The 144,179-nt window shown below is 41.2% G+C and overlaps 1 protein-coding gene across 1 annotated transcript; it reads right to left on the bottom strand.

Moving 5' to 3' along the window:
- Positions 1–878: 878 nt before the first annotated feature.
- On the bottom strand, positions 879–78,127 carry LOC140197682 (uncharacterized bromodomain-containing protein 10). The gene is made up of 8 exons (XM_072257992.1): positions 77,028–78,127; positions 55,597–55,785; positions 49,956–51,403; positions 34,207–34,289; positions 23,755–23,844; positions 22,930–23,045; positions 14,366–14,547; positions 879–5,237 (listed from the first exon to the last, which is right to left on the bottom strand). The coding sequence occupies exons 1-8, from the start codon at positions 77,867–77,869 to the stop codon at positions 1,612–1,614; spliced, it is 6,576 nt and encodes a 2,191-aa protein (XP_072114093.1). The 5' UTR covers positions 77,870–78,127; the 3' UTR covers positions 879–1,611.
- Positions 78,128–144,179: the final 66,052 nt, after the last annotated feature.

A 144,179-nucleotide genomic window follows, 5' to 3' on the forward strand; every position in this document is an offset into this window, starting at 1 on the left:
TTTAAAATGCTCTTCATGATCTCTATGGTTAGGAAGGAAGGAAAAAGGTAAGTGCAATTGGAAGAAGAACTGCAGGTTTCCTTTCAAACCATACACCGTTCTGACTTGGAAATACATCATCGTTCCTTTATCATTGCTAGGTCTAACTTTTTAGAGCTTCCAACAGAATCCTCACTAGAAGGTTCAGTGATTCAAGAGTGTGCTGTAGAATCGCCTTCTCATCTGCAATTAGGGATAAGCAATGATGGCTAACTTTGCAGCGATAACTAGATCCTTTAAACTCACAAACAAAATACCTTGCATTGAATTACCCATCTGCTAACAACAAATATCCCTAAAGTATTATTCAAAGAGAAAATGAACAAATTATTTATCATACAAGCCAATATCTTGCGTATTTTAAACAACAGATGCAACTATGAGTTGAAAGACCAAATACTAGAATCAGAATTTCCTGAGACACTGTATACAGGAAGAAATTTTGGACAAAACTGATACTATGGAAAAGTTATTTTTGCCATGAGACAAAAAGGACATATCAGAAATGTGAACTCCATTTGCTATTAGGACAAACAAACTGTGTTTGAGAGAAAGGTGATTTGAGAGAAAGCTGAGACAATGTTACAAAGGAAAAATAGGTTAATTTTAAGTTGCTTTTCAAAAACTTTGGCATGGTCTTCAATTTTTAGGCACTGCCAAAAGAATGATGAGAAAATATATGGAGCATTTTCTCTACAGCTGTATTTTCTCTACAGATACATTTTCCAATCATATAATCACATATTCATAAGCCAAGCTACACAGTCAAATTTAAAGACTACTATAAGCTTGGAAGTGGACCAAAAACTAGAGTCTGGGAGGAAAGCTGCATTTAAATTGGAAAAAATTTTCAGCAAATAAATAATGATTGCACACGTTTTTAATCATGCAGATTTGTCTGCATTTCTCTAAACACTGGTCCTTAAAAGCTACTAAACAGCTTAAAAACCTATACATTATATAAACAAACAAATAAATTAGGAAAATTCTTTTGTACATTCACTTTAGTACAACTTTGTGGATTCAAAAGTATTTACAACTGTACAATTACAGAGGTTTTCTACGTTAAATACTTTAAAAAGGCAGCAACAGCTTATAAACAAGTCTTATGCTTTGTTTTCGACTGCACATTTTCTAAAAAAAGGTCACACATTTAAAGTGAACATTGCAGCATACCAAAGATATAAACATCAATACAGGTCGTACTGCAAGTGTGCAAGAAGCTTGAGTGCACAGTAAGCAATCAATAAAATTGCTAAGTTTTTTTAAAATTATAAACCAGGAAAATTTACAAGTACCTTCAAAATCTGCTGTCTTACACTTTTTAAACATTGTTTTGTACATTGAAATACACAAGTTTCACAGAGACAACACTAGGATAGCATCCTTGCAACAGGAATTTAGGAACTGCAGATTAATAAATATTGTGCCTCTTAGACATCTCAGTCACTGTTGTTTTACAGAACTCAGTTGATGTATTAAATTGTGCCTTATCCCCAAGCCAAAAACATAATCTAAGAATAATTTCAGTCCTGTTCAAGGCTCGTGGTTTGGACTTATGGCAGTTACAATTCAAAGACTGGAAGATGCTGAAATAGTTCTGGTAGGGTCAAGGACTTCCGATGTCTTTAATGCTGGGAAGACTACAGCAGCACTTGAATTTGCTGAAACACTAGTCAGAGATGATGGTGACACCACTTTTGCAATTGGATTACCAACAGTATTAATAGCATTTAAAACAGCTCCCTCTGGGCTGACCAATAATTTACTGAAGGCTGTGTCTACAGGAAGAACTGCAGCACTCTGGGTTGTAGGAGCTTGGAAGTTAGATACAATAGTATGAGGCTGAGATCTTGCTGTAGAAACATTTATCAGCGTCGATCCTGTGGTAAACTGAGTGGATTTAGAAACAGCAGTTATAGTTTGTGGAGCACTCAGAGGACACAGAGTTTGAAGTAACCTTTCAGAGGGAGGAACAGAAGGAGACACAGAGGACTGAGAACAGTGTGACACAGCAGGTACCATCATGCCCTTACGACAAGCAGTAGTAACATCAGTTCCTGCATGAAATCCTGGACTACTTTGCTTCAGTGTATTGGAAATTAGCAGGACATGGCTACCAGATCCAAGGCCTTGTGGTGGAACAACAAACCGATGGTTGTTGATGACTATTTGAGTCCCTGGGGCCAGAGGAGTACTTGTGTTGATGACTATTTTCTGTCGGATACAAGACTCATCTAACGGTCCAGAAGCTCTGCTGATAGGAGGTGGCACAGGTACCATAGGCTGCATTGGAGAAGCAGCTGCAGTAACTGCATTAGTACTTACAGAATGTTTTGTTAAACTGGGTACTGTTGTTTGATGGGCTGAACTAAGACCCAAAGCAACAGGAGACAACACATTACCAACAGCTGGTGGACTTGGGCGAGTAGGTGCTGGCACAGATGCAAACCTGGAAGCAGTACTTGAATCAATTTGTGATGCTATTGTGTTTGGATTCTGGAATCGAATAACTGTTTGACAACTGTCCTTTGAAAAATGCGAGTTCTGTGGGGTAAAGGCTATATTCAATGGCTGAGGGCTTGCTGGTACTCTCTTTGAATTGACCGTGATTGGGCTTGGCAAAGCAGTCGAAATTGGCAAAGAGAGAGATGGAGTCAGGGACTGCTGTGACACTTTTGGCTGTACAGATGCAAGAAGCATTGATGACGCAAGGTGTTCTGCTTTCACTGTTGAAATGGCAACGGGATGCCTAGTTGACAGCATTGCTTGATTAGATCTAGATGGATTTTCATTTCTTTTAACTAATGTAGTGGGACGTGAACCAAAAGTTGTGAAAGTTGATGTTGGAAGAGATACACCTGCTGCTGTTGTTGCTAGTGTCTGCACACTTCTTACAGACGTCTTAATTCCTGTAGAGGTCTTAAAAGATGAAGAGCTTCGATTCCCAACTACAACAGAAGGAATTGCTGGAGTGGTAACACAAGTTGTTGGTAAGACTGCGCGTGTGGTAGATAATCCATCTCCAACCTTTGCAGATATATTCGGCAAAACATTGATTCCTGGGATTTTTGGGACATTGTTCTGAACAAGATGAGCTGGATTTCCCTTATTTATTTCTGTTACCTGAAATGGGCCAGGCAATGGATTGGTCTTAATTGGTGTTTCACCAGTAAATGGTAAGAGCACAACTTGACAAGGATCTGCATTCTTCACTGTCACCTGTGTTGCATTTATTAGTGGAGGATGCTGTGGGTGGGCTAGTTTTGTTAATATTAAGTTGGAGGATGAGGAGATTGGAGTCACAGGTGGACTCATAAAGATCAACTTTTGAGGTTGTGCATTAGCAGCCATAGTGACTTGATTTGTTCCACAAGGTGCAGCAGAGGGACTTGGAACCAATAGAAGTTTTGGCACTGTGGCTCCAGCCAAAAATGTACTTTCTCCTGCCTTATTGCTTTCTGGTGAGGTAAGAAATAACTGTTTGCAACTTGTGGCATCAAGAGAGAGTTGCAGTGATGGTGCTTGAGCTAACGTTACCTTATTTTGGACAGGACCTCCACTAGATAATCCACCCACAGGACCACTGACTATATTCACGGCATTTTGGGTGGTGCTGTTCACAGTTGGACTATCTGAAACTGGTGACAATATTGTAGGCAGAGGTACACGAACAGGTACAACCCCTGAATTATTCACAGTTTTGTTAGGCCCGAGTTTAATTTTGTCCCCAGCCATATGGTTTAAGCCTAATGGAACTGATGAAGCAGAACTGGAAGCAGGGAGCTGACTAAGGTTTGAAATGGAAGTTTGTGTAGGAACTAGAGATGTCAATGGTGATGACGGCTGTGTTTTTGATACTACAAAATTCTGAACTTCTGGTAAAAAAGTAAATATTGGCCGAGGAGTAATAGCATTAGGTGACTTTTGGTCTGAGTTGGTTTGCACCTTAACTACACCAGTGTTTCCTCCACGAGTCATGACTAAAATGGACTGAGAATCTCTTATGCACACAGTCTTAAGTTCCTGCTTTGCTTCAGTTGATTCTTTTGATTGTTGTAAGTTAGAATTCTGTGTTGTTCCAGTGTTACTAGTTGACCTGCTCTGTAGTTTTGTCGGTGTTGCTGGTTGAATAGATGCTGATTGTCTATGTCCAGTACTTAATGTTGTAACTGCAGTTGCCATGATTGATGGCATTTCTGGCCTTCCTTCTGCTCCAACCATGGTAGATGATGCCAAGAAATTATACGAAGATGATGTAACTTTCAATGATTGACCAGCAGAAACTGTTACTGTACTTGCTGTATTCCTACTTTTTGTTAAACTGGAAATCTGTGACTGAACTTTAACAGATGACAGAGATTGGTCATCAGCTGAAGGCGAGTGTCCCAAGTTAGTATTTTGAGACACAGCCAAGGGCTGTTTCTCCAGTTCCCTTGGTGTCTTGGGTGGACTTCCTTTTTCAACACATTTACCATCTTGTTGCTGAGACAAGAAGTTCTTGGGTAAAATAAGCACCTGCTGCATGATCTTTTCTCCAGATTTTGGGTCAATAACAGGTTGCACTGCAATCTTAATCTGGCTGTTACTTAAATCAATTGGCACACAAGATCCATCAGGCATTTTATACAACATTTGCAGAGGCCCTTTTGGAGACATAGGAGGGGGCGAACAGAATTTTACTGGACTAGGATGCAATGTAGCTGGAGATGTTCTCTCTTCTGGGCTGTTAGTCTCTGTTACAGAGGAGGATATCTGACTAGTTAAGGTCACTTTGTTCCCATTGTGTTTTGCAAGTAAAGCTTGGATAGGTTTGGTCCCTTTCTGCATAACTGATCGTGATACACTGACTACCTCCCCTTTTGAATGATCTGATTTGACAGGCTGTTCATCCACTCCGCTTAAACTGGGTGATTCAGTCGAAAGCTGTACTGTTGCAGGTTTTGATTCAATCTTTTGCTTTCCCATATCAGAGTCAAATGACACATCTAGTGTGTTTAGATTTGCAGCAGCTTCATTTGTGCTTATTTTGGTCTTTTTGCAAGGAGGAGATTCCTTTAAACATTCAAGATCATTACATTTAATTTGCCTTTTAGGATTCTTGGAAGCTTGTTTCTGTGTTTCTTTACTGGAACATTCTTTCCTTAGTGGCTTTACTCTGGCCGTTGGTACCTCAACATCTGGTTGCAAAAAGTCATCTGAAAGACATTAAAATGATTAACATTAAACAATATATTGCAGACAAACCTGTAAAAAAGCTGCTGATGTATACACCACAACTTTACTGCTAAGTTGAACACTGAATGTTGCATATGCAGTTTGTGATGAATGCAGTTACCTAATATAATTAATATATGTCATATTGCCCAGGCTTTTGTTTTAATCTGCTTTAGCTGGTACTAAACAGTGGGGGTAATGGCTTAAACTTTAATCAGGCCTAAAAAGGAAATTAGTGGTTTGTGGGGAGCCTACTCCAGTTTTGAAAATGGCCACTTGTCTATTCTATTCTACAAACATCCCATGTTCTTAGGATTGCCTGGAATGCTGGAACATCATAGACAAAAGTTTTAGTGAGTTGATCGCACCCAGGGTACAGACAGTAAGGTAAGGAGGAAGGGACATACAATACAGTAACACCCTGTGGCCATTTCCTCTCGGCAGCAAGTATACCATTTAAGATACTGCTGGGCGGGAGGGGGTTGGGTGGGTGCAATGACCTATTAAGGCGCAGCAGATCAATGGCACAGTGGTTGACTCCGAGGCTAGGTAAGGAAGGATAAGGTCAGGTAGAGCAACATGACAGGAGACGCCAGGGAGACCTGCTGCCCACCAGGCGTCAGGATGGAGTACGACTCAGAACGGCTGCAGCACATTTTCAAGGGAGAGGTCGAGTAGCCAGAGGTGACGGTGCACATTGGCACCAATGAAATAGGTAGAAGTTAGAGAGTTAGGAAAGAGCTCAAAAGCAGGACCTTGAAGGCAGTAATCTCTGGATTACTCAAAGCTCTAAGTTCAAAGTTCAAATTTATTATCAATGTACATATACCATATACAACCTTGAGATTCATCTTCTTACAGGCACCCACAAAACAAAGAAACAATAGAATCCACGAAAAACCACATACAACTGACAGACATTCAATGTGCAAACGAGGACAAATAGTGCAAATAATTAAAAAATATGTTAGCAGCTAATACAGAGAACATGAGCTGCCAGGTCCTGGAAGTGACTGCACAGCTGCAAAGTCAGTTCAGCACAAAGGCGAGTGAAGCCAGTCCAGGAACCCGATGGCTGCAGGGCAATAGCTGCTCCTGAACCTAGTGGCATGGGTCCTAAGACTCCTGCGCTTCCCGCCTGACAGTAGTAGTGAGGAGGAGATGGGTCAAATGCAGACAGATGGGACAGTGACAAGACTACTGGTGCCAATTGCTAGTCGGGGGAGGAATAGAAAGACAGAAAGATGAATCTGTGGGTGAGGAACTGGGCAGGGGGCAAGCATTCAGATTCCTGGATTATTGGAACCTCTGAAAAAAATAACTCCTGCAAAAAGTAGTGTGACGATGAGGAGGAAAATCGGTTGTAAGAGACCAAGTATCAGTTGGATCATAGCTGCCCTGATATTCAGAATGCTGCTAAAGGTACCTTTACCGGCACTCAAATGGGCAGGTAGGACAATGTTTTGCATTGGTTAAACTATCAGCCTAGGCTTCAAGATCAAGCTTTTGAGATGGGAGGTGAATCTTTAAGCATATAACTTACTGACAAACTTGTTACAACTTAGCCAGCCTACCACTATGCTGAGTGTGACCCTGATTCTATCTCTCCTATTCTTGCTGACCTGCGAGTTTATGATTAAGAAAAGCCCTCATATTAAAATTCATGATCTCAATCCCAATCTCTTAACCTTCCTAAGCAGCCGAACTCCATCAGTTCTATTCTCACATTCATATCAGAGTTTACTCATTTGTTCGTTGTGTGCTGTGTGGTATGACACAGGCCATCCTGGTCTTTCCATGACCATGACTGGCAAATTCTTCTGCAGAAGTGGTTTGCTACTGCCACCTTCTGGGAAGTGTCTTTACAAGACGGGCAATCCCAACCATTATCAATACTCTTCAGAGATTGTCCGCCTGGCTTCAGTGGTCACATAACCAGCAGTTGTGATATGCACCAGCTGCTCATACAACCATACGACCTGCTTCCTTGGCTTCATGTGACTCTGATCAAGGGGGCTAAGCAGGTGTTTAGGATAATCTGCAGCCTAGCAGAGGGAAGAAGCGCGATACACCTTCTTTGGTAGAGATGTATCTCCACCCCCGCCACCAAGAGCTAAATCACTCCTTCAGAATATTGTCTTTAGTTGCAAGGACCAGGGTTCTGAAAGTCCAGCAATAAAACTCTGCATCTCTTTTATTTATTTCCTCCTCCAAGGAGCTCCTTAAATTTGGAGAGAGAAGAGATTGCAGATGCTGAAATCTGGAGGAGCAAAAAATAAGATGCTGATGAACTCAGTGGATCCAGTAGTTGTACAAAATGTTGGTTAGGCTGTACTAACTGAATATTGTGTATAGTTGTGGTCACCACACTACATGGTTAAGCTATAGAAGGTGCAGAGAAAAAAAAATCACAGGAATGTTACCAGTAATGTAGGGCTTGAGTTATCAGACAGACTGAAAAGGTATACCCATTTTTCCTGCAGTGCAAAAGGCCAAGAGGTGCAGGTGTCTGTTTCCCAGAGTAGGTGTATCTAAAACTAAAGGCCATATGTTTAAGTGAGAGGAAGGTAGTTTAATGGGAGACCCGAGCGGGAAAATTTTCACATGAGCAGTTGGTATTTGGAATGACCTGCCAGAGGAAGTGGCAGAGGCAGGAGCAATAACATTTAAGAGGCATCTTGAATGAACAGGGCATAGGGATGAGGAATTAATGCAGGCAGGTAGTTGGCATAAACACGGTGGCCTACTTATACGCTGTACTGCTCTACGACACTACAAAGGCAAAATAAAATACTCTTGAATATTCGTGAAAACATCAGCTGTCAATACGGGCAGTCAAAATCCACGGTAATTAAAATTATATAGAGCTTATCCCATGGTAGCTTTTTATTTGTCTTGCTGAAAGATACCCAAAATAAATGGAAAGCTGGAATCTCCTCTCAACCTTGCTCCCTGCATGACAGCATTGTGTGGTTGGTTGCCTGCTGCTTAGTTACCAATTCTTGCACAATAGATGGAATTATCACCAAGATATCAAAACAGCCTGCAATATCATTTTCAGTTCATACAGTTTCTCAAGGTCAAGAGTTACATCTATTTCCTTAGGACACAGTGGTTCTAAGCAAGATTCAAATCAATTTTATGGTAGCCATTAAAACAACTGAATGATCTTTTCACCTAAGTGGATAACTTCTAAAGATAAAGTATGATTGGTTCACAATAAAGATATGCAATTCATTAACACTGAACACCGAAAAAAACCATCAACAATGCATTTCTCCATGCATGAAATAAAGTGAGATGTTTGCACAGTGGGAGCATGAAAGACTTTGTCAATGAGGGCTTAATTCAGCATTCTCCAAATAGTTTGCTGAAAGCAGTACACTAATGAGTGATTCCCTGATGTTCTAAATAGGTCAGGGAAGAAAAGTAGTTACATTTAAACCCACAAAATTAGATTATTTCATTTTTATCCCAAACAAAGATCACAACATGTGACTAATCAGCTTGCTGCAAGACTTTCTCATCAATCATAACATTGAGTGCTCAAGAACAATTAGCATAATCCCCAGAAATAAATGTGACTTAATCGATACAGTCTTTCAACAAGTTGACTAGTAATTAACTAGGATTAACTGGCTTCTGACGCATCATACAAGCATTCTAAGTTGCCAAGAATAGCTAAATTTGAAAGTTAATGGAGACTTAGTCACACAAATGGCTTGATTTCTTTGCAAATTTTCAATTATCCTGCAGAACAGATACTCAGAGGAAAAATACATTCTAATAAAGGGGAGATAGACCACTCTCAAACTGCCAATGAGTTACCAGACTTCCACCATTCAGCAGGAACTCAGCATCTGGTAGCTATAGGGTGAGGTAAATAGCTTTCTATCCCAGATACCCAAAACTATTTCAAGCAATTGAGCTATGCTTTGAGCTGTAAAACGAAAGGGATTCCACGATTCTTGCACACTCTGGATACTCATTCAAGAAAACTAGTATCACGACCCAAAATAACGAATCACAGAGATATAGCAGGCCACTGTACTGCTGCCAAACAATGTACCTACCAGCTATATTTGCAATGTAGTCTTGAGATGTGCTAGGCTATCCATAGTTTAATTCCATCTTAATGAATTAAAAAAATATATATTCTCTCCCTAATCTTACACATAGGATGTGTGTGTGAGGGATACAAGTGTTCAAAAAGAAAACAGCTATGTTTATGCCTTCTTCATTGAGGATTTGTCCTGTGTAATAATCCTTCATAACATGTCCACCATGCTAGACTTTCTTATAAGAACAAAGAACAGAAAATCACAAGAACAGGCCCACAACAGTGCAAACTAATTGTGCTAATGAGAAAGATTCCAGGATCACCCTTATTTGCATTCTCCTGAAATATTTCTCATACCAAAGAAAACCAGAACTCTGCCGATTTGCAGACGATCTATTTCACCGCAAAAAGCAGGCAGGCACGTGGCTATTGCTTCTTGACGCAGTATAACAGTCGTCTAGCAACTAATTTCATAAAGTGGTTTGTTATATATTAATTGCCGGACATACTGACATACAGTTGAGAAAAAAAATGGCCTGACCAAATACTCAAAGAGAAACATCCAGTTTCTGTTCTACTCTTACAGTATATAAAGACATTTCAGTGATAAATTAGTGCCTGGGGGAGAAAAAAAAAACAGGATAAAGAACTGGGGCTTTTTACGTCAGTGTTTTACAGGAATATTAATATTCTACATATGCCAGATCTGCCTGAAATGCCGGCAGCATAACAGGCTTTGATGATGATGACATATACCAAAGGAACAAAGCTTAACACTGTTCTTAAGGGATTTTCAAAGGCAGCATTGAACATATATAAAATACAGAACTTTGCATAATTGGGATACATTGGGACTAGTACATTTTGGCCCAACTAGCCGAAGCTTCATGAAAATAGTTAAAAAGGTACAAAGAAGACAAATTGAATCACAAATTATGCATTTAAATTAAATACAGTAGAGAATAAATTAGAAAACTGCCAATAGTACTATAAAACCATGTATTAGCTAATGGTTATCGATTGAAATATTCATCCAGTGTACCCAATGAACAAAAGTCAGAGCAAACATCCAACATTTAAAACTTCGCAAGAGCAGCCGCCATTATAGTAAACATTCAATCAGCCAATGAGAGCGCTTTACGTACTCTCTGAGTCACTCACAGCCAATCACATTTTAGTTCACACTCTTGTTCCCTCACTAATTTATTCTATTTTTTTCCCCCCACACATAATGTCTGGAAAATGGCCTGCAACTTCCAGTGAGGGTAGTACATCTAAGACGTCTGGGAAAAGCATTAGCATGGATGTGAAACTCCTAGGATTTCAGGTGGAACCAGTCATCCAAAACATCGTTGAACTGGTCAATAAAACGGGATTAGAGGATGCTAATGATGGTGATGTTGAAGAGTTATTGTATTCTCGTCGTGAGAAGCTTAACAACGAAGAGCTTCAAAAATTGGTAGAGCAATGCATCCTGCGTGAATCTGAAGACACGGATGGAGAAGCGGAAACACCAGCAAGAAACCTCACCACAAAATTCCTCAGCACTAGCATCACCACAATCACACAAATTATGGACCAGTTCATCGATTTTGACCCTGACTGGAAATAAAGCAGTAAGGCAAAAAGAGGTGTTCTCAACATGATTTCCTGCTACCAAGAATGGCTTCATGAGAGGAAACTTAAAAAAAAAAGCAGTGAAGAAGAAGCCAAAGTTAGAGGAGGACCCACAGCCTGGTCCCTCTTCTACGAGGTAATCACCACCCCGGCCTCCCTCCACTGCTGCGGCGATGTGTTGCTGCTCCACTGATGTACAGGTTAGGCCTAATTGTGTCTTTGTCACTGCATGAACTACTATGTATACAAAAAGTATCATATATCTGGGGTTTGATTTCTTTTAGAAAAAAAATCAGACACATGTCAATTTAGATAATGTTATAATGACCCTGCATAGCGCTGATTTACATAGTGCTCCACCTCCGAAGAACACATCCTCAGCGTTAAGCAGGCTCTGAGTGTAGATACCTTCAAATTCTTTGCAGTTCCTAATGTGAAGTTGTAAAATAGTTTCATTTTCAATCTCAGCCATTTCTGACATCACCAAACCTGAATACTTGAAACTACGGTGAGCAAAACAACTTGGAATTGTCTTGCTGCTGATTTCTTGCCAGCTATCAGTGACAAAAATCACTTTTTAAACACGAACACACACAACTACATGTGAATGACGCTAGTTAGAAACTGTTCAGCAAATCTCCTGTCCAAATAAGGTGGCATAGTGTCTAAATAAATGAAGGGAATCCCAGCAATTTTCTTGATTTGAGGTGGAAAGAGAGAGTCGAGTTGTGACTGGAAAATGGCGGAGAGAGAGAGAGAACATCAAGGAAAGAGCCAAGCTATTGAAGGAAGTTTTTGGCGAAAGTGGAAGTGAACTAGAGATGGAGGTCGGCGGGGAAGAGGAACGGAATGGAAAGAGGAAGAAAAGAAAGCAGAGCTACGGGATATCAAACTCTGAGGAGTCAGCGGATGATCAAAGCAGGACAGCAAAACAATGGAAAGAAGATGAGATAAAAACAATTATAAAACTAAGTGAAGACCGGGCGTCATTTGGTGATTGGAACCTGATTCGTTTGATGAAGATGCTCAACAAAATTATAGGCGAGATTAAAGGAGCAAAGATTTTAGGAAATGGATTGCTATCAGTGATTTGTCGGGATAGTGCTCAGCAAGGTAAAGTGATAAGATTACGTAAAATAGACGGCAAAGAAGTACAATGCTCAATACCCAACAATAGAAAGTGGACTACAGGAGTTATTTCGGGGATACCAACAAAAGTTCCTATGGATGAGATTAAACAGAACATAAAGGGAGCAAAAATTATGAGGTCAAACGTTTGAAAGTTACAAGAAACAGGAAAAAGTGTGATAGTTTATCGGTAATGATTAACTTTGATGAAGAGAGATTGCCAACTAACATTTACTTAGGGTATATGCGTTATGCGGTTAGAATATATATACCACCGCCTTTAAGATGCTATAAATGTCAGAAATTCAGGCACATTGCGGCGGTCTGCAGAGGAAAACAAAGATGTGGGAGATGCGCTGGAAAACATGAATATGGGAAATGTGAAGCGGGAGCTAGGCTGAAATGCTGCAATTGTGGCGAGGAACACAGCGCAGCTTATCGAGGGTGCATTTATAGCAAGAAGGTGGCTGAAATACAATATGTAAAAGTAATTCAAGGAATCGGTTATGCAGAGTCAGTGAAAGAATTTGATGAAAAAAAAGGCTGTCAAGCAAACAAATACAGGGAATAATAAACTGGTGAATTGTGAGAGCTGTAATATGAAAAATAAGGATACACTATTAATGAGTAGAAAGGATTTCGTACTTTTTATGGTGGATGCAATTAATTGTTCAGTGCAAACAAGCAAAAGAACTGAGAAAATTAAAATTATCATCAAGTCTGCAGAAAAGTATCTTGGTATTAAAGGAATTAGGTAGGAAGAAGTCAAAGAAATGCTGAATGGAGGATCCAACAGTTCACAGGCAGGGGAGATGGAATCTTAATGGCAGTATATTTATCGTAAATGGTCAAGAATTTAAGAAATGTTTCAAAATTTAAGGAAAATCCTCAGATTTTATGGTTGAAGCCCAGGGTAAATGTGCATAACTCCAACAACAAAAAAGTACCCGACAAGAACAATGGTGAGTTGAAAGAGATTGGAAAATGGAGGAAATTATTACAAGGATACAAAAGGAAAAGGAATTTGTTGCAAAGTGAATTATCTACATCCAGATTATAAAATGAAAACCTGGAAGCAAATGAAGAACTCTGAGGTCTCAGTAAACAACTGCAGGCTACGATCCAAGAAAAGGAAAACATGAAAAAGCAGATAGACTTGGAAAAACAGCAATTTTAAAAGTATAACATGCAATAATTACTATTCTTTAAGAAGACGATTTGTCTTACAAGTGATGTAGGTGAAATCAATGTAATTGAGGTAATACAACTATGCAAAAACATGTGACATAATTAAGGAAGAATAGCAGTTTGTGGCATTATCTAATGAGTGCATTAAGCATTCACGAGGAATTGCAACTACAGGGTGAGGCTAATAGAGAACTGCAGGCTGAACTAGATTGTCTAAAGTAGAGAACTCCAGGACATATTTGGTTGGAACACCACAAGTCTAGCAGGTGATGGTAATGCACTGAAAACTGGTTGCCAACCACCATAAAACAAAAAAGAATTTTCTTCATTTATTTTTGTTCTTTAAGAGTTGTCCCAAATAAGCAGCTGCCCCAATTAACCAATGGCCCAATTAACCACTGATTAATTGTCAATTATCATCACATGAAGATACAGGAGAATGAGCAGCATTTGAGGCAGCAACAAATGCTAGTGAAAATAAGAAAATGCTCTGGAACTCTCTATCATTAGTTGGCCACTACCCCTCAACCATCAGCCTCTTGAACCAAAGGGGATAACTTCACTCAACTTCACTTGCCCCATCATTGATATGTTTCCCAACCAATGGACTCACTTTCAAGGACTCAATTCATAGTCTCGATATTTATTGCTTATTTATTTATCATTATTCCTTATTATGTATTTGCACAGTTTGTTGTCTTCTGCGCTCTGGCTGAATGCCGTAGTTGGGCAGTCTTTCATTGATTGACTATGGTTATTATTCTATTGACTTATTGAGTGCTCACAAGAAAATGAATCTCAGGGTTTATAAGGTGACATGTATGTACTTTGATATTAAAATTTACTTTGAACTTTGATAATGAAGTTACCTAATATGAACAATTCTTATATACAAGTTCAAAATGGTTCTAAAACCTTTAGCACAAAATAACAACTAAGCCATACTTGGCTACAAATGAGGTGAATGCTTCTGGTAGCCTTCCTTTTATATAACCATAAAATATCACAAAAATTCATCATTATGCACAAACAAATAAAATTACTGAGGCTAAGAGTAACTATCCAAAATGGAATTATGATGAACTAAACTCAATTTCATTAAAAATGTGATGGTACCTAGTTCAGAGCATTCCTTCTTAACTATTTCTTGATGATCAGAGTTTGAGGATCCTGCTTCATTTAGAGACATGTCTTTTATGAGCTCCCGATCCATTTCTTCATTTTGTGAAGCATCTCTAATGAATGCATCATCATCAGGCTGTTTTTTAAAGTCATCAAAATCTTTCTTCATTCGAGCTCTATAAAAAAAAAGCATTTTTATTTATTAGATTTCTAAAATAGTACTTTACATTTCTCCTTCATTAAAAAAAAGAAAAATATTCATACGTCTTAATTTCAGACCGCAACAAAAAAAATTCCCCAATAAGGAACTATTTGTTGTTACATAATGATGGTGAAAAACTCTAAGATTGACAGAACTCAGTACTAGGGATCTTTAACATTCATCTGAACAGGCTGTTCTGAGTTAAAATCTCATGTAAATACTATAAAGATTTATGGAGGCCTATGTTTTAGGTAGACCTTCATACATTCAAGACACAAGATTGCTTAATGCTATTTCCTGTACTCAAGTGTAAAGGTGAACAAATAATTATTATGCCGATTTCAACGCGGCACAAAAAAGACACAATAAATATAAATTCACAAGATTCCTTAGATACAGATTAGTTTATTGATTGTATGTCCATAAAGTGATGCTAGGCACATGAGTGTCTATACATAAAGTGACTGACAGGAAATGATAAAGTAGTGATAATTGGGGGTGTGGAGGAGTAGATCAACCTTGCTGCTGAGGGAAAGTAACGGTTCTTGAGTCTGGTGGTCCTGGTGTGCATGCTAAGTAGCCTCCTCCCTGATGGGAGTGGGACAAACGGTCCATGAAGCTGGGTTGGTAGGATCCTTCATCATGTTACCAGTCCTTTCCAGCACCTTCCTGTACAAGTGCTCTTGTTGGCAGGTAAGCTGGTGCTGATGATGCAATGGGCAGTTTTGACTACTCACCGTAGAGACTTTCTGTCTGCTCCAGCATAGTTTCTGTGCCATACAATGATGCAGCTTGTTAGGATGCTCTCTACTGCACATTTGTAGAAATGACATGAGTATGGATTGAAATGACCTTGAATTGAATTGACTTTATTACTTGCATCCTTCACATACATGAGGTATAAAAATATTTATGTTACATCTCCATCTAAATGTGCAATGTGTAATTTATAGTAAGTTGCAATAAATAGTATGTACAACAGGACAGTCAATATAACAATTATATCAATGTGAATTTAACATTCTGATGGCCTGGTGGAAGAACCTGTTGGTCCTGGCTTTTATGCTGCAGTACCATTTCCCAGATGGAAGCAGCTGGAACAGTTTGTGGTTGGGGTGACTTGGGTTCCCAATGATCCTTCAGGCCCTTTTTACACACCTGTCTCTGTAAATGTCCTGAACAGTGGTAAGTTCACATCTACAGATGCACTGGGCTGTCCCCACCACTCCCTGCAGAGTCCTGCAATTGAGGGAACTATAGTTTGCATAGCAGGCAGTGATGAAGCTTGTCAGGATGCTCTCAATTATGCCTCTGCAGAAAGTTCTTAGGATTTAGGGGCCCGTACCAAAATTCCTCAACCAACTTAAAGCTGTACACCCTCTCAATCCCAGATCCACTGATGTCAATAGGAGTTAGTCAGTCTTCCTTCCTCCTGTAGTCCACAACCAACTCCTTTGTTTTTGCGACATTGAAGGAGAGGTTGTTTTCTTGATACCATGGTGTCAGGGTGATGACTTGTTCCCTGAAGGCTGCCTCGTTATTATTTGAGATGAGGCCAATCAATGTAGTATCGTCAGCAAATTTAATTAGCAGGTTGGAGCTGCCCACACCACCAGGTTCAGTAACAGTCATTATCCCTCAACCATCAGGATCTTGAACCAGTGCGGATAACTTCACCCAACTTCACTCACCCCATCACTAAATTATTCCCACAAACTTTGGACTTATTTTCAAGGACTCTTCATCTCACGTTCTCGGTATTTAGTGCATACTTTATTTTATTTTGTGTTGACATGGTTTGTTGTCTTTTGCACATTGATTATTTACCCATTCTGTTGGGCACGGTCTTTCATTGATCTTATTGTGCTTCTTGGATTTACTGTGCATGTCCACAAGAAAATGAATCTCAGGGTCGTATATAGTGACATATAAGTACTTTGATTATAAATTTACTTTGAACTTTGTCTTGTTGACACTGCGAAAGGCCTTTAGCTCTTCTACCTCTTCTCTGTAGTCCACCTCATCATTGTTGGTAATCGGCCATACCACTGTCGTGTCATTGGCAAACTTGATCATGTGATTACTCAGGTGTTTGACCGTGCAGTCATGTGTGAGCAAAGTGTACAGTACTGGGCTTAGCACACAACCCTACGAGGTACTGAGAATGATGTGCATCCTGACTAGGTCTATTGGCCAGGAAGTCCAACACCTTGAAGACCATTTTAGAGATCTGGAGCAGCAGCTGGATGACCTTCAGCTTGTACAGGAGAATGAGGAGATAATTGATCAGAGTTACAGGGAAGTAGTCACCCCAAACTTGCAGGAGACAAGTAGCTGGGTGACTGCCAGGAGGAATGGAAATGTAAATCGGCAGTTAGAGCAGAGCACATCTGTGGCCATTCCCCTCAAAAATAAGTATATCACTTTGGAGACTTTTGTGGGGGATGACCTCCTGGGAGGATGCCACAGCGACCGGCTACACAGGCAATGAGCACAGGTCTATGATGCAGAATGGAAAGAGAGAAAAGAAGGGTGTGGTAGTGATAGGGGACTCAATAGTGAGGGGAACAGACAGGAGATTCTGTGGACATGAACGAGACACCCAGATGGTATGTTGCTAGCCAAGTGCCAGGGTCAGGGACATCTCAGATTGCATCCACAACATTTTGGAGAGGAAGCGAGAGCAGCCAGATGTCTTTGTACATATTGGTTCCAAAGACATAAGAAGAAAAATCAAAGAAGTGCTGAAAAGAGATTTTAGAGAGCTAGGTAGAAAGCTGAAAAGCAGGATCTCCAGGGTATTAATTTCTGGATTGCTGCCTGTGGCATGAATCAAGTGAGGGTAGAAACAGGATGATATGGCAGATAAATCTGTGGCTAAGAAGCTGGTGCGAGGGGCAGAGCTTCAGACTCTTGGATCATTTGGATCTCTTCTGGGGGATGAATGACCTGTTCAAAAGTGACAGGTTGCACCTGAACCAGAGGGGAATGAATATTCTCACAGGCAGGTTGGTTAGAGCTTTTGGGGAGGATTTAAACTAATTTGGCAGGGGAGTGGGAACCAGAATGATGGGAATCAGAATAGGATGGATGGTAACAAAGTAAAGATTGTGTGCAGTCAGACTGTCAGGAAGGGCAGGCAGGTGATGGGACGTAGTCACAGCCAACAGGATGAGTATCAGTATATGAGTGATACAAAATCAAAAAGGATAGCAAATACAGTACTCAAGGCATTGTATCTCAATGTGCAGAGTATAAGAAATAATGTGGATGATCTTGTTGCACTACAAGGGGTGATTGATAAGCTCGTGGTCTAAGGTAGAATGAGTCAATCCTACATTTGCACACTTAGTCCAGAAGTCGTGGAGCATACGGATCCCACCTTTGTAAAAGTCGGCATCTTGGACCTCCAGAAGTGGTACACAGCAGGGGTGATTGATAAGTTCGTGGCCTAAGGTGGAAGGAGATGAGTTATTAACTTCAAACTTTCTGCATTTTCATTCAAAGAGTTGAACTGCAGGTGCATGTAACGAGAGCTGTATAACCCACCTCCTTCTACTGTAGGCCACTAACTTATCAATCACCCCTGCTGTGGACCACCAGGAGGTCCAAGACGCTCTCATCACATGCACGTGCAGTTCAACTCTGAGTGATAATGCAGAAAGTTTGAAGTTAATAACTCATCTCCTTCTGCCTTAAGCCACGAACCTATGAATCACCCCTGCTGCAGACCACTTCTACAAAGAAGGGATCCATATGCTCCACGACCACTGGACTAAGTGTGTACATGTAGGAGGGGACTATGTTGAAAAGTAAACGTGCTAGGTTTTCTAAAATTGACTCCTTCTACCTGAGGCCATGAACTTATCAATCACCCCTCGTACTATATATTGTCAGGTATGATATTGTGGCCATCACTGAATCGTGGCTGAAAGATGGTTGTAGTTGGGAGTTAAATGTCCAAGGTTACACATTGTATCAGAGGGATAGGAAGGTAGGCAGAGGGGGAGGCATGGCTCTACTGATAAAGAATGGCATCAAATCAGTAGAAAGATGTGACATAGGATCGGGATATGTTGCATCCTTGTGGGTTGAGTTAAGAAACTGCAAGGGTAAAAAGACCCTGATGGCAGTTACATACAGGCCTCCCAACAGTGGCAGGGAGGTGGACCACAGATTACCACAGGAAATAGAAAAGGCATGTCAAAAGGGCAATGTTATGATCGTCATGGGAGATTTTAACATGCAGGTCGATAGGAAAAATCAGGTTGGTATTTGTTGAATGCCTTTTTAAAGCAGTTTGTCATTGAACCTACTAGGGGATCAACTATACTGGATTGGATGTAATATAGCAGAGGCGATTAGGGAGCTTAAGGTAAAAGAACCCTTAGGAACCAGTGGTCACACTATGATTGAGTGCAACTTGAAATTTGATAAGGAGAAAGTAAAGTCTGACGTAGCAATATTTCAGTGGAGTAAGGGAAATTACAGTGTATGAGAGAGGAGTTGGCTAAAGTAAATTAGAAGGAGCTGCTGGCAGGGACATCAGTAGGGCAGCAATGGCGTGCGTTTCTGGGGAAAATGAGGAAGGTGCAGGAGACGTGTATTCCAAAAATGAAGAAATACTCAAATGGCAAAATAGCATAACTATGGCTGACAAAGGAAGTCAAAGCTAATGTGAAAACAAAAGACAGGACATACAACAAAGCAAAAGTTAGTGGGAAGATAGAGAACTGGGAAGTTTTTAAAACTGTGGGTACAATTTCTATTACAAGGGAGAAGGTGCTCAAAAAGCTGAAGGACCTAAAAGTACATAAGTCACCCGGACCAGATGAATTGCATACGAGGGTTCTGAAAGAGGAAGTGTTAGAGATTGTGGCGGCATTAGAAAACAATCTTTCAAAAATCATTGGAGTCTGGGATGGTGCCAGAGGACTGGAAAATTGCAAATGTCACTCCAATTTTTAAGAAAGGAGGAAGGCAGCAGAAAGGAAATTATAGATCAGTTTGCCTGACCTCAGTGGTTGGTAAGATGTTAAGAGTCAACTGTTAAGCATGAGGTGATGGAGCACTTGGTGACACAGGACAAGATAGGACAAAGTCAGCATGGTTTCCTTAAGGGAACATCCTGCCTGACGAACCTGTAGGATAGATAAGGGGATGCAGTGGATGTTGTATATTTGGACTTACAGAAGGCCTTTGACAAGGTGCCACACATGAGGCTGCTTACCAAGTTAAGAGCCCGTGGTATTACAGGAAAGTTACTAAGATGGTTAGAGCACCGGCTGATTGGAAGACAGCAGCCAGTGAGAATAATAGGATCATTGTCTGGTTGGCTGTCAGTGACTAGTGGTGTTCTGCAGGGTTCGGTGTTGGAACCACTTCTTTTTATGCTGTATACAAATGATTTAGATGATGAAATAAATGACTTTGTTGCCAAGTTTGCAAATGATACAAAGATTGACGGAGGGGCAGGTAGTGTTGAGGAAACAGGTAGGATGCAGAAAGACTTAGACAGATTAGGAGAATGGGCAAGAAAGTGGCAAATGAAATATAATGTTGGAAAATGCATGGTCATGCACTTTGGTAGTAGAAATAAACGGGGAGAAAATCCATAAATCTGAGATGCAAAGGGTCTTGGGAGTCCTTGTGTAGACACCCTAAAGGTTAGTTTGCAGGTTGAGGTGGAGGTGGGGAAGGCAAATGCAATGTTAGCATTCATTTCAAGAATACAAGACCAGGGATGTGATGCTGAGGCTTTATAAGGCACTGGTGAGGCCTCACCTTGAGTATTATGTACAGTTTTGGGCTCCTCATCTTGGAAGAGATGTGCTGGCATTAGAGAGGGTTCCAGAGGAGGTTCACAAGGATGGTTTTCCAGGAATGAAAGGGTTATCATACAAGGAACATTTGACGGCTGTGGGTCTGTACTTGCTGGACTTCAGAAGGATGAGGGGGTATCTCATTGAAAACTTTTGTATGTTGAAAGGCCAAGTAGACAGAGTGGATGTGGAAAGGATGTTTCCTATGGTGGGAGAGTCTAGGACAAGAGAGCACAGCCTCGCAATAGAGGGGCATCCATTCAAAACAGATGCAGAGAAATTTCTTTAGTCAGAGGGTGGTGAATTTGTGGATTTTGTTACCACATGCAGCTGTGGAGGCCAGGTCGTTGGGTGTATTTAAGGCAGAGATTGATAGGTTCTTGATTGGACATAGCATCAAAGGAGGCCGGGAAATGGCATCGAGAAGGAGAAAAAGGAAGGGGAGCCATGATTTAATGGCGGAGCAGACTCGATGGGCCAGATGGGCTAATTCTGCTCCTATGTCTTATGGTCTAGTTGCACAAACACACATATCAGTACTCACTCCATCATACAAAGACGATTTCAAAGCTGGCTTAAAAAAAAATAATGCTAATAAGCCAATTATCATCTGGTGAGTAAACATGAATTGTATTCCTAGATGCCTTTTGATGACTAAATAAAAATAGCCAGGCTGCATAACAATAAAATAATATCAAAAGCTATTTAGGTGAAAGTAATGTTCCTGGAATCTGCAGCAATACATCACAAAGCTGTTTCTGGCACACTGACTGGCTCTATAATTTTCAGAAAGTCATTAAATAATTGAAAAGAACCTTAAACACAAGTGAGAAAGAAAACAGGCTTAGACCAAAGCATTCCATGAGAGGAAATATGGACATTTTGATGTTGCTCACATCAAAGTTGCTGGTTAATGCAGCAGGCCAGGCAGCATCTCCAGGAAGAGGTACAGTCGACGTTTCCGGCCGAGACCCTTCGTCAGGACTAACTGAAGGAACAGCTAGTAAGAGATTTGAAAGTGGGAGGGGGAGGGGGAGATCCAAAATGATAGGAGAAGACAGGAGGGGGAGGGATGGAGCCAAGAGCTGGACAGGTGATTGGCAAAAGGGATATGAGAGGATCATGGGACAGGAGGCCCATGGAGAAGGAAAAGGGGGAGGGGGGGAACCCAGCGGGTGGACAAGGGGTATAGTCAGAGGGACAGAGGGAGAAAAAGGAGAGAGAGAGAGAAAGAATGTGTGTATATAAATAAATAACGGATGGGGTACGAGGGGGAGGTGGGGCATTAGCGGAAGTTAGAGAAGTCAATGTTCATGCCATCAGGTTGGAGGCTACCCAGACGGAATATAAAGTGTTGTTCCTCCAACCTGAGTGTGGCTTCATCTTTACAGTAGAGGAGGCCGTGGATAGACATATAAGAATGGGAATGGGATATGGAATTAAAATGTGTGGCCACTGGGAGATCCTGCTTTCTCTAGCGGACAGAGCGTAGGTGTTCAGCAAAACGATCTCCCAGTCTGCGTCGGGTCTCACCAATATATAGAAGGCCACATTGGGAGCACTGGACGCAGTATATCACCCCAGCCAACTCACAGGTGAAGTGTCGCCTCACCTGGAAGGACTGTCTGGGGCCCTGAATGGTGGTAAGGGAGGAAGTGTAAGGGCATATGTAGCACTTGTTCCGCTTACAAGGAAAAGTGCCAGGAGGGAGATCAGTGGGGAGGGATGGGGGGGGACGAATGGACAAAGGAGTCACGTAGGGAGCAATCCCTGCGGAAAGCGGGGGGGGGGGAGGGAAAGACGTGCTTAGTGGTGGGATCCCGTTGGAGGTGGCGGAAATTACGGAGAATAATATGTTGGAAAGATGAAGCCACACTCAGGTTGAAGGAACAACACCTTGTATTCTGTCTGGGTAGCCTCCAACCTGATGACATGAACTTCTGCTAATGCTCCACCTCCCCCTCGTACCCCATCCATTATTTATTTATATACACACACATTCTTTCTCCCTCTCTCTCTCCTTTTTCTCCCTCTGTCCCTCTGACTATACCCTTTGCCCATCCTCTGGGTTCCCCCCCCTCCCCCTTTTCCTTCACCCTGGGCCTCCTGTCCCATGATCTTCTCATATCCCTTTTGCCAATCACCTGTCCAGCTCTTGGCTCCATCCCTTCCCCCTCCTGTCTTCTCCTATCATTTTGGATCTCCCCCTCCCACTTCCAAATCTCTTACTAGCTCTTCCTTCAGTTAGTCCTGACAAAGGGTCTCAGCCCGAAACGTCGACTGTACCTCTTCCTAGAGATGCTGCCTGGCCTGCTGCATTCACCAGCAACTTTGATGTGTGTTGCTTGAATTTCCAGCATCTGCAGTATTCCTCGTGTTTGCGATTTTGATGTTGCTACTTATTTGTTTCTAGAAAGTCACTTGGACCCACTACCTCAGAGCACCAAAACCACTCCTCACCATGACTATTTTCTTTCAATGAAACGAAGAAATTAGCAGACATAAGGAAAATGCACATAAAATGCAAAAATTACCGATTTCTCTGATAAGCCTTGATTAGCTTTGGTTCCCATGGTAACAGTTCATTCAACAGTCGTCCTAGGGTACTATGCAAATCTTTTAAAGCTTGTCGCCTGTAAAACCATTTTTCCTGTAAATAACAAAAGTTATATATTTTAGCCATAATGAAAGAATTATGCGATTTTGTAAGCCCAATGTTTTAGTTATCAAATTGTAACTGATTGGGTATTAACAGCACACATTATCAATAAATATAGTTCTTCTGCAATTACTCTTGAGCTGCTGAATCAACTAATTTCTGGAGCACGATGATGACCCCAATTGTTAATTATACAACCATCAATTCCACTTCTAGAAATTAGAAGAATGGCTAGGGAAGCATCTAGAAATCAGAAGTCTTGTCTAGGAAAGTATCAAAACAACAGCAACCTACCTAAAAACAAAGAGGAGTTAAAACTAAAAAAAAACTTAAATTTGAGCTACTTTTACAACATTTTGACCATTCTAAAACATGCACATAACATGCATTTCAAATCCAAAATGCACAATACAATGTGCATCAACAGAAAGCACTGTTACAAAATTAAACAGTCCTATTCTTTTACAGAAAATTTGTTTTTCATTCGTGACTTCTAAACTTAACAAATACACGTATTTATGTCATGTGCGAAGCTGCAAAACAGCTTATAAATTGATTCTGGAGGAAATCTTTAAAAATAAACCACACCATCCAGTCCAGTCAACAAATCCAAAATAAATAATGAGCAGGGTCAATGTCTTGTTAGAGAATTTTTGATTTTCGTATCTGGATTCACAGAATAAGAAAACCAGTGACTTACCGATTTCTTCTTATTATTTTCCAGTTCTTTGAGCTCTCCTTCCATTTTGGCAATAAGTTCCCTGAGTTCATCAAGACTAGTGCAAACAAGCTACAAAGAGAAATTTAAAAGGAAACGTAATAAAATCAAAATGCATAAAAAGCAAACTTAAAAGCTTTTGCTCTTAACAGTGAAGTACAATTTACCTTCTAACCAATCAAACTAATAATATTTTAACATTTCTGTGAATGAAATAACGAATACAGACTTCCCATCTGAACATAGTAAGACTAAAGGAAAAAACATCAGAGAGTCAAACATTACACAAACATCACCTACACATTCAGGGCAATTTACCACAGCCACTCTCATACATGGGATGTGGGTAGAAATGGGAGCACTAAGAGAAACCTGTGCAGTCACAGGCAGAATGTACCAATTCCACGCAGTCAGCATCAAAGGTGAGGATTTAACATAGGCCACTACAGCCGAGAGTAGATCCACTGGCTGGGCAATTTCTTAAGAGCAAATTGATAATTATTTTATACATTTATTTTATGTATGAAAACATGTAGGGCATTAAATACATGCCGATATTGATTAATAAGAGAAAAATTAGTACTACTGCATAACAACGTACAGGTTTCCCCCGCCATCCGAAGGTAGAGCGTTCCTATGAAACGGTTCGTAAGCCGAAATGTCGTAAAGTGAGGAAGCAATTACCATTTATTAATATGGGATAAGTTTGTGAGCATTTCCAGACCCAAAAAATAACCTACCAAATCATGCCAAATAACACATAAAACCTAAAATAACAGTAACATATAATAAAGCAGGAATGATATGATAAATACACAGCCTATATAAAGTAGAAATACTTTTTGCAATCATTGAAGTACTGTCTAGCGCAGCGAAAATCTCACGCGCGCGCTCTCTCGGCAGAAGCACTCTCTCCAGTAACCTTTAAGCTATGAGGCTGCCAAATCGTACCAAATAACAAATCATACTAAATAACACAAAAGTACACAGCCCATATAAAGTAGAAATACTTTTTGCAATCATTGAAGCACAGTCTAGCGCAGCGAAAATCTCACACATGCGCTGTCGGTGGAAGCACTGTCGGCACAGGTGCTCTCGGCAGAAGCACTCTCTCCAGTAACCTTTAAGCTATGAGGCTAACAAATCATAAAATAAAAATAAATAAATCAAAAAATAACAAATCATACTAAATAACACAAAAATACACAACCTATATAAAGTAGAAATAATGTATGTACAGTGTAGTTTCACTTACGGGAATCAGGATGGTGTTTTAGGCTGAGTCGTCGGAAATTGGGGTGGTGGGAGGTAGAGGAGACTGGGGTGTCATCTCATTGTAGTCTATTTCCAATAGGGCAGCCAGGTCATCTTCTTCTATGTCTGCCTGCCTCGATGTCGAAGGTCGAGGTTCGTCGCCTGCTGTGGTTGATGTGCAAGGCTTGAAAAACGACAGTATACTTGACTGCTGAGCCTCGCGCATTTTTAGATCATACAGTTCTTTGTAAGCACTCAAAACATCCTGCAAACCTGCTCTAAACCTACGTGCCCTTTCAAAATTAAATGCAGACTTTTCTGCAATCATTGCAGCGCTCTCAATCGCAGCGAAAATCTCACGCAACTGCTTCACGTTCAGTTCCTGGACGACTTCATTTTCGCTACTGCGTTCGGTTTCGATTGTTATCCTTTCTTCTTGCAATTGCATCAGCTCTTCATCTGTCAATTCTTGGTCATGGGATGCCAAAACCTCTTCAACATCATCTTCGTTAACTTCCACAAACCCAGCCTCCCCACTATTGTCATATTTATTGTTGATGGCTCGAAGCCTTTAAAATCGTTCACTGCTTCGGGACATAGTTTCCTCCAAACGTCATTTTTCATCGAGACTGTTAGCCTAGCGAGAGCATCTCCAATGTTGGCGATTGCCAGTTTTATACTGTAGTCTTTCCAGACCTCTCGCAGTTGCCCTCTCTGTCAATAGCACTTACAATAAAATGCATCACATTTTGCGTATAGTAGCCTTTAATTGTGGCTATTAGGCCTTGATCACACGGCTGCAGCAACGATGTTGTATTTGGCAGTAAGAACGCAACACGAATGTTACAGCCATACTCGGTAATGTCAGGCGGATGAGCAGCACAATTATCGACAATCACAAGGCACCTATTATCGAGATTATTTTCTCTACAGTATTTTTCAACAGAAAGACTAACGTATCTGCTCATGTACTCAGAAAAAAGCACTTGGGTGTTCCAACTGCTTGGATGTGAACGGAACACAACGGGAAGTGTTTTCTTATCAATGCCTTTAAGTGCCCTCGGATTTTCTGAATGGTACACTAGTAGAGGCTTAGTGGCGTTAATAATAGGCATTAGGGTAAATCTGTCCTTCGATGCCTTGTGTCCCTTAGCCTGCTTTTCTTCTTTCGAAATAAATGTCTTACTCGGCAATTTTTTTCCAATAAATTGCAGTTTCGTCACAGTTAAACACTTGCTTATACGAATAACCATCTTCTGTAATTATTTTCTTCAGTTCTGCTGGGAAACCTTTCGGCAGCTTCAGTGTCAGCCGAAGCACTCTCTCCAGTAAACGTTGAACTATGAAGCTGCCCTCGCCTCAGAAACCGATCAAACCACCCGTGACTACCTTTAAATTCCACTTTCGCAATACTTTCATCACCATCGGCCAGTGCTTTCTGTTTCAGCTTATTAAAAAGACTGACTGATTTCTCCTTAAGTATAAGATAACTTAAAGGAACACCACGTTTTGTACACCCATCAATCCACTCAAGCAATAGACTTTCCATTTTATCCATTACTGGATGTCGACTAAGAGAGACCACTTTGCTACGAGCAGAACCAACAGTAACATCGGCAGCTTTCAAGATTTTTTCTCTCTGCGTATAAATAGTGCGAATGGTGGATGCAGGCAAGTTCAACGCGCGGACGATGTCCTTGCTTCGTTCACCACGATCAAAATGCTTAACTATGTCTAGTTTTACGCTATGTGTAACACCCTTACGAGCTCTTTTAGGCTTTTCCGATACCTTAGAACTCATCTTGCTGACGGATGCACAAAATAAATCGAGATAAAGCACGTGCTTAAGCAATGACAGCTAGAATGCAGTTCCGGGGGAGGAGCTTAGCTGCTCGGGGCGCGCGCTGCTTTTTTTTAATCGCACGTCGGCAATTTTTCACGTGCTGCTTTTTTCGTAAGTGAGGTTTCGTAAAGCAAACGTTCGAAAAGCAGGGGACACCTGTATTGGGAAAAATTTTTCTTTTAAAACAGAAATTAGTTCCTTGGTGACGTATGTCAATTACAATTTCACTGAAAATGCAAAGCCTCAAATTGAGTTTCTTTTCCGAGTTTGCTGTTCATGTGAAAACGATCAAGTTGCATTGAAATAGTCCTCGGTGATGTTGGACCCCAACTTCTGACTCAGCTTGTAATGCATATATAGATTCATAATGCAGTCAGGATTAGGTTTATATAATCTACTGACGTATAACACTAAGGTTGGATGTGGATTAGAAAAGCACCCAGCTTCCTCTCACAAGGAACTGCACCTCAATAGAACAGAATTATTCTGAATAGATGACCAAAATGCCAGGAAAGAGAAAATTCAGTGCAAATCTGACAGTTATACCTGAACCCAAATGGGGGTGGGGCGGTGCAGTATTCTTGTGGGCAGTGTTGCTAGAGCAAAATTACGTTTGTAGGGTTTATGGGAACTGGAGTGATAGGAGGATGGAGCAGTTGATATACAAAACAATGCATTGTGTAATGAAACTATGAGGATGGACAGGCAGATGATAGAGCAAAATTGCAGAAAATAGGAGAAGGTGAAGTGATCGAAAAAGGTGATGAATACAGGACTGAAGGTGTTATATTTGAATGTACGTAGTATACAGAATAAGCTAGATGATCTTATAGCACAGGTAAAGATTAGCAGGTATGACATTGTGGGAATCACAGAAAAGTGGTTGGAAGAAGATCAGAGTTGGAAACATAACGTCCAAGGATACACCTTGTATCGAACAGATAGACAGGTAGGTGGATAGGTAGAGGGGGTGGGATGGCTCTGTCGGTAACAAATGAAATCAAATCCTTAGAAAGGGGATATGTAAAATCAGAAGGTGTAGAATCTTTGTGGGTAGAGTTAAGAAACTCCAACAGGTAAAAAGACCCTAATGGGAGTTATGTACAGGCCTCCGAACAGCAGCCAGGATGTAGGATATAAACTTCAATGGGAAATAGAACAGGCACGTAATAAAAGCAATGATACGATTGTCATGGGAGATTTCAATATGCATACAGAATGGGTAAATAAGGTTGGTGCTGGATCCCAAGAGGGAATTTGTAGAATGGCGAAATGGCTTTTTATAGCAGTTTGTAGTTGAGCCCATTGGGGAAAAGCAATTCTGGGTGGGGCGTTGTGCAATGAACCAGATTTGATTAGAGTGCTTAAGGTAAAGGAACCCTTAGGACGCAGTATTATAATGTGATAGAATTCACCCTGCAGTTTGAGAGAAGTGAGAGTCAGATGCATCAGTGGAGTAAAAGAAATTATATAGGCATGAGAGAGTAGAGGAAGGTAGACAAGTCACCTGGACCAGATGGACTACACCTGAGAGTTCTGAAGGAGGCAGCTTCAGAGATTGTGGACGCATTAGCAATTAACTTCCAAAAATCACTAGGTTCCGGAATGGCTCCAGGGAACTGGAAAATTGCAAGTCACTCCACTCTTTAAGAAGGGAGGAAGGCAGAAGAAAGGAAATTATAGGTCAGCTAGCCTGACTTCAGTAGTTAGCATTCATTAAGAGAGGACCAGAATACAAGAGCAAGGTTGTGATGCTAAGGTTTTGTATGTCATTGGTCAGATCGCACTTGGAAGTACTGTGAGCAGTTTCTGGGCCCCTTATCAAAGGAAACATGGCACAAGAGGGTCCACAGGAGATTCACAAGAATGATACCGAGTTAACATACAAAGAGCATTTGATGGTTCTGGTACTCGCTAGAGCTTAGAAGAATGGGGGGGTGGGGGGGGAGGGAGGGAAATCTCATTGAAACCCATCAAATATCAAAAAGCCTAGACAGAGTGGATATGGAGGGGATGAGTCCACTTTATACTCTATACTTTATTGTCACCAAACAATTGATACTAGAACGTACAATCATCACAGCGATATTTTGAGTCTGCGCTTCCTGCTCCCTGGAGTATAAATCGATAGTAAATATTAAAAATTTAAATTATATATCATAAATAGAAAATGGAAAGTAAGGTAGTGCAAAAAAACCAAGAGGCAGGTCCAGATATTTGGAGGGTATCGCCCAGATCCGGGTCAGGATCCATTCAGCAGTCTTATCACAGTTGGAAAGAAGCTGTCCCCAAATCTGGCCGTACGAGTCTTCAAGCTCCTGAGCCTTCTCCCGGAGGGAAGAGGGACGAAAAGTGTGTTGGCTGGGTGGGTCGTGTCCTTGATTATCCTGGCAGCACCGCTCCGACAGCGTGTGGTGTAAAGTGAGTCCAAGGACAGAAGATTGGTTTGTGTGATGTGCTGCGCCGTGTTCACGATCTTCTGCAGCTTCTTCCAGTCTTGGACAGGACAACTTCCATACCAGGTTGTGATGCACTCTAGAAGAATGCTTTCTACGGTGCAACTATAAAAATTAGTGAGGGTTTTAAGGGACAGGCCAAATTTCTTTAGCTTTCTCAGAAAGTAAAGGCGCTGGTGGGCCTTCTTGGCAGTGGAGTCTGCTTGGTTGGACCAAGTCAGGTCATCTGTGATATTGACCCTGAGGAACTTAAAGCTTCTGACCTGTTCCAGTTGTGCACCACCGATGTAAATTGGGTCGTGTGGTCCGCTACTCCTTCTGAAGTCAACAACCAATTCCTTCGTCTTGCTGACGTTGAGGGATAGGTTATTCTCTTCGCACCATGCCACCAGGTTCTTAATTTCCTCTCTGTACTGAAACTCATCATTACCAGAGATACAGCCTACAATTGTTGTGTCATCAGCAAAATATAGAGTTCAATGGAAACTTGGCTACACAATCATGGGTGTACAGTAAGTACAGCACGGGGCTGAGTACACAGCCTTGTGGGGCACCGGTGCTCAGAGTGATTGTAGAGGAGAGCTTGTCCTCTATTTTTACAGCCTGGGTCCTGTCTGTGAGGAAGTTGAAGTCTAGGGCTAGAGGGCACAGCCTCAGAAGACAGACATCCATTTAGAACAGAGGTGAGAAGGAATTTCTTTAGCCTAAGGGTGGTGAATCTGTGGAATTCATTACCGTGGATGGCTGTAGAGGCCAAGTCATTGAGTATAGTTAAAGCAGAGGTCGATAGGCTCTTAGTCAGTCAGGCTGTCAAAAGTTAAGGAGAGAAGGCAGGAGAATGAGGCTGAGAAGGATAATAAATCAACCATGATGGAACAATCGAGCAGATCGGCATAATTCTGTTCCTATATCTTATGGTCTAGTTGTGTTAAGAGAAGTTAAAACTGAAAATGTGGCCAAATCCAAACAATAATTGTGTCCACAACAAATCTCACATTGACTCAATTTAGTAAATATTTAGTAAAGCATATACATGAACCAAATTTATCACACTGTACAATATCAACCATTTGGGTCACCTATAATGCTTTCCTTTCTACTCCAAAGAGGGGGACATAATAATTATGTTTAAACTATAATATATTCATTTGCAAGCAAGATAATTAAATATTTGGAGGAATATGTTGCTCGATACTTATAGATTAAATGCTTTGAAGTTCTCATGAAGAATTAATTGAGACATCTGTCAAAATAACTGAAAATCATTTAGGATAATTTCACTCATGAACAAAGTTGCTGCCGTGAAAATTCAGGGGAGTTCATGAAATTAATCTTACACAGTTTGCTTTTGATTTTTTTCTTGTACGCAAACAATGATATCTTAAAATAACCTATTTTTCCTCCAACTTCTCAATTTCTTTCTATCCCTCTCCCATGTAGCTAACTATTCAGTGCAACTCTCTCACGCATTTTTATCTACTGTATCCTGCTGCCTTCAAGCATTTGCTGCTTTCTTTGGTTTTATTTCTTTTCTCTTCTTATTGCCTGGGTTCCTGCCCTTATTTCCACCTTTCTATTTTTTTAATAGAATTTTCAACCTGTTAAACAAGGCAAAACAACACCAAAACCATGCTATACACTAATATTATTCATCGGCTTCAGTTCCCTCTCAAAATTCCCACAGTTCAAAGCAGTCAGGCCGGAATTAATCACTTGTCACCCACTCTTCTGGGTACCTTTTAAAGAGAAAAAAAATCTCTTCAGCTCAATATTGTGGGCAATGTTTTATCTTGAAGTTACCTCATCCGCACAACATCAATCCTGCCCAGTAGCTTCAGAATTTTGCATTTCAGTGAGATCATGCCTGATTTTTCCTAAAGAACTCAGCAAAGACTACTTTTCCTCAAAAATAACCTCATAGTGCAAAGAACCTGCACTGCAGGGAAGGATCCTCCCATCAGTTAACCAGAATTATATGCAGTACTACAGGTGTATCTTCAAAGCTCTGTACAGCTGCAGCAATTTTTCCTTTACCTTGTAGCCTATTTCCCTTCACAAGGATACACATTCCACTCCCTAACATCTCAGTGTTGAGATAATTCAGAATTTTTCTACTCTTATGGAAGTGGATAATTTCCTCAAATAATACTCCATCAGACACTCTTGCACATTCACTTAACCTGCTTATGTCCCTTTGCAGACTCAAGTATCCTCACAACTTAATTTGACTATCTTTATATACCAATCAGCACCATTCTGCAGAATTGAAATATACATCGACATGATCCTCTAAACCTTTTCATTTGTTATTTTGAAATCTAAATACATCTGCAGGTTTCACTTTATCCACAATAGGATTATACTGTCAAAGAACTCTGATAAATTTGTTGGTTACATATTCTGCTGTACAGGTGGCCCCCGTTTTTCAAACGTTCGCTTTACGAAACCTCACAGTTACGAAAGACCTACATTAGTTCCCTGTTTTCGCCAACAGAAGGCATTTTCACCGTTACGAAAAAAAGCAGCCCGCGGAAAAAAAAGGTAGCGCACGCCCCGAGCAGCCGCTCTCCCCCGGATTCGGAACGGCATTCTCGCCGGCATTGCTTAAACACGTGCCTGTGAGCAGCCGTTAGCAAGATGAGTTTTAAGGTATCGGAAAAGCCTAAAAGAGCTCGTAAGGGTGTTACACTTGGCGCAAAACTAGACATAATTAAGCGTTTCGATCGTGGTGAACAAGGTAAGGACAAAGTGAGTTTGACTTGTGGAAGTTGACGAAGATGATGTTGAAGAGGTTTTGGCATCCCATGACCAAGAACTGATAGATGAAGAGCTGATGCAATTGGAAGAGGAAAGGATAACAATCGAATGCAGTAGCGAAAGTGAAGTCATCCAGGAACTGAATGTGAAGCAACTGCGTGAGATTTGCGCTGCAATGATAAAGTACGACTTTAATTTTGAAAGGGTACGTCGGTTTAGGGCATATTTGCAAGATGGTTTGAGTGCTTACAAAGAACTGTATGATAGAAAAATGCACGAGGCTCAGCAGTCAAGCATACTGTTGTTTTTCAAGCCTTCCACAGCAGATGACGAACCTCGACCTTCGACATCGAGGCCGGCAGTCATAGAAGATGACGACCTGCCTGCCCTAATGGAAACAGATGCAATGAGATGACACCCCAGTGTCCCACCACCCCAACCCCCAGGCCGCAGATACCGATTCGCGGAGAATGCAGCCGTAGCCGGGAGGCACCCAGCACATCTTTAAGAAAAAGGCCGAAATAAACATGCTAATTAATTAGGTGCCGCCCAGCACATAAATGTCGGCCCAGATCAGAGGGGACGCAATCGGCAATCGCCTCTGATCTGGACCGACAATTATGTGCCGGACGGCACCTAATTAATTAGCTTGTTTATTTCGGCTTTTTTCTTAAGGTGTGCTGTCTGTGTCCCGGCTACTGCTGTACCCCTGCATGCTTCGCAGATCGGTATTGGGTCGCTGCCCAGTGGGAGGGGGCCACTGCACCACCCCAACCTCCGACAACTCAGCCAAACACACCATCATCAGTGTGCTCGATGTCTTCCCAATTCCCGTAAGTGATATTACACTGTACATACACTATTTCTACTTTATATAGGCTGTGTATTCATCATATCATTCCTGCTTTTACTATATGTTACTGTTATTTTAGGTTTTGTGTGTTATTTGCATGATTTGGTAGGTTATTTTTGGGTCTGTGAACGCTCACAAATTTTTCCCATAAAAATAAATGGTAATTGCTTCTTTGCTTTACGACATTCCCGCTTACGAACCGTTTCACAGGAACACTCTACCTTCGGATGGGGGGGGAAACCTGTATACAATCATAATGACTGCCTAATCACGATAAACCCATTACTTTTCTTATATCACCTTTCTTATGAAAATTTTCGGCAATTTCCCAGTGATCAATATCATATCAATTCAAAGGCCTGTTGATTTCCTTCACTTTTGCTTGGGTTCTTGAATACAGTATTCAGAATTCAGACTTTTGGACAATTATAAGCAATGCATCCACTATCACTTGTCAGCTCTTTCTCACATTGATTAGACCCATTTTCTCTGGAAATATTAGTTGTTTAAATACTTATTGATTACATGCTAACTGTGAAATGCATTTATTGTCTTGACTACAGAGACAAACACAAGAGTATTATTTAACATTTCTGTAATTCCTTTATCCCATTATTATTTTCCTAGTTTCTATCGAGGGATCAATGTTTATTTTGAAATAATTTTCTTTGCTGGATTCAAAGTGCCCCTTTTTTCACCTATAGAAATAAACCGAGTATGAACTAAGGTTTGAGACAGGCACCTCACTGAGAAGGATGGATTCATTTTCACCATTCAGAATTTTAAACATCTGAGCCAGCAGAGAAGCAATTTCAATAGGTCTAACTGGGAAACAACTACTGTAAATGGGAGAGACACGATACATACAGCACTGAACAAGTCCAGATGGGTTCTTTGCATCCACAACAAAATCCCACATTTTAGTAAAGATAATGGAAACATTGGGTAAAGGCATGAAAAATTCATGTCATGTAGTCGCAAACAAAACATACTTGTATCATGATCTCACAATGAATTTCAAAAGGTTAAAATGCTTTTTCTCATCCTAAGATTAAGATCACATGTTTATCAGGGACTTAATTCACGAACTTTACCATCTTAGCACAAAGTATTTTTCCTAGGAATATTTTTGCCAGTAATTAAATCTGTTACTTTCTCCATGGGTGCTGTCTGACCTTGTTTCTTTCTAGCATTTTCTGTTATTTCAGGTTTGTAGTATTGTAGTATTTTGCTCTCTCCAGCACACCATTTTAATTTTTCACTACACCCACCTGGAACTGTGGCGTTGTAGGCAATGGTGGTGATATCAATTTCTTCTTCTTCTCATCAGTCTTTTCTGAGTCTGGTTTCTTTCCTGCAAACATTTATGAAATATGTTCAAATAGTTAGTTCCTAGTAGTATTAAGCAGCAATTATATTAAAAGATATTTTTGAAGATAACATAATCCTTGCATAACTAATGTAGAGTTAAAACCTCCAAACCTAAATTAATAATTTGAAGAGGCAGGAATCATACTCAAAAGGAAACAAAGATGGAAGAAAACAAAATCATAGCTTTTACCTCATTGTACAATTATCCTTTCTTTCAGGTAATCCACTGCCAACAGAAATGCAAATTAAAAATACAGTGCTTTGAAAATGTATTTGGCCCCCACAACTATTTTCTTTTTAGGCTAATCCACAAAACATGGTGCATCATGTCAAATCAAAAGGAAAAATCCAAAACTTGTCAATTTACTAAAAATTAAAATTGTGAGGTAGAAGTAATTACCACACTAACTTTCCTCAGGTGCAATATACTATTGCCTTACCAACTCATCTTATTTTTTGATGTAGAAAATTGGAGGATCAACTGTTTTCAATTAATTCATAAGAACGAATACCCCTTCTCTCTTTAACATCCAACAATAGATTTAGATTATGAGGACACGCAGTCCTCTTTTATTGTCATTTAGTAATGCATGCATTAAGAAATGATACAATGTTCCTCCGGTGTGATATCACAGAAACACAAGACAGACCAAGACTGAAAAACTGACAAAAACCACATAATTATAACATATAGTTACAACAGTTCAAGCAATACTGGGCATGGTAAAAAAAAGTTCAGTCTCGCAAAAGGCCCATCATCTCACGCAGACGAGAGAAGAAAGAAAATTCTCCCTGCCATGAGCTTCTAGCACCGCAAACTTGCCAAAGCAGCATCCTGGAAGCACCCGACCAAAGTCCGACTCTGAGTTGTCCGAAAACTTCGAGCCTCCGACCAGCCCTCCGACACCAAGCACCATCTCTGCCGAGCGCTTCGACCCCAACCCCGGCCGCCAGCAGCAGGCAAAGCTGAGGATTTGGGGCCTTCCCTCCGGAGATTCTCGATCGCACAGTAGCAGCCGCAGCGAACCGGGCATTTCAGAAGTTTCTCCAGATGTTCCTCCGTGCTTCTCATGTCTGTCTCCATCAAATCAGAATTGTGCACGGCCCCTATTTAACAAATATGACCAGAGAGGCCGCGCGCGCTGCGTCACGCCACCATCTTCTCCTCCCATCATCTGTTAAATTTTGAATAGACCAAACCAAAATGAAGACAAAAGAGCATTCAAAACAAGCTGGAGAAATGATAATAGAGAAGCACAAATCTGGGGAAGGGTATAAGACCAACTCAAAGGCAATGAACATACCTCAGAGATCATCCTGAAAAAGTGGAAAAACATGCAACCACCCTCTAAACTTAGTCGTCAAAAGAAGAACGGCACTTGTAAAAGAGGCTACTGTGACAACAAGTCACTGAGTGAGCCATAAAAGTCAGTGCTGCAACTGGAGGTGATGTGCATGACTCCACAATCTCCACAGCAGGGATTCCTAACCTTTTTTATGCCATGGACCAATACCATTAAACAAGGGGTCTGTGGACCCCAGGTTAGGAACTCCTGCTCCAGGGCCTGCCACAAAAAGGGTATTAATGGAAGAATGGGAAGGTAGAAGCCTGGCAAAAAAAAACATATCCTTGCCCGTAAAGACCGCAAAACGTCACTTAGAAGATGCTTTAAAGATGTGGAAGAAGGTCTTGCGGTTAGATGAGGCTAAAGTGGAACTTTTTACGCTAAACAGTACATGTGGTGTAAATCTAATGCTGTGCAGCAGCCAGGTAATACCATCCCTCTTGCAAAGAATGGTGGAGCTAGCATCATGCAATGGGGATGTTTTTCAGCAGCAGGGGCTGGAAATATGGTCAGAATTGATGGGAAGATGAATGCTGCTAAACATAAGAGAAAACCTGCAAGCCTTCGCCAGAAACCTTAAACTGGGGAGGAAGTTAGTCTTTCAAGAGCACAACAACCCAAAGCACACTGCCAGAGCAACCATGGAGTGGCTGCAAATGAAGAAAATTAATGTCTTTGAGGGGCCCGGTCAGAGTTCTGACCCTAACCTGATTGAACATCTCTGGACAGGATTGCTGTCCACCGTCACTCCCCAGTTAACCTGGCACAGCTTGAACAATTTTGCAAGGAAAAATGGGCAAATCTTGCTCCATCACGTTGTGCAAAGCTAATAGAGACTTATCCAAAAAAGATTTCTGGCTGCAATAGCTGTGAGAGGTGATTCAACTAAGTATTGAGCAAAGGCAGAATTAATATATTAGAACTACTGATATTTCATTTTTTTTGTTTTTCATGCTTTACAATTTTCCCTAATTTTTGGACTTAACTGTTGGGAACAAAGGGACATGTGATTCACAATTAAAAATTCACAGTTAAATTGATCAAAATCCCTGGTTGTAATACTCATTTATGTGAATAAAGGGTTGGAGCTCAATAATTTTACAAGGCTATTTTTTTTTGCATTGTCTGATGACCAGAATATTGCAATATACCGGAATTAGATTTGGTTTATAATTGTCACATGTACCAAGTTACAGTGAAAAGCTTGTCTTGCATACCATTCATACTGATCAAATAATTATACAGTGCATTGAGGAAAAACAAGGTAAAACAACAACGCACATTAAAGCATAACAGCTACAGAGAAAGTGCAGGTAAACAATAAGGAGCAAAACTGAGGTAAATTACAAGGACAGAAGTTGATCTTATCATACTAGGGTATTGTTCAATAGTTTAATACACTGGAGTAGCAGTTCTCACTTGAATTCCCTTGTCCTTCAATTACTTCAAGGTACATTTATTATCAAATACTATATACAACCTTGAGATTCATCTCCATACAGACAGCACAAACAGAGAAGGCAAATAGAAAGACTGTCAAACAACCAATGTGCAGGAAAAATAAAATTGTGCAAACAATAAAAGTAAGAAAATAATTTTCAGAATTGAAGCTATGAAAGTGAATCCACAGCCACAAAGCCAGTCATCACTGCGCCTGATCCAGGAGCCTGATAGTCATAAACCACAACCTCAGTTCAGCAGAGACAGGTAAACCTCGCGGAACAGCAACCGGAACACGCCCATCTCTCCACTCTAGCACCAACACCATTGCCTTTCCCATTTGGCCTGGCGCTTATATTGGCCAAAACTACTCATTGTTCTCTACTCTCAGAGCCCAGGCCCCACTGCTTCGCCTCAGTTCTGCTGCTTTGAATTGCCTCTAAGTCTGCTCCAGCAATGGCCAAACATTGGCTTGTTGCCTAAGTCCACACTGCAAAAATGACAGGTCTTGCAGGTGGTTCAAAACCTCAACTCCAAAAGGGAAGTTATGGGCTATTGATTGCAGTGATTGTTTCAGAGAAAAAGCAAGATTCATAAAGTAGTTTATAGCTTTGTTTGCGGTCAGCAAGTTGTCGCTGTGCTTCACCAACACCTTCATTTATCCTGTGACTTGCGTCCTCATATCCGAGCCCAAACATTGAGAACAGCTGTTTTTATCTGCAGCAAAAACAGCAAGAGGTGCAGTTTTTAAAGTATTTATTCACAAATTAATTTGATAATATTTGTGATGCTGTCATGAAACCTGCAGAAGCAATGAATAACATTTGACAGACAAAAAAAAACTGCTGTAATCCAATGCCAAACAGGATCAACATTCTTACACTATCATAGCAATAACCTATCAGATCATTACTTATAATTTTAAAGCAGTAATATACAGCATTTTACTGTATTGTTAGCAGGAACAAATAATGGGACAAAGGGTCAAAACTGGCCGTTTGATCTGTATCGTGATCATACAGCATCAGGTACTTGCCTGTTAAACAAAATGAAACAGTATTAATCGTACATAAGATGTGACCGATTGTGACGTTGCAAAGGCACTCGTCCCATGTTCAAAGTACAAAGTAAAACTTATTATGAGAGTACATACCCTGAGATTTTTCTGCAGGCATATTTAGCAAATCTATAGAATAGTAACTAAACATCATGAACTGTAAACCGTAAGCAAACTGTGGAAAAGCAGTTATAAATAAACAACGAAAGCATGATATAACAATATAGCAGTCCTTAAGTGAGGGGAGCTATCCACTTTTATTCAAGAGCCTGAAGGTTGCGGAGTCGCAACTGTTCTTGAACCTACACACATAAAAGTTGCTGGTGAACGCAGCAGGCCAGGCAGCATCTCTAGGAAGAGGTGCAGTCGACGTTTCAGGCCGAGACCCTTCGTCAGGTCTCCGCCTGAAACGTCGACTGCACCTCTTCCTAGAGATGCTGCCCGGCCTGCTGCGTTCACCAGCAACTTTTATGTGTGTTGCTTGAATTTCCAGCATCTGCAGAATTCCTGTTGTTTGTGTTCTTGAACCTGGTGGTGCGAGTCCTGAGGCACCTGTACCTTCTACCTGATGGGAGCAAGAAAAGAGCATGACCTGGGTGGTGAGCATCTTTGTTGCTGTAGAAAAGCAGCATACATCAGTATTCCATGTAGATGTGCTCAATGGTTGGGAGAGTTTTACCCGTGATGTACTGGACTGAATTAACCACCTTATGTAGGCTTTTTCACTCAGAAGCATTGGTGTTCCCATACCAGGCCGTAATGCAGACAGTCATCACACTTTCCACCACACATCCACAGAAGTTTGCCAAGGTTTTTGATGACATGCCAAACCTCCACAGACTCCTGAGAAAGCAGAGGACACCATCATGCTTTCTTTGCAATAATATTTATATGATGAGTCCAGGACAGGTCCTCTGAGATAGTGACACCCAGGAATTTAAAGTTACTGACCCTCTCCACCTCTGATCATCTGATGATTACTGGCTCATGGGCGTCTGGTTTCCTTCTCCTGAAATCTACTATCAGTTCCTTGGTCCTACTGACTTGGAATGACAGGTTGTAATTACACCACTCAGCCAAGTTTTCAACATCCCTCCTGTATGCTGATTCATCACCCCCTTTGATACAGCCACAGCAGTGGTGTCACTTGGAGTTGTACTTGGCCACACAGTCATAGGTGTAAAGCAAGTAGAGCAGTAAGGCCAAGTACACATCCCTGTGGTGCTTCTGTGTTGATGGAGATTGTGGAGATGTTTTTGTTAATCTGGGGTCTGGGGTCTACAAAACTGGAAATCCAAGATCCAGTTTCACAAGGGAGTATTGAGGCCCGGGTCTTGAAGTTTACTGATTAGTTTTGAGGGGATGGTGTTAAAAGTCGAGCTGTAATCAATAAAGAGCATCCTGATGTATGCACCTTTGCTGTCCAGATGTTCCAGGGTTGTATGAAGAGAACAAGATAGCATCTGCTATAGACCTGTTCCTTCAGTAGGTGAATTGGAGTGGATCCAAGTTGCCACTCAGACAGGAGCTGATGTGTTTGAACACCAGCGTCTCATAACACTTCATCACTGTGGATGTAAGTGCCACTGGGCAATAGTCATTTAAGCAGGTTACCACACTCTTCTTGGGCACTGTTGAGATCGGAGACTACTTGAAGCAGGTGGGTATCACACAGGCCGCAGCATAGGGTTGAAGATGTCCGTAAATACACCAGCCACGTCAATACTATACAGCAACATTGATACAAATGCCACAGCTACATAATATCCCTCCCATATTGATATAGGTTTTCTTTCTCAATACTCAAACTCAAATTTTCACTGTATTGACATGAAGTATATTGGGAGGGCTGGAAATGGCAGGCTGTTAACAACACAAATAGCAAACACCAGTCATTAATACAAAGTTTTATAAGTGAAAGGCAAATCAGACCAGTCTACAATTAAAAAGGAGATGCAACCAATGAATTTGCCAAAGGATGAAATATGGTATACCAGGCAATAAAGTGGTCATTGATTCTGTATTAATCTAGGTATTTAAGAGAAAATTAGAGAAGTACAAAGAAAAATCTTTATATTATAGAGAGAACAGAAATATTCTGAAGTTAATATACTCAGTGCTCCCTAACAATACCTGCAACCCCACACGACAAAACCAATAGTGAGAATAGCTACTGATGTATACTACCTTATAGATATTCAGCAACATTTCTCCTCAAGTCAACCTTTATTGATGTTCCTTATCGAAAACTGCAGGTTGTACCACATTTATGCCCAAGCAGTTCAATTATTCATCTAGAAACTTCTTAAATGTGTTCAGTGACTCATCTTCAATCACTCTCACAGGCAGTGCATTCCAGGTGCTTCCTACTCTGTGGATATACCTGGAATACACTCTTCTCCCTTCTAATCTCTAGATCCCTCTCTCACTTACACTAAAGCTAGTTTTATTTATCTCTGACATGAGGAAATATTTCCTGCAGTCTACCCTATCTATAGGCTTCATAGAAATATATACTGCAATCATGTCCCCTCTTAATGCTCTCTGCTCCAAAGAAGAGCAGACCCAGTTTCTCCAGTCTCTCCTCATAACTGAATCATCACATCCCAGGAACACCCTAGTGAGTCTCCATCCTCCAGCACTAACGCATTTCCTGTACCTTCCTAAACAGAATTGTATGGCATACTCCAGCTGACCAAGGTTTTGTGAAGTTGAAGCAAAATCGCTCTACTTCTGTATTTAATACCCTGTTTAATAAAGGCTAGTATTCCATATGCCTTCCTAGCTACATCATCTTGTTTTGCCCCTTTCAAGCATCCATAGACATGTACTCCAAGCTTCCTCTGTACCTCAATACTCCCTAAGTCCTTACCATTCAAAGTGTATGTCATAGCCTTATTTGTGCTCCCACATTTGCCTAGATAAGACTATCTCCCAGCAATCTATCTGGGATATGACAACTTACAAGCATCCAATCTCAAAGAACAAGCCTCTAGCCTCACACTCTGTCACCTACTGTCAAACCAATTTTGGATTCAATCTGCCAATTTGCCATGGACTCTATGGATACTATTTTTTTTGAACCAGTCCCCTATGTGGCACCTTGTCAAGGTCTTTCAAAAGTCCATGTAAATAACACCTACTACCCTGCCCTGATCTAAACTGCCACCCATCAATAAGAGATAATTAAATCTTATTTTAATGATGTAAAGTGTCCTTCGTTAAATGAGGAGCAGCTATATTTGCTTTGCTACGTGTCATCCTTCTTTAATAAACTGAGGTTTTCTACTTCAGTTTCCAAAGCAAAGCGGTACCAATAGCATTCAAGAAAATTTAAATTTCATTCTGGTCACCCCAGACTGCACTACCCTTCTCTCAAAGGGTGCCCCAACGGGCCACCCCATTGTCTAGTAATACATAAAGCACTGAAATCAAAGCGGTGATGAATCAGCATACAAGAGAGAGATTGAAAATTTGGCAAAATGATGTCATAACAACAACCTCAAGCAAAACCAAGGAACTGACTGTAGACTTCAAGAGAGGGAAACAGAGGTCCGGAGCATTTTTTTTAGTGAATTGAAGATGGGATCAACTGGGAAGATACCTGGTATTAACTTGCAGATTTGGGATGTAGCCAGATTTAGTTCGACAACAAACCGGCCAGTTTTACATTTTAAAAAATGCAATTCAATTCAATCCATTCAATCCAATTTTTAATCCATAAAGATTAAACAATGTTGTAATGAACTCACAAGTGCCAATCACAAAAATGTGCTTATGTAGCACTGTAACAGTAACAAGTCAAAAAATATTTGTCATGCTAGGCCTACAAATTTCAAAAAGAACAAATTGCAAATTAAAATGTGAAAAGGATGCTAAACTGCGGAATGCAAATGACAGAGCACCAATAAGCAAAGGTGGTTCTACATTCGAGTTAACTGGGAGGCAGTGGAAACACATTTATCATCACTTTCTTTAAATGAATGGAGAGAAAGGGTCACCCAAGGTTCAAGCTATCCATTATTCAGTAGCCTTAAGAAGAAAAATATACTGGGAGAATTACATTCAGAGCAGGTATCCAACTCTCTCATGGTTTTAAAAAAGTCTGTGGATACTCAGTCTAAAGAACTAAAAGTGGCCACTTCAATGAAGTAGCTGCTAAAATCTCCACAAGAACCCAATGTGAATACAGTGATCTTTATTCAGCACAACTTCTATCTAAAACTTAGACCTGACGATAATTTTAAAAATCAAATGAAAATTCCAGCTTTTACTTTATTTGCTACATAAAAGCAATTGAAATTTTGACAAGAATTTGTTCTTTCACATGTAATATTACCAAACCTGAAAAAAATAACACTCTTTTACAGCAGTCACACACCATATGCTACAGCAAAATGAGCAAGAGAAATTTTCGCACTTAACAACAAATATGTTAGTGCCATTGTTTGATATTAAATTTCAGGTCTGTTGTGCAAATTCAGAGCATTTAACTGAAGCTTCATATTGATTTCATGACCGTCAGTAGAAATGCTCAAGTATCAAAGTCCATGTGCATTAGAATGTTTTTTTTAAATTGACAGAATGTGGAATAGGCCCTGCAAGACATGCCACCCAGCAATCCCCTGATTTAGAACATAAAACAGTACAGCACAGTACAGGCCCTTCAGCCCACAATGTTGTACCGACCCTTAAACCCTGCCTCCCATATAACCCCCCACCTTAAATTCCTCCATATACCTGTCTAGTAGTCTCTTAAATTTCACTAGTGTATCTGCCTCCACCACTGACTCAGGCAGTGCATTCCACACACCAACCACTCTCTGAGTAAAAAACCTTCCTCTAATATCCCCCTTGAACTTCCCACCCCTTACCTTAAAGCCATGTCCTCTTGTATTGAGCAGTGGTGCCTTGGGGAAGAGGCGCTGGCTATCCACTCTATCTATTCCTCTTAATATCTTGTACACCTCTATCATGTTTCCTCTCATCCTCCTCCTCTCCAACGAATAAAGCCCTAGCTCCCTTAATCTCTGATCATAATCTACACTCTCTAAACCAGGCAGCATTCTGGTAAATATCCTCTGTACCCTTTCCAATTCTTCCACATCTTTCCTATAGTGAGACGACCAGAACTGGACACAGTACTCCAAGTGTGGCCTAACCAGAGTTTTATAGAGCTGCATCATTACCTCGCGACTCTTAAACTCTATCCCTCAACTTATGAAAGCTAACACACCATAAGCTTTCTTAACTACCCTATCTACCTGTGAGGCAACTTTCAGGGATCTATGGACATGTACCCCGAGATCCCTCTGCTCCTCCACACTACCAAGTATCCTGCCATTTACTTTGTACTCTGCCTTGGAGTTTGTCCTTCCAAAGTGTACCACCTCATACTTCTCTGGGTTGAACTCCATCTGCCACTTCTCAGCCCACTTCTGCATCCTATCAATGTCTCTCTGCAATCCTTGACAATCCTCTACACTATCCACACCACCACTAACCTTTGTGTCGTCTGCAAACTTGCCAATCCACCATTCTACCCCCACATCCAGGTCGTTAATAAAAATCACGAAAAGTAGAGGTCCCAGAACAGATCCTTGTGGGACACCACTAGTCACAACCCTCCAATCAGAATGTACTCCCTCCACCACAACCCTCTGCTTTCTGCAGGCAAGCCAATTCTGAATCCACCTGGCCAAACTTCCCTGGATCCCATGCCTTCTGACTTTCTGAATAAGCCTACCGTGTGGAACCTTGTCAAATGCCTTACTAAAATCCATATAGATCACATCCACTACACTACCCTCATCTACATGCCTGGTCATCTCCTCAAAGAACTCTATCAGGATTGTTAGACATGATCTGCCCTTCACAAAGCCATGCTGACTATCCCTGATCAGACCATGATTCTCTAAATGCCCACAGGTCCTATCTCTAAGGATCTTTTCCAACAGCTTTCCCAGCACAGACATACGGCTCACTGGTCTATATTTACCTGGACTATCCCTACTACCTTTTTTGAACAAGGGGACAACATTCACCTTCCTCCAATCCTCCGGTACCATTCCTGTGGACAACGAGGACAAAGATTCTAGCCAGATGCTCAGCAATCTCTTCCCTCGCCTTGTGGAGCAGCCTGGGGAATATTCCGTCAGACCCGGGGACTTATCCGTCCTAATGTATTTTAACAACTCCAACACCTCCTCTCCCTTAATATCAACATGCTCTAGAAAATCAACCTCACTCATATTGACCTCACCATCATCAAGTTCCCTCTCATTGGTGAATACCAAAGAGAAGTACTCATAGAGACCTTCATAAATGACAGGGCACTGATGAGTGTCATGGAACAGAGGGATCTGAGAGTACAAGTGCACAGCTCACTGGAAGTGGCCGCTCAAGTAAATGGAATGGTTAAGAAGGCATTTAGAATCCTGGCCTTCGTCAATCAGGGCACCTAGTTTCAGAGTAGGGACATTATCTGGCAGTTATGCAAGTCGTTGTTAGGCCACACTTACGATACTGTGAACACCATGTTATAGAAGACATTTTAAAGCTGGAAATGGCACAGAAGGGACTTACAAGGAAGCTACCTGGATAGAAGCCCTGAATTATTAGAAGTTGGCCATGGGACTTTTATTCCTTGGAATGCAAGAGAATGAACTGCAACCTCATAGAAGTTTATAAAACCATAAGGATATAGATGAGGTGGACAGTGATGGTCTTTTTTCCAAGGGTTGGGGAGTCCAAAACTAAAGGGCACAAATACAAGAGGGGAGAGGTTTAAGAGAACTTAGAGGTACAGTTGGCCCTCCTTATCCACGGGTTCCGCATGCGCGGATTCAACCAACCGCGGATCAGGAAAACCCCGGTTCTCTCCCCAGCACTCGTTGTTTGAGCCCTTTTTCTTGTCATTATTCCCTAAACAATACAGTATAACAACTATTTACATAGCATTTACATTGTACTAAGTGTTATAAGTAATCTGGAGATGGTTTAAAGTATACAGGAGGATGTGCGTAGGTTATATGCAAATACTACGCCATTTTATATAATGGACTTGAGCATCCGCGTTTTTTGGTATCCGCGGGGAGGGACGGGGGGGGGAGGGTCCCGGAACCAATCCCCCACGGATTAGGAGGGCCAACTGTAATTTCTTTACCCAGAGGGTAGGGGGTACTTAGAATGAGCTACCAGAGGAAGTGGTCGAGGTGGATATAATTGCAACATTTAAAAAGCATTTGGACAGGTATTTGGAAGAGAAAAGCTAGGAGAGTTATGGGCTAAACACGGGCAACTGGGACTAGAAAGGAGGATGCTGTGGTCAGCATGAACCAGCTCGGCCAAAGGCCCTGGTTCCTTGTTGTATTACTCTATGATTTGTGCAAAAGTTGGTTCATGATACCAACTTCAATTGCAGTGAAACCTGCACAAAACGTAACTCAAATTAACAGAAAAATATTTACAAAGTAACACCATTGGCTCGTAGCTTGTTAAGCAGCCTCATGTGTGGCACCTTGTCAAAGGCCTTCTGAAAATTCAAGTACACAACCAATTCTCCTTTGTCTATCCTGCTCGTTATTTCTTCAAAGAATTCCAACCGATTTGTCAGGCAAGATTTTCCCTTGAGGAAACCATGCTGGCAACAGCCTATTTTATCATGTGCCTTCAAGTACCCTGAGACCTCATCTTTAATAATCAACTTCAAGATCTTTCCAACCACTGAAGTCAGACTAACTGGCCTATAGTTTCCTTTCTTCTGCTCCTCTCCCTTCTTGAAGAGTGGAGTGACATTTGCAATTTTCCAGTCTTCATATTGCAAATGTCAAGCAATTTATTGGGGTTTTCTTTGCTTTCAGCTTCACAAGGATTACTGTAAGCAGTCCTGTTACTTTGTGTCATACTAAACTCACATTTCCACATACAAAATGAAGCTGAAAACTTGCACAACCCAAGGATCATTGAACACCTGCTCAGGAAACTGACATGTCTCATTTGACATTGTTTTACTGTCAACTCTTATTGAAGTAGATTACATAAACATATTTAACAAACTTACATTTTACTTCCAACTCCTAGTAAGTGTAACCTGCATTACTGAATAACGATGTTGCTCACAACGACATTAAACAAATTTATTGTTGAAATTGCTGTACTCCAGCTTTAGTTTAAACTGATTTTGAAATAGGCTGCAATACCCAAAAAATTATTTCTTGTTTGAGCAGTGCTCAACTTAATCAAGTGATAAGGGAACTCTTGCTTTCCTCTATCAGAAATCAACTGTCAGCCATTCAATATGGAGATCAAAACCAACTATGTTTGTGATCATTTGCAATAGGCTTGATCAATTAAATAATAACATTCATGCCAAAAGTTTCAGTAAGTATAATTCTAAATATTCTGGAACAAATGTTAATAGCCTTTCTGTTGAGCAATAATGATATTAGTTGTACAATAACTTCCTCGCCTAACAGTGAAATTAAATCAAAATTTCATTGCAGGTTGAAAATATTCTTTAAAATCGTTAATTGCATCTAAAAAAAAGTCCTTAGAACCTCAAGCCTGGTTATATGGCTAGTGTGTGATTACACATTAAAAGATTATTAATATGGAAAAACAAAAGTTAAAAAGCAACTGCATAATGAACATTTTAAATTGCTCGATGGCTGGAAAGCAAGTTGAAATAAAAAGGAAGATATTCTTCTATTAGATGATGTTTCCCAAATGTTGTGTCTTAAATATTCACTCCATAGATAAAATGGCCCAAATTAAGCAACTTTATCATAAATTGTTACCAAAAGTTAATGTTAACAACTCCACCAGTAAAGATGGCCAAGGTCACAAGAAGCTGGGATTCTCCTGAAATCCAAATTATGAGGGGGGGGGGGAAATCAAGAACAAGAAAAGTGAGCAAACACATAAATAGCCTAAATTAGAATCAGTTAGGAATTCCTGTTGTTTGCGTTTAAATTATGTGTGTTGCTTGAATTTCCAGCATCTGCAGAATTCCTGTTGTTTGCGTTTAAATTATGTGTTGCTTGAATTTCCAGCATCTGCAGAATTCCTGTTGTTTGCATTTAAATTATGTGTGTTGCTTGAATTTCCAGCATCTGCAGAATTCCTGTTGTTTGAGAATACTAGGATGTTGAAGTTGAGGTTGAAATACTCCTATTGTGATAAGGGTTCAAGGGATGATCTAACCAAGAAAATTAAAATAAATAGAGGAACTAGGAAAAGCCTTCTTCCCAATCAGGAAATAATATAATATAATCTAATAACAATACACAAGAGAAAAAGTGTTTATTTAGTTACAGCTTTGAAGTCCTCAGGTAGTTCAGTTTTAGATAAAGGATCATATTTCAGCAGTTACTCAATGTAGGAAAAATATACCAGCCAATTTTCATGTAAAACAAACCATAAACATGAATGAGCAGATAGCCTGATTTGTTTTGATAACAGTGGTTTTGAGGGGAAAATGTGGCTTTGCTCATCTCTGCAGATTGTAGATTTTAAACATTAAACTGATGTGATAACATCAAAACAGCTACAAAAAGTTAGCTGCTTACATAAGTGGAACGTTCTACCACATAGCATTTGTTATCACTGCACTTAAAACTTCAATCCACAGCAACTCTGGAGACTATTATATGACTTGAGCCTACCCCAATAAATTGCTTGACATTTGCAATATGACTATTATATGCATCTTAAGAATGTTGCCACATTGACACAAAGTTAAAATCCAAAGGACTTAAGTTTTGTTAAATGCCAAAATGTCAATGCAAAATAAGTTGGCGTTTAAGATACCTATTCATGAAGGGCAGACAAAACAAAGGAATTGAGGTTGAAAAAGATAGTTACAATAGAGAAAGTCATTTAGAGAAGTACATGTATAGGAGGGGTTTAGAGGGACATGGGCCAAACTAAATAGACAGGAATAGTTTGATACGCACCATGGTTGGTATGGATGACGTTGGCCGAAGGCCTGTTCCACGCTTTATTACTCCCTCAGAGCAAACACTGAATGCTTTCTCTGACCAAGTAACTTACTTTGTTAACACAGATATAATAAGGATTCCTTAAACTCTCAATGACTCTTGGTTAAACATGTTATTTTTCTATAAGAGAAAGTCTCCTGTAGATGGTAATTGGTATGGACCACAATTCTGCAAAGTTGTTAAGAAATTTCCGCACTCAATTGGTTTAATAAACTACCTTGGTTTGTGATGTGTATTTCATATGGTGTTTAATATTATTTCCAAATTCTACCATTATTTTTCCTTGGCAAGCTATGCTATACAAATAAACTCTTACATGAAATATACCCTAATTCATTCGTGCCAGGTAAAGCTTATGATTCGCGGAATGCACAATAGTTATCCATCTCCAAAATCAAAAGCATCCTTCCAGCACAGAATTTAATAAAGAAAATGTCATGACCATTGCAGATATTTCATGTTTCAACCAATTCTGATGTTTTGAAACTGGTTTTCAGATTTTTAAAATTACAATACTGGTGGCTCAAATTTAATGTAGTAAGCTCTTTCAATGGTATATAGGATGAAGAACACAGAACAGTACAGCACAGCACAGGAACTTGACTTCTGGCCCACCATGTATGTGCCAACCATGACACTAATTTAAACTAATCCAATCTGCTTGGATGTGATCCATGTCCCTCCATATTCACATGCCTGTCTAAATGCTTTTTAAATGTTGCTATCACATGTGCTTCCACCACCACCCCAAGTAGCACATTCCAGGCACCCACCATTTTGTGTGAAGAAATATTGCCGCACAACCGCTGTGAACTTTCCCCCTTCCCCTTTAAATAAGGGGTTACCAACTTTTTTTAATGCCATGGTTCCCTAACATTAAGCGAGGGGCCTGCAGGTCCCAGGTGGGGAACTACAGCCTTAAATTCATGCTCCCTGGTATTAAACATTTCCACCCTGCACAAAGGCCCTGGCTACCCTATTCATGAACCTCTATCAGGTATCCCCTCAGCACCCTAGAGAAAACAGTCAAGTTCGTCCAACCTCTTCTTTTACATATTCTCCAACCCAGACAGCATCCTGGTGAACTTCTCTCTGTTCTGCACTATTTGCAAAGCTTCCACATCCCTTCTGTAATAGGGTGACAAAAACTGTGCACAATACTCCAAGCACAATCCACCCAAAGTTTTATACAGCTACAACATGACTTCCTGACTTTTATACTCAAGGTCCGAATCAATGAAGGCAAGTCTGTCGAATGCCTTATTTGTCACTATCTCCTTGCACTGCACCTCAAGATCCCTCTGACTTGCAACACCCCACACTTGTTTGGATTAAACTCCATCTGCCATTTGGAATTTTGACACAAGAGAACAGGAGGCAGAGAACCCTGGCCCCACCATTCAATATGATCGTGGCTTCTTCTGTAGCAGTTTCATGTAGCCCCAAACTCTTCGATCAATCAGTATTTATCTATTTGAATTGTCAGTTGTCCACGGCAGCTCAACAGCACATTACAGATGAGAAGGGGTGTATAAGAAAATATCAAGCATTGGCTGCATATATCATTGTACAAATAGCAACATATAATGCATTTGCATCTATGAATTCTGCCAGCTAACTAAACAAACTCAACTGAAGGGGTTCAATGTTTTTATCCTCCAGTTTATGACGTGTATGAAATAGTTTATAGCAATAAAAAATGGTAAACCATCTTTAAAATATTAATATTTTAGGCAGAAGAAACAGACATCAACATGTACACATAATAGCTTCACATGGAATATAAAACACAAGAGGCCACTAACCAGATTTGTGCTTTTTGTGTTTTGTTTTCTTCTTTATTAGTAGAGATTTTTTCTGGATTCCTGGCTTCCAAATCTTCAGTGGATTTGGACATACTATATCTGATCTTAACTGTGAGGTCTTATTCATTGCATCTTTCAATTTCTTTTTCTTCTTCTTCTTTTTCTTGACATGCAACTTAACAATCTCAAGCTCCTCAATTTTTCCAAGGAAATGTTTTGCAGAAATATTATTTAATTTACCAACCAGACAGCTAACATCCAAATTTTCAGAGTGACTTCCATTAATGAGTGTTTTGCAGCTCTTGATTGCTTTCTCAGTCAATGGCTTCACACCTTTCCTCAGTTCAGGGTCATCAGTACAAAACTCCCCATTTTCAGTTATTCTAATTTCTCCCGGGCTAAGAGGTTCCCCATACCCCACGACTTCTCCAGGGCTAGCAGGCTTCACCAGGTTTTCTTTACAGGAGCCAACATTTTCTTTTTTTACTGCTGAAATTCTATGATTTTTACATTCACAACTGATTTTCATTTCTTCTTCACTTTGAGAAAGAAACTGAGAACCTGATTCCACTTTAACATAAAAACCTTCCAAGTCACCAGAGTCAATTCCTTCAGAGGACATTTTGGAATTGTGAGTTATTTTGTTAGTGGTTTCTTTTTTATCACATTTTGTTTTTTCTGGGCTTTCCAATGAAAGTCTGTTTCTTGCCTCCTCTGACCTCTGCTGTGACATTCTGAAAATTTTGATCGGTGGAATAGGAAATTCAGGAGGTGGAAGAGGGCATTGTTTATAAACCCGCAAGTCTGCACCACAGAACTGTGGAAAATGGACATATGCATTCTCATGAGAGTCATATCCTAATACTACTTCCCTACATTCATGGATGGGCTGCCCCAAAACTGCATCTTGGACCTCTTTCTGTGTTTCATATACATGATCACTTAGACCCTTTAGCAACCAAACTCGCTTATAGAATGTTATCTGGTGGAAAGCCTTGGTCTCCAAAGGGCTAGTTTCTCCTAGAACATGGAAAAACTGTGGACAAAGTCCAAGTTTTTCAGCCTGAAGATTGGGATTTTCAGCCTGTCCAACCACTACATACCAATGCTGCACTTTTCTTTTCAATGCAGCTTCCCACATTTTGTATGGCAAAGGTGGCTTACGGTGCAAAGTTGCACGGCGATGATGAGGGCTCAGTAAAGAAGTCATTATCTTAGCCAGAAAACTACTACATTTGGGCATTAGAAGGCAGCGTTCAAGGTCAAAATAGACAATTTCGGGCAAATTAAGAATCTGCTGAGCCAAACACAGAAAATGACCAATGGCAGGAATCTCCCAAAGTGTCTCCATGCGAGTAGGTTCAGCCAGGCCTCGTAGATTCTTCTCCCATTCTTCAATCTCTTTTTGGACAGCTTCCTCTGCCTCCTTCCTCTCCTGTTCACGTAATCTGGAGATGCAAAAACTCAACATCAGTCTAATAATAAAGATACCTAAAGTCATCTAACAAGAGCATGATTTTATATAAAATCCTGGAACTGTGCACACACTAGCATCTAAAACATTCTAATGCCTCGTTTGATATCATGCATCTAGGTTGCTTCAGCATTTTGTTTGTTGCTCTGGATTTCCAGTAACTGCAGAATCAATTGTATTTATTAATGTTGTGTCCCTATTCAAAATATTTTATACAATATAATGCAGAAATAAACTAAAGTGCGGCGAGATAGTCAATGGATGTCTCATAATCCAAGCACCTGTTATGTGCATAAAAATGTTATGTGAAGAATAAATCCCTATTTGTCAGTATAAAGGAAATCTATCAAATCTACATGAAAATTCATCAGGTCAAACTGCATCTATGGGGAAAAGAATTGTTGATGGTTTTGCGTTAAGCCCTGCACCAGGCTTGACAGTGGAGACGGGAGATAGCCAATTTACATGGGAGGAGTAGTAGAGGCAACAGCAGGGATGAGGTGGGTGATTGAACTATGACAGACATGTAGATCAAGCAGGTAGGGAAAGGGGAGGAATACTGAAAGAACATTACAGCTGCCGTGTGCTAAGTTAAATTTCTATAAAATAATTCAGATTTGGAAATATATCATGGCAATAGGTCATTGAAACTAACATCATGATGATTATATAATCAATCTAAAATTACTGTAATTCCGTACTGTTAAATCAGTCATAAGTTGAGACAGAATTTCTCAGATAGTAATACCCAATGATCAATGTTGTTAAATGTTACAAAATACTAGAAATGCTGGAAATATATACAAAAAAAAAGAACACTGGAAATACATGCAGCATCTACTCAGAGAAAAAGATGACATTTCAGCCCAATTACACTGTCAGATCTGGAAAATGTTATAAAAACTGTGGTTGTGGTGTGTGAGGAAAGGAAGAGGAGGATGAAACTGAAATATCTGTGATACGGTAAATAAGTATAAATAAATAAATACAAGGTTCACGATGACATGAGAGGCAAAAGAGAAACTAAGTATTGAAAAGTGATTAAAGTACTATCAACATTTGCTTTAGAGCTTGCTTTTATTTGTTCTGTTATTACTGCTCCTTTTCCGCAATATCATTTATAATTTGATTCAGCTCCATGACATCCTAGTTATTTACAGCTACGACAAAGTTCAAATTAAAATGTATTATCAGTGTACATACATGTCACCACATACAACCCTGAGATTCTTTTTCTGTGGGCATACCCAGCAAACCTATAGAACAGTATCTGTAAACAGGATCAATGAACACAAACTGTGCAAATGCAAATATAAATAAATAGCAATAAGTAACAAGCATGAAATAACAAGATAAAGATTCATTAAAGTGAGACCACCAGTTGTGGGAATACCAAAAGCAGATGAGCGTAGTTATCCTCTTTTGTTCAAGAGCCCGATGGTTGAGGGGCAGTCACTGTTCTTGAACCTGCCAGTGAGAGTCCTGAGGCACTTGTACTTTCTACTTGATGGCAGCAGTGAGAAAGGGCTTAGTGAGGATCTTTGAAGATGGGTACTGCTTTTCACGGCAAAGTTTCATGTAGATGTGCTTAACAGTTGGGAAGGTTTTAGCCATGATATCCACTACTTTTTGTAGGATTTTCCACTCAAAGGCATTGGTGTTCCCAGACCATAAATCAGCCAGCCAGCACACTTTCCATCACACATCCATAGAAGTTTGCTAAGGTTTTTGATAGCATGCCAAACCTCCGCAGACTGCTGAGAAAGTAGAGGGGGCCATAGTGCTTTCTTTGCAATAATATTTATATGATGGGTTCAGGACAGGTTGTCTCAGATAGTGACACCCAGGAATTTAAAGTTACTGACCCCCTCCACCTCTGATCCTCCAATGTTTACTGGGTTATGGACCCCTGGTTTCCTTCTCCTGAAGTCTACAATCAGTTCAGTGGTCTTGTTGAGATTGAGTGAGAGGTTACTGTTATTACACCACTCAGCCAATTTTTCAATCTCCCTCCTGTATGCTGATTCATCACCACCTTTGATACAGCCCACAACCATGGTGTCATCAGCAAACTTCCAGATTGTGTTGGAGCTGTACGTAGCCACATAGCCATAGGCGTAAAGCAAGTAGAGCAGGGGTCTAAGCTCATATCCATGCGGTGATAACTGAGTCCTGATTCTTAGCTGACCACATCTGGCAAGAGCCAAGGTAAACAAGTCAATTACAAGGCATCCCTCCTGGAAATGGGATAATACAGACCCAGCGGCAAGATCCAACATAATGGTTATCTATATATTAATACACTATGCTGCTCTTAGTTCAGCTGTTACTGATCCCTTTAGGAAGGAGAGTAACAGGTCAGCAGCATTTATATCGTTTAACAAATCAAGGAATGTTCATCTCCTTTAGTAGAGCTAGATGGCCAGGTATTGCAGGCCTCCTGCACAATCTGGCATAGATGTGTAGGTTCTACTCTCCTTAAACTCAACAGCCAGGTAATACTTAAACTGAAAACTCAGTGTGATCAATAGTGGATATGGGTTCTTATAAGATCTGAAGTACCAGTGTGAAGAAAGTCACAATGTATAACATTCACCTAATAGTGAGCTCAGTTTTTTCCATGACTTCCAATTTACTATTCCATAAAGAAATCCTGAATGCTCAAAATCACAGATAATATTTGATTATTTTACACCAGAGCAGCAAAAAATAGCAAGCACAACATAATGAAAGCTACTTAGCTCCAAATACATCACCTCACCTTAGGTACCCCTACCATCCAACCCATTAAACAAATAGATACAAAATACTTGCTTATTCAATAATGCAATGGAAAGCCTATTAGTGTATTTTCAGTTTTCTTGGGTGCCTAATTCTCATCCAGTTTTTAGGCATATCTCCTTTCCAGTTGAGGTACTGGTGTAGTGAGTATCATGAAACCACATCCCAGATGAGTTCACACCCTCAATACTTAGGGTGAATACTTCATTAGGAAATGTGTGTTTTAACCTGCAAAATGGTTTTTGAGATGAGTTGCAGAGACTTCCTCACACCATAGCAAAAATCATCCCTATAAAGGAAATGGAGGAATGCTGAAATAGTTCATGTCCTCAAACCTGAAACTTAACAGCAGGAGCAATAAATTTAATTAACAAATATACAAGAAAACATAGAATGTTAGTCTTCTGCTTGTTCCACATGTTCTAAACAGAATGCAAGTCACAATCCAATAATTAGTGGACAAATCAATTGTAAATGCTGTATCACTTGGACAGAGTAGCACTTCATCGCATTTGCTACCGGGGCTTCAGGAATGATAAAAAGTTTTGGGAAGGTTGCTAAAACAATTTACCTAAATGACTCTAGAGTGGTGGAAAAGTTGGAGCTGTTCTTGAAAAACTGATTGCAGGAAAATCCAATGGAAACATTTAAAATCAGGAAGGATATAGACAAAACACAGAGGCAGAAAGAGTTTCCACTGACAAAAGGTTAAAGAACTAGGATGTGGGATCTGAAAAGCTCTGCCAGGTAGTAGCAGAAGACTCACTTTTAATGCTGGATTATCATTCAAAAGTAAGAATTTGAAGGGCTATGGAGAGTGGACCCAATATTGGAATTAGATCAAATGAGCTCACATACAGCCTATACAGACTTGATAGGTCAAACAGTCCCTTTTCCTGAAATATTGTGTAAACCAACATGCTATTTAATCTGTTGTATTTACCTTTTAATATAACGTATATCTTTTAATATATGAAAGCAATGATCGATTTGATGTACTTTTCTAATCAACAATGAATGCCATGTGGGAATCAAACAGATAATTACAATTAAACACAGAGCACTCAGAAAACAGGTAGAGTACCTGGACCAAATAGAAAAGAAACTCAATTATTGGAAAAATGACTTGCTAGGATTTGCTGCGGGTTGCTGTTAAGGAAATGAATTCTATATTACAAAAGTTAATGATAAGAATTTGAAAAGGAATATAAACAGACAGAAAAAAAAAAGGCTGAAATTCAGAGCACTGGTTATTTTGTTAGCACCAGCAGAGACACAATGGATTAAATAGCTTTCCTCTCTATTGGAATTTCTAGGAATTATAAGAACCAAACATTTTACTTCTGTTCAAATAGAAATACTAGTATAATCTTGAATATACCTCACCTCTTTTCTTCCCTTGCTCGCTGCTGTTCCTCTTGTCTCAAAGCCTGAATCATTATGGACTCTGTGACGCCTGTGGACATGCCACCTAAGCTGCGTGGCATGGAACGCCGACGAGTGGCCCCTCGCTCCTCTTCCAAACCATAACGGCCTTTGGACGTAACTGCGATGGTTGTCTTTTCTCTTAACGGTCTTGAATGTACAGAAGAAACAATAATCCATGACAAAAACATAGTAATGACCAAAGAAGTTGAATAATGAATCAAGTCATTCAACAAAGATTATTTAACACATTGATACCAAAATGCATTAGGAGTGGAAGATACATTCCAAAGCCTTTTAATCTTTATGTAATGGTCATTAAATTGTCTTGATCTGCTCAGACATAACTGCCTACAACAAACATTCAGCAGCAACTAAAATGTTCACAAGCTTTTAGAGATGTACCATAAACACAGGTCTTGTGTCAATACCCAAAGAATGAAAGAATATTGAATTACATATCCAAATATGCAATGTAAACAAGTGTCATATTTTAGGTACCTCTATCTTTTGGCACGTTTTAGATATAGCATATTTTTGGTTACAAGAGGCTGGAATAGATTTGATAAAAAGAAAATTATATATTGTATGGCAACAGAGAAAGCATTACATGACAGTAATGTGAAGGCAGTTTGAAAAGGTATGTTTGTTAAATTAAGCAAAATGAATCATACAAAAATTTTAAAAAAGTGATTTTTGCATGTGTACAGAAGATCTACCTGCAGTCCCCAGTCTGGCCTGTACATAATTCTAAACATAACTAGTCTGCTCTGAAATATCAACAGCCTAAACCAGCGGCAAGAAATATTCATGGCACAGTATGAGGGAAAATGGCCATCTCACAGAGACCCTAATCACACACCTTTGATCTTCCAAGACACAATTACCTACATTATCAATATGTCACAGAACACCATTAACCAGAATCTAAAACAAACCAATCACATAAATAATGTGATTGCAACAGCAAGTTCAGAAGTTGAGTATGCTGCAAGTAGCTGTCATATCAAACCCTTCCACAAACCAGAAAAATTAATATTTTTAACTTGCATCTCAGGGTTGTATATTGCAAGCATACTTCGATAATTTTAAAAGTGTACTTTGAATCATTGAGTGTAACTCCATTATTTTCCAAACCAAGACTCAAAGATTAAAAGCAGTCAATTTAATCGGCTTCAGGTCCTCCATCCATAACATTAATTCCTTCCAAAGTAGATCCGTCTGTCATGTATACCATCTACAAAATTCACTACAGCAACTCCATAGATTTCTTAAGCAGTATTTCTCAAATCACTGAACTCTATGCCTTAAAGGACAAAAATTCAGTTTCAAGATTCGCTTTTAGTACCACACAGAGCAAAACATTTCCACATAAGATTACTTCATAAACAGCTAGAATGAACTGGACATGATTTGTACTGGCTGCAAATATTGCTAATCTTTACAGCAATGAATTAATTTGTCAGTTGTATAAAAATGTATTCCGGTCATCACACTCAGACCCTGCTTAATGCTGAGCATTCATTCCCCGGAGGTGTAGCTCTATGTAAATCAGTGCTATGAGGGGTCATACATTACGTAAATGGACGTGTGTGATTTAAAAAAAAATCAAACCCATGATATTATTTTATGTATAACAGTAATTCATGCTGTAACAAACACACAAATAGGTCTAATCTGTACATCAGTGGAACAGCAACACATTGCAGCATCAGTGGAGGGAAGCGGGTGGTGGTGGTTACATCTTAGAGGAGGGACCGGCTGTGGGTTCTCCTCCAACTTTGGCTTCTTCTTCAGGTAGGCGTCAAGATTTGACTGCCTGTTCCTAAGTTTCCTCTCATGAAGCAGTTCTCAGAAACAGGAAATCATGTTGAGAACACCTTCTTTGCTTTATTCCTTTGCACACAGTCATGGTCAATATCAATAAACTGGTCCAAAATTTATGTGATTGTGGTGAGGCTAGTGCAGAGGAATTTTGTGATGAGGTTTCTTGCTGGTGTTTCCTCTCGTCCATCCGTGTCCTCAGATTCACCCAGGATACGTTGCTGTGTCAATTTTCCAAGCTCTTCGTTATTAAGCTTCTCACCACGAGAATGCAGTAACTCTTCACATCGTCGTCATTAACATCCTCTAATCCCACTTCATCGGCCAGTTCAATGATGTTTTGGATGACTGCTCCTGACATCCTAGGATGCCGTTGCATGCTTCTGGCCATAGCTTCTTCCACACTCCGTTCATGAATTTTGTAAGTTACTTCATCCCAGGCTGCTCTGATATGGTCTACAGCTTTCATGACCCTGTAGTTTTTCCAAAATTGTTTGATGGATTATTTGTCTTGACCTTTAGTTTCCTCTACAAGTTGCTTGAATGTGCAACAAAGGTAGTAGCTTTAAAATTTGATATTACTCCTTGATCCTTTGGTTGGAGTAATGAAGTGATGTTGGGTGGAAGGTAAACCACTTCTACAGGAATGCAGGTCCGAAGCCTGTCAAAGTTCTCAGGGTGGCCTGGGGCATTTTCAAGCATTAACAATGCTTTAGGTTCAAGGTCATGCTCCTCACAATACTGGTTCACTGCCAGACAGAAATGAAACGAACCAATTTTGTTAAACATCAATCGTCACCCAGGCTTTCTTGTTTGATTTCCAAATCACTGGTAGACTTGACTTTAAAATGCCTTTCACTGCTCATGATGTTTCAGAGCAATACACAATCATACTTTATACTTTACTTTATACTTTATTGTCGCCAAACAATTGATACTAGAACGTACAATCATCATAGCAATATTTGATTCTGCGCTTCCCGCTCCCTGGATTACAAATCAATAGTAAATATTAAAAACCTAAATTATAAATCATAAATAGAAAATAGAAAAATGGAAAATAAGGTAATGCAAAAAAACCCAGAGGCAGGTCCGGATATTTGGAGGGTATGGCCCAGATCCGGGTCAGGATCCGTTCTGCAGTCTTATCACAGTTGGAAAGAAGCTGTTCCCAAATCTGGCTGTACGAGTCTTCAAGCTCCTGAGCCTTCTCCCGGAGGGAAGAGGGACGAAAAGCGTTTTGGCTGTGTGGGTCGTGTCCTTGATTATCCTGGCAGCACTGCTCCGACAGCGTGTGGTGTTAAGTGAGTCCACGGACAGAAGATTGGTTTGTGTGATGTGCTGCGCCGTGTTCACGATCTTCTGCAGCTTCTTCCGGTCTTGGACAGAACAACTTCCATACCAGGTTGTGATGCACTCTAGAAGAATGCTTTCTACGATGCATCTATAAAAATTAGTGAGGGTTTTAGGGGACAGGCCAAACTTCTTTAGTTTTCTCAGGAAGTAAAGGCACTGGTGGGCCTTCTTGGCAGTGGACTCTGCTTGGTTGGACCAAGTCAGGTCATTTGTGATTTTGACCTGGAGGAACTTAAAGATTTTGACCCGTTCCACTTGCGCACCACCAATGTAAATTGGGTCGTGCGGCCTGCTACTCCTTCTGAAGTCAACAACCAATTCCTCATCTTGCTGACGTTGAGGGATAGGTTACTGTCTTCACACCATGCCACCAGGTTCTTAATTTCCTCTCTGTAGTCAAACTCATCATTACCCGAGATACGGCCTACAATTGTTGTGTCATCAGCAAACTTATATATTGAGTTCGATGAAAACTTGGCTACATAATCATGGGTGTACAGTGAGTACAGCAGGGGGCAGCGGTGCTCAAAGTGATTGTAGAGGAAAGCTTGTCCCCTATTTTTACAGCCTGGGTCCTGTCTATGAGGAAGCTGAAGATCCAGCTGCAGATCTGAGTGCTAAGGCCCAGGTTCCGGAGCTTAGGAATCAGTTAGCATTGCTTCCTTGCAAGAGAGTTAACTGTCCTTTGCAGCCTTGAACGCAGATGCATGTTTCTCTTCTCAGAAGATGAAAGTACTAGAAGGCATTCTTTTCCAAAATAGGTCCACTTCATCCACATTGAAGACAAGCTTGGGAGAATAACTGTCCTTCTCAATTATGGCCTTCAGAGTTTCAGGAAAATCCAGGGTACTAGCTGCTTCACCAGAGATATGCATGTTATGGAGGTTACTGTGCTGCTTAAGTCTATCAAACCAACCTCCGCCGGCTGTGAATTTTACTAATGTATCTTCTTCTTGAATATGACTGAAGATGCTTCTTGCCTTTTCCATTAGTATCAGCTGGAATAGGGGCATGTTTTCTTGTGTTTAGTCATCCACCCATATACTTAGTCTATTTTCCATTTTTTCAAGCAAATGGCTCCTTGAATGATTCACCTTCATTGATAACCCTGAGGTCACTGTTGCAGAAGCTCTTATCCTGTCTGCCTTTTTTATAATTGTTCTGATCGTCAATGTGGCCAATTTCAAAGAGGTGGCAACATCAACCTGACGCTCAGCAGTTTCCAATCGCAGTATCACTTGCAGTTTCACATCCATGCTAATACTTTTCCTAGATACCTTAGATGTACCACCCTCACTGGGATCTGCAGGCCGTTTTCCAGACATTATGGGTGAAAAAAATGGAATAAGTTGGCGAGGGAGCAAGAACGCTTACACACGCTGGGGAGGTAGACAATGAACTAATACATGATTGGCTCTGAGTGGCTCAGGGCATACGCAAGTCGCTCTCATTTGCTGATTGAATACTTACTCAAATAGTGGCCACTCCTGAGAATTTTAAGTGTTGTTCAGAATGAATTATTGTCATTTTTAAAAATTTCTATAAAGAATTGAATAACCGCATTGCAATGAATCTACGCTATGCGGGGTCTTAGTGTATAATCATCCTACTGGAATATATTGTGGAATCTACCTATAATGAAATACTGAAATTCTGCAAATTAGTGGTGAAGATGCTTCCAAAACATTGTGAGTGTGTTTTATTACATATGACTTAACATCCCCCAAGTACTAGACAATTGAAATATGTGGATGAAAAGTCAAATTATTTCGACATCTAATTGGTCTACATTTTTAAATTCAGTGTGCATGTTTTAATCCTTTTTCTGTAGACTGATCAGGATTAGGGATGTCATTATGATGACAAAAGAATGGAATATAACAGGATTAAAAACAGAAAGAATTAACCTCCTTGAACAATGTAAAGTGACCAAATACTTCGCATTACATCTTCCTGGTGATTAAAAAAAATGCTGTGCAGTGCCTTCACAAAACAGTAAATCAAAATACCTGCTTCCAAACAGTGGAAACCCAAAACTTTAGCACAAGGAAGAAAATCAGAAGTTTTGAGTAAATATGTTAGAAATTAGATCACGCAGCTCCACACAAATTAATTGCAATAAGAAACAAGCAATCAACTGCAGTGGAAAATTGTGAAATTTTCACAAAATATATGATTCTCCTCCAGAGCAGCCTAGACATGTTTCATGGCATTCAGTGGTGTGCAACCTGTCATGGTGTCAACTCGATAATGCATAGACACTAATAGTAAGTGAGACATCTATTATAGCTCAGAGTCATATAGCACAGAAACAAGTCCTTCAGTCCGCCACATCCATGCCACTCATTGCACCGATCCAAACAAATCCCATTTCCCACATTAGGTTCATAGCCTTCTATGGGTTAGCAATTCAAGTACTTGTCTAAATGCTTCTTAAAAGTTATAAGAATATCTGCCTCACCATGGGGAAAAGATTTATACTATCTACCCTCTCTATTCCCCTTACATTTTATATATTTCTATCAGATCATCCCTCAGCTTTCACATTCTAGGGAGAATAAAGCCATAAATGAATTACTCCAATCCTATTTCTGAGAAAACACGTTTTATTTCCTGTATTTTTATATTCCAATGCTCATGAATAATGGCTCACCAGAAAATATCTAAACCAAACAAATTAGCTGGATTCTAGATATACTCTGGTTTTTAACTTTATTTTTGCTTCAGCTGGGACATGATAAAATACTCACAGCACCATAGTGCTATGTACTCTCCCCCCCCCCCCCACCCACTCAATTCATACTTATAATTGTGTGGCTACGTACAGTTCCAATGTTGCATTTTAAGTTTGCTAAGATAGTACGGTTGTTGGCCAAATCAAACAAGGTGACAAACTGGCATATGGGAGGAAGATTAAAAATATGGATAAGTAGTGCCACAATAACCTCTTAATCAACATGAGTAAAACCAAACAGCTGATTATCAGCTACAGGAAGAAGCAGGGGAGGTCCTTGAGCAGTCCTTATTATGGGAACAGAGATGGAGAGGGTCAATAACTTCCAATTCCTTGGCTTCAACATATCGAAAGATCTTTCCTGGGACCCACACACTAAAGTGTCATCACTAAAAAAGGCAAGACCTTCTTAAAAGTTTGCATAGCTTAGGCATCTCACCAAAAACTTAGGCAAACTTTAATTGATGCACAGTCGAGAGCACACCAATTGGTTGCATTATAGCATGCTATGGAAACACCAATGGCCAAGAACAGAAAAGGCTATGGAAAGTAATGGATACGGCCCAGTACATTACAGGCAAAGCCCTACCCACTGTTCAATACATTTACATAGAGTGCTGCCACAAGAAAGCAGCATCCCCCACCATTTAGGCCAGAGTTTCCCAACCATTAACTGAGGGGTGCATGGACTCCAGGTTGGGAACCTCTGATCTAGACCATGCCCTCATCTCGCGACTGCAGGAGGTACAGAAGCCTTAGGTACACATCATCAGGTGCAGGAAGTTATTAACCTGCAACACCAGGCTCCTGAACTGACCTGGATAACTTCATTCACCACTATTCTGAATGATTCTACAACCTACAGACTCACTTTCAAGGACTCGACACTCATGTTTTCAGTATTATTTTTATTTACACAGTTTGTCTTCTTTTGCATACTGGTAATTGTCTTTATGTATATTTTTTCCATAACATTCTATCGTATTTATTTTTGCTGTAAATGCCTATAAGAAAATGAGTCTCAAGGTAGTATATGGTAACACATATGTGCTTTGCTAATCAATTTACTTTGAATTTAGTTACTCTACTTTCTGATTAAGCAGCCTAAAAACACTTATATCACATTATAATGCTGGCTTGTACAGATCCTACAAACTCAATACCTTAAAGAGAAAGGAATAATTGTAAAGAGGAATAGTCTTTTCTTCAGTGGGGAATCTGCAAAAGGACCTGGACAGATCAGAATGGGTAAAGATATGGCAGATGGAATACAATGCAGGTACGTGCATGTTCATGCAATTTGGTAGAAGTAATAAAGGCATGAATTATTTTCTAAATGGGAAGCGAATCCAGAAAGAGATGCAAGGGCCTAGAGAGTCCTATTACAGGATCCCCTGATGATAACTTGCAGGTTGCATCAGTAGTAAAAGAAGACAAATGCAAATAATAGCATTCATTTCAAGAGGACTAGAATACAAAAGCAAGGATGTAATGCTGAGGCTACAAGACATTGATCAGACAGCATTTGGAGTACCGTGAGCAGTTTTGGGCCCCATTATGTAAAAAAAATAGGTTGCAGAGTGGAGATATGTTTCTACTGAAGGAGGTGCAAGGCACTCCTCCCTGCGAGCCTGCAGGGTCATCCTTGGGCAAGGCTTAGCCCCTAGATCGGTGTAACATGAGCCACAGGAGCAGGTGGTGTATGGTCGTATGAGCTTCTGATGCACATCACAAGTCTAGGTAGGAAATCTCTGAAGAGTATTGATAATGGTTGGGGTTGCCCGTCTTGGAAATAAACTGCCCAGAAAAAGGCAATGGCATACCACTTCTGTAGAAAAATTTACCAAGAACAATCATAGTCATGAAAAGACCATGATAATCTACATCATATGACATGGCACATAACGAATGAACAATTTAAGATGTGGTGGCATTGGAGAGGGTCCAGGAGGTTTACGAGAATAATCCAAAGAATTAAAGCGTTAAGCATGAGGAGTGTTTGATGGTTCTGGCCTATACCCACTGGAGTTTAGAACGATGACGGGCGATTTCAATGAAACCTACCAAATACTGAAAGGCCCATGTAATGGAGAGGCAACTTCCAATAGTGGGGCAGTTTAGAACCAGTGTGCAAAGCCCCAGAATAAAAGGACATCCCTTTAGAACACAGATAAGGAGGATTCTCTTTGGCCTAGTCAAAGGTTGGTTAATCTGTGGAATTCAAGTTACTGGGTATATTTAAAATAGAGGTTGATAGGTTCCTAGTTAGTAAGGACATCAAAGATTGTGCAGAGAAAGCAGAAGAATGAGTTAGAGATGGAAAATAAGTCAACCATGATCGAATAGTACAGCAAACTTGATGGGCTGAGTGGCCTAATTATGCTATGATCTTATTGTCTTTAGCACCAATTTAGAATTAGTTTATATTCATAACATGTTTTATCTCACATATTTTATTCCATCTAAATGATTAATCCAGCTGCTAACTATGCAGAAAATGTAAACAGTATATTTTATAGATCTGAAGTTATGAAGTCCCCTATTCTAAGCCATATTAGTATTTGCACTCCAATCAAACAGATGCCGATTCCATTGAAAAACAATTGCTCAACATGAAACCGTTTTGTGACCAATAGAGAACTAATAATAACTTAACATGCCACTTACTGTATAAATAGACTGGAAGAGAAAGTAATACATCGTCATTTCCCTACTCGGAGGTTTTCTTTAATGAAATACTATGTTAACATAAAATTCAAATGTTTCATATATTTTGCAATACTTTAACCTCTATAGTTAAAAAACGAAGATGTTGCAAGTACTTCAGTCTCATCAAAAACATCCTATAATCAGAAACCAGGAACATTGTTAAGGTAACATTTCCTCATAATTAACCCAAGTACAATTCTACAAACAGCTAAGAAGAGTACATTATTTTGCTTTCTGTCTCAGATTACTCAAGATAGACCAACATTTTAATAATTTATTTTATCATGCATAGAACTGGCAAGCTAAATACACCGACTAAGCAGACTGACAAAAGCTAAACTATCTGTCACACATCAAAGAGATGAAAACCTGATGGTTGAAAACAGCAAGTGGTTAAAAATTGAGGAAATAATGGTTCTTTCATTTAACTTCAAACTGACTACAAAAGCCACTGCCAGGAATCATACTGTTGGACAACTTTATAAGTCTGTGCTTGTGTGTTTTGGTTTCTTTTGTGTCCAAAACGAAACTCTGCCCTATCTTTAAAGTATTTTTAAATGTTTCATTGATTCCCAAATGAAAGAATCAAAATAAGCAACAAATTGAGGACAGCTGCATTTATTTAGATTTGATGTCACTTGATAAGAATACTGCAAGAAATTATTTAGCCCATCAAATCTATCAGCACTTTGACAGACAAACCTTATATGCACACTTATTCAGTTTTCTTGAATGCAATTATTGAATTTATATCTACTACCTTCAGTCAGTGCAATCCAAACCATATCTCTTCCCCGCATGAAAACATGCTAACCACCTTCACCCCCCAAAAAAGAATGTATTTATCACTTTAAATGTAAATGACCTATCAGATCATTAATCTAAGCTCTCATTAATTTAAATGCTTCATTCAAATCTTGCCCTTTGTCTTTTCTACTCAAAGAAAAAAAAGCAGCTTCTTCATTTCAAAATCAGAATTAGACCAAAGTCACGAAATTTGTTGTTTTGTAGCAGAACAATGCAATTCATAAAACATTACTTAGGCCATAAGATACAGGAGCAGAATTAGGCCATTTGGCCCATTGAGTCTGCTCTGCCATTTCATCATGACGGATCCAATTTTCCTCTCAGCCCCAATTTCCTGCTTTCTCCTCGTATGCCTTCATGCCCTGACCAATCAACCCCTGTCTTAAGTATACATAAAGACTTGACCTCCACAGCATCTGTGGCAACAAATTCCACAGATTCACCACTCTCTGGCTAAAGAAATTCCTCTTTATCTCTGTTCTAAAAGGACGCTCTTCTATTCTGAGGCTGTGTCCTCTGGTCTTAAGACTCTCTCATCACGAGAAACATCCTCTCCACATCCACTCAATCAGGGCTTTTCACCATTTGATAAGTTTCAAAGAGGTCAGCCTTCATTCTTCTGAATTCTAGTGAATACAGGCCCAAAGCCATCAAATGCTTGTCATGTGACAAGTCATTCAATCCTGGAATCATTTTTGTGAACCTCCTTTGAACCCTCTCCACTTTCAGTACTGTATATCCTTTCTAAGATATGGGGCCCAAAACTGTTCACAATACTTCAAGTGAGGCCTCACTAGTACTTTATAAAGTCTCAACATTACATCTCTGCTTTTATATACTAGTTCTCTTGAAATGAATGCTAACATTGCAATTGCCTTCCTCAAACTGCAAATTAACCTTTAGGGAATCTGCACAAGGACTTCCAAATCCTTTTGCACCTCAGTTTTTTGTATTTCCTCTCCATTTAGTAAATAGTCAACCCTTTTAATTCTTCTACCAAAGTGCATGACCATACACTTCCTGACACTGTAATCTGTCTGTCCTTTTGTAGCCTCTCTACTTCCTCAAAACTACCTGCCCCTCCACTGATCTTCACATCATCTGCAAACTTTGCCATCAATTTCATCATCCAAGTCACTGACATACAACGCAAAAAGAATCGGTCCCAATACAGACCCGTGGGGCACCACTTGTCTGGAAATTCACATATTCTCTTTCGCCCATCCTAATTATTATTTCTTCAAACAACTCCAATAGATTTGTCAGGCAAGATTTTCCCTTGAGGAAAACATACTGACTACGGCCTATTTTATCATGTGCCTCCAAGTAACCTGAGGCCTCATTCTTAATAATCGACTCCAACACTTTCCCAGTCACTGAAGTCAGAATAACTGGCCTATAGTTTCTTTTCTTCAGCTCTCTCCCTTCTTGAACAGTGTAGTGACATTTACAATTTTCCATCTTCTGGAACTATTCCAGAATCTAGTGATTCTTGAAAGATCTTTACTAATGCCTCCATGATCTCTTCAGCTACCTCTTTCAGAACTCTTGGGTATACTTACAGATTACAATAAGAAATATACAGTAAAAATAAATAATGCAGAAAGAGAACTAAGTAGTGAGGTAGTGTTGAAGGATCCATGGACCGTTCAGAAAACTGATGGCAGAGGGAAAATAAATTATTCTTAACACGTGTGTACCTTCATGCTCCTATACCTCCCCCTTGATGGTACTAATTAGAAGAAAGCATGTCCTGGATGTTGAGGGCATTTGATAACAGATTTACTGATCCCAAAGGAAATCACAGTGTCATAGTAGCATTACAAGTACACAGATATACAAATATCAGAAGAGATTTACAATTCAAAGATTACAAGACTTTCACGCTGATAAGATAGTGCAAGAATTACCGCAATATTATACAGTAATGGGTGCACATTCACACTGTCCACATACGAGGGGAGATTGATAAGTTCGTGGCCTGCAGTAGAAGGAGATGAGTTATACAGCTCTCGTTACATGCACATGCAGTTCAACTCTTTGAATGATTATGCAGAAAGTTTGAAGTTAATAACTCATCTCCTTCTACCTTAGGCCACGAACTTATCAATCACCCCTCGTAAGTGATGATAATATTGCACAGTATTGCGCAGGGTGTTCGTGATAGCAGGATGTGGTAAACAGAGGTCTGGTAAAGTCTAAAAGGAGGGGGTCACTTCCCCAGCTATAGGTTGTCTCGTTATAGAGCCTAATGGCCGAGGATAGGAATGACCTCAGATAGCATTCTTTGGAGCAGCGCAGCTGTCTTAGTCTATTACTAAAAGTGCTCCTCTGTTCAGCCAAGGTAGCAAGCAGAGGGTGAGAAACAATGCCTAGAATTGCCATGATTTTCCATAGGGTCCTTTGTTCTACTACAGCCTCCAGTGTGTCCAGTTTAACTCCTATAACACAGCCAGTCATTCTAATCAGTTTAGTGAGCCCGTTGGCATCACCCATGCTGATGCCATTGCCCCAGCACACCACCGCATAGAAGATTGTACTGGCAACAGGAGACTGGTAGAACATGTGAAGGAGAGGCCTGCATACTCCAGAAGACCCCTGTCTCCTGCCATCTTCTTGAGGCACCACCATTTGCAGATATCCTCAGTAGTGGGAAGGCGAGTGCCTATGATGGGGCTGGCTGAGTCTACAAGCCACTGCAAATACTGGAACGATCATACAAGGTAGTGTTAGATCCTGATGCTTTTGTGATCCAAAGGTTCTTCAGAAGTCAAGAATGAGACATAAAACTTGTTACTTACAGTGGTTTTATTAAGTGTTACAAGAGCAAATAGAAGGGAAGACGAATAGCAAGAGACAGAGAAACGAGAGGTAGACAAAGGGAAGAGCAGGAATGAGGGGGTAGAGCAGGGGAAGAGAAAGAACAAAGGAAGAGGATGAAGGGCAGAGAAGGAAGAGGAAAAAAAGAGCTTCAGGGAAAAGGGAATAGTGTGGTCTTCATATTCAAAACTACTGATAACAGAAATTCCATTGGTAACATTAATCATATAGCCAGATTCAAGTAATATATCTACCAGTGAAACCAAGAAGTTTCCAGAAAAATACAGAGGCAATTGTAACCACTGAAAAACTCTCAGAACACAAATATAGGTGATACATAAAACACAAGCAAGCATAGGAATGTTAACTACAATAAAAATAACAATTCTACAGCCCAATCCAACAGCAGTGTACAACCAGTCAGAATGTTCTCCATATAGAAATTTGCTGGAGTCTGGTGACATACAAATCATCCAAATATCACTTGTTTTTAAAACTGAGAAACAACTATAAAATTCATTATCACAATCTTTCCATTGAAGGATGGTCATAAATTCAGTTTTTTTTTGTCTTTTGTGTGAAGTAAAGTTGTTCAAGGAACTTAAGTACTGTGGAGAAACTAGTTTAACCCGATGAGATGGCACAAATTGTAAGAGTAGTTATGAAAAATGCAAGTCAGGTTTTCAAGTTCAAAGTACATTTATTACCAAAGTATGTACACTATATACAATCTTGAGATTCGTCTCCTTACAGGCAGCTACAAAACAAAAAACCCAATAGAACTCACTGGAAAAAGACCAAACACCCAATGTGCAGAAAAAAAACAAATTGTGCAAACAATAAAAGCAAGCAACATTCAGAACTGGAGTTCACGAAAGTGAGTTCACAGCCACGAAGCTAGCCACAGCCAATTCAGGAGCCCATTAGTTGCAGGCCACAGCCTTAGTTCAGCACAGAGACAAGTAAATCTTAAAAGCAGCAAACTGAACACTGGCCTGTCCCTCACCTCCCACCCGACAATCTGGCCCGGCACTTAAACTGACCAAACAGTGGGTCACTCTTTGCTCTCAGACCCAGAGACTGCCACTTTGATACACTCTCAAGCTCAGGCCCCACCACCTTAATTCCGCCTGTATCCGACCTTTCCAATGTAACCCAGCGCTTAAGCTAGTCAAACATCAGCTTGCTGTTGGGCCTGGCTGCCTCAACTTTGTACTGTCCTGGTTCTGCCACTTCAAAGCAGCTCCAAGTCTACTCCAGCAGCCAAACATTGTCTCATTCCCCTCTTAGGCCTCGGCCCCTGCCATCTTGGTTCAGTCCATACACGCCACAACTGTCCTGCTCCTTTGAGACTTCAGTTCACACCACAAAAATGCCAGGTTATACTGACAGCTTGAAAGCTCAACTCCAAAAGGGACATTACAGGCTATTAATTGCAGTGATGCACTTTCCAGAAAAAGTATGAGTAATAAAGAACTTAATAGTTGTGTTTTCTGCCAGCAAGTCACAGTATTTCATCAGCACCATCTTAAACCAGATCAAATCATCGGCTTATTGTCAAAAATTCAGATAGCATGAGAAAGTCTCCCAGAATAGTATCCATGCCAAACAGCAAAATTCAATCTCATTCCAAGTTTCAACATCCAGCCATGTTACTTCACTTGCTCATCTAAGCACATCTTAAAAGTATTGAGAGCATACCTTTCTTCCTCATCCCAACAGGCAGACTTCACCAATCCACTAGGCATTCAGTTCCAGATTTCAAGGAAACGTTTTTTCAGCCTCTCCTCGCAGCTGAATTGTCCTATCCTAGTAAATCCTTTCCAAACCCTTTTCAGTGCAATCACACCCAGCCTATGGTGTGGTAACCAGAACTACCCACAATACTCTAGATGTGGCTCAACTAATGTTTTATATAATTGAAATATAACCTCCCTGCACTAATATCCTATATCCCGACTAATGCAGACAAATACACTATATGACTACTTCACCAACCTATCTACCTGAACTGATGACTTCCAGAGTCTTTATACATGTATCTTAGCATCAACCAATTCCTCAGTACTTCCGAGGGCTCCACCGCATCATATTTTTTTTGTGTATATCCTCGGGTGACAAGGCCTTTAAAATGGTAAATTAATATTTGAAATTAATAAGCTAAGTTATGGAAAGCCAACGAAGATGGAGGTGGTCAAAACAAAATTTACAGTCAAAATATAACATAAATTAAAGTTTCTGAAATATAATGAGAAACAGAAAAGCAGGACAGCTAAATTTCAATAAATATAATTTTTTAAAAAAAGCCAAAAATGACCATTGTTGCAAAAATCATCCACAATCTTCTCCATCTCTTTCATGTTAGATACACCTCAAAGCTAAAAACCTAACCTCCTTGCATGACTTGGCATCAGCTTTTGTTTGATAACCTGCATCTTGGGTATTTTGTAATTTATAACTGAAAATCTTAGACAGTACAAGGAAGAAACATAACCATAAGGTTTGTACATATTAAAATCAACTTGTAGATTCTGCACATCTATATACAGAATCTAAAGTTAAGGCTCAGAACAGAAATAGCCGTATTAGACTATGGCCCACCAAGATCCGGCACAATTCAGTAAAAACATGGTTGATTCTCTACCTCAAACATCATTTTCCTGCCCTAACTCTACATTTTCAATTCCTTCAATCTCCAGAAATCTTGCACTTGTTTTCAACACAAACAATGATCCCATGGTCCTCTGGCTCAGAGTACTGCAAAGGTTCACCACCCAAATGGTTCACAACTTATTTTAAAGGACAATGGAGAGAAAGAGATCCTGGTACATTAGTTAAGTTCAACCTGCAACCTGTATTTTCTTTTCTTTTGGATTTCCAGCAAATGCAATATATTACCTTCTGATAATATAATTGCTCTCCATGCTGGAACTTTAATATAAATTATTATACTGAGGTGAGAGCTGATTTCACTCGCTCTCCGCAATGATCACTCCTCTCCCTGTGATGCTGAGGCAGTGAAGACTGCCCCACCTGCTGTTGCTCCGCACCCACTAAGATGATGAATTCATAAGCGAAGCTTTGGGTCTACTCCGGATCGGAGTATGTCGTTTCACACTTCAATTGTTGGCATGATTTGTGTTTTTCCCCTTTCTTTTGTGAATCAGGTGTTGGTCTTTTATTTTTATTAATTGGGTTCTTTTGGGTTTCTCGCTTGGTGGCTACCTGTAAGCATACAAATCTCAAGGCTGTATCATAATTCTTTGATAATAAATGTAGTACTTTGAATCTCTGAAGTCCAGAGATTGGGTATAATAAAATAAAATACCATTCACAAGAGCAAAATGGTTTTCCTAAACTAACAATTCTCATGTGATCATAGAACATGTCAAAACTGTAAGCACACTCAGCTGCACAATCTACAATGAATTGTAAATGATTAAAGCAGGACGTACAAAGCATTCTACATAATAAATTAACTGGTTGCAATTCCAGAAGCAAAACTACAAACCATGGCCAAGATCCAATCAAGAAAATATTAGATCAAAATAAAACCCAGCTGTTACAGCTCACTAATTCTGAACAATTTGAAATTAATCTTTACCTAGTGTTTTGCAAATAGCATTAAATTAGGCCCTTGCATTAATAGCTGCTAATACACATTCTGAAATGACTTTCTCTAGTCAATAGTTGAGTGAAAAATCAGTTTGCAATGAAATGTGTTCAGATGTTAATAAGAGCAGAAACAAAAGTTGGATTCTTTACAGATGAGACTCTGAAGTGATTGACATTGCATCCAATTGCTTTTAAAACAATACAACAAAATCAGAGTCAAGCCGCACAGCAAAGAAAGACCCTTCGGCCTAACTCATCCATACCGACAAGACACCAAATTACACTGATCCCAATTTGCTGCATTTGGCCAATATCCCTCAATTCCAAGGGCTCAGCAGACCCCTTGCTTAATGATTTTGGTCCATGGCATAATTAAGGTTGGGATCGCCCTGGTCTATTCCTTTCCTATCCATGTAAATGTCCAAAATTTCTTTAAACATTATGCTTGTACCTGCCTCTACGACCTCTGTGTAATAAACATACCCTTCAGATCTCCTTTAAATCTTTCCTTCTCAACCTTAAGCCTATGTTCTCTAGTTTTAGCTTCCCTGCTGTTGGATGAAGTCTGACTATTCAATCTACCTATGGCCTGTATAATTTTACAAACATCTACAAGGCTACTTCTCAGGCTCTTTTGCTCCAATGAGAACCATATACTACTAAAACTCTCATGCTCTGTCTGTTTGTGACCTCCAATTAGCACAAATGGTACAGGACAGCAGCACTTTTTTTGGCTAAATCGAATTAAAATGCGTTAACTTACAGAATGCAGGCAAAGTTCAGGGTTATATATTCATATAAAATTGCTCATTCACCAAAAATCAACAGGCTGGCTTTCACCCGAGAGCCGATTGGCCATCATGGAAATCGGAACACGACAGCCCGACACATGCGCACGGCCAGCCTCAGCAGTGACAACTACCAGAGCAAAAGGGCAGGGCAGCTCTATTTCGAGGGGTCACATTCTGCTAATCACCATCAGCATGTGCAGGATTTGGACAGATCTAACTGCCACCCATCAATAAGAGATAATTAAATCTTATTGTAATGACGTACTTCGAGACACCCATAAACCCTTTGCTGCAGTCAAAGGACAGCGGTGACTATATCACGTCCATTTAGGAGAGCGCCAACCACATCATCAGAATAATCAGCATCCTTTGGTGTTACTGCTTCGTATCTTCTATCCAGCATTAGGGTAAAAAAAAGGTCAGCCTAATTATGCCGCATGGAAAGGGAAAGGGGACGTTATGGTCAAGAGATGATGCCAAACGTCGTCGGTAAGCGGCAAGGAGAGGGAAAGAACAAGAATCGGATGAGGCCAGGGCCGCACGACTCCAGGATCAAAGAGTCAGGACAAAAAAAGATGAGCGAAGAAGTGACAGAGGAGGAAAGGCATGCACGTCTCCAGGATCAGAGACAAACAACAAACAGCAGAAGAGCTAAACAGACAAGGGATAAAGGGGCTGCACGGCTCCAGAATGACAAAAACAGGCACAGGAGGAGGAGAGAGGAAGAGACAAAGGAGCTGAAAAATGCACGTCTCCAGGATCAGAGACAAAGAACAAACAGCAGAAGAGATGAAGAGACGGGGGATGAAAGAACTGCACGTCTCCATAACGACAACGAGAGGCACGAGGGTGGCAGATAAACCAGAAATGAAGCCATCAAAATTGCCCTTCGTTAAACGAGGAGGAGCTATATTTGCTTTGCAACGCATCATTCTTCTTTAGTAAACTTTGGTTTCCTACTTCAGTTTCCAAAGCAAAGCGATGCCAATAGCATTCAGGAAAATTTAATGTTCATTCTGGTCACATCAGACTGCACTACCCTTCTCTCAAAGGGTACCCCAACGGGTCACCCCATTGTCGAGTCTCTCCTATAACTAAAGTACGTGTACACACAAAGCCCTCCATTCCAGGCAACATCTTTCAGAATCACTAATGCACTTTTTCTCATTCTACCACATCCTCTCCAACGGTATGCTGACCAGACTCATGTACAACTACAACATGTCCCAATTCTTATACTGAATACCCTGCCGATGAAGAGAAGCTAAATATCATCTTCACTACGTTATCCACCTGCATCACTATTTTCAGGGAACTATGAATTTCACCTCAAGGTCCTTCTGAACAACGCTTCTAAAGTGTCTGCCAATTACAGTACATGTACAGCCAGTATTAGACAAATGAAAATGCATTACCTCACATTTCTCTGGTTAAATTCTGTCACTATTCTACTTTCCAGCTGATCTATGTCCCTCTACATTCTTACAAAGCTATCTAAATCTTCACCAACTTTGTTGTTATAAGTAAACTTAATTATGAAACTGTAGATATTCTATACATGACAACCAAAAGCTCACAGGCTTGTACTTTAATGGCTTATCACTATCACCCTATGCTCAGGGACCATTATTATGACTGAGAAAGAACCTTCAGTATATGACAAAGCATGGCTTTCAATAATTGTGCTAACTTTCTATTGACTCAAAATGTTAACATTCATGCAGAACGTATCACATCATTAAGGGCCCAAATTTGATACCTCCCTTATTCCATCTCTATGGATCACAGACAGTAAATAAAAACAGGGCCACAAGTAGGACCCCACGTCTCTGGGGCATTTTTAAGTGGAGATAGGAACCATAAACCCGCTCACTCTTAAGTCTTCAACTTTTCAATGAAGAGCAATGTGCACAAATTTCAATTAGGACAGGAGTTAAAAATATACTTCTTCTGTTTCTTGTGCAACCTTCATTGGCTTATGAAGTGTAAATACAAAGTTGTGCCAAATGGATAGATGGACCCGAATATGATGTTATGCTTATTATTCAATTTTAATGGCAGCAATACAGAATTAACTCAAGGGAATAAGTCGTAGAAATTTTGCAGAACTGTTTCTAAATGAACATTGGATGAATATTCTTGTTTCTTACACTGTGGACAATAATTTTGAAGTATAGTCTCATAGATGCTTCACTAAAGCGGTGATTTGTTATCAGTAATCATAAATAGCAAGTTATTTGGCCATACAATGCATTCCATATATATCAAATGGAGACTTAATCTGCACAGAACTCTGTAATTGATGTCTTTAAATTTTAAAAAAAGGCACAAGATATGTCTCCTCCAGTTCCAGATTTACCAGAATTACATCATATTCATTTAGAACATAGAACAGTACAGCACAGTAGCAAGCCCTTCAGCCCACAATGTTGTGCCAAACCAAATAAATCAGTAATCAAATGGCCAACTAAACTAATCTTTTATGCCTATGCAATGCCCATGTCCCAGGTATTCATGTAGCTATCTAAATTTCTCCTAAAAATCTCTAATGTGTCTGCCTCTGCCTCCACCTCCACCCTGGCAGCACATTCCAGGCACCCACCACTCTCAATGTAATAAAACTTGCCTCTCACATCTCTTTTAAAAATACCCCCTCACACTCAAATGTATACCCTCTGGCATTAGGAATTTCAACCATGGAGAGAGGTACTGTCTTGTCTATTCCACCTTTGCCTCTCATAATCTTATAAATCTCTATCTGATCTCCCCTCAGCCTCCGCTGCTCCAGAGAAAACATCCCAAGTTTGTACAACCTTTTGTTATAGCACGTGCCCTCTAACCTGGTAAATCTCTTCTGCATTTTCTCTAAAGCCTCGAATTTGCCCACACTTTTTTCACAACATAAAAAAATTAATATTATGTGGAACTGAATTTCTCAATTCAGTTCAAAAATTCAGCATAGATTGAGACTACATTGTATTTGATCAACTGAAGAAAATGAACACAAGAATAGATGAATGAATGGATGGACACAGAAACAAAACTTAGGATGACACTAAATTTGGGAGCGGGTTCAATCAGTGGGGAATAGCAAAGCAATTGGAATGAGAAGCATAGATGGAAATGCATAACAGGAATATAAATGGTTAAAGAATAGGCAACCGGGCCAAAATGTGAACAAAGAGACAGATCAGTTATTGAAACTTTTTGCAGAGTATGGCAGTTCAGGAAAGTTTAATGAGACTCTCCAAACTCCTATAACTAACACTGGACGATAGCTACATAACATAAGGATATATCACTAGAGAAGGAAGCAAAGAGAAATCACATTGAAATCTTGCTTCGACTCAGAAGAAATGTTGAGGTCATACTCAAGATTTTCTGAAACAAGCAGCTACTGATTTCAAATTAAGGGCCACAGGTCCAATCTTGGAAAACAGAAGTGCACGTGGTTTATATCAAAGTACTGTACTTCAACACAAGAGAACACTGAACGTGCTAATTAGTTTCTAATGGCAGGTGCAGTAAAAACACAAAGAGAAATAAATTTACTATAGACTTTAACACCACTTTCTTTTTAACTTTTCTCCTACATCACAGCATTGGTTATTTAGCCTATCTATTCCGTACTTGCTTTTTCAAGCAATCCACCAAGTCCCACTACCTTCTCTTTACCCACAAATTTCACTTCCAAATATTCATCCAACTTCTATTTCAAATTTAAAATTGAATCTGTACGCAGGCTGTGCGTCCCAGACCATAACTGCTGCCTAAAAGAGAACTTTTCTTCACAACATCCCTGGATTTTATGCTCCTACAAGATACTGTATTAATCAGAGCCTTTTCACATCTGCATATTTATAAAGGAATTTAACTAATTGCTCCTAAAAGCTCTGGTAGAGAACCATGAAGAGATTTAGGTTAGGACGAATAGACTCCACCAGGAGTTTAGGGGGCAAGGCAAGGCAAGGAAAGGAATAGACCAATGAAGACAGAGAACTTGTATATGAAAAAACACTGAACTGAATATGGAGAACTAAAGGTGCTCATGAAAAATCAAGTCAAACAAAAATTACAAACTACCTGCATGCTGTCTACAAGGAATAATCTAAGTTTAAAGAAGTTGCACTAAATGTGCAAAGGAAGGTTGAAGCAAAATTATTTATTTAGTTAGAATACAAGTTGAAAACAGCCAACGGTTAAACATCATGCTGTTAACGTTTTAGGGAATATCTTGAACGTTCTCTGGGAATGGAAAACGAAAACAAATGAAAAACGTCCCAAAGGTTACCGAGCATATCACTAACATGGGAGAAGGCTTTTAGAAAGAATAAACTTTTTAAAAATATTTGTGAAAAACAACCTGTTCTGTGCTAAAATATCAGATTAACCATTTTATTCTTGAATACTACAAATTGAGTTTCTGCATGAGAAAATTCGGGGAAGGACCGAGAAGTAAAGGAAGATAAAACAGAAAACAGTCGTGGAAGAAGGGAAAGATGAACCAACGTACCAGTAAGAGTCGGCGACGCTGTTTGCGTCACCAATAATAAATCTGAATTATTTTCATCTCTGAGAGGATATAGCTTCAGACTGCTTGAAATAAATGCCGCTGACATTTTAAACAAAAAGAACTTTTGCAACCAAATTGTTGCTTCGATTGTCCTTTCATAATTGCCCTGGGTACAAATTCACGTGTTTCCCATACAAAGCCCAGCAACGTTATGAGAGCTCACCTTGACAACAACGTCAACTTCTGCTCCAGCATCATCTCCAGCTTCTGAGCCTGTCTGGAGAGCCAGTGGTCCACGCCGTGGTAGCGGTAACAGTTCTCCAGCATCAGCCGAAAGTCGGCCACGAAGTCCGTAATGCCACCGTACTGGTTATTGTCGAATTTCTCTTCCATCTTGCGGAACCAAACGGGCTGCGACTGTGCCTGGCAGCCGACTTCGGACTCGCCGGGCTGCACGAAGGGCGCCGTCAGGGTCTTGTGCTTATCGAGCAGAAACTCGCTGAGGATCCTGCGGCCCTGCTGTACCTCATAACTCGGGTCCTCGTCCTCGGCCTCTGCCTCACCGTCGCTCTCACTGTCGGCGTGGCCGGGAGACTCGGCCTCCTGGCACCTGCCGTCCGTGTCGGTCTCCGCTCGGGGCCGGCTACTGGACGGCGTGGAGCGCCGCCCGTTGACGCCGTTGACTTTGCAGAGCCTGTTGCTGGCTGAGCGAGTCCTGGGCCCGGTGGCCTCGGCCCTCTCCTGCAGCGACTCGCCGCCGCCGTGCGCTGCTCCGGAGACCTCTGCCTGATGCTGATCTCCGCCGTCTGGGCCTCCTGTCTCATCACTGGGCGGACACTCAGAGGCCGAGGGCGACTGCCCCACACTCGAGCTCGCTGCTACACCAACGCCGCTCCGTTCATCGCTCGCAGGCCGCGGCCTCTTGCTTCTCCTCCGTGCCGTTGGGTTCGGTTTGTCCTCTTCGACCGAGCTGTCGTTTTTCCGTCGCCGCGGCGCCGGAGAAACCACCTCTCCGCCGCCGCCTCCTTCACCAGCTCCTGCCGCGGCCACCGCCGCCTCTTCCATCCTGCGCCAGGCCGCAGGCTCCACGGAGTCGCTCTGAAGCCGGGCCGGGGAGGAGGAAGGGGGCGGAGGCTGGTAGTGGATGGAGACCCCGGGCTAGGGCCGGAGCCGGACCTCAACTCCCCTCTTGCCGCCGCCCTTGATGGAACGAGCCGGGAAGATGGTGGCGACACGGAGCCGCTACCACCGCCGGCTCGGCCTACAGCCCTCGGCTTCGCTATCGGGCACCCTCCAGCGCTGGCTTCGGCCTCGCTCTTTCCCTCCCATCCCTTCCCTGCCCCAATTGGATGGCGCCACCTGATTGACACCGGGCGGCGAGAGCTCCGCCGTGCGTTATTGGTCGGGCCGACCCTCGCGAGAGAAAGCCCGGCGTCGCGCGGAGAGGAGCGGGGAGAGGATGCTCGGTCCAAGAATCGAACCTAAGCGTTGCAAAATAAACAAACATGTTAGGACTTTATTGAAATGCATATGGCCACATTGAACATCAAATATCAGTTGCATTCATTGGAGACTGGTGGCCAGGTCCAAATTTTTTAAAAAAGCATCTTGTTGGAGTCTTACAAATTGTAAGCTTTACCTGTCAGCTCGACAGTCTGCCGAATAAATGTTTAATCGCTGCATCTAGAATTTACCCGAGTGTTCTATATGCACATTACGCATTCGCTGCACTTTCATATTTTTTATCGCAAGAGTTTCATTTTAACATTGTTGCGAAAATCCACACTGCAGTAATTGACCTGGTATATTGGCCGGGAAGTTGGTTCAGGAACAACTTATTATCCTATAGCAATCAGGCTCCTGAATCAGCGTGGATAACTTCAATCACCACTACTCTGAACTGATTGTACATTTATGCACTCACTTTAAGGACTCATTACAACTTGTGTTCTCAGTGCTATTTTTATTTATGGAGGGGGTTGTTGCCATTGGTGTTCGTCAGTCTTTGCCTGTTTCTGTATAGTTTTTCGTAAAATTCTATTGTTTCTTTATTGTGAATGCCTACCAGAGAATGAATCTGAGTGGAAATAGTACGAAATTCGATAATAAATTTATTTTTAATGACGCGACGTAATCGAGCCTGCTTTGATTTCAGGAAGCTGAAATGAAAAACAGAAACTGCTGGAAGTACTCGTCGGCACGGGCAGTATCTATAGATTTTTGTCTCCGTATAGGTGACGACACACAAGACGCCGGAGGAAGTCGGTGGGGCTACACCGCATCTGTGGAGGGAAGTAAACAATTGACGTTTCGGGACTAGACCCTTACCTAATCCATTTCCCCCAGCATTTTTTGTTTTGCCCTGGCATCAAAGCAGAAACGGCAAATAGTCCCGGTTAATTAATTGAACTAACGACGACTGCAGTACTTTCTTCATTTGAACTTCTCATTGGAAGTTCTCGTTGACGTGCCAAATTTGTATTCACGGATTGATGACTTAAATCTCGATTTGTTGAGATCGGGATTTATATACAACCTAGTTTTAAATTGACATTTATGTTTTGTTCAATTAAGTACTACTCTGGCCAAATGGTGGCCGCAGCTGCTTATATTGCGCAGTAATTGCACAATCTATTCAACTTCTAAGAAACCGGCTGGCAGTTATCGTACCTATACTATTATTAATTGTTATCACGATTCCTCTAATCAATACTTGAGACTATTCGGCCAATTCTGCCTTCCCCAGTGCTTTGAAAGAATCATAGTTTGTTTACACTGGTAGCCCTACACTGTCTCTTTAAATTAAAACTTTTCGCTTCCATGATTCATTTAAGTATGTATTGTCATTTGGAAACAGATCCTACCGCCACTTCAAATTGTTAAAAATTCTGAACTTTTTTTGCCCGATTTGAACGCCAATTTCTATAAATTCCCATATAACTTATGTTCCTCACTGCTGAAAATATTTCTACAAATTAATACATATCCTGACTAAGGGATGTCAATTGATGTTTGCAACACGATTCTTAACCTTGATTTGCAGTGATTTTTTTTCATGTGAAAGGTGGGTTGGCAAGTTAAAGCTTGAAACTTTTTAAACTACATATCCTGTGTGCAGTCTGAGCAAGCATTGAAACAAAATCAGTTTAAATCTGCAAGTCATGTCTAAATAGGGCTAAATAGTGAGCACGTGGCCAAGTGGTTAAGGCATTGGACTAGCTACCTGAAGGTCCTGAGTTCGAGCCCCAGCCGAGGCAACGTGTTGTGTCCTTGAGCAAGGCACTTAATCTCACAGTGCTCTGTGACGACACTGGTGCCAAACTGTATGGGTCCTAATGCCCCTCCCTTGGACAACATTGGTGTTGTGGAGAGGGGAGACTTGCAGCATAGGCAACTGCTGGTCTTCCATACAACCTTGCCCAGGCCTGCGCCCTGGAGAGTGAAGACTTTCCAGGTGCAGATCCATGGTCTCGCAAGACTAACGGATGCCTTTAAATGTCTAAATATATTCTAATTTCCCATCAACTTATTTTCCATCACAGTGCAGTACCACACCATCAAATTAATGGCAGTTTAATCAGGCTTATAGGTTTCGCTCCCTTAGCCCTGGTGTATCTCCTGGTGGAGGATCAGTGACAGTGACCCCCTGGAGCTTTCAATGGGGTTAGCTGGTCCCTCAGTCTCTGTCCTTGCTCCTCAGCAGCAGCCAAAAGCTACCACTACTGTTAATTGTTTTATCTTCCATTAATATTTGGTTGCCTTTTTTATATATCTTTTGACCTGCCTAATTAATCCATTAGTTGGTGAGGAGAAGTTCTGTGTAACAAGGAATAGGCATCAATAAAATGCCTTTTGTGGTGATATGATGTGTCAGAACATGATTGGAAAGAGTTCTGAGCATGCACAGAAATGATAGAATGATCTGTAACATGGCTTGGTAAAAATGTGGTTTGGTTTTGTTACTGTAAATAAAAGTTCTAATTCTTCCAGAATATGATTCTTTATTGTTAACCCACGGTATGTATAAATATAAAGAACACAACATGGTGTCAGATGTTGGTCTGGAAGAATAATACATTCGCTAACACAGGAGAAGCGAAGATAATCAAAAAAGAGTTTGAACTGTTCTGGTGTTTGCTAACAGTTTTACAAATGGAAGGGCTGCAACCTCTGCCAACACTGGGAATGTAGCTGAGAACTGGAGAAGATTCAAACAATGTTTTTGAACTGTATTTATCGGTGATCAAAGCTGATTTTTAAAAAACTGAAAAAACAAAAGCTGCACTTCTACACCTAGTAATAGGTGATGGTGCAATTGAGGTATATAATCATTTTATTTTTGAAGATGGAGGTAGTTTAAAATTGGAATTGATAATGGACAAATTTGAAGCATTTTGTATACAGAAGTGTAATTTAATGTACGAAAGGCATAAGTTTTTTTACATATGGGCAGAGAGCTGATCAAACAATTGATCAATATGTTGCTGAGTTGAGACACCATAGTGAAACATGTGAGTTTGGAGAACTGACAGACTCTCATTAAAGACAGAATTGTTTGTGGCATTCAGGATAATGGTCTGAGAGAAAGACTGTTAAAAGAACAAGATTTAGATTTGGAAAAAAAGCTTTGATGCTTTGCAAAACTTTGGAAACCGTGACATCGCAAGCTACATAACTTTTCATTGAAAGCTGCTACATAGACACTGTTTTTAAAAAAAAAAAAAGTGCAAACAGGTTAGAGAAAATAATAAAACAACAACAAAACCGACAGAGAGCATGACGTCATCTCAGAGAAAAAAGCTCTGTGATCGCTGTGGGCGGCAGCACCGACCTAAACAGTGTCCAGTGTATGGTGAAATATGCAACAACTGTGGTAAGTGTAATCATTTTTCACGCTGTTGCAGAAGTAGAAAGAAAATAAAACAAGTAAATATAGTGCTTGAAAATGAACTTGAGTTTTATATAGATGTGCTTGGTGAAAACAAGGGAAGAATGACTGGACAAACAACAGGAATTCTGCAGATGCTGGAAATTCAAGCAACACACATCAAAGTTGCTGGTGAACGCAGCAGGCCAAGCAGCATCTGTAGGAAGAGGTGCAGTCGATGTTTCAGGCCGAGACCCTTCGCCAGGACTAACTGAAGGAAGAGTGAGTAAGGGATTTGAGAGGGGGAGGGGGAGATCCAAAATGATAGGAGAAGACAGGAGGGGGAGGAATGGAGCAAGAGCTGGATAGGTGATAGGCAAAAGGGATATGAGAGGATCATGGGACAGGAGGTCCGAGAAGAAAGACAAGGAGGTGGGGAGACCCAGAGGATGGGCAAGAGGTATATTCAGAGGGAGAAAAAGGAGAGTGAGAGAAAGAATGTGTGCATAAAAATAAGTAACAGATGGGGTACGAGGGGGAGGTGGGGCCTTAGCGGAAGTTAGAGAAGTCGATGTTTAGATCAATGGCAGGGGCCGCACTCTGAAGTTATCCATCCACGGTCTCCTCTACTGTAAAGATGAAGCCACACTCAGGTTGGAGGAACAACACCTTATATTCTGTCTGGGTAGCCTCCAACCTGATGGCATAAACATCGACTTCTCTAACTTCCGCTAATGCCCCACCTCGCCCTCGTACCCCATCTGTTACTCATTTTTATGCACACATTCTTTCTCTCACTCTCCTTTTTCTCCCTCTGTCCCTCTGAATATACCTCTTGCCCATCCTCTGGGTCCCCCCCACCCCTTGTCTTTCTTCCCGGACCTCCTGTCCCATGATCCTCTCGTATCCCCTTTTGCCAATCACCTGTCCAGCTCTTGGCTCTATCCCTCCCCCTCCTGTCTTCTCCTATCATTTTGGATCTCCCCCTCCCCCTCCAACTTTCAAATCCCTTACTCACTCTTCCTTCAGTTAGTCCTGACGAAGGGTCTCGGCCTGAAAAGTCGACTGCACCTCTTCCTACAGATGCTGCCTGGCCTGCTGCGTTCACCAGCAACTTTTGATGTGTGTTGTAAGAATGACTGGACTATTCCATTGCAAGTGAACCAAAACAATATTCTGTTTAAACTTGATACTGGAGCACAAGTATAAGACAAATATAAAAGTGACTGGGTATTCAGGTGCAGACATTCCAGTTAAAGGAATATGTGTGGCAAAAGTATCATACAAAAATATTGTGCACATGCTTTCATTTGTGGTGGTGCCAAAGAATGTACAGTCAATACTGGGTCTATCTGCCTGTGAAAGACTGAATTTGGTGAAAAGGGACTTAGTCCTGCACAGTGACACAGAGTCAGAATGCAGTGACAGAATGGCTAAAAGTCATAAAGAAAGCTCTCAGACCCATCTCTTTGTTACCAGCATCTGACAAAACCAGGAGTTGCAATTTTGCCCTCTGGAAGTAACGCACATGCATCAATAGGCCATGAATTCCATCACAATCTCACCTCTGCAGGAGGACAGAGGCCAAACTTGCTGGTACAGTACAATACTGATCTGAAGCCAAAGAGTGACAAAAATCAGGATCCAATTGAAGAAGTGAAGGCACAAGTGAAAGAATTGAGAAGTTTTATTGAAATGATGAAGTCTCAGCATAAAAAAGAGATTACAGTTAATGAATTAGATGAAGAAAAGAAGATTCGTATTTCATTACAAATGGAAGTGAAGGAATTAAGAAAGCCACAGTACTTGAAGTACAACCCAGGTCATATATGGTTCAAACAGAGGAGAGAGCAGTGTTAAGAAGAAATCGCAAAGACCTCAGGAAAGAGCCAACTTCAGAGTTTCAGGCTATGTCCACACTACACCAGGTAATTTTGAAATCGAAGCTTTTTCTCTTCATTTTGACCCTCTGTCCACACTAAAGCAGTGTTTTCATCCCCTGAAAATGGAGATTTTCAGAAACAGTCTCCAGCGTGAATAAATCTGAAAACGCCTAATATCTGTTGTAGTGTGTACAATTAAAAACGCTGTCATGACAACACCACAACAATGCTTTTTCTGCTTCTGCTTGGTATTGCGCAAGCACTGCCGTACGGCTGTTATAACGCGCAGTCGGTGTGAATGGCGTGAGAGTTAAGTTGTAAAGTGAGCTTTTTTGATTATTTAAAAACGCTGTCATGACGTGCCGGAACAGATGGCCGCAGCGCGGCATTTCGTTGTTTTCTTGAACGCAACCCCCCACATAACCTAACAATTTCAGAAGATGGCAACGAGACTGAAGCCAGAAGAGTTAGAAATGTGCTCACCAAATACTTTGACCCATAGCTTACTGAATAAATAAGTATACTCACTTTGCCCTGTTTTCTGTCCTTACTTGTAAGAAGGTGGTTTACCTACTTATGCAAGTACTTCTCTGACAATAGATGCATAACAGTCTAATGTAACATTGAACGGAAATACAAGATAACACTGACGCAGTTATGTTTTATACATTTAACAAGGTGCTTTATTAATGCAACAGACTGAGTCAGATTTTCAATGTTCGTCGTCAGCCAGGTCATACTGTCCATGAACTCCCTGTCGGTTGCCTCCATACGCTCCAGTATTTGTTGTTGTTTTATTTTTAAGTCCTCCTGCGTGACAGCCAAGAGCAATTCCTTTTAACTTTTTCTACTCTGTAACTGGACAAACGCACACCAAGTATACTGTTTCCTCTTCGCTTGTTTTCTATGTGTCCTGCGCGTGCCCAGTAGAGGAGATTCGCCCAAATATTCGTGTTAGTGTGGGCAGAGATATTTTGAAAAACGCTTAGTGTTTACGCCTGTCAATTTTACTTGAAACTGGCGTTTTCAAAATTATCCGGCGTAGTGTGGACGTAGTGTTAGAAGGTCTACTCATGTTTGTAAACCCCCAGAGTGACTGATAGAGACATGTTAAATTATGTATTTGTTCTGGTTAATGTTGCTAATTATTTTTCTTTTTAAGGAAAGGGAGATGTGATATGTTGTGTCAGAACATGATTGGAAAGAGTTCTGAACATGTGCAGAAATGAGAGAATGATCTGGAACATGGCTTGTTTAAAAACATGGTTTGGTTTTGTTGCTGTAAATAGTTCTAATTCTTCCAGAATATGGTTCTTTATTGTTTAACCCATGGTACATATAAGTATAAAGAACACAACACCTTTCAAACCCTGGTCAAATTCTTCAGAGCAGATGTAATACCTTTGAAGTGCACATTTTTGTAATGACCCTCTAGTAGTAAGAACACAAAAGATCAAGCAATCTGCTCTAGCAGTGCAGAGTGAGGGGTTAATATTCTCCAGAAATGCAAAATAATAATCTTGTTTTTAAAGGCCTGCATTAACTCAAGAGTTGATGGATAACCTACTGTGCATTCTCTCTGCACTCTACTGAACCATTACCTGTATTATATGCTTAAGTATCTAATGTGGCACATGGATAGAAAACCACAATTAGGGGTACTATTGTCAACCAGGACTTAAAGTGGGAGAGTTTTCCTGGCAAGATCTGTTAATGTTATGGCAAATACTTAGACATGGCGATGGTGCTAGAGGACGAGATGATTGAGAATGTTACTTCCTGTAAATCTGGCAATTACAAGGTAGGGAGTTTAATCTTGGTGGTTAGGGAGCTGCTGACAATGATAAAGAGAGTAAAATGAATCATTTCTGAACAAGAATTAATTAATAAAGAGATAGCAAGCACAAATGCATTAAAGACAAATTTGAAGTTCAAAGTAAATGTTATTTTCATAGTTCATGTATGTTCATACACAACCCTGAGATTCATTTTCTTGTTGCTATACACAACAAATCTGTTGAACAGTAACTATAAAAGGATCAATGAAAGATTGACCAGAGTGCAGGAGACAACAAACTGTGCAAATGCAAATATAAATAAATAACATGAGATAAAGAATCATTGAATGTCGAATCATTGGTTGCTAGAACATCTCAATGTTGGGGCAAGTGAAGTCAAATGTAGTTATTCCCTTTTGTTCAAGAGCCTGACGGTTGAGGGGTAGTAACTGTTTTTAAACCTGGTGGTGCCAGTCCTGAGGCTCTTGTGCCTTCTTCCTGATGGCAGCAGTGAGAAGAGAGCATGTCCTGGGTGGTGGGGATCCTTGGTGATAGTTGCTGCTTTCCTATGACAACTTTTCATGTAGATGTGCTCAATGGTTCGGAGGGCTTTATCTGGGACGTGCTGGGCTGAATCCACCACTTTATGTGGAATTTTCTGTTTAAAGGCATTGGTGTTTTCATACCATGCTGTGCTGTGATGCAGCCAGTCAATTTACTCTCACAGGGACTCCTTATTTTCATTAGGCAGAGTTCACCCAGACTGTTAGGGTTAAGTTCGCAGTATATGTTACATGTTATGCTGGAGGCTGGAACTATGCAGAGGTCTAAAAAGAGGAGAAGAGAAGCTGAGGCTTGCTGCTGAAGAAAAGCACACTTGCCGGAAAAACAGCACCAAGACAACACTGGAGGACAGTGTCTTTGAGTGCAGTTGCTGCAGCTGAGACGGTCACTCCTGTGAGGGCCTCTACAGCCACAACAGACATTACTCTACCAACACAGACTGAAGCAGGACTTTCCAGGCGCAGATCCATGGTCTCGCAAGACTAACGGATGCCACCACCACTGTATGTTATTACGTTTTGGGGGCTTGTTCTTTCAAACAATTGACTGGAGGAATTCAGAAGATCGAGTAGCACCTGTGGGAAGACAGAAGTTGTCAGAGTTTCAGGGTGAAACCCTGCATCAGGATTGAGCTCTTGTTTTTCAGGCTGGATGAAGGTATGCAGTGGTGCTCTCCAATGGCCACTATGGCGCTCGGCCGGGAGAAGGAGAAGCTGGTGAACAGGCCAGCAGGGGTTCAGAGGAGCTGACCAGGGTGCAGACCGTGCTGCTGCCAGCTACTTGAAGACATCGGAGTTGGTGCACGAAAGCAGTGTGCAGTGTAACTGTGAGTCACTGTCTTGGACTTTTCTCTTCTGATTATAAGGACCTGTTGGACATTGATAATGTGAGATGCTGCAGGCTTATTTCCCTTGTTTGGTGGTGAGGCAGGCAATGAGGCGGCAGCTTGGTCTTGGTTGTAGCGAGGACAAGGCCTGAAGTGGGCTTGCCTGCTGCTGCAGTCCAGGTGAGACGACACTGGAGGCAGTAGTGTGGAGTCTGTGCTTGGTTGGGAGCTGGCCTCTCCCATCAGTGCTGCCCTCTGGTGTTTGACTGTCAGAATGGCAGGCTGATTGCTGGGAGCAGTACCATCAATTTGCATGCCACTCGGGGACCAGTTCTATACATGTGTTTTTTGGCATAATGATGTGTGTGTGTGTTTCTATCTAGTTATTTTGAATGTATGTATGCACCTGGGCTCCATAGGAACACTGTCTTGTTCGACTGGATCTATGTATGGTCTGAATGACAATTAAACTTGATGTGATTTGATTGATTATACACCTATGGCCCTCCCCCTCAGCACTGTTCTCTCTAAGCTGTGTAGGTGCATGGCTGCACGCACAGCCTTTGTGGCTGCACAACAACAATTTTCTTTTATATAATGTTAATACAATTTTGAAATTATGCTAATATGTTGAAATGTATATTAATATTATTGTAATACCCTATAATTATGTGTTAATGAATATGATCCACACACTTTCTAAATAATAAACATACCCCCACAAGCTTTACTTTGAAACATTTTAAGAGCTTCAACATATCTACATTGTCAGTGTTTCAAGCTACAACATTGTTACATTGTAACAATAAACACAGAATGGAAGTCAATACAGTAGTTCATTGTTAATAAACTGCTGGCCTCCTGAGAAAGTTAAAACTAGTTCAATTAAGCCGTTCACTGATATGTTGAATTTTATGCTTAAAAACAAAGAACTTGAAGAACTGTCACTTTTTGTTTACATCATTGGAACATTTCAGGCTTCTAAGTGGATTCAGTCTTATAAATCAATCAAGTGTAAATTCAGTGGAACATTTGGATAATCTAATGAGGATTAAGATGTATCTTAACACCCAGCCAACACAGTTTTCAGCCCTCTTTCCTCCAGGAGAAGGCTCAGGAGCTTGAAGACTCATACAGCCAGATTTGGAAACAGCTTCTTTCCAACTGTGATAAGACTGCTGAACGGATCCTGATCTGGATCTGGGCCGTACCCTCCAAATATCCGGACCTGCCTCTCAGTTTATTTTTTGGCCTACCTTACTTCCCATTTTTCTATTTTCTATTTGATTTATAATTTAAATTTTTAATATTTACTAATTTTAACTGTTTTTAATATTCTTCTGTGATGTAATTTGTAGAATTGTACACAATACTGTGGCTGTGACCAAACTACTGTGGTTCAATAGTATGAGCATTATCTTCCATTCTATTCTAAGCATTGGCCACAAAACTCAATCATTCTATATAGCTTGTTAATCCCACTAAGCCTTCTCTTCCATTCGTGTAGTTCCATCCACTTGGCCTCCTGATCACCTTCTGATTCTCCCAGCATCCAAAATTCTATCAATCTAAATCACTAAGTGTGTTCAAGGCTAAGCATCAACAGTCCTTCGAGTAGGAAACACCAAAGACCTACAAGCTTATACGTGAAGAAATAATTCATCGACCCAGTAATAAGTAGCTAAACCTTGGACCATAGCCTATTGTTCTGGATATCATTATCTCAGCATATGCAAGCTTTTTAAGCATGACTACTATTTCTAAATCTAGGTCATTGACATATATACCATAGAAAGCAAGGAACGTTGCAAGATCCTTTCCACCCCCACAACCGCATGCTAAATTCCATGTATAGTGTATTCCATGGAGGGAGGAGAAGATGGCGGCGTGATGCAGTGCACGCGGCCTCTCCGGTGAAATGATATTTTATCTGTTAAACGGGGCCGTGCACAATCCTGATTTGATGGAGGCAGCCATGAGAAGCACGGAGGAACATCTGGAGGAACTTCTGAAATGCCCGGTTCGCTGCGCTGCTACTGTGCGATCGAGAATCCCCGGAGGGGAAGGCCCCAAATCCTCGGCTTTGCCTGTTGCTGGCGGCCGGGGTTGGGGTCGAAGTGCTCGGCAGAGATGGTGCTCGGTATCGGAAGGCTGGTCGGAGGCTTGAAGTTTTCGGATGGACTGAGAGTCAGACTGTGGTCAGGTGCTTCCAGGATGCTGCATCGGCAAGTTTGCGGCGCTGGAAGCTCATGGCAGGAAGAGTTTTCTTCCTTCTTTCGACTGCATGAGAAGTTGGGACTTTTGAGAGACTTTGAGATTTTTTTTTACCGTGCCCATTGTCTGTTCTTCTATCAAATTACAGTATTGCTTGCACTGTTGTAACTATACGTTATAATTATGTGATTTTTGTCAGTTTTTCAGTTTTGGTCTGTCTTGTGTTTTGTGATATCACACTGGAGGAACACTGTATCATTTCTTAATGCATGCATTACTAAATGACAATAAAAGAGGACTGTGTGTCCTCATAATCTTAAAAAAAAAAATAATCTAATCTAATGCCAGCATTTACAGCTGGAATCTGCACTGGCATTCAGATCCCTCCTGATCCTCACACTTTATCCTTTTCCATCCAATCTTATTTTAATATGTATATCTGGATTTCCCTTAAATGCATTTAAGTTAATTAATCTCAGAGGTAGCAACTTCCAGATTCCAAAGATACTTTTTGGGATGAAGATATTTCCCTGCAGCCTATTTAATCATTGATTGACAATTCCATAATAGAAAATCTATTTCCATTTCCTCTCCAAGTAGGAATGACTGAGGAGGTTAACCCCTATAAACAACTACAGAATAAGAGGCCAGCTATCTAGGATTGAGATGAGAAATTTCCTTGAGTCTTTAGAATTCTCTATTTCAGAAGGCTGTGAAACCTCAATTATTAATTTTATTCAAAATAGGGACAGATTGTTTTCTGGATATTGAAAAAGGAAATAGAAAATCAGCTTTATCCTGATGAATGACAGAGCAGACTCAAAGGGCCAGGTGTCCCTATTCCTATTTGCATTCTTAACCAGGCACTCTATTGGCATTTAGTTCCCTGAATTCTCAGAATTTAACTTTATTTTAAAATTTATTTAGAGATACAGCACGGAAAAGACCCTTCAATCCAATGAGCTGCGCCACCCAGCATCCTATCTACTTAACCCCAGCCCAATTACAGGACAATTTACAATGACTAGCCGGTATGTCTTTGGAAACAAGAGAACCCAGAGGAAACTCATGTGCTTATGGTGAGAATGTACAAACTCTGTACAGACAATGGTGGGAATTGAACCTGGGTCTCTGGTGCTATAATAGTGTTATACTAACCACTACGCTACCACGCACCCCACCCCCCATTTGCTCTGTCGATTGCTTGAACTGCCTGACTCCGTGTTGTTCAGTCTATGGGCAGCAAACCTTCAGACTCTGGTTCTTTTATTTATAACATGTACATCGAAACATACAGTGAAAAGTGTCGTTCATGTTAATTAGCAACACAACATGAGGGTGTGCCGGGACTCTTGCAAGTGTTGCTGCACATCCAGCTTCAGTAAACCAGAACCTGAAAATGGGGAGTGAAGAATATATTTAAAAAAACATCTTTTAGGCCATTTATTAACTAATATTGTCATGATGTTTATGTAGCAAGCTCAAGGTGTTCTGAATCAAGGCAACTTGCTTCCCATTGAATTAAATGAAAAGGCATAATTATCGATTAATATCTTTGATTTGTTTTTGCTGTGCCTGATTTTGAGATCCAACCCCTGATTGAACATTGTAAGTTTCTCCTCTCTAGCTATGTGGTAGCCTCAGCTGTATTGTCAAGAAGATTGATTTTTGCTTTCCATCTGTTTTTAAGTAGTCTTGCATTCCAGTAAAGGTCTTCACGTTGAAAGGAATTTGTAATAAAAAGTATGTTGATTAAAATGATTAAGTCCAGCTCTATCTTGTATTTTATCCACTAAAATTAACCAGAATTTGACTCCTTATCTTTAGAAATAAGAATAAAGAGGAACTCTAAATAATTACCTTGACCAGATCATATGTAGCTAGTACCTGTTCCTTTTTTTCACAAAGATCGGTAGTTTGTGGTTATTTGTCACTACCTGAACTAATTTCCAGCAGTTGTTTTCTTCATCAATGTGACCCCTAACAACAGGATCCAGCCTCGGAATAAATTGCAAATAATGCACTTGTTCTAACAGTCATCAGCGTCTTTCTGATGAGCATATTTACTTCAATCAAATGCACACTGTAATTTATCAAACAATCCTGTGAGGATGCAAAATGTCAAGCAAACCCAGGACCATTTTACCAGCTATTTTTGCTAACCTTCACAAATCTATCACCTCCACACTTAAAAGTAGTTAAAAGTTTATTTATGAACGCAGCAGGCCAGGCAGCATCTGTAGGAAGAGGTATGACTGCAGCTCTTCCTACAGATGCTGCCTGGCCTGCTGCGTTCACCAGCAACTTTGATGTGTGTTGCTTGAATTTCCAGCATCTGCAGAATTCCTGTTGTTAAAAGTTTATTTATGTTTTAGACACCAAAATTTGCAATAAGCTGTTGTTCAGATTTTACACAGAATTCATTTTACTCATAATTAACATATCAGTTAACAACTTGTGGCTTGTTGCAAAACAAAAACAAGCCACAAATACAGAACCACCCTGTTTGTGCACCACAATGAATTAATTATAAAACATACTCCACCTCCTCTGCATTTAAATGATTCAGCTGTTCTGTCTTTGTGGAGAATGGAGAAGACTTCAAGCTACATCATGCATCTGAAACAGCAGGGGATAGCCATGTTTCAGTGAAGCAAAGTACACAGTAGTCCCTCTGAGGGCTTCAGTTTTATTTGCTAGGTACTGTACATTTGCCAGCAGGATAGCCAGGTGTGGAAATCTAAGGCCTCTGCATTTCAATTGTACTGTAGAACAAGCACGGCATCCTCATTTCCAACAAAGCTACAGATACTGGAATTCTGAAACAAAAGCTGAAAATACTAGAAATACTGATCAGGCCAGAAAGCATCTGTGGAAAGAAAATCAGAATTAATGTTTCAGGGTTGTTAGTGGGACAGTGACAAAGAGTGACATTTTAAAATATTGAATGAGTATGTGCTAATAGAGAAGAGAGAACACTGAGCTAATATCACAGACTTGGAGTGAAAATAATTCTTTCTGATACAGACAGAGAAAGCAGGTTATCTGTCAGATTTCCTCATACATATCCATGCCCTAAGCTCATCTGCTTTCTTACAATACTCCTTGCATTAAAATATACACAGTTCAGAACATTAGTCCTACATTGCTCAACCTTTCAATGCCTGACTTTGTATGTAGGCTTAACCACATCTGACTCCACAACCACTCAATTACCCGCTCTGGCGCCTGGATTCGCATAAGCATGCAACTCTACTTTAAACCTTCCCTCCACCATGCTGCACTATCAAACCTTCTCACAAGGATATTAGTCACCCTCCAGTTCAGGTAGAAACCATCCGTTCTGTACAAGTCCTACTTCCCTGGAAGAGAGCGCAATGATCCAAACATCTGAAGACCTCCCTCCTGCACCATCTTCTTAGCCATGTGTTAAACTGTATGATCTTCCTGTTTTTGGCCTCACTGGCACGTGGCACAGGTAGCAATCCTGAGATCACAACCTCTGACTTCCTGTCCTTTAACTTAGTACCTAAGTCCCAGAACTCATTCTTGTGTATTTAATATTTCAGTAGTATTTCAATAATACTGTAAATATATTGTTTGATTAAGCACTATGTTGTTTACATAATTTATTATGGGTTATATATAAAACTACATGGATGGCATACACCATTACATCACCATGTCATATGTGCACAGCTCACTAAAAGTAAAAACCAAGTTTACATGCAACTCTTGAGCTTCTTTGTTTTTCCTTTGATTAGTTTTATATTTTGGTTTTACAAAACATAACAGTGGTAACAAGTAAGTTTTAAATTAACTCAAGATGACTACCTACCTGTTGAAGTGCAGCAAGACACTTGAGTTAAAAGAAAGCGCAGCATGGCATTAGAATTTTTTTTTTAAAAGGCAGAATACAGGCAAATTGCATGGGTTCATAAACAGTGAGTACAGTGATAATAAACATAAATTACAGAAAAGCTGAAATGCCTGACTACTTTGGAAAGATGGATGTGTTTGATTGCACAAGGGATAACTGGATATTGTATACTAAGCAAATTGAGCAATATTTTAAAGCAAATTAAGTGGACAATGAACTGTAAGTGCCAGTTTTTCTGAATACATATGGTAGGAGAGTGTACAGTTTGCTTAGAGGTTTGATTGCTGTAACCAAATCCAATCAAATGAGCTTTGCTGATATTGTGAAAGTAATGTAGGAACATAATTGTTATATGGTTATGGTTAACATGTAGAACCAAAACCATTGTTGATTGCAGAACACTTTAGATTTCATAAGTGGATCAAAAGGAGTCCATTTCAGCAAATTTGGCTGAATTGAAGAAATTGACTGAGCATTGTCTGTTCAGTGATGGATCTAATGATGCACTGAGAGATCGCTTAGTTTCTGAAATTTTACAAGAAAGCATTTAAAATGGCTCTCAACTGAAACACAACTTATATTTAAAAGAGCAATTATAATCTCTGTATCAATGGAAACAGCAGACAGAGATATAATTGAGTTGCAGTCAGGAACGAAAGTGAATGTGTATAAAATTGCAACATTTCAACCGAAAATGGCCTGGCTGAACAAATTGTGTTACCATTTGGCAGGAGTTGACAAAGACTAATGCATATTTAAAGGCGAAACTTGCAGAAAATGCAACAAAGTGAAACCCATACGAAGAGCATGTCAGGCAAACAAACATAAATGGATTACACAAGGAAGAGAAAAAGATAAAAAGTCAAGTTACAGTTTTAAAAAGAACACTAATCTACAAACTGTTGAAGAAAATTCTGATAATGATGTGAGTGGGTAGCCTTGAGATTTACAATGTGAAAACTAACAATAGACAAGCCAGACTCACACCAGAAATGAATGGCAAACCACTTAAATGGAATTGGACATGGACTCCACTGTTTCAGTTATTTCACAAAATGAGTTTGAACTTCAAAAATACTGAACTGGATTGCAAATATCCAACTAAGAACTTATACCAGAGAAGAGATAACTCCTGTGGGAATGACATTTGTAAAGTGAAATACAACAATTAACAAGCCACATTAGGCTTATATGTGGTAAAAACAGGAATGCTAGCATTGTGGGGATGCCATTGGCTGAGACAACTACAACTTGATTGGAGAGCCATCTACCATTTCCATGCCACATCACCTGTAATAGAGTCAACTGAAAGCAAATTAAGTAAAGTACAGGATGATTTCATTGCAGTGTTCAAGGTTGGCATTGGGAAACTCAAACAGATCAAGGGTAAAATAGTGTTACATAAAAAGGCCATATGTAAGTTTTACAAAGCCAATCCATCTGGTTCCTTATACTATCCATGATAAAATAGCCAGAGAGAAAGATTGCATGGAGGCTGAAGGAATGCTTTCCAAGGCTGAATGGAGCCCACATGCTATGCCAGTGGCCACAGTATCCGAGAAAAATAGGTCTTTCAGTATCTGTGATGACTTTAAGCTCATTGTCAACCTAGTACTGAAAGTAGAACAATACTCTTTGCCCATTATAGAGGATATCTCTGCAAACCATTCCAGAGGGAAACGCTTCAGCAAAGTAGACTTAGCTGTGGCCTACCTACAGGTAGAGATGGAAAAAGAGTCCATAAGCATGCACAAAGGACCTCATCGCTATAATAGGCTTATTTTTGGAGTAGCATTTGCACCTGCACTTTGGCAGTAAGCTATGGACCAGGTACTGCAAGGCTGCCCAGGCACTCTTGTTATTGTTACTGGTAACATCATTGTTACTGGTACAAATGACATCTCCAAAATTTCAAGAGCGTGTTAAAAAGAGTGCAATGCGACAAGTGTGAATTCTTTAAACCAAGCATCAGTTACTGTGGTCACACCACTGATGACACAAGTGTGCTGAGAAAATTCAAGCAGTGGTGGATGCCCCAAGACCAAAGGACATATCACAGTTGTGGTCCTTTTTAGGATTTATCAATTACTAATTACTGTAACAGCTTCCTGACCAACCTGGTTACTGTGCTCCAGCACTTGAACTTGGTGCTACAGATTGGGAAGAAATAGCTATGAGCAAAGCAGTGTGAGGTGGTTTTCCTAAAGGCAAAGGAACTGGTGGTGTCAGATACAGTATTCACACATTATAATCCACATGGTCCAGTGGAGCTTGCCTGTACCTTATGGCATAGATGCAGTCAGGTCATCAGTTCACTGATGGAAATAAACACCCCATAGCCTTTGCATCACACTCCCTTACTGCTGCAGAGAAAAATTATGCACAAATTGACCAAGAATTTAGTTTGTGATGTAAAGTGTTTCAACTGGTACTTGTATGGGAGAAAGTTTGCCCTCATTACTGATCATCAACCACTAGCATCCATTTTCAATCCACTGAATGGTGTTCTACTAGCAGTAACGGCATGAATGCAGAGATGGGCTCCATTTCTTGGAGGACATAATTACAAGTTCGAATTGAAGAAGCCGACAAATCATGGAAATACTGATGTTGACCCATGTACCTTTGGAAAAGGAAATACCTGAAAAAAATTACAAAAGAAGACATTTCTCATGATGCATTCTCTCTAATGCAATTGAAAGTCTTCCTATTACAGCAGAGATGATTGAAAGGAAAACCAGAAAAGACCCCACACTGTCAGATGTCTACATGGCAACCCAAAATGGCTGGAATATACAGCAGAAATCCCAGTTCCCCTATTTTTACCAGCAGTGGGATGAATTTGCCCTTGATGGAAGTTACCTTACGTGGAGATTAAGAGTTATTGTACTCTCCAAGCTGAAAGCTAAGGTCTTGGAGGAGCTGCAGGCTGGTCACCTAGTTGTGGACAAAATGAAAGCACTGGCTTGAGGCTTTGTTTGGTGGCAGGGGACCAATCAGCAGATCAAGCAGCTCACTGGTGCTGTTCAGGAGGCCAATGCCAAGAGCGGCTCCTCTCTATCATTGGGAATGACCTGCATTTCCCTGGCTGAGGATTCATGTGGATTTTGCTGGACCATTCATGAGTACAGATTTCTTGGTAGTAGTGGATGCAGCAACCAAGTGGCCAGAAGTGGTCTCAATAGCCACCACTACAGTCTTGCACACTGCTGGAGAGTTGAGAGGCCTCTTCTCAAAGACCTCTGTTGCAGGACACTTAGTCAGTGACAATGGACCATAGTTTGTTGTAGAACAATTTCAGTCATTCCTGAAAACGAATGGAAAAAAAACTTATTATATCTGCACCATACCACCAAGCTACAAATGGCTTGGCAGAAAGGTTGGTCCGGAGTCTAAGGGATGCACTGCAAGCAGTGTCAGCAGAACACACAACACACAACACTGACACTGAACCAGAAGCTTGCCAAGTTCTTCCTTGCATACTGCAGTGCAGCACAATCCACAGCTAACAACTCTTCAGCTATGCTGTTCCCGGGTCATGCCTTGGGTTCATGCTTGGATCTCCTCAAACCCAATATCAGGTGTATACAGGACAAACAGCTGAGTCAAACTTAGGGCTCCTCAAATTAGGAGGTTTGATGTTTCACTCCAGGACAAGCAGTCCTGGCGAGGGACTACAAAAGTGTTCAAAAGTGGGTACTTGGAAAGATTAAGGACAAAATAGGGCCAATCTATATAGTAGAGATGTGTCTGACATCACCTGGAGATGACCCATCAATCAGTTGAGAAGAACAGAGTCAATTGTCAGAGAAGAAGGGCATCCAGAGTTGTCAGAACCACTTCCTGCAGTCTTAGAATGAATTCCTACAACCACCATGGAGGGAGCCTCTGGACCTGAGATTGTTTCACAGCCACAAATCTCACCTACCAAGTAGAATGATCTCCCTTATCAGGAAAGATGTTATCCTGCAAGAGTAAGAAAGCCTTCACAGCAATTAAATCTGTAGACCTGAATGGGGCAGTTTAAAATTTACTATGCTGTGGATGTCTACATAGTAGTTATATTATGAAGTATACTTATATATATGTATATAAGTTGAGATGCTTTCTATATTGAGTTGGAATTTATAGCTAAACAGGAGGAGTGTAGTGTATTTAATATTTCAGCAATATTTGAGTAATATTGTAAATGTATTGTTTGATTAAGTATACTTTGTTGTTACGTAATTCATTCTGGATTATGTGTAAAATTATGTGAATGACATACGTCATTACACCACCACATCTAATTACATCTTGTGGGCTCCCTTGCTTTTCTTTCAATTAGTTTTATGTTTTTGGAGTTACCTTCCTATCCACATCATTGGTAACAATATGGACCACATCGGTGGTGGGGAAAATGCTAGAGTCAGTTATCAAAGATGTGATTACAGTACATTTGGAAAGCGGGGAAATCATCGGACAAAGTCAGCATGGATTTGTGAAAGGAAAATCATGCCTGACGAAATCTCATAGAATTTTTTGAGGATGTAACTAGTAGAGTGGATAGGGGAGAATCAGTGGATGTGGTATATTTGGATTTTCAAAAGGCTTTTGACAAGGTCCCACACAGGAGATTAGTGTGCAAACTTAAAGCACACGGTATTGGGGGTAAGGTATTGATGTGGATAGAGAATTGGTTGGCAGACAGGAAGCAAAGAGTGGGAATAAACGGGACCTTTTCAGAATGGCAGGCAGTGACTAGTGGGGTACCACAAGGCTCAGTACTGGGACCCCAGTTGTTTACAATATATATTAATGACTTAGATGAGGGAATTAAATGCAGCATCTCCAAGTTTGTGGGTGACACGAAGCTGGGCGGCAGTGTTAGCTGTGAGGAGGACGCTAAGAGGATGCAGGGTGACTTGGATAGGTTAGGTGAGTGGGCAAATTCATGGCAGATGCAATTTAATGTGGATAAATGTGAGGTTATCCACTTTGGTGGCAAAAACAGGAAAACAGATTATTATCTGAATGGTGGCCGATTAGGAAAAGGGGAGGTGCAACGAGACCTGTGTGTCATTATACACCAGTCATTGAAAGTGGGCATGCAGGTACAGCAGGCGGTGAAAAAGGCGAATGGTATGCTGGCATTCATAGCAAGAGGATTCGAGTACAGGAGCAGGGAGGTACTACTGCAGTTGTACAAGGCCTTGGTGAGACCACACCTGGAGTATTGTGTGCAGTTTTGGTCCCCTAATCTGAGGAAAGACATCCTTGCCATAGAGGGAGTACAAAGAAGGTTCACTAGATTGATTCCTGGGATGGCAGGACTTTCATATGATGAAAGAATGGATCGACTAGGCTTATACTCATTGGAATTTAGAAGATTGAGGGGGATCTTATTGAAACATATAAAATCCTAAAGGGATTGGACAGGCTAGATGCAGGAAGATTGTTCCCGATGATGGGGAAGTCCAGAACGAGGGGTCACAGTTTGAGGATAAAAGGGAAGCCTTTTAGGACCGAGATTAGGAAAAACTTCTTCACACAGAGAGTGGTGAATCTGTGGAATTCTCTGCCACAGGAAACAGTTGAGGCCAGTTCATTGGCTATATTTAAGAGGGAGTTAGATATGGCCCTTGTGGCTAAAGGGATCAGGGGGTATGGGGGGAAGGCTGGTACAGGGTTCTGAGTTGGATGATCAGCCATGATCATACTGAATGGCGGTGCAGGCTCGAAGGGCCAAATGGCCTACTCCTGCACCTATTTTCTATGTTTCTATATTTCTATGTTTAACCTCTGGTTGCTCATCCTCCCATTTAAGAATGCTGAGGATGTGATCCAAGATATCCCTGACTCTGGCAATATACCATCCAGGAATCTCATTCTTGTCCACAGAATCTCCTGTTTGTTTGTTGTCCTAACCAGAGAATCCCCTCTTTCTTCTCCCCTTTCTTTCTGAGCCACAGAACCAGACTAAGTGCCCAATAACTGACCGCTGTGGCTCTCCTCTACTAGGTCATCCTCCAACAGTTTCCAAAGCGGTATACCTGTTGTTGAGAGGAATGGCCACAGGTGTACTCTGCACTGACTGCCTATCCTTTCCCCCCTCCTGACGGTCACACAGTTACCTGTGTCCTGTACCTTGGGTGTAACTACCCCCCGTATCGCCTGTCATTCAACCCGTCAGCTTCCTAAATGATCTCGAGTTCATCCCGTTCCAGCTCCAATTCCTTAACACAGTCTGAAAGAAGCTGCAGCTGGATACACTTCTTGTCGGTGTAGTCATCAGCGACACCGGAGGTCTCCCAGCCTTCCCACATCCGCTATCCTGCCTGATATCCCCACTGCTCTAACTGTGTACTAAGAAAGAAAGAAAAATTAAGCGAAAAAATACACCTACAGCCTTTGCCTCTCCTCACCGGCTTCTGTAAGCCAAAACCTGAACTCCCCGCTCTATCACCGGCCCACTCACATGATTCCCGCTCCCACAGTGGCTACTCCACCTAATCCTGGCTTTTTATTGGTCCTTGCCAAGTGCCTAAATATGCACAATCTAATAGCTCCAAGGGAATTGTGGCATACAGAATATCCTGACTGCTCCTGCTCACTTCTTTTGAAATCTCTCTCCTGCGACACGCAATCCAACATCTCCAAGGGAACTGTGGCGCATAGAATCTAGACATTCTGGATCACTGGGAAATAAATAAAACTGCAGACACTAGAATCTGAAACAAAAACAGAAATGCTGGAAGAACACAACTAGTCAAGCACAATCTCTGGACAGAGAAACTAGTCAATAATTTTGGGTCAAAGTTGCTTCATTATATCTGGTTTCTCATATCACAAATGTTCAGAATCAGAATCAGAATCAGGTTTATTGTCACTGGCATGTGATGTGAAATTTGTTAACTTAGCAGCAGCAGCTCAATGTAATACATAATCTTGCAGAGAGAAAAAAAAATAATAAATAAACAAGTAAATCAATTGCGTATATTGAATAGATTTAAAAAGTGCAGAAACAGAAATACCGTATATTAAAAAAAAGAGGTAGTGTCCAAAGCTTCAATGTCCATTTAAGAATTGGATGGCAGAGGGGAAGAAGCTGTTTCTGAATCGCTGAGTGTGTGCCTTCAGGCTTCTGTATCCCCTATCTGATGGTAACAGTGAGAAAAGGGCATGCCCTGGGTGCTGGAGGTCCTTAATAATGGACGCTGCCTTTCTGAGACACCGCTCCTTGAAGGTGTCCTGGGTACTTTGTAGGCTAGTGCTCAAGATGGAGCTGACTTGATTTACAACCCTCTGCAGCTTCTTTCGGTCCTGTGCTGTAGCCCCTCCATACCAGACAGTGATGCAGCCTGTCAGAATGCTCTCCACTGTTCAACTGTAGAAGTTTTTGAATGTATTTGTTGACATGCCAAATCTCTTCAAACTCCTAATAAAGTAATGCCGCTGTCTTGCCTTCTTTATAACTACATCGATATGCTGGGACCGGGTTAGATCCTCAGAGATCTTGACACCCAGGAACTTGAAGCTGCTCACTCTCTCCACTTCTGATCCCTCTATGAGGATTGGTATGTATTCCTTCATCTTACCCTTCCTGAAGTCCAATCAGCTCTTTCATCTTACTGATGTTGAGTGTCAGGTTGTTGCTGCAGCACTATTCCACTAGTGGGCATATCTCACTCCCGTACACCCTCTCGTCACCACCTGAGATTCTACCAACAATGGTTGAATCGTCAGCAAATTTATAGATGGTATTTGAGCTATGCCTAGCCACACAGTCATGTGTATATAGAGAGTAGAGCAGTGGACTTAGAACACACCCTTGTGTTGATCGTCAGTGACGAGGATATTATCACCAATCCACACAGACTGTGGTCTTCCAGTTAGGAAGTCGAGGATCCAATTGCAGAGGGAGGTACAGAGGCCCAGGTTCTGCAACTTCTCAATCAGGATTGTGGGAATGATGGTATTAAATGCTGAGCTATAGTCGATGAACAGCATCCTGACATAAGTGTTTGTGTTGTCCAGGTGGTCTGAAGCCATTTGGAGAGCCATAGAGATTGCGTCTGCCATTGACCTATTGTGGCGATAGGCAAATTTCATTGGGTCCAGTTCCTTGCTGAGGCAGGAGTTCAGTCTAGTCATGACCAACCTCTCAAAGCATTTCATCATTGTTGATGTGAGTGCTACCAGGCGATAGTCATTAAGGCGCCCACATTATTATTCTTAGGCACTGGTATAATTGTTGCCTTTTTGAAGCAAGTGGGAACTACCGCCCATAGCAGTGATAGGTTGAAAATGTCCTTGAATACTCCCGCCAGTTGGTTGGCACAGGTTTTCAGAGCCTCACCAGGTACTCCATCAGGACCTTCCGCCTTGTGAGGGTTCACTCTCTTTGAAGACAGTCTAACATCGGCCTCTGAGACAGAGATTTCAGGGTCATCAGGTGCAGCTGTAGTTGTGTTCCCCCTTTCAAAGCATGCATAGAAGGCATTGAGTTCATCTGTTAGTGAAGTGTCACTGCCATTCATGCTATTGGGTTTCGCTTTGTAGATGTTGCTTGACTGGCTGAGTTCTTTCAACATTGCTGTTTCTAGATTACCAGTCTGATGGTTTAACTTACACACCACAACTGTATACCATAAAAAAATTGCAAAAAACCTTTAGAGACTTCTTTCAGAAACATGACAAATGCATTTGGTAAGATTGTACATATTAAGTTACTGGTAACTTGACTTTTAATTTGACTCCCCCTAGTGAACGTTTGGAGTGATGCAACAATTTCACCGCATGACTTTCATCCCATTTTTCTTTTATGTATTCCCCACCCCACCAATCTTCTCCAGTCTCCATTCCTCCTTCCCTGCAGGCATGAAGTTCTTACTGGGATATACGTTCATGGATACAAACCAGCTCCCAGTGATTTGCCAAGTTAAATTGCAACAACAGTTTGTTTTCCAAATGTGATCTTCATGCTCAGGTATCCTGCAAGATAGCAGACAAAGACGTAGTACATAAGAGGGAGAGTGCAATAAATGGGAGTCAAAGAAAAACAAATGTACAACCATGGACAAAGTTTTAAAAAGACTCTTGAATGTGTAGAAAGTAATTACATAGATGGGGTACAGATTTCAGTCGGGAGTTGTAGATATCAATAGCTTTTGCCATATGGAGGGCTCACCAGTGGTGGCAGAGAGTGGTGGGAAATTAGTATCTCCATGTCTGAGGAGAGGGGCTGCATCTAGATAATTCTGACTGAATTTGGTAGTGTGTTAGCATGTAGTTTTGGCAAAATAATTTCAAGTTCAACAAAAGGATTGAAAGTCAACTTGTTGGGCATGGGGAATTAGGAAATTAATGGAAATTAGGAAAGCTGAAGCTGTAAGGTTTGGTGAAGAGATAAATAATGATTTTTCTCTTGTTTCTGGAGACCAGAACGTGGGGTAGACAATGTGCTGCTTAAGTCGAGCTGCTAGTGAACCAACTTTGATGCCTTTTTTGCAGGGCACTGCTGCAATTTGCAAAATCTCCCTCATTTGTAGTTTTTCTAAAATTCAGTGCTGAAGGATAGCTAAACATGAAATGGAGTTGATTCATTGATACTGTACTAGAGAAGGTGCAGAGGTTAAGTTGCTGATTAGTCATTCAGTGATAAGTTCAAATCCCATGACAGCGGTGAAATTTATACTCCCTTAATTTTATGGATTTATTTTGAAAAGCCATTGGCTATGATTAGTAGATATCAGTTATTAAAATCGCATTTGCTCACTAATGGATTTCAGTGGGTGATCTACCATTATTACACAGAGTGGCTTCAATTTGACTCCAGATCCACGAATCTGAAATGACCAAGAAAGAAATTTAATTCATGGGCATTTAGGGATGGGCAATAAAACATCTAAATTGGCAGCAATGCCCAGATGCTGAAATAAAACATTTAAAAAGAGATAGGTATGGCAACAGTAACTTCTGAGACATATCTTGGGTCAGGTGTGTAAAGCCTTAACCTCAGTGTCCTGACTACATTGGGATACGCTGCCTCAGAAGTGGCCCAGTTAGTACTAGAAAGGGAGGAAAGAAAGTAAATAACTTTTATCCATATACTGTATCTCTTTTTATTCCTTAAGATAATCCTGCAGCCTCAGGTTACTTTAACATGTAATGTAGTAGGTGTGGACAGAATTTATCTATCTATCTATTTATTTAGAGATACAGGATGGTAAGAGGCCCTTCCGGCCAGTGAACCTGTGCTGCCCTATTGCACCCATGCGACTAATTAACCTACATAAACCTGTATGTTGTTGGAATGTGGGAGGAAACCAGAGCACCCGGAGGAAACACATATGGTCATGGGGAAAACGTGCAGGTTCCCTACAGGCAGTGGTGGAATTGAACCCGGGCCGCTGATGCTATGCCAACTGCTATGCTACCGTGCCGCTCAGTTGGAACCCGTGTAGCACACAGAGGAAAGTTGAACAAGAAACATACCGGTTTCTGTTGTGAGAAAGGTAGTATAATTGCAACTGTATCAATTAGTGGAAGAACTCAGAGGTTCAAGCAGCATCTGAGGAGGTTAAGGCTGTAAGTCAACACCTCAGGTCAAGACTCTGCATCAGGACTGAGAGGGAAGAGGAACGATTGGTGTTGTATAGCAGTATGACGGTAGAGTGGCTCAGTGGCTGATAGGTGGAATCAGGTGAGGGGATGGAGATGACAGACAGGGCAGCTGGACGAGGAAGAGGGTGGTTATGAGAAAGGTGGGCAATGGGAGAAGAAACGGAGTGTGCATGGGAGTGGGGATATTGGTTTTAAGCTAAACAGAAAATTGTATACTGTATTCATCAAGTCCACAATAAACTGTTAAAATATATTTAGATTGAGGACTGAACACAAAAATAAACAAGTCATGGAAGAACTCAATGGGTCAAACATCTGTTCCAGATCAAAAGCTGTAAGACCATAAGACCATAACACAAAGGGGCAGAATTAGGCCAGTCAGCCCATTGAGCCTGTTCTACCATTCCATTATGGCTGATTTATTTTCCCTCCCAATCCCATTCTCCCACCTTCTTCCTGTAACCTTTGATGCCCTGACTGTTCAAGAACCTGCCAACCTCCACTTTAAATATACTCAATGACTTGGCCTTCACTGCCATCTTTCGATATGAATTCCACAGTTTTACTACTCTCCAGCTAAAGAAATTCCTCCTACTTTCTGTTCTAAATAGGTGTCCCTCTATTCTGAGGTTGTGCCACCTGGTCCTAGACTCGCCCACTGGATGAAACATCCTCCCCACATCCATTCTATCCAGATCTTTCAATATTGGATAACTTTCAATAAAATCCCCCTCCCCATACTTCTAAACTCCAGCTAGTACAGGCACAGAGCTATTATGCTGACCCTTTCTCCCACAATAACCCTTTCATTCCCAGAATCATTCTTGTGAACCTCCTCTGGACCCTTTCCAATGCCCGCACATATTTTCTTGGATATGTGGCCCAAAGCTGCTCACAACATTCCATGTGCGATCTGACCAATCCCTTATAAAGCCTCAGCATTAAATCCTTGCAGCTGTATTCTAGTCCTCTCGAAATAAATCATAACATTGCATTTGCCTTCCTTACCAATGGCTCAACCTGCAAATTAATCTTTAGGGAATCCTGCATGAGGGCTCCCAAGTCCCTTTGCACCTCTGATTTTTGAATTTTCTACACGTTTAGAAAATAGTCTATGCCTTTATTCCTTCTACCGAAGTGTATAACCATACACTTCCCTACAAACTTAGACAGATTGGGAGAATGAGTCTCTTTCCCTATTCTCCCAATCCACCTAAGTTCTTCTGCAGACTCGCTGCTTCCTCAACACTAATGGCCCCTCCAACTGTCTTTGTATTGGCTGAAAACTACAAGGCCATCAATTCCATCATCCAAATCATCGACATAATGTGAAAAGAACTGAACCCTGTGGAATGCCACTAGTCACTGGCAGCCAACCAGAAAAGGCCCCCTTTATTTTCACGCTTTGCCTCCTGCCAGTCAGCCAATCTTCAATCCATTCTGTAATACCAGGAGCTCTTATCTTGTTAAGCATCCTCAAGTGCACCACCTTGTCAAAGGTCTTCTGAAAATCCAAGAAAGCAACATCGACGGATTCTCCTTTGTCTATCCTGCCTGTTATTTCCTCAAAGCTGATTTGTCAGGCAAGATTTCCCCTTAAGGAAACCATGCAGACTTTGGCCTAGTTTATCACGTGCCTCCAAGTACCTCAAAACCTCATCCTTAATAATGGACTCCAACATCCTCCCAACCACTGAGGTCAGGTTAACTGGTCTATAATTTCTTTTCTTCTGCCTCCCTCCTTTCTTAAAGAGTGGAGTGACATTTGTAATCTTTATTCCTCTGGAACTATCCCGGAATCTAGTGATTCTTGAAAGATCACTACCAATGCCTCCACAATCTCTTTGGCTACCTCTTTCAGAACACTGGGATGTGGTCCATCTGGTCCAGGTGACTTATCTACCTTCAGATCTTTCAGATTCCCAAGCACCCTCTCCTTCGTAATAGCAACGACACTCACTTCTGCCCCCTAACATTCTTGAATTTCTGGCATTCTGCTAGTGTCTTCCACAGTGAAGACTGACACAAAATAACATTAAGTTCGTCCATCATTTTTTTATTCTCCCATTTCTACCTCTCCAGCGTAATTTTCCAGCGATCCAATATCTGCACCCATCTCTTTTTTTACTCTATATATTTGAAAATGCCTTTGGTTTCCTCATTTATATTATAGACAATAGAAAATAGGTGCAGGAGTAGGCCATTCAGCCCTTCGGGCCAGCAGCGCCATTCACTGTGATCATGGCTGATCATCCACAATCAGTACCCTTTTCCTGCCTTCTCCCTATATCCCTTCACTCCGCTATCTTTAAGAGTTCCACCTAACTCTTTCTTGAAAGAATCCAGAGGATTGGCCTCCACTGCCTTCCAAGGCAGAGCATTCCACAGAACCACAACCCTCTGTGTGAAAAAGTTTTTTCTCAACTCCGTTCTAAATTGTCTACCCCTTATTCTTAAACTGTGGCCTCTGGTTCTGGACTCCCCCAACATCGGGAACATGTTTCCTGCCTCTAGCATGTCCAATCCCTTAATAATCTTATATGTTTCAATCAGATCCCCTCTCATCCTTCTAAATTCCAGTGTATACAACCCCAGTCGCTCCAATCTTTCAACATATGACAGTCCCGCCATCCTGGAATTAACCTCGTGAACTTACGCTGCACTCCCTCAATAGCTAGAATGTCCTTCCTCAAATCTGGAGACGAAAACTGTACACAATACTCCAGGTGTGATCTCACCAGGGCCCTGTACAACTGCAGAAGGACCTCTTTGCTCCTATACTCAACTCCCCTTGTTATGAAGGCCAACATGCCATTAGCTTTCTTCACTGCCTGCTGTACCTGCATGCTTACTTTCAGTGACTGATGAACAAGGACACCTAGATCTCGTTGTACTTCCCCTTTTCCTAACTTGACACCATTCAGATAGTAATCTGTCTTCCTGTTCTTGCCATCAAAGTGGATAACCTCACATTTATCCACATTAGACTGCATCTGCCATGTATCTGCCCACTCACCCAACCTGTCCAAGTCACTCTGCATTCTCATAACATCCTCCTCACATTTCACACTGCCACCCAGTTTTATGTCATCTGCAGATTTGCTAGTGTTACTTTTAATCTCTTCACCTAAATCATTAATGTATATTGTAAATAGCTGCGGTCCCAGCAATGAGCCTTGCGGTACTCCACCAGTCACTGCCTGCCATTCTGAAAGGGACCCATTAATCCCTACTCTTTGTTTCCTGTCTGCCAGCCAATTTTCTATCCATGTCAGTACCCTACCCCCAATACCATTTGCTCTAATTTTGCACACTAAACTCCTATGTGGGACCTTATCAAAGGCTTTCTGAAAGTCCAGGTACACTACATCCACTGGCTTTCCCACATCCATTTTCATAGTTACATTCTCAAAAAATTCCAGAAGATTAGTCAAGCATGATTTCCCCTTTGTAAGTCCATGCTGACTCGGACCTATCCTGCCACTGCTATCCAAATATGCCACTATTTCATCTTTTATAATTGATTCCAGCATCTTTCCCACCATTGATGTCAGACTAACTGGTCTATTGGCTAGCTTACCTTCATATTTCATCTTTTCTCTCCCTGTGGGTTTTTAGGTGCCTTCTGTTGGTTTTTAAAAGCTTCCCAATCCTCTAACATCCCATTAATTTTTGCTATATTATATGCCCTCTCCTTTTATGCTGACTTTGACTTCCTTTGTCAGCCACATTTGCGTCATCTTCCCTTTAGAATACTTCTTCATCTTTGGGATGCATCAATTCTGCGCCTTCTGAATTGCCCCGAGAAACTCAGTCATCCCTGGTAGCGTCCTCTTCCAATCAACTTTGGCCACCTCCTCTCTCGTGGCTCTATAGTTCTCTTTACTGCACTGTAATACTGATGCATCGCATATTATCTTCTCCCTCTTAAACTCATCATCATCATGTGCCATGTCATATGACGTAGGTGATCATGGCCTCATGACCATGATTGTTCTTTCCCTATGGAAGTGGTTTGGCATCTCCTTCCTCTGGGCAGTGTCTTTACAAGGCAAGTGACCCCAGCCACTATCAATACTCTTCAGAGATTGTCTGTCTGGCTTCAGTGGTCATATAACCAGGTCGATATACACCAGCAACTAATACAACCATCCACCACCTGTTCCCATAGCAAATGTGACCCCTGTTGGGTGACTAAGCAGGTGCTACACCTTACCCAAGGGTGACCTGCAGGTTAGCAGAGGGAAGGTGTGTCTTACACCTCCTTTGGTAGAGATGCATCTCCATGCTGCCACCCTGTGACCCATCCTCCCAAACTGCAGGGTGAATTCTATCATAATATGCTCATTGCATCCTAAAGCTTCCTTTACAGTAAACTCCCTAATCAAATCTGTTACACTACACAACACCCAATCCAGTATTGCCTTTCCCCTTGTGGGCTTAACCACAAGCTGCTCTAAAAAAGCACTCTCGTAGGTATTCTACAAATTTCCTCTCTCGAGATCCAGCACCAACCCGATTTCCCAATCCACCAGAACGCAAGTCAATATGTTGGGTCAACACGCTGCATCAGGCCTGAGAAGGAAGAGGAATGATTGCCAGTGTATAGCAGTACTAGTTGGGGGTGGGGGGGGAAGGACACCATTCAGTGATATGTGGAAACAGGTGGGAAGGGGATGCCGGGCAGATGGAACGAGGGGATTCAAGAAATGTTGGGTTAGTGCAGGGAAGGAGCACTAAGGATATGATCTTACTAAATGGCGCAGCAAGCACGGGCAGCAATATTTAACTTCTCTTTTATTTATTTTGCTCTTAGTTAAAGAAACAAAAAACACATTTCTTGAACATCTTTTTTTTTAAGAACACTGACATACAGAGAGTGAACCGCAGTCATAATGAAGATGTTGTGGAAATATTAGCGAGGGAATCAGAAATATCAGTACAAATTGAGACAGAGATCAAGATGATATCATATATACATATACAGACGGAGCAATGAGACTGCAAGTACAAAACAAAACCATTCGTAGACTTGGTCAAATAGAGACGATCACAGACTGTGGTTTCTAGTGAAACCACAAAAATGGAATCTGATATTTGCAACAGGACAGTGAATGAATCATACCCAACAACTGAGGAAAGATCATAGATACAAAAGGGCACAGAGATATGGATTGCAAGCAGACAGGGAGTAGAGAGAGCTATGGATGTCCACAGGACCATGAAGAATTATGGGCGTCTGAAGAAATAGAGAGAATGATATTGGACCCCAAATGTGTCTGGTTTACAATGATAACTTAATATAATCTTACTTCAGTACAGCATTAGTTTTTGACTTTGCAGGCAATAGTAAACTGACAACATGTGCCTATCCAGATGTCTCTTAAAAGCCTCCGGTGTACTTGCCTTTACCACCACACCAGGCAACACATTCCAGGCATCCACCACTCTCTGAGTGAAAAACTTACTCCTCACATCCCCTTGAACCAACCCCTTCTCACCTTCAATACATGCCCCCTGGTATTAAACATTTCAATCCTGGGAAACAGATGCACTCTGTCCACTTTATCTATGCCTCTCATAATCTTACAAACCTTCATTAGATCTTCCCTCATCCTCTGGTGCTCCAGAGAAGACAACCCAAGTTTATCCAAAATCTTATGATAGTACATGCCCTTTAAATCAGACAGTATCCTGATAAACCTCTTCTGCACCCTCTCCAAGGCTTTAACATCCTTTCTATAGTGGGGCAACTAAACCTGTATGCAATACTCTAGATGTGGCCTAACTAGAGTTTTATAAAGTTGTAACAAAACCTCCTGACTTCTGAACTTAAAGCCTTGACCAATAAGTCTTCTGAACCATTTTATCAAATTGTGTAGTCACTTTCAAGGAGCTATGAACTTGGATCCCATGAACTCTCTGCTCAGCAACACTGTTAAGGATCTTGCCCTTAACAGTGGACTGACTCCTTGAATTTGCCCTACTGAGGTGCAACACCTCACATTTATCTGGGTTAAACTTCATCTGCCATTTCTCAGCCCATATCTGCAAATGATCTATATTGTCTTCTACACTATCTACAACTCCCCAATTTTGGTATCATCTGCAAATTTACCAACCCACCCATCTACATTTTCATCCAGTTATTTATATACATCACAAACATCAGATGTCCCAGCACAGATCCCTGTGGAACTCCACTAATTGCAGACCTCCAGCTCGACTAAGTCCCTTCAACCACTACTCTCTGTCTTCTAGGTGCTAGCCAGTTCTGAATCCAAACAGCCAAGTCATAGGGGACCCCATGCATCTTAATCTTCTGGACTAGCCTCCCATGAGGAACTTTGTCAAACGCCTTAGTAAAACCCATGTAGACAACATCCACATCCCTAGCCTCACTATCTTTCTCGTCACCTTGACAAAAAACTCAATCAAGTTGATAAGGCACGACCTGCCATGCACAAAGCCATGCTGGCTCTCCTCAATTAGGCCATGGGTTTCCAAATGCTCATATATCCTATCTCTAAGAATTTTCTTCAGCAATTTCCTTGCAAGTGATGTGAGACTCACCGGTCTATAGATCCCAGGATTTTCCTTTGTTGCCTTCTTAAATACAGATACAACATTAGCCACTCACCAGTCTTCCTGAACCTCGCCTGTGGCTAGAGAGGACATGAAGATCCTGGTCAAGGGCCCAGCAATTTTGGCTTTTGCCTCCTTCAATAACCTGGAGTAAATCCCATCAGCGTCTGCGGATTTATTCACCTTAATACTCATTAGGAAGCCCAACATGTCCTCCTCCTTGACCTTTAAACACCCAGATGTATTTATACACAGCACTAATCTCCTGGTCCTCTTCCTTGGTAAATACTGAAGCAAAGTACTCATTAAGTACCTCACTCACATTCTCCGTATCCAAGCAAATGTGTCCCCTTTTATCCTTGAGTGGTCCCACTCTCTCCCTAGTTATCCTGTTGCTCTTGATGCATGTATAGAATGCCAAGGGATTCACCTTAATCCTACTTGTCAAGGTCTTTCATGGCCCCTCCAGGCCCCTTCCTAATTCCCTTCTTTAATTCTTTTCTGGCTTTTTTATACTCCTCATGTACTTCGGTTGATCCTGACTTCCGAAACTTTACATACTTTTCATTTTTCTTCTTGACCAAATTCATCACCTCTCCAGACATCCAAGGTTGTCTTATCTTTCCATCCCCATCCTTCCTTCTAATAGGAAAATACTTTTCCTGGACTCTGCGCAATTCATCTTTAAAAACCCTCTACATGTCTGATGTGGACTGGCTAGAGAAAAGGTGATCCTAATTAATGTTTCTTAACTTCAGCCTAATGCCCTCATAAGTTGCCCTACTCAAGTTAAAATTCTCCCACAAGGACCATACCTATCCTTATCTACAGCTATCCTGGAAGTTAAGGAATTGTGGTCACTGTTCCCTAACTGTTCACTCACTGAAAGGTCAATCACTTGGCCAGGCTCATTACCCAACACCAGATCCAATACGGCCCCTCCTCTCTTTGGACCATCCGCATATTGATTTAAGAAACCCTCCTGGATACACTTAACAAATTCAGCTCCGTCTAAACCCCTCACACTAAGAAGGTCCCAGTTTATATTAGGAAAGTTGAGGGGTGATGAGGTGGAAGGTGAGAACCAGGGAAACACTATTTTTACTCTGTCCCGAGCCGAGGGGCTGAAAGCAGAGGTGTGCTACTGTCCACTATAGTGGTGTGCAAGCCACAGTTCAAGAAGAGTGAATATATTTCAAAAAGGAAGCACTTGTTATAGATCTGGAAGTAAGAACCATTGGGTGACATAGCACAGAAACAGGACTTTGGCCCACCACATCTATGTCACTAACAAAACTCTAGCATCATCATAAGGAAATATGACCTTGTTGCATCACAGAAACATGTCTGAGTGAAGGTAAGACTGACAACTTAATGTGCTCAATGAGAAATTTCAGAAGTGACAGACAGGGATGCAAAAGAGGAGAAGGAGTAGCACATCTGATTAGGAAGAGCATCGTCGCAGTCAGTAGAGATGATATCTTGGAGGGATCATTTAACTGAGCCATATGTGAAGAACCTAGAAATAAGAGAGGAACAATTATTTTGCTGGAGTTATACAATAGTCTTCCTAACTGTCAAAGAGAATTGGAGCAACAGATATGCAAGCATATTGCAAGAAGGTGTAAAGACAAATCAGATTTTAGTGGGAATTTAACTGGGATTATCTGAGTCCAAGTATCTTAGATGGGGTGGCAGTTATTAAGTGAACCTAAAATAGTTCTTTTGAGACAGTATAAAGATAGCTTACCAAAGAAAGGGCAATACTCAACCTTATTTTAAGAAAAGAAACAAGTCAGGAGGCGGAAGTGTGGGCTGGGGGACAGTGACCTTATTCTGTACAATTCAAAGTAATTAAACTTGAACTTGAGATGTGTGTGTGTGTGTGTGTGTGTGTGTGTGTGTGTGTGTGTGTGTGTGTGTGTGTTTGTGTGTGTGTGTGTGTGTTTGTGTGTGTGTGTGTTTGTGTGTGTGTGTTTGTGTGTGTGTGTGTTTGTGTGTGTGTGTGTTTGTTTGTGTGTGTGTGTGTTTGTTTGTGTTTGTGTGTGTGTGTGTTTGTGTGTGTGTGTGTGTTTGTGTGTGTGTGTGTGTTTGTGTGTTTGTGTGTGTGTGTGTTTGTGTGTGTGTGTTTGTGTGTGTGTGTGTTTGTTTGTGTGTGTGTTTGTGTGTGTGTGTGTGTGTGTGTTTGTAAAATATATATATATCAGAAACAGGGTTATCATCACTCACATATGTCATGAAATTTGTTTTTTTTGTGCGGCAGTATAGAAAATATATAAAATTACTTCATTTCTGTGCAAAAGTCATAAGTCCCCAGCTATATATATGTACCTAAGACTCTTGCACAGTACTGTATATATAACTTATTTTGGAACTGAAATATCAAATAAACTTTTTCTGAAACAATTTAAAAATATTAACATCTATTACATTTGTATTTATTTATCTGAGCGAACTATAATCCCACACAAGTAATTATTTTGTAATTCTGGAAAGATTGCTTAACATTTCATTAATATCCACTTTTACCTTATGAACAGCAGCGATGCAACAGGTAGAAATGCTGCCTCACAGCCCCAGGGACTGGGGTTCTGTCCTGACCTCTGCTGGAGATCATGTGGATGTTTCCCCAGGTGCTCCAGTTTCCACCCACAATTCAAAAAATATATTCATTATTTGTCTATTTTAAGCTATCCCTTGGGTGGCTTTTAGAAACGTCAGAGTCAGAATGAACATACGAAAAAGTTATTGTTTTATATTATCAGAACCAGAATCAGGTTTATTATCACCACGTGTTGTGAAGTTTGTTAACTTAGCAGCAGCCGTTCATTGCAGTACGTGGTATAGAAGGAGAAAAAAAATAATAGTAATAAATAAACAAATCAATTACAGTATACATATATTGAATACATTAAAAGTTGTGCAAAAAACAGAATATATTTTAAAAGTGAGGTAGTGTTCACAGGTTGTTCCTGAATCGCTGAGTGTGTGCCTTCAGGCTTCTGTACCTCCTACCTGATGGTAACAGTGAGAAAAGGGCATGCTGTGGGTGCTGGAGGTCCTTAATAATGGATGCTGCCTTTCTGAGACACCACTCCCCGAAGATGTCCTGGGTACTTTGTAAGCTAGTGCCCAAGATGGAGCCGACTAAATTTACAACCCTCTGCAGCTTCTTTCGGTCCTGTGCAGTAGCCACCACCATACCAGACAGTGATGCAGTCTGTTAGAATGCTCTCTACGGTATATCTACAGATGTTTTTGAGTGTATTTGTTGACATACCAAATCTCTTCAAACTCTTAATGAAGTATAGTCACTGTCTTGCTTTTTTTTAATAACTGCATCGATATGTTGGGACCAGGTTAGATCCTCAGAAATCTTGACACCCAGGAACTTGAAACTGTTCACTCTCTCCACTTCTGATCCCCCTATGAGGATTGGTATGTTTTCCTACATCTTATCCTTCCTGAAGTCCGCAATCAGCTCTTTCATCTTACCGACGTTGAGTGCCAGGTTGTTGCTGCAACACCACTTCACTAGTTGGCATATCTCACTCCTGTACACCCTCTCGTCACCGCCTGGGATTCTACCAACAATGGTTGTATCATCAGCAAATTTATAGATGGTACTTGAGCTATGCCTAGCCCCACAGTCATGGGTATAGAGAGAGTAGAGCAGTGGGCTGAGCACACACCCCTGAAGTGCGCCAGTGTTGATCGTCAGCAAGGAGGATGTGTTATCACCAATCCACACAGGATGTGGTCTTCCAATTAGGAGGACCTATATTATTGTTATATGTATCGAAATACAGTGGAAAACGTGTCTCATATGCTATCCAAACAGGTCATTCCACACATAAGTACCTCAAGGTAGCACAAAAGGTAAAGCACTGACAGAATACAGTGTTATAACTACAGAGAAAGTTCAGTGCAGGTAGACAAATAAACTGCAAGGCCCATGACCAACTAGACTGGGAGATGAAGAGTTCATCTTTATTAATCAAGGGATCTGTACAAGAGTTTTATAACATCAGGTTGGAAGCCTCCTTGAGATTGGTAGTATGAGATTGGAGTGTATGGGGTGTCAGGGAGGGGTAGCACCTCTGGTGGGGAACATGTCGCATCCTTTTCAAGGCGGTTAGTCCACCTTTGGTCCCCACCTGGAATTCAGTTCTCACCTGTGGCTCCCCGCAGCTGTTTGCAAGCGACAGCGGCCACACCCCGGGCAACGGCTTCGACAAGCCGGCTAAACCAGGTGAGGGTAGCTGACAGGTCTCAAACCCTCGGTGAGATAGAGAGTTGTCTATCCCAGCATCTGAAGATGGACTCTGGTGGTTTGAGCGGACGAGACCAATGGAAGGTCTAACGGTCAAGAAGGCAGTCTCTGCAAGTGTCGTCAAACGTGTAGAGCACGACAAGACACAGAAGACGTCCTGGTCATCCACTGCACCTAGTCCCATCTCCAGCCATCTTGACTCTGTCTTGCCACTGGATCCAGATGGGAATTGGGAAGAGAGAGTGACGCTAACGCTGCACAACTCTCCCTCACTTAAATCCAGATCATGTGCTAGTCTCGACACCATCAGTGGTGTCGAGGTCCTCATCGACGTTGACAATGGATGAACATGGGTGTGTTTTTGTGTTAGAGAATTAGCTACAGGAAAATAATTGAGGAATGAGATTGCTCTAAGGACCAGTATAATATTGATGGGCTGAATAACCCCCTGTAATAAAACAAAGTAAGAATATTGTTAAACAATTTAAAGACTTACTTGTAAACACATTTTAAGTTGCCATAATTCACTTATTTATAAAGGAAATTGTAAAAAAGAAAAGCCACTGGAATGGGTTTGAATCACTGATTGCAATTTAATCATTTCCATGTTAAAATATGCATGTGCAGATATTCCAAAGGCCTTCACAGTGCAGGGTTAATAGATGTGGTAGTCTTGTGGAATTCCATTCATGAGGTCCATGATTGTTCACAGCAAGAGACCGCTGCACTCTCAGGGGAATGTGCTAGATTTTTAATTTTGTTATGGGACTATGACTTCAACATCACCCTTTCTGAATTAATTCTCTGAAAAATGGTGTCACAAGAATTCAGCATACTGAAGCAGTAGTTTCTCACCTGGTAATACAAATGTTAATATCATACATTTTTTCTTTTACATCACCCTGTTAACCTCCCAACCCATGTCTTTGGGATGTAAGAGAAAGGCAGAGCTCACAGAGAAAGCTCATGGCGAATGCTTACAGAAAACACCCGTGGCCAGGATTGAACGTCGGTATCTGGAGCTATGAGACATTTCTGCCAGCTGTACCACTGCATTAGTTCACATGGAGCAGACTAGCCATATTCTTTTGAGAGAGAATGGAAAGAGTCAAACAGTTTGGGAGAGAATCTCTCTGTCAGAATAACTTCACAGATTATTCTCCAAATTAAATGTTAGCTGTCATTTTCGCTTCACGGTCATTGACACAATCTGCAAAAAGTGGCATCAGTCCACTAGATGGAGCATTTTACAGAAATAAACGGCTCTGCCAGAAACCACTTCGGAAATGCTGGGGTTGTGGAGCGAGAGATAATGGATGGCAGTAGTAGGATATTGATGATGATAGAAGGACAGAGAGGAGATACTGTAGTTAAGACAAGTGATGCTGAGGAAAGTTAGGTTTGGGTCAATGCTTATTCTCCCTTCCTGTTGGCGCTACCATGTTCTCAGTCTCTTGGTTGTTCTGTCATTGTCTCTTAATTAAATTTTTTTGTACTACTTCCGACTGCACAACTATTTTTGCACCATTCTGCTTTTGGCATTTTTTGCAATAATTATTGTTATATTTATTTTATTTGCACTGTGAGCTTCACACAAGCAAGTAATTTCTTTGCATCCTCATATATATGACAATAAACCAATCTGATCTTTGAAGAAAGTTGTTGGAAACTTAGTCTCCATCTTTCTCAAGTCCTATCACTCAGCTGTCTGCCTGTTTTCACTTCTTCATCCTTCTGCATTACCCTACGTACCTCTAGAGATCTCCTTTGCTACTTCGATACTCTCTAATCTTTGTGTCCTCCACTCAATTTACTTTATTTTAATATTTTCCTTTCATCTCCACGTTTTCTCCAATCTTTCATCTCATCATGCTTCCATTTCTACCCCTCTCCCCCACCCCCACATCTCTCTTTGCCTCCTCTTGCTCAATCAGGTATGTTTCCTCCAAGCTATATCTTGCCTAAGTCATCTCCCTTCCACTTCCTCTGACCAGGTTTTTTTCCCCAGTCTCATTTGTGCATGAAATAAACCCTCACTGATTTGATTTGACACAAGCAATGTATTGTACATTTCAGTGTTTCGATATACATGTGACAAATAAAACTAACATTTAAATCTTTATTTTTTCTCATATCAAATGGCACACTTTGAAAATTTCATGTCATGGCCTTCACAGCTCTAAAATCTAAGACCATTTCACTTACAGCCCAGTTTCAATACGTTTATGATCCTCTACACATTGTATCTGAACTGGTATTGAGGGATAAGTTGGGAGGTGTCCATTGGCAAATGTGTTGAAAATCTGATGCAATAGTGTAATCTGCCTGAACACCCACCAGTTCTAGTTCCGTTGCATCTAATATTCTGTATTCCCCAGGAAGTAGTTTCACTCCTATTTAGGACCATACTCAGAGACAGAGTCATAGCCCAACTGATCCATACCAACACAAACTCCCATCTAAACTTGTCCCCTTTTCCCATGTTGGGCTCATCTCCCTCTAGATCATTCCTACCCATGCACAAGTACTTTTTAAATGTTGTTAATGGACTCTGCAGGCATTCTTTACAGAATCTGACCGTTCCTTGAGAGTCTGTCACCAGTTAGGTGCTTAAGCCATTTTTCTAATATTGAGTTGACAGACTTCTCAACTTTCACATCCTCTTTTTCTAGCTTTAAACTCAAGTACAAGACAAAAATGCAGAACGTTCTGCTTTCCCTAAGTTGAACTTCAAATGCAAAATTCTCTCCATCACTAACACTGGTTATACATAAAAGTTTATTTATTCCTTGGTCATCTGTGAACTTGACTTGTCCAAAACTCCTCAAATGAATAGCTTCAATGAACTTAAATTTATCCAGAATTCTTATCATGTTATCTCCCTCCCTAAATCCTTACCATCTGTTAATCTTAACCCTTGTATTGGCTCTCTGTCACTCAGTACAATTATTTTGGAAAACACTTCTTGAAATCCTTCCCAAGGCCACTACCCCTGCATGGGCTCTCCACTCTCTCAGTTCCTCTTCCACTAATGTCATTGGCTTAGATTTGGTGATACAGCTGTTCAGCTGATTTGTCTCAAATTCTGAAAACCTGCTTCCAAATCGTCTGTTTTTTGCATCCTCCCCTGCCTGAAAGCCTCCTTAAGCGTATCTCTTCAATTGTGCATGAAATTACTTCCCATACCTTTCCCTTAAACCATACATGTTCATCTGCTTTGAAGAGCAATGCATTGAAAGCCTGTAACATATTATTTCAGGATTTATATAGAATATAATTCAGATTGTCTGTCTATGTGGAATATGAATGTTCTCCGTGTGACCGCATGGACTTCCTTTGCTGTTTCAATTTCTTCCCTCATCCCAAGGATGTGGGTTTGGTAGATTAAGTGGCTGCTTTAAATTGTCCCTAGTATGTGGGTGAGTTGGAGTTAATGCCACCAGAATAAAAAACGGAATTAGTATAGAATTAATGTTATTGAGTGATGGATGTTTGCTAGAGACTCTGTGGACTAAAGGGTTTCATTTCATGCTGTATGTCACAATCAGTGAGATTGCACTTAGTTTCATTCATCATTAGTTTCATCTCCTTACATTTCAAGGGGATTTTTAATCTCCAAAATGTTGAGTTTAGTTTAAGTGAGACATGAATAATAAAAAACCTTCAGAAACCTGAATCCAGCCACCCAATTTTATGGATAATAGAAAGAAAACCTCCTTTCCGGAGACAGGTACTTTAATTTAATGTGACTGAGTGCCTCCAATTTGACATCTTGAACAAGACAATTACAAGGAGGTGAAATTTACAGCAAGAAGACAAGGGACTTCCAGGAATTGCCAATGTGTCAGAAAGATCAAGAGCTGTTCTCCCCCAAACTCCCAAGGAAACCTGTTTCCTTGGCTCTGGGCTGTAACCCGTACAGGGAAAATATCCTTCCTGTGGAACTGAAACAAACACAGTAAATGTGTAAATCTAAAGTTCCAGGTTTCCTGACCACAACTTTTTCTCCCACTGGGTTAAATTCTTCCATAATTGTCGTCAGAACAATAGACACCAACTGACCTGAGCTCAAAATTCTTGTTAAATTAACTTCTTCAGAGTCAAAATTGTTACAAAAGTCATTTATGTATTAAAAACACATAGAATGATTTGCAGTTCATTAACATACCTCAAGTGATAAAGAATTTTATTAATCGGTTCACTAGTGAAGTCTTGGAGCAAAATCCTGACATTGACCTGCCTGGCTCCTTTGTGATGTGAATTAATAAATGAACCTGAGCAAACCAGTAGCTGCAATAGAAACATCCACCATTCAAGAAAATCAATATCAATGTGGTGTGCAGAAGTTAGAGACAGTGGCTTAGGGTGAAGTTAAAGAGCAGAAATCAATGCCATTAAATAGATTACAAACATATTCTGTTATTAATTGTTTTAGAGACAAGTGGAACTATCCACTCAGTCCAAGGGGAAACTCATAGGAAGAGTTTTTCCTCTTATTTTTGTTACGTTACTTCCGGGGTGCCGAGGAGAAGAGCGACTCAAAGCAGCAACCCTGACGGAAACAATTAAAAATTTCCATTTCAGCCTGCTACAGCTGAAAACCACAACTACATCTAAGGCTTGTACAGTTAGTAACAACAGTTTAAACAATCTATTGCTGCTTAAAGCCGACCGAAATAGATCGTACGGTGGCCAGTGCACTACCCCTTTAAGATGTCCGTGGAACCGAGGTTGCCACACTGGGCTATTGGTGAGTTTTTCAACTCCCAATACCAACTGTCTTGCTGGCAAATGTACAGCCTGTGGTAAATAAAACTGAAGATCTCAGAGCTTGAGTGCAGTATCAGGAGGGCATTAGGACCAATGCGTTCTTTGTTTCACGGAATCTTGGTTAACCCCTTCCATTCTGGACTCAGCAATTCGAACTTGGCACTATACACTGCCAACATAAGTCTGTCGAGTCTCTCAAAAGCAGAGGTGGAGACATATGCTTCATGATCAATTCCTCGTGATGTACAGACATGGCAGTGCTGTCCTACTCCTGTTCACCAGACCTGGAGCAGTTTGCAATCAAGTGTCAGCCATTTCACTTGCCGTGGGAGGTTTCAGCGGTCATTTTGGTAGCAGTGTACTTTCCATCTCAGGCCAATGTCAAACAGGCTGTAGGTGACGTCACTGCAGTGTGAGGCAGCAGCTCTGTTCGTTGTGTCACACTGGGTGTATGATTTTTTAAATCTTCTTGATCCTTTAATCTAAGGAGCACAAAATCCAAGTCTGTCACTGCAGAAGGGAAGGGACCCTGTGGCAAACAAGAAGGAAATCATCCTGGAGGAGACAGGCTGACTGCTGATGGGACTCGGGGCAATTGAGTTGCAGGTTCAAGGAATCACGGAAGTGAAATGGAATTTCCAACATAAGCAATTATTTTCTTCTTTTTCCCTTATCTAAAATGTCTTCCTGTCTAAAAATTTGGCATATGTGTTTGTCACTTCTGACAAAGGGACCTCACACTTTTCTGTCCCGATCACTGTCACTGAATCAGAGAGAGACACTTGCCATCACTCCCAGAGGTCAATGGACAGATCAAGAGAAAGAGGGAGGAGAAGGAAAAGATGACAAGCCTTCATTCGCTAAGTTTCAGCCTAGATGCCGACACTACAAGAGCACTACACAGGTTGTAGGATGACAATGCACAAGCAGATTAATGCGCTGCCGTCAAATAAGAAGATGAAGAAGTTTATTCAGCTGGTCTGCTGGAGGACTGTGAACATACAGTAAGAAACTGAACGACTGAATGCCTGGGATGATGAGGAAGTATCCAACTTGTACTTCCAGCGATAGGTTATGTTGAGCCAAGATAGCAATACTTGTACTCTGGAAGTATGTGGCACGTGCCTGGGAGAGATGCAATATAAGAGGATGTCTCATGGACCTAGAAGGAAAGTGCCTGGCATCTCTTAATGTGGAATATAGGAGTCGCCATAGGGGTGGACAGACATTCTGTAGCTATATTAGGGAAGAAGACCACAAAGGCAGATATTAGAGTTTGAAGGAGACACAGTCAGGTGCCCAAGCTTCAGAAAATCACTTTAGTGTCACAATTAACCAAATTAAAGAGACAGCTTTCAAATATATTGTTCAATAACTGCAACTTATCATCTGCATTAGGTGCCTCTTATCAGATCTCTGGTATATATAAACAGCCAACAATCTCAATAAATAAACAAGCAAAAGTGCCCTGACTCTGCACTGCAAAAGGAACGTTACTGCCGTGAAGCAAAGGTTGTGAGCTTTTAAACTGTATAGCTCGTGTTTCTTGAAGTTTTTTTTTCCTGAGCAAAGGAGGTAATGTTGCAAGCAAGAGGAGTTTTCACTCCAATATGAGTAATACCAAACCTTATTTTTTTATACAAGCCCTGCCATTGAGTGCACACCATGCTCAATGTAAATGGGCAAGTAACTCAAACCTACTTGATGAACCTTAACCAATTTTTTCTTGCTTTGAGTTGGTGATAAACTGAAACTAAGCTGCTAACTTTGAACCCTTCCCCTTTCTATCATCTGACCCAGTACTGTAACCCTATTGCTGATTTTTTAAAAAAATATTATTTATGTCAGTATATATTTATATAAACTGGTCTAATTCTCTCTTCTGTCCTTCCACTTGATAACCCAATGATGAGTATGGGTCGGTTCCTGTCCCATGGCTTTCCTCCTGGTTTCTCCCAGTATTCTACTGCAACCTTGCTGAAATTCATAAGTAATCTGGATAAACAGGGAGCAATAGATGGGCCAAATTGTGATAGATTTTTCTGATTCTTTTCTATAAGACTGCATAAATATTGACTCTGGACTCTGTATTTCAAGAGTCTATAGAACTCTTGCACCAGATGATCTCATTGTAAATGAAGTCCTATGAAAGTTGGCTTTCAAAGTACATAAAACATTCTCCAAAGAAATTGAGAATGGAGATAGCTTTTCTAGATTAATCATAATCACAGATTCTGGTGGCACAAGACTGTTAACAATAAGAAAACTTTCTATGTAGCTCAATGAGTAAAATAAAACTGCTTGTCGTAGCACCACATCACTTGCACCACAATGTTTCAGATTCAGAACAATACTGGCTTCTCTTTGTAACCTCCTGGGTGAGGAATTGAAGGAAACCACAGACGGTAGCTTAGGACAATACGACTTTTTATTGCAGGCTGGTTCTGTTAACTTCAGATTGTTACAACCTAGAAAACTGTCAAACACGCAACACTGCACTTAATAGGAATGCTGAAAGCAACGCTTGTCCTTTTATGACCAATACTACATGAAGACAATGATAGCATTCTATGAAAATGTATAACTGATATTCCTGAGGTTTATGTAGACCTTTAGCCTGTTTTAGCACAGTTGATTCAAATAATCTTATGGTAAACCCAACAATACTGAGAAGCCTATGTTGTCAAAGTTCAGAAAAGTGGAGGGATCGGTGATTGGATTTTCAAGATTGATAGATCCAGATGGTACAAGCCTGGTGACAATGAGAAAGTTCCCCACTTGGGTAAAGTGGCACCTCCTGTTTCTGGTGCCATGTGTTAGGGAATGGTTAGGATTATCTTGAGCCATAGAGAGTTTCACATGAAGGTAGAGGGAGAAGGATCGGCCTCAGATGCTTGCGAGCATTCACTATGTAATTTCTTTGCTAAGAATGGTGGAGGATGACCAGCTGCATGGAAGTGAGTCCCAAAAACAGTGTGAATCTTTTGGGGAGGGAGACAATTGGGGAATTAAAACAAAAAAAAAACTGAAGAAATAGGAGCAGGAACAGGAACAGGCCATTCAAGTTTACCCTGCCATTCACCAGGGCACTGGCTCATTTTCCACTTCAATACCTTTTCCCTGCACTGTCTCCATATCGCCTTTCATACAGAAATCTACGGCTCGCTGTTTTAACTGAAGCCAGTGACTGAACTTCCACAGCCCCTGGAGTTGAGATTTACCAATGTCTAAGTCAAAGTTGAGTTTATTGTCATGTGCACAAATGGATGTCTGCAGAAGTGAGATGGAAAAACTTAACTTGCAGCAGCATCATAGGCATAGAGAATCAGACGAGCACCATTCACAAGCAAAACAGATATTAAACATAGATTATGAAACATAATCTGAAGAGAGTTCTCCTCATACTTCAAGATTAAGCATCCTTTTATTTGTCCTGAGACTGTGATCTCTGGTTCTGGACTCAGACAATGGAAATATTCTCCCTATATCCAACCTGCCAAAAAAATGTAAGTTTCAAAGAATTTTCCTGACTTTCTTCTAAACCCTAGAGAATGCAAACCTAATCTACTTGACCTGTTCTGCTTCAGTAAATCTGTCATCCCTGCTATCCTTGTTGCACTCCCCTCAAGGGCAAGTACATTCTTTCATGGGAGAGACCAAAACAGTACTCTCTACTCCAAGTGTAGTCTCACAAAGGTCCTGTAAGTTCTTCTATATCCATTTCCTCTCAAAATAAAGGCTAACATACTATTTGTCTTTCCAATTGCTTGTGGCACGTGCACATTGGCTATCAGAATCAGGTTTATTGTCACTGATATTAGTTGTGAAGTTTGTTGTTTTGTGACCTGTTGCAAGTGTACTTAGATCAACTTAGATAACAATAAAACCTAGCCTCTCACTATTTAAAGTAAAACTTTGTTTTACTTTAAATAGTGAGAGGCTAGGTTTTATTGGGATGACCTCACATTTCCCACACTGTATTCTGTCTATCTGGTCCTTGCACTCTCAATCTTGCCTATATCCTTCTGATATCTCTTTACACTCTCCTCCGCACGCTCGGCCCCACATAATGTAGTATTATCAGCAAACCTTGAATAATCACATTTGATCCCCTCAGAAAATTGTTGACATAGTTTCTGTATAGCTGGGGATTATGCAGTGATCCCTGAGATAGCCCACATCTAACAGCCTGTCAATCTTAGAAAGAGCTAATAATTCTCTTTCTTTGCTTTCTGCACAATAAAGCAATTCTCATTTTACATCAGTATATTACTTGCAGTTCCTTGTTGACCAATTACTTATGTGAGACCTAGTCAAAAGCCATCCAAATCTCCAAATACACCCACATCATTATCTAGTTCTCATTATCTAGTCTGCATCTCACATCCACAAAAACTCCAGTACATTAATGCTTTCAGAAATCCATGACAGCACTGTCCTATTCTTCTCAATGGACTCTGTTATTACATTATATATTCCAGCAGAGGGTGGTGGGGATTTGAAATGAACTGCCAGAGGAAGTGGTAGAGGTTGTTACACCATTATGATGTTTAAGAGGATAGGAAAGGTGGGGAGAGAGGGATATGGGCCAAATGCAGACACATAAGACTGGCTGAGCAAGGCACTTTGGTCAGCGTTAATAAGGTGGACTGAAGGTTCTGTTTCCATACTGTGTAGCTTTATGACTTAATGAGAAATAAGAAAAGAATTAGACAAATGAAGAGCTAAAATGCTTTGCAAGTTGATAGAGCAAAATACTGAAATCGGCAATAAAATAGAATGCCAAAGTCCTCAGCAGCATCTGTTCTTGCAGAAGGTTATCAATCTGAATCTGATCCCTCTCCATGAGGTTGTCTGACCTGCTGAGCATTTCTAGCATCCTAGAAATAACACTAAGATTGATAACACTAAGTTTGTGCTCAGTATGATAGAGAAGGGGGAAATGAGTGCAGATCTACAATTGTTTCCAACAATACCATCAAAACGTAGATATAACAGAATTAATTTTCTTTTCTATTAGATAAAGTTGCGCACTTATACCAAGTTGAAATTTTTTAAGAAAAGTTCCTTGAATTAATCAACCTTAACTTCAAATTATTAGCTTAAAAGTAACATTGGTAGAGAACAAAAGCACCAAATAATTGTAATGACTTCAAATAATTTCAAAATAAAGAAGCAATTTCTACTTGATATCTTTGTACATGCTGTACAATTAACAACTTACTTTAGAAATCTTGTCCTTGTTGATATGTTGACGAAGTCAGCAGCCAATTTACTTACAGCATGATGCAACAAATTGGCCATACTGGAAATTTATTGCGGTGAGAACGAATGTTTGCCAGGACTATGGGAGAATTCTAAAAGCGGAATCTGTAAGTAAACATCCTAGCTTGCAAGGTCATGAACAAAAATCCCATGAAAATCATAAAACGGATCTAATGAAGAACCTTTGTCATGAGACATTAACTCTGTTTTTCTTACTACAGATGCTGTCTGATCTGCTGGGTGTCGCTTGAATTTTCTGTTTATATTGCAGAGGATCTGATCTTTTCCGGTACCCAGAATCCCAATTGCAACTTTGGCCACAGATGTCATTAAAAATTAGTATTATTAAAGAAATTGTAAATAAGATGGAAAACATCCATCTCCATGGATTAACATACAGCTGGAGTGAGTACTGTCAATAAATTAATAAACTTAAATCAAAACTGAAAGTTCTAATGAAAAGGAAATAATAACAATAGCTATTCCTTTGTTCATTTCCAAACTCAGGAGAATACACATAAGAATCTCTGAAGAATGACATGTGTAAGTGCACAGAACTCCAGGATATCCTACGATTCTTCCCTTTGGCGGTGTTTGGTATTATGAAAGTTGGTATGTAGTCATTCAATACTTTTAGTTACAAGGCGATCTACCCTGAACTCAAGTAAAGGGAGGAGTGTGCAACTAGTAATTATTTTTCATATTTCATTTCCCTGCATGAAATGATATAGCCCCCATGCTGCGTTATAGCATCAACATTTGAAAAACCTTATGCCTAGTTTTCAATCCAAGCGGGGAAACCTAAACTTATTCCTTATGAATCCCACAATCTCTAGAGACAACTGCACACTGCAATATTTCCTTGTTCCTTGCTGTCTACTATCTGATTCACCGTACACTGTTCTGTTGAGCCAGATTTTCCTATTAAATAGCAAGAACAATATGCCCACCATTCTTGCTGTACAAAAAGAGATCACTATTAATCCCTTATTGGATATTTTGGATCGCTTTCTCCCTCTGCTTGCATGGAAGTTTTCTTTCCTTATTACACTCAGCAACATCTCAAAACGGTAGCGAAGTGGTTAGTGAAACACTATTATAGCTCAGGGTGTCAAAGGTCAGAGTTCAATCCCAGCATCCTTTGTCAGGAGTCTCTGTAGGTTCTCCCTGTGGAATGCATGGGTTTCCCCCAGGGTGCTTCAGTTTTGCTTCCACAGTCCAAGGATGTACTGGGTTGGTTAATTGGTCATTGTAAATTGTCTCATGATTAGATTAGGGTTAAAGTAGGGTTATCAGGGGTCGATGGGGCGGTGCAGCTTGAAGAGCTGGAATACCTATTCCGCACTGTATCTAAATAAAATAAAATTTAAATTAAATTTAAATGAAAGCAACTACCGCCTTCAAGCATGCCCATTCTCTTGGACAGGTGAAATTTAGAGAGCTACAGGCTAGAAATGTGGCCAGATAAGACTAGCTCATGGGCTAACACCATCAGCGTGAAGAAGTTGGGCTGAAGGGCCTGTTTCTATGCTGTATGGCTATGACTTTAGAAATCCCCTGCTCATTTCAACTAGGATGAATCTTTAACCATTTCTGTTTCATGAAAAACCAGTGAGTTTAATTCTGAAGATCTACTGAATTGAATTTTATGACTTTCACATTTCATTGTGGTTTTCTCATTTCATCAGTGAATACTTTAGACCATAAGACCATAAGACAAAGGAGCAGAAGCCGGCCATTCGGCCCATCGAGTCTGCTCCGCCATTTACCATGAGCTGATCCATTCTCCCATTTAGTCCCACCCCTCCCCCCGCCTTCTCAGCATAATCTTTGATGCCCTGGCTACTCAGATACCTATCAATCTCTGCCTTAAATACACCCAATCACTTGGTCTCCACTGCTGCCCGTGGCAACAATTCCATAGATTCACCACCCTCTGACTAAAAAAATTTCTTCGCATTTCTGTTCTGAATGGGCGCCCTTCAATCCTTAAGTCATGCCCTCTCGTACTAGACTCCCCCATCATGGGAAACAACTTTGCCGCATCCACTCTGTCCATGCCTTTCAACATTCGAAATGTTTCTATGAGGTCTCCCCTCATTCTTCTAAACTCCAAGGAATACAGTCCAAGAGCAGACAAACGTTCCTTATATGTTAACCCTCTCATTCCCGGAATCATTCTAGTGAATCTTCTCTGTACCCTCTCCAACGTCAGCACATCCTTTCTTAAATAAGGAGACCAAAACTGCCCACAGTACTCCAAGTGAGGTCTCACCAGCGCCTTATAGAGCCTCAACATCACATCCCTGCTCCTATTCTCTGTTCCTCTAGAAATGAATGCCAACATTGAATTCGCCTTCTTCACTACTGACTCAACCTGGAGGTTAACCTTAAGGGTATCCTGTACGAGGACTCCCAAGTCCCGTTGCATCTCCAAACTTTGAATTCTTTCCCCATTTAAATAATAGTCTGCCCATTTATTATTTCCACCAAAGTGCATAACCATACACTTTCCAACACTGTACTTCATTTGCCACTTCTCTGCCCATTCTTCCAATCTACCCGTCTCCCTGCAGACTCTCTGTTTCCTCAGCACTACCGACCCCTCCACCTATCTTCGTATCATCAGCAAACTTAGCCACAAAACCATCTATTCCATAATCCAAATCGTTGATGTACAATGTAAAAAGAAGCAGCCCCAACACTGATCCCTGTGGAACACCACTGGTAACCGGCAGCCAACCAGAATAGGATCCCTTTATTCCCACTCTCTGTTTCCTGCCAATCAGCCAACGCTCTATCCACATATCTAACTTTCCCATAATTCCATGGGCTCTTATCTTGTTAAGTAGCCTCATATATGTCACCTTGTTAAAGGCCTTCTGAAAATCCAAATATACAACATCCACTGCATCTCCCTTGTCTAGCCTACTGGTAATTTCCTCAAAAAATTGTAATAGGTTTGTCAGGCAGGATTTTCCTTTAAGGAGTCCATGCTGAGTTCTGCCTATCTTGTCATATGCCTCCAGGTACTCTGTAACCTCATCCTTGACAATCGACTCCAACAACTTCCCAACCACCGATATCAAGCTAACAGGTCTAGAATTTCCTTTCTGCTTCCTTGCCCCCTTCTTAAATAGCGGAGTGACATTTGCAATCTTCCAATCCTCCGGAACCATGCCAGAATCTATCGCCTTTTGAAAGATCATCGCTAATGCCTCCGTGATCTCTACAGCTACTTCCTTCAGAACACACGGGTGCATTCCATCTGGTCCGGGAGATTTATCTACCTTTAGACTATTCAGCTTCCTGAGTACTTTCTCTGTTGTAATTGTGACTGCGCACACTTCTCTTCCCTGCCACCCTTGAGTGTCCGGTATACTGCTGATGTCTTCCTCAGTGAAGACTGATGCAAAATACTCATTCAGTTCCTCTGCCATATCCTTATCTCCCATTACAATTTCTCCAGCATCATTTTCTATTGGTCTTATATCTACTCTCACCTGTCTTTTACTCCTTATATACTTGAAAAGGCTTTTAGTGTCCTCTTTGATATTATTTGCTAGCTTCCTTTCATAGTTAATCTTTTCCCTCTTAATGACCTTCTTAGTTTCCTTTTGTAAGGTTTTAAAAACATCCCAATCCTCTGTCTTCCCACTAATTTTTGCTTCCTTGTATGCCCTCTCCTTTGCTTTAACTTTGGCTTTGACTTCTCTTGTCAACCACAGTTTCATCCTTTTTCCATTCGAAAATTTCTTCTTTTTTGGAACATACCTGTCTTGCACTTTCCTCACTTCTCACATAAACTCCAGCCACTGCTGCTCTGCCGTCTTTCCCGCCAGTGTCCCTTTCCAGTCAACTTTGGCCAGTTCCTCTCTCATGCCACTGTAATTTCCTTTACTCCACTGAAATACTGACACATCAGATTTCCGCTTCTCTTTTTCAAATTTCACAGTGAACTCAACCGTGTTATGATCACTGCCTCCTAAGGGTTCCTTCACCAAAATCTCTCTAATCACCTCCGGTTCATTACACAATACCCAATCCAGTACAGCCGATCCCCTAGTGGGCTCAACAACAAACTGTTCTAAAAAGCCATTTCGCAGACATTCTACAAATTCTCTCTCTTGAGATCCAGTGCCGACCTGATTTTTCCAATCCACTCGCATGTCAAAATCCCCCACAATTATCATAACACTGCCCTTCTGACAAGCCTTTTCTATTTTCTGTTGTAATTTGTCGTCTACAAATTACAACAGGAAGAGGAAGTACTGTATATAATATTTTGAAAGGCATTCGAGGGTTATGGGGAGATAAGAAAACAGGCTTTGGGCACTGAAGAGGAAAAGAGGCTTCGGGCAGATCAGCCACGGTCATATTGAACAGAGGTCAGACTTGTGCAGCCAAATAGCCTACTTATGCTCCTACTTTCTTGTGTTTATATATTTTAATGTACTTTAGTACTGTAACTGCTTAAGCTTCTGCAAAAGAACTTCAAAGTTGTCCATCAATGAGGCTAAATCATCACTAATCTCTATCCAATGGAAGATCTAGCAGTCATGCTCAGTATTTTGGTTTAATCTTTTGTTCCCAACCAGTTTGTGACTGTTCTACAATTTTGAGCAACTAAAGGGAAAGATCTGTCGGGAGTTTGATTGGTAGAGTGTGACCACTTCTGTCTTTTTGAATTCTAACTTTCAGTCCACAAATTTCAATTGGCACTCTCGGTTATCTGATGTGAAAGGAGACACTGAGTACTTGTTAAGTTGAGGTGTTTCAATTAAAAAAGACAATTTCAGTAAGATTTAACTTATTGCATTAGTTCAACAAATTGTCTTTATGGTTCCAATTCCAATGAGTTCTCATTCTTTGGTGAAGGCACATATGTGCCAAAGGTATCGTTGGCAGATTTCAATGACAGCATGAGAGACTATCTACTTCCTTTAAACTCTTGTATGAGATATATCACAAGTATAGTCAGAAGTTTGTTTGTAATTATTCTAGATCAAAAATGTACGCACTTAAAATTCAGCAAGAAGTAATAAGTAAAAGCAAAGTTTTATATTACAAGTGATGTTATTAATACATTAGAAATATGTGAACTGCTGTTAGATTAGATTAGATTCAACTTTATTGTCATTGTGCTGAGTACAGATATAAAGCCAATGAAATGCAGTTAGCATCTAACCAGAAATGCAAAGAATAGTGTTATTTACAAAATAACGGCGAATAAAAAGTAAGTGCTACAGCACACAAATATAAAAGTACTGAGACAGTACAATATGGGTGCAATACTGCTTAGCACTGTGATGTGAGGTTCAGCAGGGTCACAGCCTCAGGGAAGAAGCTCTTCCTGTGCCTGCTGTGCGGGACCAGAGGCTCCTGTAGCGCCTACCGGATGGGAGGAGAAGTCTATGGTTAGGGTGAGATGCATCCTTGATAATGCTTTTTGCCTAAGCCAGGCAGCATTTATGGTAGATGTTCTCAATGGTGGGCAATTCGGTGCTGATAAACTGCTGGGCAGTTTTCACCACACGTTGGAGTGCTTTGTGGTCCAATACGGGACAATTACCATACCACACTGAGATGCAGTTGGTGAGTATGCTCTCAATGGTACAGCGGTAAAAGTCCGTCAGTATCCTGGGACAGAGGTGAGCTTTCTTGATGCTCCGCAGGAAATAAAGGCACTATTGCGCCTTTTTGACCAGGTTGGAGGAGTTCAGGGACCAGATGAGATCCTCAGAAATGTGGACACCAAGGAATTTGAAGCTTGATACACACTCCACTACAGCTCTGTTGATGTACATCGGGGACGTGAGTGTGGCTCCTAGCATGCCTGAAGTCCACAATGATCTCCTTGGTCTTCTGGGTGTTAAGGGCTAGGTTGTTGTCGGCACGCCATGCGGCCAGGTGCTGGACCTTGTCCTTGTAGGCCATCTCATCATCCCCTCTGATCAGGCCAACCACTGTGGTGTCATCTGCAAACTTGATTATGGAGTTAGAACCATGTACAGGAAAGCAGTCATGGGTGAAAAGGGAGTACAGAAGAGGGCTCAGCACTCAGCCTTGAGGCACGCCAGTGTACAGGGTGAGAGTGGAGGAGGAGGGGTTGTCTAACTTAACTGATTGGGGTCTGTTAGTCAGAAAGTCCAAGATCCAATTTCAGAGGGATGAGCTGATACCAAGCTGGCGAAGTTTGGCAATCAGCTTGGACGGGATCACAGTATTGAATGCCGAACTAAAGTCAATGAACAGCATTCTGACGTAAGAATTGGGGCTGTCCAGGTGGGTCAGGGCAGAGTGAAGTGCCATGGAGGTGGCATCCTCTGTTGACCTGTTGGTGTGATAGGCAGATTGATGGGGGTCCAGGGTAGTGGGCAGACAGGATTTCAGATGTGATAGAACCAGTCTCTCAAAGCACTTTGCAATGATGGGGGTGAGTGCAACTGGGCGGAAGTCATTCAGGCCCATGGCAGTGGAATGCTTCCGCACTAGCACGATGGTGGCAATTTTGAAGCTTGTGGGGACAACTGCCTGGGCCAGGGACGGATTAAAAATGTCCGTGAAGACCCCGGCCAACTGCCCTGCACAGACTCTGAGCACACGGCCAGGTATTCCATCCGGACCAGCTGCCTTCCGTACATTCACCCTGCTCAGGGTGGCGCAAGCATCAGAGGTGGAAAGTGACAGAGGCAGTTCACTAGGTGGGAGATCCACCTGGGGCTGTTAAATCATTGAAACCTACAAATTCAAGTATTATTAGCCAAATATTTGTGCATTATTTTACGACTGCTCTTTGAACACTTTCACTACACAAGAATGAAATGGATGTAGACATGTTTCTGTTCATTATGGTGCAGATATTTCAATGCTGTGTCACTGTCCAGAATTTACTCCATGTGGACAAGGAGCTGACACCACATTGCCAAGGTATAATAAACAATCCTTTTCAATTGTTACCACCTGCAGGACCCCCTCAAATCCCGTAACATCCTGACTGGGAAATAATTCACTGTTCCTTCATCGCCACTGGGTCCAAATTCTGGAATTGCTATCCTGACAGCACTGTAGGAGCATAAGACTTTCACAGTTTAGGAAGGTTCTTCACTATGTTCTGGGCCAATGAGAAATAATTTATGAATACTGACCTATCAGCAAAGCCTTGATCCTAAAAATTTTATTATCCCCTCTCTATTTCACTTCGTTCTTTGGTGTTCCGAAATCTATTTCATCATTCAGAAATGGCTCTTGTGGTACTTCAAAAGCTCTTTGGGATAGATAATCACAAAAAAAAATGAAATAACCTTCTCAATTAAAAAGCATCTCTTCCTCAATCCTTATTTCCCAAACCCTGAAGTTATGCTTCCCCATTCTAGATTCATAGCTGGTATGAACGGTCTCCTAGTTTTGACTTGGTTAATCCTTTGAATATTTTATCTGAGGGTAACACTCATATTTCTAAACTCCATTATTTACAGGCAAAGCTTATTCATTCTCTCCTTATCGGACAAATCTCTGAAATCCATTGAATGCAAACTGCACTGACTCCAAAGTAAGTTTATTCTTCCGTATGTCCACAAGTCAAAACAGTGCATGGTAGTTCAGGTCACAAACACAAGGAAATCTGTAGGTGCTGGAAGTCCAAGCAACACTCACAGAAAGCTGGAGGAACTCAGCAGAGTTCCAACATTCTGTGTGTTTCATGGTAGTTCAGATGTTTGCTCACCAAAACCTTGTACAAATGAGACAACACTGTCTTATTAGTGTGCTCCAATCATTTCCAATAACAAAATATCCTTGTTGCTCCCTGTACCTGCATTTTTACTTCCTGCTTTTCATGAACCATCATTCCTGAATCCCATTATACATGAGTGTTTGCTCATGTTAAATATTAACACAATAAAAATGTTCTTTTTCTATTTTTCCAAATGTGTTGCAAGGAGATGGCTACGAACGGACCCAAGTGCAAGACACGGACACTGAAGTACTAGGGACAAGACTAGGATACAGAGTGAGGGCAAGGACATGGACACGAAAACCGGGAACCCGGAGCAGGACTGGACAAGAGAGCTAGGAGCCTGGGCTTGGACTCCGAACCAGAGACTGGACAAGGACCCAGTACCTGGGTCTTGCCTCTGGCTCAGACCCCAGAACTAGGCAAGGACGAGGCTTGGCTGGCAGGCAGGACGAGGCTGGAATCTTCAGGCTTGAGGCTAGAGACTAGAGGTGAGGCGTGGCAAGAGGCAGGAGGCTGGAGTCTTCAGACTTGAGGCTAGAGGCTAGAGACTAGAGGTGAGGTGTGGCAAGAGGCAGGAGGCTGGAGTCTTCAGACGAAGCTAGAGGCTAGAGACTTGAGGCGAGGCTTGGCAGGAGGCAGGAGGCTGGAGTCTTCAGGCTTGAGGCTAGAGGCTAGAGACTTGAGGCGAGGCTTGGCAGAAGGCAGGAGGCTGGAGACTTGAGGCGAGGCTTGGCAGGAGGCAGGAGGCTGGAGACTTGAGGCGAGGCTTGGCAGGAGGCAGGAGGCTGGAGTCTGCAGGCTTGAGGCTGGAGGCTAGAGACTTGAGGTGAGGCTTGGCAGGAGGCTGGTCCTGGGTAGGGCGCGGTACTCTTGGGCAGGGCCCGGATCACCACCCAACGGAGGCAAGGGCCAGAACCAACTGTAGGTAACGGCAATACGGCCTGGCTTACCCGATGGAGGCAAGGGACAGGAATGGACAGAACCAACCGTAGGTAATGGCAATATGGCCTGGCTTACCCGACGGAGGCAAGGGTTAGGAAGGGACAGAACCAACCGTAGGTAACGGCAATACGGCCTGGCTTACCCAATGGAGGCTCGGAACAGGAAGGGACAGAACCAGCCACAGGGTAATGGCAAGACAGCCTGACTTACCCGGCGGAGGCAAGGGACAGGAAGGGAACTAGGTATGGGGTGGCTCCAGGACAAGACTGAAGGCGAGACGAGGCGAGAGTTACCAGCAAGACCAGGCAAGGCTTCAGACAATGCAAGGTGAAACGAGAGCTTCAGGCGAGGCAAGAGTTACCGGCAAGACAAGGCAAGGCTTCAAGCGAGGAAACAGAAGGCAGAGGAAAAGATACAAGGAGTAAGGACAAGAACAATCTAGCCGCCACGCCCTGGTCTCTGAAGGTGTTTATGCAGCCAACCCCAACGAGCATCAGCTGCCTCAACTAGAGCTCAACAAGAACAGAAACAGGGTACACAGGAAAACCTGGAGCAAGGGTCAATGGACTGGACCGTAAACCGGAATACGGACTTCACGGACCGGACCATGACAAAATGAGCTGAAAAACACACATTCTTTCATATTATATTCCATGGCAACTAACTTTTTCACTTGCAGAGGCAATCTCCACCTCTTTCAAAGAAGCCTCCTTCCATATCCTACTTGTACCTCACTTTCCCATTGTCACAGCAGGAAGGTATTTGTGAAAGCAAATGGATCTCTAAAGTGCTTCTTCAGGGAGGAGGTAGTGTGCTACTTATCCCACCCTGAAATACATCACTGAAGCAGTTTTCTTTTGTGATGGTTTTTATGGTACTGTCATCCATTACAGCTTTCTTAAGTAATATTTTGCCACAAGATACACACATTTCACTGATCATTACCCTTTGTGACATCATTGGTGCAACTGGAGATGAAGTTCATGGCTCTACAATCTCTAAGGCCTTGCACAAAAAGGGTATTTATGTAAGAGTGGCAAGGAAGCTGCCTGACTAAAAAAAAAGTATATCCTTGCCCTTAAGGACAATGAAAAGCATCACTTAAAAGGTACTGTAAAGATGTGGAAGTTCTTGTGGTCAGATGAGACTAAAGTGGAACTTCTTGGCCTCAATATTAAGTGGTACATGTGGCATAAATGCAATACTGTGCATCAGCCAGGTAACACCATTCCTACTGTAACATATGATTGAAATTAGCATCCTGCCATGAGGATGATTTTCAGCAGCAGGGACTGGAAATCTGGTCAAGATGAATGCTGCTGAATATAAAGAGATCCATTCTGGATAAAAACCTGCTAGAAAGCTTAAACTAGGGAGGATGTTAGCAACTCAGCGGGACAACGACCTAAAGCACACTGCCAGAACAACCATGGAGTGGCTTCAGATGAAGAAAATTGATGTCCTTGAGTGGCTCATTCGGAGTCCTGAACTTAACGTGTTTGAACACCTCTGACAAGACTTCAAGATCACTGTCCACTGCCATTCCCCAACTAAACTGGCACAGCTTGAGTAATTTTGCAAGGAGGAATGGACAAATATTGCTCCATCATGTTGTGCAAAGCTAATAGAGACTTATCTAAAAAGGCTACTGGCTGTAATAGCTGCGAGAGGCGGTTCAACTAAGTTCAGAGCGAATGGGGATGAATACATTTGAACTGCTTACATTTCAGTTTTTGAATTTTTAGCTTTTCATGCCTTACAATTTTCCCTGATATTTAGGGTCTACTGTGGGAAAAGGAGCATATGATTCATGAATAAAAATTCTCAGTTAAATCGATTCTCAGTTAAATGAATTTTTCACTGTACTGTTGCAATCATCCTGTCTAAATAAGGGGGCTGATAGTATACTTCAGATATAGTCTCACCAATGTCCTATATAATTGAAGCAAAACTACCATATTTTTGCATTCAATTCTCACATCAGTAAATAATAACATTAAAAGAACTTTCTGGATTATTTACTGTACCTGCTATAGCCTTTGGCAAAGCATGCACTAGGAAATGCAGATCTTTATGCGATCTCTTATCATTTAGATCACATACTCTTTCTTTGTTCCTACCAAAATACACAATTCAATGTTTCTCCACATCGTTCTCCAGATTTTTCCCGCTAAACAAATTCAATCACTTTGTAGTATTTCTTCCTCCTATTCTTCATTTGGTTTATCATCAATCACTATGTCATCAGCAACTTTTGCAACCATGTTTTGGCAACTTCATCCAACTCATCTATGAAATAGGTAAAAGGCCAAAGCCCCAGATGTGAAACCGGTGATACATCACCTGTTACACCTGGCTAGTCAGCAAAAGGCACACTTATGCTGTTTTTGCTAGGCAGACACCTCCCAGTCTCTACCCAGCTAACACTCGTTTCCAACTCAACTGCAGCCTATTTAAACCCAGCTATCAGTCACAGTTGTTCACCCATTCAAAATAGTCCATCCGAACCAGTACGCCCAGCCTTCAGCATGCACAAATGGAAAGGAGTACAGTTGATGTTGTGGGCTGAGACCTTTCATGGGGATCGGAGAAAAAGAATAAAAACCTTAGCCTTCAGTTACCCTGTTGCCTGTCGTACTTAGTATCTGTTGTCTCTTGTTTTGTGATCTCACGTGGCTTGTTATTTTGCCGTTTATTAGTAAAGTATCATTTACTACTAAATTGTGTCAGCTGCTCTGACTTTAAGTCAAGCCTCCTCTCCAATTCCTTACTAACCAGTGAATCTTCTGTTTAGGTAACACGCCACCTCCTGCACCATGTGTTATTATTTTAGTAAATTGGTAAATTGGTAAATTGGTTTATCATTGCCATATTCCCATACAGTGAAAACATTGTTTAGCATTGCATCCATACAGATAATTTCACTACAAAAGAGCATTGAAGTAATACAATAGAAAACAAGAGCAGAACTCAGAATAAAATTTTACAGTTACAAAGTAAGTGCAGTGCAGATAGACAATCGGCTGCAAGGCTGTAATGAGGTACTCTACAAGGTCAAGGGTCCGTTTATTGAACAATGACCCATGTATTGGTATCTTATAAAATGCCTCTGGAAATCCACATACTGTACCACAACTGACTTCACTTTAGCCACAGCTGGTCTTACTTCTCCAAAGATCGCCAATAAATTGGTCAAACATAATTTCTTTATCAGAGATCTATTTTGACTTTGCCTGACAATCCCAGCACAATCTCTCACTATGCTTGTTCTCAGTTTATAATACTTAGTTCCCATTCTTTGAATTAGATCAATACACATCTAATAATTACGATCGGGGAGTGTGAGTTACCAGTCCAATTTAGTGCAAAATGACTGAATTATTGGTGGTGGACTGAATACAAATCTGTCTGGTAACATTTCACTATGTAATATTCCCAAATGGTATTGAAATATTTCAAATACCAGATAGCACTCTCTTTATACTGACGAAGGTAACACAGAGGGGTATAAATTGTGTAATGAGAAGACGTTGATTCAGGCATACTTTATAGGAAAAATTTGTACTAAATGAATTTAATGAAAAACACAGTTGCTTTAAATGAGTTACAAAGACAGAACCCTTGCTTGTGGTAATCAGTTAACAAATCAGCAACATATGCATTAATCAAATGTGAACTTTATCAAACCACTTGACTATGAAGATGGTCTTTAAGATGGTCGCTATGAAGAGGTTACGCTGTAGTTGGGTGCATCTTGCTGTCATCTCTCTCATGCCACTTTTCTCCTCATTGCCTTGCAGATCTGGAGCCTCGTTCAGCATTGGAAACAGGACGTGGCTGAACAGCGTGAATTATTCATGATTTGGGTGATGCAGCACTGCACCTTGGATGTAGTTTAAATTCACCATGTTTAATAGATCACACGCAAGAACTGCTTTCCATTCTCTGATCCTACCTTGGGGTGGATACTCAGCAGAGTAGCTAGAGCATGAGTAGAATACCTGAGTGCTAAAACTCACAAGACTACTTTGAATCAAAACAGTGGCAGTATTTCTTTATCATTTAAAAATCCACATAATGCAATGCTCTCAGATCGTATTCTGTAAGATGTGATCATGCCGTAGAGGGTGTATAGTTATGCCCTACAAATGATGTACTCCTATGTATGATGCCACAAATGATGGTGTAGTGCGCTAAAGATAATGTAATATGAAATGCATGCCACTAAAACTAGTGTAATAGTAATGTATAAAGTGATAATGTCTCTGTAATGGCAAATAAAATACCCAAAGATGGTGTACTGTGAATATATGAATTCACCTCTCTACAAACTCTGTACTGACAGTGATCACACTGAAGCTGCAGAGAGCATCAAATAAGGGGACGTGGCCACTCAAACGACCCTGGGGTGAAGATGATGGGAATCAAGGTGACTTTCACCTCCTTTGGGAGACCAGTCAGGCACAAGAGCACGGTGAAGGGTTTTACATATCTCTGCTGTGATAGTGTTGGAGAAACCAATCCTCCAAATGCATGGATCGGCAGAGGTGTGACTGTGGTATGGATGAGATGGACAAAAGCTGTCACTCTGTTCTGGTTATCATTTGCCTTTCTGATATCAACAGTGATAGAGTGTTATCAGCTGTGTGACTATTGAAGCATGCATTGAATATCAGTGCTGCAAAGGGTACACTCCCTCTTAGCTTGTGTGCTCTGTTGATGATGTGAGGTGTTTGAGCAGACAGGCCAGAGTTCCAAAGTTTCTCAGTTCAGTCGCCAGATGTCAACGGAGCATCCCTTTCAATAAATGCATATAGAACACACAGCATCTTGTTGGTTGTACCAGCCAGGAAGAAAACATCAGACCTATCACTTGCCAGATAATATCAGATGTAGTGAGCTAATTTGAGGACTACTTAACCCAGGGAAAATCACCTCTTTTTGTGATTTCTAGGAATCAATTTCTAATCCGGAGGAGAAGGCCCCAAGTCCTTGGCTTTGCTTGTTGCTCGGCGGCCGGGACAGGGTCGAAGCGCTCGGCAGAGGATGGTGCTCGGAGAGGCTGTGTCGGAGGGGCTGGTCGGAGGCTCGAAGCTTTCGGATGGACTCAGAGTCCGCTGCGGTCGGGTGCTTCCAATGGTGCCGCATCGGCAAATTGGCGGTGCTTGGAGGTCATGGCAGGGAGAGTTTCTCCCTTCTGCCACCTGCGTGGGATGATGAGTCTATCGGGACTTTGAGACTTTTTTTTACCGTGCCCATGGTCTGCTCTTATCAAATTATGTTATTGCTTTGCACTGTTGTAACTGTATGTTATAATTATGTGGTTTTGTCAGTTTTAGTCTTGATTTGTTTCATGTTTTCTTGTGATATCATTCTGGAGGAACGTTGTATCATTTTTTAATGCATGCATTTCTAAATGACAATAAACGAGGACTGAGTGTCCTCATAATCTAATCTAATCAAATCAATTATATTTCATTATAATGCTAACAATGATAGAGTTGTCATTATTGGAATAATAACACTGCATTCTGTACAGTAAATATAGCATTACTTAGGAAGGAGAAGTCCTTCTGATCTTATGATCAATGTACAAAGTGGAGATAGTGGTCCAGGTGTTGGGAAAGAGGGTAGCTCTTTAGGGGAAGAAAGCTTCAGTAAGAAGGCACAAGTAAGGTTGGTAGTGTGCTGTGCTGAGTGGAATTGCTGTGGGAGAAGTGTCAAGGCTTTGATTCAGGAGGCAATGATGAGCAAACGTTACGGTAAGATTCAAGTAAGGTCTCTTCCATTCTTATTGCATAGCTAGAGCAGTGGGCGTGGTGGTCAGGGCAGCAGTGTGCTCCTGTTGTTGGAAATCAGGATGACTTCCAGTATCCCTGATAATGACATCTGCAAAAAGTGCATCTGGCTGTAGCTCCTTACAGATTTTGTTAGGGGACTGGAGCTGTATGGACTATGGATCATTTGGGAGGCTGAGGGGATGATAGACAGGGGTTACAAGGAGGCAGTCACACCTAGGTCGTAGGATGCAGGTGGCTGGGTGACTGTCAGGAAAAGGAAAGGGAAGAGGCAGTCAGTGCAGGGCATCTCTCAATAACAAGTATACCACTTTGGATACTTTGGGGCGATGACCTACCAGGGGAAAGACAAACCAGCCAAGGCTCTGGCACCGAGTCTGGCTCTGTGACTCGGAGGTGAAGGGGGGAGAAAAGGGGAGCGACAGTGATAGCAGATTGTTTGGTAAGGAGAACAGACAGGAGTTTCTGTGGATGATAATCACATTCTCAGATGTTATGTTGCCTCCCAGATGTAAGAGTCGGAGACGTCTGGATCAAATGCACAGTATGCTGAGAGGGTGGGTGAGCAGCCGGAAGTTGAGGTACACATTGCTAACAATCACATACTGGATATAAGGAGTTAGGAAGGAAGTTATACAGCAGGACCTCAAGGGCAATGATCTCTGACTTGATGCCACACAAATTGATGGAGTGTTTAAGAAGATGTATGGTGTGTTGGTCTTTATTAGTCAGGGGACTGAGTTCAAGAGCTGCAAGGTAATGTTCCAGCTCCATACAACTTGTTAAGCCCAATTTACACTTCTGCGTCAAATGTACACGTAGGTACAGCATAGCCGCGTACCCTACGCTGTACTCAATGCCGAACCCTACGCTGTAGCCTAACGTGCACCTCTTCCAAAATGTAACTACACGTCGCGGCGACGCAGACTGCAACAACTGTGATTGGTCCGCTTGGTAGCATCGCATCTCCTCCTACGCATTTCCGGCTGCTTCTTCTTCTCCACCATTTCAGAATTGAGAGAGAAGAAACTGTTGTTCAACATTTATTAGCTCCAACTCCAACCTGATGCGCTCAGTTTCAATCACCATTGTTTGAAGTACAGGAAGAAACACAACACAGCGGCATAGAAACCCCACCGCCAACTAGCGTTTTGGCGGTGAATTGCAGAGCGACGTAGACACACCAACGCACAAGTATAAATGTTCACAACGGTGTAGGCCACTTGCGTAGGCTACGGCGTAGCCCGTACGCACAAGTATAAGTCAGCCTTTAAACCACAATTATGGTGTGAGTTCTGGATGCCTCATTACGGGAAGTGTAATGAGCTCTTCGGACCTGTGTGGGGGGTGATGGAGAGCAATGGGCTCCGAGGTTTTTAAGAGCACCCGAATGGGTTAATTGTTGCTTAACGAGAGTCAATAATTGTTGTGTTTTTCTTGAGCAGCTTGCTATTTATAAGCAACACACACAAGTTACAGGAGGAATTCAGCAGGCCAGGCAGCATCTATGGAAAAAAGTACAGCTGATGTTTTGGGCCAAGACTCTTTGGCAGGAAGGGTCCAGCATCTGCAGATTTTCTCTTGTTCGCTCTTTATTATACAGTCTCCTGGTACTTTCTGTTTAAACTTGTTAAGTTTATTTTGATTGGCTTGGGGAATTCTGTGCTACTTTAGAACTGGTCACACAGTTCTACAGGAGGCCTGAGGGCGCAGGCTCTGCACTGCAGGACTGCTTTGATCATCGAAACCGGAGAACGCTCAGGGAGGCTGCTACCTGTGGCAACCATGTCAACATTGAGGGAAATGTGGATTCTGTGACCAGCCACATAGACAAGTGTAATGAGGATGTTACCAACACGAAACACATCCGGGTGAGGGATAATCAGAAACCATGGCTTACTGCAGAGGTCTGTGTCAGGCTGAGGGGTTGGGATGAGGCCTTTATATCGGGGAATGCAACAGGTCTCCAGGAAGCAAGAACTATGCTTTCCTGCTCCATCAAGAAGGCAAAATGGGAGCACTCTCAGAGAATTTACAGCCAGATCTGCGATACCAGAGACGTAAGTTGCAAGTGGCAAGGAAGTCAGAGGATTACAGAATACAAGTCTACCCTGCGTGCCAGTGACCTGGATATTTCACTCCCTGAGGAGCTGAATGCCCTCTACGCCTGGTTTGATGCCCAGAACAGAGTGCTGGTGAGGAAAGCACCCCTTCCCCTTCCCCCCAGGAGAGCAGACACTCATCTGGCTGAAGCTGAGGTGAGGAAGACCCTGGCCAGAGTCAACCCATGCAAAGCTGCGGGGCCTGATAACATACCAGGCCGGGTTCTGAAAGACTGTGTAGCCCAGCTGATGAAGGTGCTGACGGATAAACTCTGGAACAATCCATTGTCCCCTTTATTTTAAAGGCAGCAACCATGATTCCAGTGCCAGAGAAAGCAATAGTAACCTCCCTAAATGACTATCATCTGGAGACATTAACATCAACCATTATGAAATTCTTTGAGCAGCTGGTCATAGAGCACATTAAAACCTTTCTCCTGGCTACATTGGACTCTTTGCAGTTCACATATTGCTCAAATTGATCCACTGACAACGCAATAGCCTCTGACCTCCTCTGTCCTGTCCCATCTGGAAAGTGGAGTCTCGTGCCAGACTGCTGTTTATAGAATTCATTTTGGCATTCAACATCATCATACCCCAGAATCTGGTGGGAAACTGTCCTCACTGGGTCTCAACACCTCCCTCTGCAACTTAAGTAAGGCCACAGTCAGTCCATGTGGGCAACAACATTTCTCCTCCCATTACGCTGAGCACTAGTGCTCCCCGAGGCTGTGTGCTCAGTCCACTGCTGTTCACACTGCAGACCATGACTGTGTCGCAGGATCCAGCTCAAACTTTGTCATCAAGTTTTGCTGATGGCACAACAGGCCAGCGCCTTATCAAGAACGATGATGAGACGCAGTACAGAGAAGAGGTGGAGTGGCTGGTGGATTGATGTGAGAACAACCTACGCCTGAACGTGGAGAAGACAAAGTAAATCATTGTAGACTTCAGATAAACTATCCACCTCTGCAAATACATATCTATTCCGCAGAGAGAGTTATGTGCAGCAAGTTCCTTGGAGTTCACAACACAGATGACCTCACCTGGTCCCTTTATCACCTACCTGAACAAGAACGTACATTACAGCCTCCAGTTCCTAAGAAGATTGAGGCAAGTAAGGCTCCCTCCCCCCATCTTAACTACGTTTTACAGGAGCAACATTGACACAGTCCTGACAAGTTGCATCTCCATCTGGTATGGGAGCAGTCGAGCATCAGACCAGAAGTCCCTACAAAGGACTGTGAGAACAGCTGAGAGGATCATAGGAGTCTCCCTACCATCCATCGGGGACATTTATCAGGAGTGCTGTGTACACAGGGCCCTTCATATTATTAAGGATCCCACTCACCCAGCCAGCATCCTCTTTGACTTTCTAATATCAGGCAGGAGACTACGATGCATAAAACGAGAACGGTCAGGATGAGAAAGGGTTTCTTCCCCCAGGCCATTAGGCTAATGAAATCTCAGCCACATCACATTCGCAGTGTCACTGGTTAATCTATTTTGCACCTTACAATATTTAATATTATTTAATATTAATGTTTGTTATTTATGTGTGATTCATCTGTAGATTTTATCCTTACCTTCATAAGTTATCATGTGTTATGTATACTACTATGCTTTACACCCTGGTTCAGAGAAACATCTTGTTTCTATATACATTATATGGTTATATACGGTGTGTACGTGTGTATGTATATATATATTTAAATGACAATAAACGACTTGACTTGTATTATTTAAGCAAATGCCCAAGTAGTGCAAATCACGGGGTGTTAGTTTTGAGAATGTTATCACTTGGCCAAGCACTGATGTTCTGTTGGAGTTCTTATGAATAAATTCTGCACGGGAGTCTGTCTTTCCTCTGCACTTGGGTTCCAACATTGGTGGCATATATCTTGAGAAGGAAGGGTGTGAAAGCTTTACAGAGGGCACAGAGGAGATTTACCAAGATGCTGTCTGGGTTAGAGAACATAAGAAAGGCTGATCAACTGGAGCTTTGCTCTTTGGAAAGACAGAGAATGAGAGGCATCTTGAAAGAGGTGTACAAGAGTGTGAGGCATAGATGGTGTGGACAGCCAGCACCGTTTTCCCAGGATGACAATGGCCATTACTAGAAGACATCTGTTTAAGGTGAGTGGAAGAAAGTTTAGGGGGAACACTAGAGGCGGGTTTCTTACACAGTTAGTGGAGCGTCCTGTCAGCAGTGGTTGCGGAGGCTAATGCAATCGAGACATTTAAAAGACTCTTATACAGATACACATCAAAGTTGCTGGTGAACGCAGCAGGCCAAGCAGCATCTGTAGGAAGAGGTGCAGTCAACGTTTCAGGCCGAGACCCTTCGTCAGGACTAACTGAAGGAAGAGTGAGTAAGGGATTTGAAAGTTGGAGGGGGAGGGGGAGATCCAAAATGATAGGAGAAGACAGGAGGGGGAGGGATAGAGCCAAGAGCTGGACAGGTGATAGGCAAAAGGGGATACGAGAGGATCATGGGACAGGAGGTCCGGGAAGAAAGACAAGGGGGGGGGGAACCCAGAGGATGGGCAAGAGGTATATTCAGAGGGACAGAGGGAGAAAAAAGAGAGTGAGAGAAAGAATGTGTGCATAAAAATAAGTAACAGATGGGGTACGAGGGGGAGGTGGGGCCTTAGCGGAAGTTAGAGAAGTCGATGTTCATGCCATCAGGTTGGAGGCTACCCAGACGGAATATAAGGTGTTGTTCCTCCAACCTGAGTGTGGCTTCATCTTTACAGTAGAGGAGGTCGTGGATAGACATGTCAGAATGGGAATGGGATGTGGAATTAAAATGTGTGGCCACTGGGAGATCCTGCTTTCTCAGGCGGACAGAGCGTAGATGTTCAGCAAAGCGGTCTCCCAGTCTGCGTCGGGTCTTGCCAATATATAAAAGGCCACATCGGGAGCACCGGATGCAGTATATCACCCCAGTCGACTCACAGGTGAAGTGTTGCCTCACCTGGAAGGACTGTTTGGGGCCCTGAATGGTGGTAAGGGAGGAAGTGTAAGGGCATGTGTAGCACTTGTTCCGCTTACACGGATAAGTGCCAGGAGGGAGATCAGTGGGGAGGGATGGGAGGGACGAATGGACAAGGGAGTTGTGTAGGGAGCGATCCCTGCGGAATGCGGGGGCGGGGGGAGGGAAAGATGTGCTTAGTGGTGGGATCCCGTTGGAGGTGGCGGAAGTTACAGAGAATAATATGTTGGACCCGGAGGCTGGTGGGGTGGTAGGTGAGGGCCAGGGGAACCCTATTCCTAGTGGGGTGG

The sequence above is a fragment of the Mobula birostris genome, chromosome 5, assembly GCF_030028105.1.
Source record: "Mobula birostris isolate sMobBir1 chromosome 5, sMobBir1.hap1, whole genome shotgun sequence".
Taxonomy (NCBI): Eukaryota; Metazoa; Chordata; class Chondrichthyes; order Myliobatiformes; family Myliobatidae; genus Mobula; species Mobula birostris.

Bases quoted from the DNA above. Each gene is read 5' to 3' on its own strand.
- LOC140197682 (XM_072257992.1), bottom strand. From the start codon at position 77,869: ATGGAAGAGGCGGCGGTGGCCGCGGCAGGAGCTGGTGAAGGAGGCGGC. The intron at 34,290-49,955 runs GTTAGTGGCCTC...AAATGTTTGCAG, and splicing joins ACACAAAAAGCACAAATCTG to GAAAGAAACCAGACTCAGAA. The intron at 23,046-23,754 runs GTAAGTCACTGG...TGTTATTTACAG, and splicing joins AAAATAATAAGAAGAAATCG to GAAAAATGGTTTTACAGGCG.